Source organism: Chanodichthys erythropterus, chromosome 17, assembly GCF_024489055.1.
Source record: "Chanodichthys erythropterus isolate Z2021 chromosome 17, ASM2448905v1, whole genome shotgun sequence".
NCBI classification, from domain to species: domain Eukaryota; kingdom Metazoa; phylum Chordata; class Actinopteri; order Cypriniformes; family Xenocyprididae; genus Chanodichthys; species Chanodichthys erythropterus.
Window position 1 is genome coordinate 20807082 of NC_090237.1, and position 121211 is coordinate 20928292.

A 121211-nucleotide genomic window follows, 5' to 3' on the forward strand; every position below is an offset into this window, starting at 1 on the left:
CATCCTGTGTACGGTTGTCTGCCGGAAGCTAGTTATTTGAATTTATGAAGTTTTAAATACGGATATTTTTCTTACAAAAATGCTTCAGATGGCCTTTATTAACCCCCTGGAGTGATATGGATTACTTTTTATCACGGATGGACGCATTATTTTTGACTTCAAAACACAGCCCCCCATTCACTACCATTGTAAACCTTGGAGGACTAAGGATATTTTTAAATATATCTCTAATTGTGTTCGTCTGAAAGAAGATACTAGGATGGCTTGAGGGTGAGTAAATTATTTGAATGTTATAAGTAATAAAAATTAAAATAGATTTGCTCTACAGTCTCTATAGAGATATATGTTTCAAAAGTCGCTTGCTCATTTTTCACCAGAGGACTGTGTTATTGCTGTTGATTTTACAGTGACGATTAATCATCTCTGCAACCCGGTTCTGACCGAACATGCTCAGCAGACTGTGGATGCCACACAAGGTGACACGAGAACCGCTCTAGAGAGAGCTAAGCTACAATGTTTAACACCCAAGACAAGATTCAGACAACACAGCCTCTTCTTGTGACGGTGGGGGCTTCGAAGACATGAGAATTTTAAGAATGCTGATTTCCTGCGCGTTTCTTTGCTGGTTGAAACACAGTGGTGATGACCTAATTTCGTCTGTTTTGGCTCGTGAGCTAACAAATGCGAGCAAAGCCTCTGGTGTCCTTTGAAACCCCTCCAAAGAAGACATCTTATATTAGCACACTCATTTGACACGCTTTGAGGTTTACAGTACTGCAATGAAAGGAAGATACTGACAAAGCCCGAGATCAAAGGATGACGATGAATGTGTTAAACAGTTCACGGAACAACCAGAAGAGGGAGACATTCTATTAGAAGACTTGCATCAGGATGACGACATTACATGATTACAATAACATTGAATGATTCATTGGAAGAATGAAGTTAATTTATGCGGACATAATTGTGTCTTGCTTTCTGTTTATACGGCTGATGCTGCTGTCTGTAGAAAAACAGCAAACATTTGAACACAACCGAAGATGAATATTAATATGTAATTGTAAAAAGGCTATGAAAGCCAATATGCATAGGTGGATTTGTTAGTTTATCTGTCTTTATTCTGTGGAGCACAAACGAAGATATTTTGAAAAAATGCCCTTTTTGTCTGTACAATAAGCCAATGTTGTTTTGGACCCCACTGATTAAATATCTTCTGTACATGTAGGTTTGGAACGACAAGATGATGGTAAGTATATTTTGCGATGAATTGTCCCTTTAAATCCTTGTTCTTGGTGTAGAATGACCTTTTCACCTCTCAGACTCAATGGACACATCTCTATTGTTTTCTGCTCATGCTTCTCTTAGTAAATGCACTCCACTGCATAATTACACTGTCTTTTATTCATAATTAGCAGAGTGAGCGATTCATTCTGACGTGAGTGGTGAATCACTGGACCCCTCCCCACTCAGAGTTATGAACATATGCAGGAGATGTAGTACCTCCTTACTGGGTGAGAAAAGAGACAAATGGTGACTGCATGAGTGAACACAGGGTACATGAGTGAAGGTTGGCCGCCGGATTGGTCTACCCTGGTGTATTAGCACCGTCTGCTCACACATGCTCTTCGAGGGGGCTAAATGGTGTCCTGCCAAGTTCATATCTAGCAGTTGTCAGACAGCAGAGACTGCACTGGCCCCTTATGGGACCTTTTTCTTTGTCTCCCCGTAATCAACAAAGGAGCTCCTATGGGAGATCTGTCTATTAATATACAGTGAGCTAATCCATCCTTCCAATACTACATATATTTATGCTGCAGCTTCCTAGTCAGTATGTATTGAGCAGCTTATTGAAAGAAACACACTTTATAAAATAATTTGATGTATATGAACAACAGAAATTCCTAGTATTCACCCTATAACGCTTTAGAAAAAAATTTCAGAAAACAAAAATACTGATGATTTTATGGCCTCTTTTGTATCATTAAAAACTATTTACAGGCCTCTGTTCTGCTTACATGTCTATCTATATGTGTTATAAGTACAAGACATTAATGAAATGTTCCTGAGTGACATGGCAGCTAATTTACAAGATAATATGACAGCAGAGATAAATGCACATACAGTACAGTCCAAAAGTTTGGAACCACTAAGATTTTTAATGTTTTTAAAAGAAGTTTCGTCTGCTCACCAAGGCTACGTTTATTTAATTAAAAATACAGTAAAAAACAGTAATATTGTGAAATATTATTACAATTTAAAATAACTGTTTTCTATTTGAATATATTTCACAAAGTAATTTATTCCTGTGATACAAAGCTGAATTTTCAGCATCATTACTCCAGTATTCAGTGTCACATGATCCTTCAGAAATCATTCTAATATGCTGATCTGCTGCACAAGAAACATTTAATGTGTACAATTGTACAAAGTATTTGTGTACAATATTTTTTTTAGGATTATTTGATGAATAGAAAGTTCAAAAGAACAGTGTTTATCTGAAATCTAATCTTTTGTAACATTATAAATGTCTTTACTGCCACTTTTGATTGATTTAATGCATCCTTGCTGAATAAAAGTATTCATTTCTTTAATTTCTTTTCAAAAAAATAAAAATTCTTACTGACCCTAAACTTTTGAACGGTAGTGTATAATGCTACAGAAGCTTTGTATTTCAGATAAATGCTGTTCTTTTGAACTTTCTATTCATCAAGGAATCCTGAAAAAAAAAGTACACAACTGTTTTCAACATTGAAAATAATCATAAATGTTTATTGAGCAGCAAATCAGCATATTAGAATGATTTCTGAAGGATCATGTGACACTGAAGACTGGAGTAACGATGCTGAAAATTCAGCTTTGCATCACAGGAATAAATTACTTTGTCAAATATATTTAAATAGTACACAGTTATTTTAAATTGTAATAATATTTCACAATATTACTGTTTTTTACTGTATTTTTAATTAAATAAACGTAGCCTTGGTGAGCAGACGAAACTTCTTTTAAAAACATTAAAAATCTTAGTGGTTCCAAACTTTTGGACTGTACTGTATGTCTTCAATATATGTAAACAATTTTTTTTTTTTTTTAAATATAGGCCTACTTTATTTAGCATTTTTTTCTTGTTGTGTATTTTAATTTATAATCGTTTCTTTTCTCTTTTTCACCTTTTCTATTCCTACAAAAATAACAATATATAATTTTATTTCCGTAAATATCCGTGCTTGAAGTCACGCATGCAGAGTTCTAAAGGTGAGTAGGAGGGGCGGGCGAACTGCTCGGGGGCGTGGCTTCGTCTCACCTGTGTCAGGTGACAGTTCAATTTGCTTACAAGTACAACTCAAAAGACTGACGGCTGTGTTAAGTGACCTGCAACAGAGTTTCTCTTTATCGCATAACATAACTTAGCGTTGATTCTTGTTTGATGTGTGTTAGTAAAGCATACCTGGCATTTCAAAGCTGATGAGAAGAATTTTCTCCCTGAGGATAAAAACTTTTGCTCATGTATGATTCCTGAAACCCCGAGGGATTCCCTGAAGGAAAAAGCTGGAAGCTGGAGTTAGGACAGGTGTGCACGTAAGTGTTAAGAAGAATAAAATACAAACTTCCCCCATTTGTATTGCATTTTTAAGCCCGTTTTATCGCTTACAATGTTAACGTGCTTACTGCGTTTAGCACGTGCATTTCATCATCAGCGTAGTTATACATTTAATGTTTATATATAATATGTATAATATATATTGTTAATAAAACGAATTCTCTTTAAATATTACTTGTAATAGGATGTAAACACAGTGACAAACTTTTTGGGAGATGTACCAAATGGTAATTAAGCACGTGACAGTGTGCAAAGGGAGTGTTTAAGTGTTTTGCCTCTATAGAAGCCATTGTTTGCAAAGTATTTAAATGTGTTTCTGTTGTTGTGGAATGGTATGCATGAATCACCAGTTGGGTGACAACACCAGGCCATCAGGTTACAAGACTACTGCTGAATGTGATACTCAGTGCCCATTGATTATTCCCGCAATGACATCTAATGCCTCTTGTAGTTTAAACTGGGCCTGTATTCTGGGTCAAAGATCTTTTGTTGTTTATCTAATTAATTATATTGGGCTTAAATAACATTTTCAACCATAATCCATCATACAACCTCCTTTAAAGGGATAGTTCACCCAAAAATGAAAATTCTGTCATTTACTTCCCCTCAAGTTGTTCCAAACTTGTATACATTTCTTTGTTCTGCTGAACACAAAGGAAGATATTTTGAAGAATGTTTTGTAACCAAGGAGATCTCGGCTCCCCATTGACTACCATAGTATTTTCCCCCTACTCTGGTAGTCAATGGGGGGGCGAAATTTGCTTGGTTACAAACATTCTTCAAAATATCTTATCAACTATCTATTCAACATCATGGATCTCTCAGTTGTCGCCATCATTAGCGCAAGAATGTTATTTACAGTGTCCTCTGTGGTTAGAAAAACTTCACACTGGTTACACTCATGACCTCACGATCAGAATGACATGAAAAATGTTGAATAATTCATGTTCAGACAGCTGATTGTGAAACTAACAACTGCGTACAAGCTCTTTCAAGACTGATGAACTTGAATTAGTGTTTTATTTTTCTAGACATCTTGCTCTTATCTCAGTCTTCCAGGGGCCTTCCAGTGAGCCCTTTAAAGCAATTAACTGATTTGCAGTCAATATACCCTCTAATTTGATGTTAACGATTACTGTAGTATATTTTTCAAATGTAGACCTAAACCCAGTGATTTGATTATGAGGCCCAACAAACCAGGGTTTAGGAAAAAGTGCTGTGAGCACAGAGAATAAAGTTATCCTGCTTGTACATGTCCTTTTCTTTGGTTACTGTTCTGGCTTCCTGCTCTATGCAGACCCCAGAAGTGATTTTACTTGAAGAGTATATGGTTTAAAAGGGCAAAAGAGGGCTTCCTGCTTTGTCTTTTCTTTTTAAAAATCCCCTCCCTGACCCATTATATTTCAAGCCAGGGTATATGCATTCAACAAAACACACTTCTTTGCCAGAATGACACCATGCTGAGTTTAATGATGAATGGCGTCATGCATCGGTAGTAATTGGCCATTCAGTCTAATGCTGCTACTGGCTTTCATTGTTAGACTTTATTTTGGAAAAAAAGAGCTTTCTCCTCACTGTTGTTACTGGCCAGTTTCGTTGCTGAAACTGCAGATGCCCCCTGAGAAGAGCTTTGTTTGAAAACCAGGAATCGGTTTTCACCAACACGAGGATGAATGACAGTTTTGTATACTGGCATGTACAGATAATGAAAGCAGAGAAGGACGAAGGTGATCTGTGATTTAGTTTAGCTTTGACTTTATACGTACTTTATACTTAGCTTTGGTTTTATATGCATATTTTTAGTGTTTGCAAGTAAACTGATTATATATCTCAGACACCGTACCGGTCTAAAGTTTGAACACATTACTATTTTTAATGTTTTTGAAAGAAGTCTCTTATGCTCATTAAACCTGCATTTTATTTGATCAAAAATACAGGGAAAAAACGGTAATATTGTGAAATATTATTACAATTTAGAATAATGGTTTTCTGTTTTTATATACTTTAAAATATAATTTTATTCCTGTGATGCAAAGCTGAATTTTCAGCATCATTAGTTCAGTCTTCAGGGTCACATGATCCTTCACAAATCATTCTAATATGCTGATTTTGATACTCAGTTATCAGTGTTGGAAATGGTTGTGCTGCTTAATATTTTTTTCAGGATTTATTGATGAATACAATTTTTAAAAAGAACAGCATTTATTCAAAATCAAAATCTTTTCTTTTAAAAAATCTCTCACTTTTTATCAATTTAACACATCCTTGCTGAAAAAGTATTAATTTCCTTCAAAAAAAGAAAGAAAAAATAATTGATTTGATAATTGATTTGAAAAAATTATTTTATAAATCATCAAATTAGAACGATTTGTGAAGGATCATGTGACACTGAAGACTGGAGTAATGATGCTGAAAATTCAGCTTTGCGTCACAGAAATAAATGATATTTTAAAGTATATTATACGGAAGAGGATTAGGGCCAAGCAATAATAAAAAAATGAAACCATCTCAAGATTAAAGTTGTTACATTTCAAAAAAAAAAGGCGAAATATAATGTTGAGAATAAGCTCGTTAAATTACGAGAATAAATTTGTTAATTTAATTACTTTATTCTCAACATTTTATCTAGAATTTTTTTCTCAATTTAACATTTTTCTCATAATTTAACGACTTTATTCTCAACATTTTATCTCAACTTTTTTCTCAAAATGTAACGAGTTTATTCTCTACATTTTTATCTCAACTTTTTTCCCGAAATTTAACAACTTTAATCTCGAGATGGTTTTATTTTTTTTTATAATTGCTTGGCCCTAATCCTCTTCCGTAATATTAAAATAGAAAACCATTCTTTTTAATTTATAATATTTCACAATATTAGTTTTTTTTCCCCTGTGTTTTTAATCAAATAAATGCAGGCTTAACAAGCATAAGAGACTTCTTCCAAAAACCTTTAAAAATAGTAATGTTTCCAAACTTTTGATGTGTGTGTGTAATGGTCATTTATTCGTTCTTTTTATATTTTTTTTTCTCTTCCATTTAAATTGGTTAGAGAGGCACATTATGTCTATCTTTCTCTTGAGAGAATGACCTTGCTTCAGGCTACAACAGTGATGTGGCAAACAGACATTCTGCTGTGTAAAACTGACTGGCTGTCCTTGAATGAATCCTCAATCGTCAGGTGAATGAGTCTGTGTTATTCTCCCTGAGCACAACACCTGTCAGACGTCTGCTAGCTGGGGAATCACAGCTGAGAGAACAATCATTTTACATCTCTAGCAATGACGCATTCATGTGGAGCAGCAAAATTCATCATCTTAACAAGAGTGCTTTTTGGAGTAGCTTGCCTTTGGCTACATTCTGCAATTAATGGATGATGTCCTCGTTATACCTTTGATATTGTCACAAAGCAGCAGATCTTTGTCATCTGTTGTTTTTGGAATCATGTTGTCTTAAGCATGGGAAATGGAGGCAATTCCAAGAGGATGCTGTTTGAGAACTCTCACCAGATTGCGAGTGCTGTAAATGGGATTAGAAGAAGCCTGGATTGGATTTGAAGGCTGATCTAGCTACTTGAATCACATACTAACAATTTCTCGGAGAGCATTCAGCTCTTAAGAGAATTAAGGGCACGGTTGGACTTGAATCGAGACACATTTTCTGTTTAATAGCAAATTAGATGTAATGAACTGTAATTCACAGGACCCCGAGTGAGTTTGCTGTACCAATGCTCTTTTGCCCTCTGCACAGATTGGTTTCTGAGGGGCCCGATGAGAGGAGGGGGGGGCCGGGTTCATCTCTTGCTTTGTGTGTGTGTAGTGGATCAGATCAGATCAGGTGTCTTGGCACTGGCCTCTTCTCCCTATCCGGGTGCTGAGAAAGGCCTGTTTGTTTGCAATTTGGGCCTGTGGCACCAAAGAGACAATGAGTGCAGTCTCTGCAGTTTCTGTGAGGATGGGGAGGGAGAACAGAGGGTTCGAACTCAAGGGGTGTGGGAGGCACCAGGGTCCTTATCTCCTCCGTCTTCATGAGCACCCATTACCGGAAACGCAGATGTCCCTCAGACCGCCTCCATGGGACGGCACAGACGGGAGTGGGTGGAACGCTGTCACCTCACTGGAAGTGTGTGCACACGTTTTTGATTAAAAATAATTTTTTTTTTTAACAGGTTGGCTCAATCAAGCAGAGCTATTTTAGACTGTTGTAATTTTGAGCAAATGGTGTTAAAATTGAGCAGGGTTGTTGTGTTCATCATGTAAACCACTGGTTTGCTTGAAGATTTTACATTGGACATCAAGTGGTGGCCTGACACTGTTCCAGATGTCTTTAAAACCTAAATTTAATAATAAAAAATACTTTAGCATGCAAGTGCATAGGCTAAATATGCAAAATTGTTAACCTGAAAAAAGCTGAATAGGAATTTTTCAATTTTTGCCAAATTTATCAAGTGCAAAAGATGCATTTTTGCATTTGTTGTTAACTTATTTTAAATCTGTTATATATGAGTTTTTTTATATTGATATTGGTAATAGGTAGCTTATACTACGTTATCAAACTGCTAATAATGTGTTGCTAAAGTTACACAAACCATGTTCCCATTCAGAGACGGCTGCCTTTAAAAAATCTGAATCCTTAGAAACTCATTTAACATAATAGAAAGTCAGTTGAGAAATGCAACATAACATTGTAATATACATCATATACATAATTCACCTGCTGTATGTACTTGTTTTTCCTGTCTTTTCTTAAAGGTGCCCTAGAATTAAAAATTAAATTTATCTTGGCATAATTAAATAACAAGAGTTCAGTACATGGAAATGACATACAGTGAGTCTCAAACACCATTGTTTCCTCCTCCTTATGTAAATCTCATTTGTTTAAAAGACCTCCAACGAACAGGCGAATCTCAACATAACACCGACTCTTACATAACAGTCGGGATCATTAATATGTACGCCCCCAATATTTGCATATGCCAGCTCATGTTCAAGGCATTAGACAAGGGCAGCCAGTAACGTCTGGATTTGTGCACAGCTGAATCATCAGACTAGGTAAGCAAGCAAGAGCAATAGCGAAAAATGGCAGATGGAGCAATAATAACTGACATGATCCATGATATCATGATATTTTTAGTGATATTTGTAAATTCTTTCTAAAAGTTTCGTTAGCATGTTGCTAATGTACGATTAAATGTGGTTAAAGTTACCATCGTTTCTTACTGTATGAATTATACAGACTGCAAGTGTCCCGTCCCCCTCTCTCTCTCTCCCACTTCGCTTCCTGTCTAATCACTGTCCTGTCATAATAAAGGCAAAAACGCAAAAAATAAATCTTTAAAAAAAAAAAAAAACCCTATAACATTTTACATTTACATACTTTTAAACGTATAACATTTTTATCTCACTATTCTGACTTTTTTTCTTGCATTTGAATGTTTATATCTCCCAGTTCGGACTTTATAATTCTGTTTTTCCTTCTAAGAATTGTGAGATATAAACTTGGATTTGTGAGGAAAAAAGTCAGAATGCAAGTCAGAATTTGAAAGCGTCATCACTGTTTGCAAACCTAAAATAGGTCTATATACCCATACAAGGAGGTTGTGTTGGGAGGTTTCTAAATTTATTTGGCAAATTATGCAATATTCTTTTGTTATCCTTTTAATATTTGGTTTTTCAATTATGAAAAGAGTCTGGAAAATGGGGCGCATGTTATTAATCTTGTGATTTATATTAGTTTCATATTCTTGGGTGTAAATTTAGTAAACAGAAACCTCTTTCTGTGGTATTGAAATAATTAGAAAGTTCTATTAAGGACAGTACAAACATAAAATCTGTTAAAACCATTAATTTATTTGATACATTTGAGATTTTGTGAAATATCAAAGCCTCTTATTGTTTGTTTGGTTTATTTAGTTTACTTTTTCGTTTGGTTGATATTGTATTTTATATTTTTGTATCTTTAACCCTGGCATTTTTTTCTTTGTAATTGTTCTTCAAGCATTAAAAAAAAAAAAAAAAAGCATGATAGGAAAATCATGTTGACTGGATTGGTTACATGTTTGTGACGATAGGAAATGGAGTGATTTCAAACTGCACTTGAGACGATCTTTGGTTTACTGCAGTTTTAAGGAGAAAATACTCGGCAATGGTGTTGACTGAATATGTGCCTGGTTTGTCTTAAAGTCCCCCTGTGGTGAAAAGCAAGTTTTTAATGTTGCTCATATGTCTATGTAGTGTTTTTAACATGCTTTATTGTTATAAGTTTGGAAACATTACTATTTTTAATGTTTTTGAAAGAAGTCTCTTATGCTCATCAAGCCTGCATTTATTTGATCAAAAATACAGAAAAAACGGTAATATTGTGAAATATTATTACAATTTAAAATAATGGTTTTCTATTTTAATATACTTTAAAATAGAATTTTTTTTCTGAGATGCAAAGCTGAATTTTCAGCATCATTACTCCAGTCTTCAGTGTCACATGATCCTTCAGAAATCATTCTAATATGCTGATTTGATACTCCGTTATTATCAAAGTTGGAAACAGTTGTGTTGCCTAATATTTTTTGGAACCTGTGATACTTTTTTCAGGATTCCTTGATTAATAAATAGTCAAAAAGAAAAGCATTTATTCAAAATAGTAAAGATTTATATTTTTAGAAAATATTTCTATCACTTTTTATCAATTTAACACATCCTTGCTGAAAAAAGTATAAATTTCTTCCGAAAAAAAAAAAACTGACCACAAACTTTTAAACGGTAGTGTATATTGTTACAAAAGATTTCATTTAAACAAATGCTGCATTTTTTTTTTTTACTTTTTATTCATCAAAGAATCCTGAAGAAAAAAAAAAAAAAGTATCCCGTTATAAAAAAATATTAAGCAGCATATAGAATGATTTCTGAAGGATCATGTGGCACTGAAGACTGGATTTAATGATGCTGAAAATTCAGCTGTGCATCACAGATATAAATTATATTTTAAAGTATATTATAATAGAAAACCATTATTGTAAATTGTAGTAATATTTTACAATATTACTGTTTTTTTTTTTTTTTTTTTTTTTCTGTATTTTTGATCAAATAAATGCAGGCTTGATGAGTAGAAAAGACTTCTTTTGAAAACATTAAAATAGTAATGTGTCCAAACTTTTGGTGTGTAATGTAATGTAATGTAATGTAATGTAATATAATATAATATTTTTTTATTATTTTTTTTTTTTTTAGTTTTATATAGATGTTTATTTAAATAAATGGATATTTAGTGATAGTTGCATTTTATTATTTCCTTAACTTAACTACTGATATGAATTAGATTAAACCGCATTAGTAGACTGTTCATTGTTCGGTATTGTAGGAAATTTAGTTTACATCTGGAATGTTGGTCCATGAGTCTAATTAGTATTTACTATAAAGATTTTCAGTGATGTGATTGATTGGAGTCATTAGACATGCTGTTAAACCCATTTTGTCCTCCACCTCAAATTAATCAATAGAATGTAGGCAGAAATTGTCGGTTATACTATTTGCTTGGCAGCGTGTGGGATGAGATTCAGTCCGAGCCCTGAGCTTGGCAAGAGATTGGGTGTTTACTGCTTCGCATGAAAACAGCAACAGTCTGAGCTTTTAGAGTGTTATGACCTTTCCCAGGCTTATCATAAACCGAGGGAAGTAATTGTCTTTGGCCACCGAAAGGGTAACATTACCTCCGTTTGCCGTGAGGTTTATTCAGCGACAAGGAGACAAGCTCCGCTTTATCCGCCGTTAAGAAAGAAAAATGATGTTCTCCCCAGAGCGACGATCATTTTCTGTAAGGGTGTTTTGTGCCTGTACAGAGGTGTCATGTGATCTGGAAAAATGGACTATAAAACCTGAATAAGAAGCCAGAGAGTGATTTGAATGTCATTGATGCATTGAATGCATCATTACTTTTCATTTGCTTCCACATTGCAGACTCATCCTGCATCACCTTTCGCCTAAATGTAAGGGCCTTTTGTCCTCTGTCGCACTCACAGACAGCAGTTTGCGTGTTTATTCAACTCCAGCTCATTCAAATGCGAGCGGTGTTATGGAAAGGTCCCCAGATGCACCTGCCTCGTCTGTTTCTAGCCAAACCACCGACACTAGCTGAATGGGATGACTAAGCATCTGTAATCCGGCCTGTCATTTACATCCTTGAATGTCTCTTGCTGCTTTCTGATCCTGCTGTCTATATTAATTTACCATGATCCTCGTCCATGGCTTTCCTGCAGGATTATATGTATATGATTACTATGGTCAAGCTGTCCGTGACTGGATTGGATGTCAAAACGGTCACGTTTATCTTACATTTACACCTGTGAGAACTTGCGATACCTCAATACCACGTGTTGGGCTTGTATGACAATCTCCATGGTTTGGTCTTTGTGTTGGAACATTATGATATGTAACTTAAGCTGGGCTGGGATGTACTGTAGGCCTACAGGGTGAAAATCAGCATGAAATCATACTCCTAACATCCCATTTAGTCATTGTGTCACTGCACGCCTGTTGGGTGTCACACGTACACACCTGTTCCTCAAGACACAAGCTCACCAATGAGATGGGATATGGCCTGCAGCCTGCTGTAAGTTTGTTCACTTCTGAAAAGGTTAGGAACAGAGTATGGATTGCAGTCGTGTTTGCACTCCATTACTCCTCAGGCGAGAACAACATTCTCTGCAGGTTGAGAAAAGCAATAACGGTGACTTCGATTTTCAACCTGACTGCCTTGAGACTCAGTCCAGTGCCTTAATGCCCTCCACTGGGGCAAACTCTCAGCAGACCCTGAGAAAGGGCCGTTATTTTGGCTGAGTCTGAAGTCAGTGTGTACCTACGGTGGAGGCGGCCGAGGTGGGCGGCAAGGTTGCAGGTAAATTATGCCCATCTAACTTTGAGTTATTTGCTGGTTGGGCTTGAAGTTTTGAAAGAACTGTTCTCCCCAAGTGAACTCGCAAGGCAAGTCCTTCATAAATACAGATGCAGGCCGCTTTTGAGACGGACGTAGGCTCTTAAGCTATTCTTGAACATTTTTAAAGTGTTTTTCATGAGGTCAGCCTAAGGAGCTTTTTGAGACCATCGCTCTTGATTGACAGCAGCCATGGCCTGGCATAGCTGACCTTGCTCTGCCAGCCACATTATGCAGGTATTAGAGTGAGGAAAATCTATTTGGCTTTTTTTTTTTTTTTTTTTTTTTCTGCCAGGGCTGTGGCGGCAACGTCGTAACTCCTTTGGGTAATGGGTATAAAACTGATTTATGGTTTTTGATGGCTGAAATTATACCCCAGAGCACAGGAGACTTTTCTCCATGTCTGAGGTGTCTGAAAGTTCTAATTCAGCAGTCATGCAGAGAAACCACAGCTTTTCTAACCAGATACTGCAAATGTGGGTTTATGCACTGTAAATGAACATGCAATTCTTTTTAGATGAGAGATTTTAAGGAAAAAATATGTAACTGTAGACATTCTGCATATAACTTCATTTCATTTGTCAACTGTGAATTGTATTGGCTTAAGCTTCCGACCTTGTGTTGAATCAACATGTATTTTATGACTTTTTTTTTTTTTTAATTCATTAATTTATTCTTATTTATATTTTTATATTCATATTTATGAATGTATATGATTATGATTATTTTGACTTGTATTTTTGATGTTTTCATGTAATTTATTTTATTAGGATTTGGTTTATTAATTATATGATTTTTCTTTGATTTTGTTTAATTTAAATTTATTTATATCAATATTTTTATTCATTTAAAAAGATATATCTTAAATCTTGGTCACCACTTATTTATGTTTTACACCATTTTAATGCATTTTAATTTCAAAATTGACGAATGGATTTTAAGTATTATTTATTTATGATTGATTGATTTGATTTTATTAATCCCCAAAGGGGAAATTCAATTGTTACAGCAGCACAACATACTACAATAAATACATTATGTAAATAAATAAATAAATTAAATAATTAAAAATAAAAAAACTGCCAATAAAAAGCGCTAAAACGGAAAAAAAATCTTCGCAACATGATAATCTAAGTTCCAAAAACACATAAACAGATAATCTGTCACTTAAACAATAACAATAAAAAGTTACTAAAAATTTTAAAAATGAATTTAAACTTAAGTTGCTGTGACAGGCAGCCAACCATGCAGCGTCAATTCTCAACAATCAACAATATATTTTTTTTAATGCTTCCTAAAATACTTCCCAAAATTAATGTCAACTACCCATAAAGTACATGAAATTTCCACTCTGTTTTGATACATTGAAATGAATTTATCCCACAATGCATACATAACTGCAAGAGCTCAGAACAATGTCTATGCATCCTGCTGTGTTTGTTCCTAATGAACTGACCTCCCTTTGTGTTCTTGTAAACAGGTGGCATTTGGTGATGCCAGGATGTTAGAAGAGATGTCAATCAAAGCCAGTCACCATGGTAACACCAGAGTAGGCCCCAGAGGAAGTGATAACACAGGAGAGATGCAAACATGTGTTGAAATGAACCACCAAAGTGGTCTCTACCTACAGTCCTCTGAGACCTGCTTTCCCACGAGAAGCTTTCAGCTACATGATGATTTGAATGAGTTCTCTAATGAGTGGTCGTCCATTGGAGACTTGAGCCAAGATGTTTCCTTCTCTCTTGAGGGCTGCGTCAAGTGAGTAGGCATCCAAGTGTATTGGAAACCTGTCTGTGTAACTGATCTGTACCGACTGTCGTACCTAATTGTTTCTTATTGGTCCATCAGGCTGGAGAGGAGGTGGATGCTGTGGTATGAATTCAAGAAGGAACTCTCCTGCTTGGATGACTGGCTTCGATCTGCTGAGAAAATAGCAGCGTCCCCGAACTCCAGCCATGTGCTTTATATTACGGCAAAAGAGGAGTTACAAAAGTATGAGGTAATGAGACTTTTGGTCTAGATTATGTGCGGTTAGATGCTTAATCTTAGTGTCAAAGACAGGTAAGAGCGTGTTTTTAAAAAAAAAAAAAAGAAAGAAAAAAGACATGAAACGCATGCCAAGTTCTTAAAAAATATGATTTTTATTGGATGGTTTTAAAAAGTGTTACTTGCATTTTTGTTGTTGTTATATTAAAAGTGGTTTGTTGTTGTTATATAAAATATATATAAAATATATATAATATAAAATATATATAAAATATATATAAAATATATATAATATAATATAATATAATATAATATAATATAATATAATATAATATAATATAATATAATATAATATAATATAATGTAATATATTATACGCCAACACAGGAATAAATTACAATTAAAAATCCATTCAAATAGAAAAGTTATTTTAAATTGTAAAAATATTTCACAGTATTACTGTTTTTGCTGTATTTTGGATCAAATAAATAGTGGAGGACACTTTTAAAAACATTTTAAAAATTTTACCAATCTAAACCTTTTGAATGGTGGTGTATTTTTATTAATATTTTTATTTCTCTTCCCAATTTCTTCTTCTTATTCTTATTCTTATTCTTATTCTTATTATTCTTATTATTATTCTTCTTATTCTTATTATTATTATTATTATCATTTTTCTTTTTCTCCCTTCATTATGATGTCAGATATATCATTCAGAGATTTGTTTTGGGAGAAGTACAAAATTAATTTTACTAGAAATTAATAACATGCTCGTCATAAAAGAAGAATCCAAAATGTCAGAATGAAATTCACAAAGATAAGCATCAATTTATTGTAAATTATCAACAATTTATCAAAAAATTAAAAATATTGAGGCCTAGAAACACAGTAGAGCTAAAGCCACAAGTCAGACCATTTTAAATCTGAGGGTGAAAACTCTTAAACGGAGATGTCAAAATACAAATTACTCCTAAAACCTAGTTGCTGTGTTATTGTGCAAGATGAGTGCAATACCATCTCCGATTAGTCATTACAGGTGTCTGTTGCTGAGTGGATACTGGCCGTGCTTTCTACAATGAAAGTGTAATCAACGACAGACACACTTACACGCGCGCAGACAGCACATTTACTCAGACTGTCTAGAAGCCTGGGACTTGTGCCAGTGAAGATAAATGACACCAAATGGTCATCAAACTCCTTGGCTCTCCTCTTAAGCACCATTGCGCCTCCCTCCGTCTCAACTCCTCTCACAAATTTCTTAAAATAACCTGCTTTAGTTAATCAAAGAACTGGTGGGATTTATTTTTTACCTTCCGGTTGTTAATTTTAGAGTTTAGAGGAGGTTACCCTGCTAGTTAATCGCATGATGTCACTATTAGCCAAAGACCGGTTGTTTTTGTATCTCCTTCCAGAACCTGCGTGCTGAGGCCAGGATACGTTTAGCCCAGCTGGACGGCTTGACCCAGAGGAGTCGAACTCTGGTTGACCTGTTTAGAGGTACTATGGGCACACGGCTTGTAGAAATGACGAAGGACTGCGGACAGCGCTGGGATCAGCTCAGTAACACGGTGGAGACTGTGTGCCGCAGGTTAAAGGTATAAAAAGACCCTCAAACTGCTCAAAAGTGACATCTTTTAAAGCAAGCACAATATAAAAAAAAAAAATGAAGTTTGCGGTTAATGAAACGACAGCTGTGTCTGCCAGAACTTTACTGCAAAAAAATATGGTAGCAACATTTTAGGTGTTACTGATTGAACTTAAAATTACTGTTACAAACCTGGGGGACCTATTATGCAAAATTCACTTTTATAAGGTGTTTGAACACAGATGTGTATGTAAACAAACAGCCTATAATGGTAAAAATAAATAAATGGTAAAATTTGTATAATCCATTATCATGAACAGTCTCTCTAAATGCGCGGTTCCAGATTTCCCCCTACTTTTTGTAAAAGCCCCGCCGATGACTGGTGACGATCTGCCCTATTAGCATAGATACCGCCCTGAGTGAGCTGCAGCAGTCCATTTCTGTTTCCTTGCTGGAGAGATGTAGCAGTCTGCGCCAAAAAACATTACAAATGTTCTGTTATTGGATGTACTAATGAACATAAGAGTGTCCACCTGAGCCACTGAGGAAACAGTGGTTGAATTTTATTAATGAAGGAAATGTGCCGCAGAAAGTCGGTAAAGTGTTATGTTTTTGCACACATCATTTTATGCCAAACTATAAGGCAGAGGTAAGGCTGAACACCGTTACTGACATTTTGGCTGCGTGAGATTCTCCAGTTTTGTTGTTGTTGAAGCATGAGCTGTCAAAGCTCTGCCCTCTTCTGGAAAGGGGGCTTGGAGCAGCAGCTCATTTGCATTTAAAGGGACACACACACACAAAAGGCATGTTTTTGTTCACGCCCAAATAGGGGCAAATTTGACAAGCTATAATAAATGATCTGTGGGGTATTTTGAGCAAAAAATTCACTGAGCCATTCTGGGGACACCAGAGACTTTATATTGCATCTTGTGAAAAGGGGGATAATCGGTCCCCTTTAACTGATATAATAGTAATATAACGACCTACTGAAGTACTAAAATCTGCTGTACCTTTATCATACACTGACAACCATCACAAACACAGGTGATAAAGCTCATAAAATGTAGCTTTTCCACAAGCTGATGTAAATATTAATGTTTGTGTGCAGTGTCATGCACAAACATCATGGTAACACAAACAGAAAAAGGGAGTTATTTTAATGAAAAACCATCAAATGTGAAGTGTCAGTGAATTCTGTAAATTATAAGATGATTTGGTCTTTAATTGCCAAAAACTGTAAATTTAACAGTAATATACATTCAAATTCCTGTTAGATTTCATAGTTTTTCACTGCGTTTATAATAAGGGAACTTGCTGTTAAACGATAAACAGGTTTTTTTAACATAGCATTTTTAATCTTTTACCATTAAAATTAAACTTTTTACAATGTACAATTTTTTTAGGTTTTCAAAACATTGTTTTTTGGGTCTGAAAACCATAAAAAGCACACGATTTTAAAAGACGTTTTAGTTGCTACTTTCTACTCGCATAAGTCTCTCTTGCCCCTTTTAATCCCATTAACTCTTTATCCATACAGCCTTCTGCTCTGCCTGCATTCAGCTTACATAATTCTGTCCTTCCAGCCGCAGTGACCCCTGCGCACTGTAGGTCTATGCTTGGCTGCACTGCATATGCCCCCCTTACTGTGGGCTTCTGTGTCTGTGTTTTGTTTATGCCATTTCCGCTCCCTGTCTGCCGCTTTGACGTCCTTGTTGTAATTTTGATGTGTCTCCCTGTCAGTCTCTGTCTCTGCTAAAAACAGCATCAGGGTGTAGACGGTCAGACAGAATCATGCTCTGTCTGTCTGTGTGTGTGCGCAACAGCATTTCGTCTGCCAGCGGGAGGATTTTGAGAGGCAGAGGGAAGAGATGGCTGTGTGGCTGGCTGATATGGACCTCAGGCTGACTGAAGTGGAGCACTTCTCAGGCAGAGACACCTGCTCGAAGATGCACCAGCTTCAGGTACTCTCAGGAAACATGGATCGATGGGTTGGTCCATGCAGAGATTACCTGTTGTTGGTTTTTTTTGCCATCTGGCTAGCATGGTTTGTTTACAAATGCAGGTTCAAGTCCCTGAAAGCTTATTAATTACATAGTAGGTCACTAAAAGTATGAGGAAAAGAGAGTTAAAAAATCCTCAAGAGTTGATTTAAATTAAATAAATAAATGGGGGGGGGGGGTGTTTGTCATTTTCTTGGGTCAATGTCACCCCAAAATCATAAATAATATATAAATAATTATTGTTTTAATTTAAATACAAATAAACACAATTAAAAGATTATTCAATTTCTTGGGTCAGTGTCACCCAAAAATTAATACATTTTAAATGAAGCACATATAGGTTTTAGGACAATTAATATTTCATTTTCATTTTTATGTGTCCAGACATTTTATGTATGTTTTTAAATAAATCCACAGTAAATAAATAATAATCATAATAGTGATGATAATAATGATAATGATAATGATAATATAATCCATAATAATAATAATAATAATAATAATAATAATAATGATAATCATGATGATGATAATAAAATAGTGGTGGTGGTGATGATGATAATCATAAGTGTAGTAGTAATAATAATAATATTAATAATAATAATAAATTATTATAAAAATTATAAATGTTAAAATATTATATATTATAATATTATTATATTATATATTATATAGTTATTATAAATTATAAATAAATGTGTATATAATACATTTTAAAATATTATAAAAATTTATTATTATTATTATTATTATGCAAATAAACACAATTAAAAGATTTCTCAGTTTCTTTGGTCAGTGTCACCCCAAAATTAATACATTTTAAATGAAGAACATATTTAGGACCATTAATATTTCTCTGCATGGTGCTATTATTTTCATTTTTATGTGTCTAGACATTTTACTTGTTTTAAATAAATCAACAATAAATACATAATCATAATAGTGATGATGATGATGATGATTATGGATTATATCATCATCATCATCATCATCATCATCAGTCTCATCATAATAGTGATGATGATGAGGATGATGATAATCAATAATAATAATATTATTATTATTATTATTATTTGGTACGGTAGTAGTAGTAGTAGCAATATTGCTGTTATATTAATATATAAATAGTTTTATTTTAAATACAAATAAACACAAGAGTATTCATCATATTTAATGTATGTAATTATTTTTTTTTTTTTTTATATATATATATATATATATATATATTTATTTATTTATTTATTTATTTATTTATTTATTTATTTATTTATTTATTTATTTATTTATTTATTTATTTATTTATTTATTTATTTATTTATTAATTTATTTTTTTAATACATATTCCTCGTTACTGAGAAAATAACATTGCCATTATAAAAATTGAGTTTCACTCAGAACACTGAAAAGGACCAAGTGTGGAAACACCCTGAATGTGCTTAATTATTACTGAGATTTTTGCTATGATCCTAAACAGAGGCTTACTTTTACTTAAATTCAAAAGTTCATATCTTTTATTATTTCTATTTTGGGGTTTATCTATAGAGCCAGTTCCAAGAATAGCAGGGCCGGATTATCCACAGAGGGGATTGGGCGAGTGCCCTGGGGCACCAGCCAATAGGGGGGCACCAAGAGATTGAGATAATGACTAGACTTTTTTTTTTTTTTTTTTTTTTTTTTTAAATCATGTTTTGTGAGAGATTTTATATATATATATATATATATATATATATATATATATTATATAATATAATATAATTAATATAATATAATTAATATAATATAATATAATATATATATATATATATATATATATATATATATATATATATATATATATATATATATATATATATATATATATATATATATATATATATAATAATTATAATTATTATATATATATATATATATATATATATATAATAATTATAATTATTTAGCTGGAAATATACAGATACATAATTAACAGTTAATGATACGATATATACAGAGAGAATATAAAGAGCCCTGCCCCTTTGATCGCGAAAGTGAAAGTGCCCTTTGCGTTCCCATCGCGGTGAGACCTGCACTCCCGGATCCGCGGGACCCAACGTAACAGAGGGCGGCACGGGTGGTAAGACACTACTCGTGTGCGAGTTGCGGGAGAATCAAATGAAGATTCAAATGTGGTCACCCTAGGGCACTACACTGTGTTAATCCGGGCCTAAAGAATAGGTGGTGTATATGTATGATTATTAAATGTGTTTGTGTATATTTACCTCTCAGGGGTTTCAAGAGGCTGTTGGAGAGAGTGCAGGTAGACTGAACGATTTGCTCCAGCATGGAGAAGAGCTGATCCAAAGGAGCGAGCCGGCGGACGCCCAGGCCATCGAGAGCCAGCTGCAGGAACTCATGCTCCACTGTACTCGTGTCTTTCAAGGCCTGGGCCGCCTGCACACACGCCTGCTCAGCATGAGACTGGTATACATCCATGCATGTGCACAAATTAGATTATCTTAGTTCATTGCAGGTGTGAAGAAAGTCTGAGAAGCTTCTCATAGCCTCTTCTGAACTTGCATCTAATTCAATTGCTCCATTATATTGGAATGAAATCAAGGTGCGTGTAATCATTTCAACTCATTTGCCACCTAGTATATTGGCCAACCAAGCAGCTGACTGATTATTTCTACAGTATCATGGTTGGTTTTAGCAAATATTCATGGTCAATCCTCCATAGATCAGTATTATCACACACCATATGCAAAATTGACTATGAAACCCTGAAGAGTCCCTTCTCTCCCCTGATATTCCCCTGATAGCTTTTTTTTTATTATTTGATAATTTAATTTGTGCCATCTCAAGTTCACTGTTGCTCAGAGCAAGACTGTTGCATATTTTGGAAAATTATCCCAAGGGAAAGCTACTCAAGCATCCAACTTCATACGCTCTGGCAGAAGAGTCATGAATACACCCCCTGAATAGCCTGAATAGTTGTCTTGTAGCCAAGCAGCCACTGTACAATACATGTACTGTCCATTTGAACAAGTTCCTTGTGTGCGCCTTTGTCTCTTTAGGTCCAAGTGGATCACGTAAAGACACGCTAAAAATGTAGCGTTCTTATGTTCTTTATGCTGTTCTCAGATATAGGATGTTTACAGAGTCCCACACCAGACATCCCATAATGAATTGCCACAGCATATTTTCCATAGCTCAGAAAAAGCACACAATGTCTATAATGTTTAGCCATTTTTCCCCCTCACTCCGGTTCAATACATTCTTAGAACTTTCAGAATGTTGTTGTCGCACTTAAAATTGAATGAATTGTATTGTGTAGATGTAATATGATTAAATGCAAAACTATTTAATATATAAATTTACACTTTTATTCAGCAAGGATGCATTAAATTGATCAAAATGGCAGTAAATAATGTGTAATGTTACAAAAGATTTCCATTTCACATAAGTGCTATTCTTCTGAACTTTCAATTCATTCATTCATTCATTCATTCATTCAATAAAAAAAAAAAAAAAATCATGGTTTCCAGAAAAACATTAAGCAAGAACTTTTTTCCAACATTGATAATGACAGTAAAGGTTTCTTAAGCAGCAAATCAGCATATTAGAATGATTTCTGAAGGATCATGTGACACTGAAGAGTGGAGTAATGTCTGATTAAAAATTCAGCTTTGCCATCACAGGAATAAAATGCATTTTAAAATATATTAAAATAGAAATGGTTATTTTAAATTGTAGTAATATTTCATTTTTATTTTGTAATTAAAATACTGTTTTACTGTATTTTTGATCAAATAAATGCAGCATTGGTGAGTATAAGAGGCTTCAAGATCATTAAAAAAACAAAAAACTTTTCTTCTTCCTGAATGAATACCTTTTAAACCTTTTATACAATTCTGAAAATGAACGTGTTTTAAGATGTTTAATTGTGCTATTCCAGGTTTTTGAAGAGGACTGGGCTCTGTGTGCCCCTGATTCTGGCTGTCCCTCTGAGAGTATGCTGGAGGATGAGTGTTTTGTAGACCGCGCCATGGCGCCTCAGTTTCAGGCCTGCCTTCCTCAGTCCAGTCAAGATCACCTGGTTCTGGAGTGGGACCCTTCAGTGGACATTGGTGGTTCAATCTCCCGTGATGACACAGACTCTGCAGGTAGGGATTGCCTTGTAATACAACACAGCCCTATTTGCAGGAAATGGATATGAAGATTATGGCAATCTAGAGGTCTGCTACTTGACCCAAACCCAACGGCTCACGAAAAACTCACAGGTTGAACTTTTTGGTAAAACAATAAAAAAAGCTCAGCTGTTACGTGCAGGACTCACAAAGACATTTTGGCTAATGATGGCAAGAAGACAGATGCCTTGATGAAACTGTGTTTGCTTACATGTTACCATAGTGACTTTTGCACGCAATCCTGAAATACAGGAAGTGATTTTCAGTTCGGGCTTCAAAATTTAACAGTACCGGTCGGGTCAAATGTTCACTGGCATGTGCAGATCTCTGTGGCGATCGCAATACTTTAGCTGGTTATTAATTAACATGCAAATAATTGTGATTTAATGATTAGCTCTGTTTTTGTTCGTCATTTACTGTGTAAGCTTGATACACATACCTTTTTAAGAAGTTGCTTATTCACATTAAACTTGAAGTCATACACTGATTATACTTGTATATTATACTATTATATTTGTTAATATTTTGAATTGGCTTTTATTTTAATATTTTCAGTTTTCATTTTTAATTTTAGCTTTAGTAATTTTGCTATGTTGTTTTGTCCTTATTATTATTTTTTATATACATTTCTATTTGGCTTTAGTTATTTAAGTTTTAGTTGTAGTAAATTAGTATATAAATAAAAAAAGAAACAAAAATTAGAAGTGGGGCATTGGCAATTAAATAAGTTTTTCATATATTTAGATTTATTTCTGAGTTATTTTAGTTACTGAAAACAATTTTTAATAGTTTGTTGTTATAACTGATGTACAGTATTGTTTTCTCTAAAGCTCTGTAAAAATATTGCACAGGGCAGTAGTTATGTTTAATGTATAAACCTACATTTTAGATATTTCTTTTGGTCCACATCCACTTTGTTTAAAAAAACAAAAAACGAAACAAACAGCCAGCCTAAATATTATTTTTGTAGTAGTGATTATTTTTGTTGTTTTCTGTTGTGTATGTATTGTTGTCTATTGTTTCTCTTGTTGCTGATGTTATAAATATTAGAACATTATGCAATAGTACTATATTTCTGTCCTAAATTCATCACTTTTTTCTGAATTTCACAGCGTTTCTAAGTGAATGTTAAAATGAAGTGAAACTGGAGCACTTTGCGTTCATGGTGCACATTAACACCTTGTTTATATTTTCGGTGCATGTGGCGTAAACCACCGCAGGTGCTCCAGAGTCATTTATGCTTCACGTGTGAATTACAATCAGGCGGTTATGTAATAATCATGACCCCAGATGAGGACTGGAGGGTTTCATGCTTTCCATAGCCCTATTCTTTGTGAATGCTACACATTTTCTATTAGCGTATCACTTTAAAACACAGACTTTAACTTTAATCTATCATGAGCATTAACATTTACTTCCATCCTCTCAGGTATGTCTTGCACAGATGAACCAGCCAAATATCCTCTGAGGAGGAGAGTCTACATGAGTCCTGTGGACTCGCATCCAGACAGTGCATCTGTCAGCGTCAAGCAGCCAGTAAGTCCATCTGACAGCTCCAACTTCTCTCTATACTTATTTACATTATACAATACATTTTAAGCATGAACTGCTGGTCCATGTGTATTTGCATACATTTTCCATCTAGCAACTGAATGTAATTGAAATGCAAATTGGGGGATTTCATGGTCTTTTTTGGCTTCCAACTGAAATGGTCACATGTGGTTTGTGTCTTTGTATGCATTTATAGACGTAAGCACATGTGTGCTTGCACGTTGTAGCATACAGGGGTATGTAACATGCAAATAGGCATTTACAGGTTTGAGTTAGCTGTTATGTTGTTACTTATTGAACACCGCTGCCTTACACATTAAGCCACCCTATTATTAAAATGCATTAAAGTACATTACTTTTAAAAGAAATGCATCTTAATGTATAGAAGCCAACTTTGATGGTAAAAATGACTGTGAATAACAAGCATGTGTGTATATCTGTAATGTAGGTGAATGCTGAACGTATTTGCTGTGTTTTCCAGGGCGTTGAGAAGAGCTTAGAGTGTACTGCCCCACCCCAGATGCCAGTGCCAGGTAAAGCCGTGGCTCCTGATTGGTCAGTGTATCTGGTGCCATCCACTGAAGGCAGTGTCCCTCTCACCGCTTAATCACTCGATAATCATGGAAGAGCTGCTTTCAATTTGGCTTCTTTTCTAATATCCTTGAAAAATAGCCAGCAGCCACCTAAAACCTCATTTATGAGGTTCATGATGGGCAAAGATCTCAACTTTAGAGCCGCTGTATTGTGATTTGGCCCATTGTATCATATTCAAAGCAGCAACTAGTTTTCAAATCTAATATTTGGTGTTTATATCCAGGGATTAGACTTTTTTTTTATGGTAAATGTCTTATCTAATCCACAGTCAACCTCTGGAATTCTTTTTACTTCCTAGTCTTGATTTGTTTGTTTTGCTAATATCTGTTTTGCATGTGTCTGTTTTAAAAAAAATAGTCATCAGAGCTGGCAAGCCTCAGTTTGCCAGGCCATTTAAGACGTCCACACCTGAAACTAGGTCTCCTGAGCCTGTGACCTTTGACCGCATCAGCGCTTGGCTGGGCCAGACGCATCAACTTTGTTCTAAAGCCGTCCAGACGGAGCAGGTTTCACAGGTACACGTTGTTGTATCACGGTTTCCACAAAAATATTAAGCTGCACAGCTGTTTACAACATTGATATTAAAGGGTTAGTTCACCCAAAAATGAAAGTGAACAAAGTGAACGCAGTTCAGCGCTTCAGTGTTTATATCCGAATGCCGGCTCAGTATCAGCTGCCGCTGTACACGTGAGCAGCACGATGCATGCCATGAGTCGCTGTTGTGGCGTAGAACACGGAAGCGCTGAACTGCGTTCACTACGTCAACTGCGTAGGACAATGGTTCAAATTGTTAAAGTTGTTTTGTTTTTGCACACACAGTATTCTCGTCGCTTCATAACATTAAGGTTGAACCACTGCAGTCACATGGACTATCTTAACGACGTGTTTAAAGGTGCCCTAGAACCAGTTTTTACAAGATGTAATATAAGTCTAAGGTGTCCCCTGAATGTGTCTGAAGTTTCAGCTCAAAATACCCCATAGATATAAAAAAAAAAAAAAAAAAAATTTAACTGCCTATTTTGGGGCATCATTTAACTATGCACCGATTCAGCGCGCGGCCCCTTTAAATCGGCCCACATTTAACAGTACATTAGCAACATGCTAACAAAACATTTAGAAAGGCAGTTTACAAATAACACTAAAAATATCAAGATATCATGGATCATGTCAGTTATTATCGCTCCATCTGCCATTTTTCGCTGTTGTTCTTGCTTGCTTACCTAGTCTGATGATTCAGCTGTGCACATCCAGACGTTAATACTGGCTGCCCTTGTCTAATGCCTTGAACATGAGCTGGCATATGCAAATATTGAGGGTGTACATATTAATGATCCCAACTGTTACGTAACAGTCTGTGTTATGTTGAGATTCGCCTGTTCTTCTGAGGTCTTTTAAACAAATGAGATTTACATAAGAAGGAGGAAGCAATGGTGTTTGAAACTCAATGTATGTCATTTCCATGTACTGAACTCTTGTTATTTAACTATGCCGAGGTAAATTAAATTTTTGATTCTAGGGCACCTTTAATACCTTTCTGGACCTCAAATAGGTGCAATGACATTGCTGCCTATGTGTGATTCAGAAACCCTCAGATTTCATCAAAAAATATCTTAATTTGTGTTCCGAGAGGAACCATGGTCTTACGGTTTGGGACAACATGAGGTTGAGTACTTAATGACAGAAATTTTAATTTTTGGGTGAACCCTTTAAAAAGAAAATCAGCATATTGAAATGATTTCTGAAGGATCATGTGACACTGAAGGCTGGAATAATGACATCTGGAAATTCACCTTTCCCATCATATTTAATCAAATAAATGCAGCCGCCTTTCAAAAACATTAAAAAATCTTTTGAATGGTAGTGTATGTAAACGTTTAAGCTGCTCTGTGAGTAATTCTACTTATTACACTGTCTGTCAAAAATGGCTTAATGGCTCTCGTAGATTGCTTTTGGCATTAGCTTGCCAATATTATTGATTCGTTTTTTTTTTTTTTTTGATGCAAAGTAACTGTGTTGTTAATACAGTGGTACATCAGTGTCACTTTTTAGAGGCAATAAATGGCCAGCTGCTGCTGCTCATGTGTTTATAATGAATTACATCTCATAAAATCAGCCTTTAAATATATATTTAATTGTCATTTATACAGACATTAATTTATAAATAATTATATAAATCATTGAACTTTTCATCAAAGGTAGTGCAGACTCACTTGGTGTTGTCAAGATGGGTGTTGGAATAAGAATTTTACATGTCACCTTAGATGTAGCTATTGATGTTTAATAGGTACATATTCCTATATGAATTATTATCCAGTGGGGTCCAGAAGTCTTCAATTAATAAAAAAAAACAGATAAACTGGAAATAACGTGATATATTTTTAACAGGGAAAAATAATACTATTAAATCACAAAATTGCACTAGTGGACTTGTGAAACTTGTGTATGTTCATCTACACTGCATGGTTCAGTATTCATAACTTAATGATTTTGTTCTGGATTTGATTTCTGCTGCATCAGTTTACATGTTTAGTACTGCACTCATAAATCTAGAATGAATGCTCTGTGCAATTGCATATGGATTAATTTTTGCCATATCTCATTAAGACAAGACACAGCGGTCACAGGCTGTGTGCATTATACCGGTCTCGACACTGTTATGGTCATCATGCTGCTTTTCCACCTCCATTAATAGATGTCACATTGACTTGCTGAAGACTTGTTTACTGCCTCAATCTCTATTCTTAAATCATTAATATATATCAGTGTTTCTGTGGGGGAAAAGCCTATTTTAGGGGCATCATGAAAAGAAATGTTTATATGAGCCACATTATTCAGCCGTGCTTCTAATTAATCCATCTCAAATGAATCTGAACTATCTTGACTTAAAAAGCTCAATGCTTCCTTTAGAGAGAGGGGGGGCTTTGTTTTCTGGGAAAGAGAATCCTCTGCACTGATGCAGAGGCCGATTTGCCTGCTGAAGCCTTGGAAAAACCTCGATGAGAGAGAGCGAGAGAGAGACCATTTCCATTTCAAAGAGCCTCTTGTAATTTCTCAGCGCTCATGGCTAATTGGCAGCTTTACAGGGAAGGGAAAAAGACCCGCCGCTCTAACAGGCTCTTTAATGGCTGCCGTAATTGTGGGCACAAACATAGTGGGGAACTAGCACTGCCAAAGGCCCAAGAGCGCCTGTGTAATGTGTCACACGAAAAGGTGGACGAGGCAGCGTATCTGTTGGTCCCATTTAAAGGACTCAAAGAATGAGAGCAAATGAGAAAAACAAGAGAGCACAAAAAGACAGAGCCGCCTTGAACCTTATTAGTTAATGGAGCCCGTCTCTTTCGATTTACAAGCGCCTTTTGTAGCATGGCGAAGCTGTCACATGTAGTGAGAATGTGCTGTCCGCTCTTTGGCAATCAAAAGTGTTTGTTGCTTCTGTGAATCTTTATAGCCTCGCTCCAGTTTTTCATCTCTGCTGTCCGGAAAGGAGGAGGAGGGAGTGGAGTATCAGGAGAACGTGCTCCCCCAGAGACGCCCCCGCCTACAGCAAACTTGGCACACGTGCTGCAACCCCCGCCCGCCCCCGTCATGTGACCTCCAGCATCACTATTACCAACGTCACGAAGACCCACAGGTATATCTCACTCGTGCAGACACATACACCCTCACACGGTAGCTTTATGTGTTACAAACTTATGTAGCTGCTTTTGTGGTCACCTGGGGTTTGTGAATTAAAGCCAGGCCTGTTAACGTGTTGCGAATGTGGCGCCTTGCATGATTTTTATGATGTGATTTACACCTCTCGACACACCCCACTCATAATTGCACTTGTAATGTGTGCCAGTGCCAAAGAGCTGGTAAACAATAGAGTCCCTGCAGGGCTTTGTTAATCTCAAGCTATTATCGTCTTGTCCTTCTATGTCACTAGAGGCAGCAGGAGAGACTTTCTTTCCCTGACTCATCGCAGGACAACACCTGTACAAAGTCGAGTCGGTGAGAAACTGTTTGATTTGTTTTGGTTTGCATTGATTATGTATTTTGCTGTAATAAACGGCACCTTGTTTTTTTATGTTGTGAACAGCTGGAAAAATAAGCATTAGAAATACACTAGCATTTGAAAAAAAAAAAATTCAACAAGGATGCGTTATATTATTAAAAAGCAACAGTAAAAACATTTAAAATGTTACAAATTATTTCTATTTTAAATAAATGTTTTTTTTTTTTTACTTTATACTCGAATCATGAAAACAAAAATATTAAGCAGCACAACTGTTTTCAACATTGATAATAATACAAGTTCTTTGAGCACCAAATCAGCATATTAGAATGTTTCTGATGGATCATGTGACTGGAGTAATGATGCTAAAAATTCAGCTTTGCCATCACATGATGTTAAAGGAACACTCCACTTTTTTTGAAAATAGGCTAATTTTCCAACTCCCCTAGAGTTAAACAGTTGAGTTTTACCGTTTTCGAATCCATTCAGCCGATCTCCGGTTCTGGCGGTACCACTTTTAGCATAGCTTAGCATAGTTCATTGAATCTGATTAGACCGTTAGCATTGCGCTTAAAAATGACCAAAGAGTTTTGATATTTTTCCTATTTAAAACTTGACTCTTCTGTAGTTACATCGTGTGCTAAGACCGGCGGAAAATAAAAAGTTGCGATTTTCTAGGCTGATATGGCTAGGAACTATACTCTCATTCAGGCGTAATAATCAAGGAACTTTGCTGCCGTTCCATGGCTGCAGCAGTGCAATGATATTACGCAGCACCCGTGAGCCCCTGCTTGCACAGGGAACGTGCCTTGCAACCATGGAGACGTATGTGAGAGACGCTGCGTAATATCATTGCACTGCTGCAGCCATGGAACGACAGCAAAGTTCCTTGATTATTAAGCCTGAATGAGAGTATAGTTCCTAGTCATATCAGCCTAGAAAATCGCAACTTTTCATTTTCCGCCGGTCTTAGTACACGATGTAACTACAGAAGAGTCAAGTTTTAAATAGGAAAAATATCAAAACTCTTTGGTCATTTTTAAGCGCAATGCTAACGGTCTAATCAGATTCAATGAACTATGCTAAGCTATGCTAAAAGTGGTACCGCCAGAACCGGAGATTTGCTGAATGGATTCGAAAACGGTAAAACTCAACTGTTTAACTCTAGGGGAGTTGGAAAATGAGCCTATTTTCAAAAAAAGTGGAGTGTTCCTTTTAAATTATGCTTTTACAATATTATTGTTTTACTGTATTTTTGATTAAATAAATGCAGCCTTTGAGAGCATAAGAGATTCTTTCAAAAACATTGAAAACCCCAAACTTTTGAATAAATGTGTCTGTGCTGTAACTTGTAGCACTGCAAATATTCAGTATGTAAATCTAAAGGGATACTTCACTCAAAAATGAAAATTGTCATAATTTACTCACTCGGGTCATTCCAAACCTGGATTTAATTTCTTCTGCATAAAGATAATGTGGGGAAAAGGTCATATAATGAAAGTCCGTGAGGTCCAGTGTTGTTTTGTACAACATATTTAAAGATTCTTAGTTACCCTTGAGCCAGTGATTTGGGCAGTGTCCAAAAAAGGCACGTTTAAGGTCTATTGGACTGCAAAAATGCAATAAGAATCATTTGACAAAGTGAAGTCATATGCTTCCCTGACCAGTGAGGCCAATTTTGTCAGAGAAATCAATTTAAATTGACTTAAACATGAAGCAAGGACATAGATATTAGTTTCAACTGTTTAAATCTTGGTTAAAGTCATTTTACATCAACAATTCTAAAACGCTGCAATGATTCAAGGCTGTCCTTAAAGAAACTTTACCGTGAACAGTATTCACACTTATTAAAGCAATTTTACCTCACCAATGCATAACTTAAATTAAGCTTAAATTTAAATTTGATTTATGCTCATGATGGCTCATTATCTCTAATTAAACACACCTGAACCAACTAATCAAAGTCTTCTGGATTGCTAGAATCTTTCAGGCACAAGTGTTGGGAGCTAAACTCTCAGGAAACTGGCCCTCTATGAGCAGCATTAGGCACAGCTGATTTATACAGTCTGGTAATCCTGAAAAATTGCTTTTTATAATGATGTATTTCTCTGTTTCCAGTGACCTGATTAGACAGAAGGCCTCTACTAGCAGCCTATGGCACAGAGGCACCTGGCTGTTGGGGCCCCTGAGGTTTTTTGACATGCGGAAGGCCTCAGCACCAATGCTTGCCATCCTTTTTGCCCTCCTGCTTGCTGTGGTGATCTGGCCCCTCATCTCAGTCCACGATACCTCATGTCATCGGTCCAATACCCTGACCCGTTCATTTCACCTGGCCCTACATTACAAAGGACCCCCTCCCACCTGAGGACACAAGCTGCGATTATTGCAGTAACAGTAAAGAGCTTAATAAGCACATATGGGAGAGAAATTGAATTTTTCGTTTTTTTTTTTTTTTTTTTTTTTTTTTTTTCTTCAGAATTTCTATGAAAGCATGCGTCACCTGAAAATGGAATGGGTCTCAAAGTTTTGCTGTATTAAGTGTCGCAAGAAGAACTGTCCACATGCTTTAAATATGGTTGGACTCAAGGCCATCAAAGCCTGTGAGTGCAAACCCATGTAACAAGGGCACTTAATTCTGCTCTGACACTCATTTTCTCACAATGTCAAAGTGAATAGATCAAAAGTGGATGATCTGACAGCTCTGGAAGCGTCACTGTTGATAACCTTGTTTACTTGATTTTTTTTTTTTTTTTTTTTTTTGACTGACAGATTTAAGCTTTTGTGGACCAACCAATTATTTATAGGTTTATTAGTCAAATTTAAAAAAAATAATAATTTAAAAAGCAGATTATGACTGAAAAGTGTGTGTGCGCGCTAACATTTACTTCAAGAATTGTTTAAAAAATTATTGCTGAAAATGTTGTAGTTGAAGACAGTTTTGTACAACGAGAGAACATTTCATACTGAGTCACAATATTTGATCAAGAACCACTATATTGTATGCTGTTATCACTGTAACATTTTTAAAATATATTGCATCAGTCCAATGAAGAAGGCTATAAAGCAAATCTTTGTGCACATCAAAGATCGGTTTTGCACTGTTATTCATATTTTATGACTTCTAAAATAAAAGATGAGTGAAAACAAGTGGTTGGCTGTGGATGGTGACATTGGAATGAGTGTGGAGTGATACGCCGTGTGATTCTCATTGGGGGAAGCAGTCAGTGCCTTTCTCTGTGTGTATCTGGCTTGGTGGACTTGCTGAAAGAAGGTTTTGTGCTACTGCCAGAGAAGAACACTCAAAAAGATTATGAAAGAATGTTTCAAATTCAATTAGCACACAAATGATCTTAGCTGGAAACTTCTGCAGATGGCCTTTCAACCTCATATCAATCCATTCAGAGCTCTTGGGAGTTCTGTAGTCAACACTGCAGAAAATGAAGTGTTCTGTGCATGGGTAAGCAAGCCTGTCTTTTGTTTGATGATGAGTTTATTTACTTGGCAAGAGCAATGCAGAGTCACAAATTGAACCATATACCTCTGCAAGCCTAGAGCCCATAAACCCCAAGCAAATAAATTCTAGTATCCACCTGAGGAGGACATGAACAAACAGGGAGGATTTCTCTGGCAATAAAACCTTTAGAGGAAATGGCCTTTTCTGAACTCTCCCAAAGCACTGAAGGTAAGTGCTGCTGTTACAATATTGGTAATTGCTGATATAAAGAGCATTTGGATTGGGTGGAAAAGGGATCATGTGGTAATAGTACATATGAAAGATGGCAGAGGAGATGGCTTTTCAATAAAACATGCATATGAATTTATCTGGGCTGCAACTTGCAAGATCCTGAACCAAATGTGACTTTTTATTTTTTAATGAATGTAAGGGTTTTTTAATTTTGGCTCCTAACTCACTCTTGTGGTTGGTATCCTCTATATGTGGCATTTACAAGTTGACAGGGCAGATGTGTATCAGAAAATTCAAAAAATGTGAGTTGGGACAACCTGACTCTGATTAGCCAGCATCCCTAACTGAGTTTTGTGATGGTTACTCTGAATTAATATGATGCCACTGACCACAACATTCCTTTCCTATGTCAGGAGAAATGCACGCTTGAAAACAGACAGAGCATTTTGCTTGTGCACCATTCAGCTGAAATGTGCTCGAACTAATCCTGAAGGCCCAGCAGTTTGCATCCCCGTTTATTTCAGAATGTTAGTAAAACCATTAATGATTATAATGCTGTAAACACCCTAAGTGAATTCCGTTTTTGGTTCCACTGAAATATGTCTAGTTTAATGCACTAATAATTATACAGAAAACATCTGTGTGGCTTATTTGTTCATTGCATGACTCATTATGCCCGATATGATATTTAGATATTAGAACGATGCAGTGTTGGGGTAACACATTACAAGTAACTTGAGGTATGTAATCGGATTACTTTTTCAAGTAACTTGGGAAGTAACAATTTACAACAAAATATCTAAGTTACTTTTTGAAATACTTTTTCTGTGTGTGAACATGATGATTATTGAAGTTCTAGACTGTGTACATGCATTTATTCATCTTGCACGAAAACTTTCAGTAGTCCTCAAAATGAATAAAAACGGTAAAATGCAATCTCAGAATTTTATGCAAACCTGTAATAATTAACTTTATTAAATTACACAAATATACTTTATGTATTTAATCTCACTTTATTAACCAGTGTCTTTGCTGCTGACTTCAATGATCTAATTCAACCACACTAATAAGCAAAAATTTAAGATTACAAACTAGAAAGATTAGATTTAGAAATAAGAGTGTTGAACTTCCTTCTCCTGTATCATGGCAGCACATCTAAAAGGTTTGTTGAGTTACGCCCTAATATAAGCGTAAATATGTATTTCCTTCAGCCAGAAGCTTATTCATGTCACTTTTGGTGTGAAAGGGCCTTCACATTTGCCAAAAATATAACTTTTTAGGTGTTGTTATTAAAAAACAAACAAGCAATCCCAGTTTAGAAAAAGTAACGCAAAAGTAATGTAACACATTACTTTCCATAAAAAGTAACTAACACTATTAGGTACTTTTTATGGAGTAATGCAATATTGTAATGCATCACTTTTAAAAGTAACTTTCCCCAATACTGGAATGTCTGTCACACATTTCATGCTCCGCTTCAGTGGTCTTCACTATTTTTTTCATGAGAACCACACTGATAGGACAAAATCAATAGGAGAGCTACTTTTACCGCAAAGTATCAAAAGTTACATCCACTACATGAAAAAATACTATACTAATTTATAGTAAACTATAGTGTTTTTGAACCATGCTATAGTAAATTGTAGTACACTGTATATAGTATTTACAACACTTTGTTAATGAATGCTACTGCATACTGTAACTATTGTGAACTGATAAACTGTAATAAATACTGTAGAATACTTTACAGTTTACTGTTGTAAAAAATTACAGTATTTTTTTCACGTATTTGCATATCTGCTTATCAATCTGTCATCCCTGAACATTCAATGTAATACATAAGATGGGAAAAAAATAGTTCTTTATCATTTACCAGTTAAATTTGTAATTGAGACAAGATGATTTCCTTAAATGACAAAAAAAAAAAAAAAGCAGGATTACCTTTTGCTGGGACGATGGGCTGATTTGTAGCTTGTTGCAATCCTTGTGAGGCATGCATGTTCATTGGTTAGGCGGTTTCTCGGTTTCCTCTTTATAGTGTTCATGGTTGATATTTTTTCGGATTTTCTAGACTATTTTAAGTCGTAAAGTGAGCAAAATATATTAAAATGTAGCGCATGGATTCGGCAGGTATGTATTCGTGGGAAGCCGGTCTCTCTGAGGTTGTGTGGAGCTCTCCCTAGCTCTACAGCGCCCCACAAATTTCCAATGTAAATCTTTGGTGAAAAATGGAACTGCAGCGTGGTCTCATAGAGAGCCATTGGGGCAGATTTCTGGCTGCCCCACTCATTTTCACATTAGGTCATATCACAGTATTATTTACTGCCATGCAAGCCTCAAATGAAATCTCGGCAAGCCACACAATGAGTAACACCTCTCTGTTTGATGGACAGCACTTTCAATCCCACCTTGCACCAAAGCCTCTTCGATCAATACTAAAAGAAGCATTTCACAATGATTATCTGTTGTTTTCAAATACCATTTCGGTGTCCTGCCAACACAAGCTGGCAACGGTACTCAAGTAACTTAATGAGACAGCATGGCGCTAATCGACAGGATAGGGCACCATTGGTTGGGACCTCACCCCCCCTTTCACACAGCAGGGCTCGGTCACCAGTGATTGAGATTGACAGGCTGTGCGCTAATAAAGAGATTACATGGAAATCCCTCTGAAGCCAACACTTCAGGACAGCACTCGTTTGGATATCTAGAACAGCTGCACCTCAAAGGTCGTCAATGCGTGAAGTTAACATTGCGTTTAGGCCGTAAGGGACACATTAACCAATCAGCACTATACTATAAAAGGTCACTGAATAGTGCAGCTTGTCTGAGCTGTCCACTGGGGCAATGGGATGAAAGATCTAAACTTGCTTAATCGACAAATTAATAGCTGTCAGGCACAAACAATTCTTGTGAAGTTTGCATTGCACCTTACCCTCAAATAATTGCAATTTAAAGGGATAGTTCATGCAAAAATGTAAATTCATTCATTTGCTCACCCTCATGTTGTTCCAAACATGTATGAACTACTTTGTTCTGTGGAACAAAAAAGATATATATTTTTGTCCATACATTGAAAATCAGTGGGGTCTAAATCAACATTTTTTTCAACATTTGTGTTATAGAAAGAAAAAATACAGGTCTGCAACGATGCTACACTGTAAAGAGATTGCTGTAAATTTTACAGTAACTTACTGGCAGCTGGATGCCAGTAATTTACTGTAAAATGTTTTTACAATATTTTCACTCACAGTATATTGTATGCTTTACTGTACTTGCATTTACAGTATTATTACCATTTTGTCATTTACAGTATAGTAGTGTTGAGTTTATTTTCATGTATTTAAAAAAAAAATAGGCCAATTTAATTTAGTTGGTCCAACTCAATTTAATTGAGTTTTAGGCAAATTAAGTAGATTTTGACCAACTCGATTACATTTAGATTGGGGCCAATTAAATTGAGTTGGTCCAACTCAATTTAATTTAGTTGGACTAAATTTAATTTAGTCTTGGGCAAAGGCTTATGGGTGGGTTAATTTGAGTTGGTCCAACTCAATTTAATTTAGTTGGACTAAATTTAATTTAGTCTTGTGCAAAGGCTTATGGGTGGGTTAATTTGAGTTGGACCAACTCAATTTCTCAATTTAATCCTCCCATAAGCCTTTGCTGTTTATAGTAACATACTGTTTATACACATTTTACAGTATCTTATTTTCCATTTTTGGATGATCTATCTATTTAAAGTTGCATTGAAATGGAAGTAGCATCAGATATTTGCTTCTGTATGTGACATTATCTTAAAAAAAAAAAAAAAAGCAAGGTGGGGCTGCGTCCGAAATCACATACCCTCTTGAATAGGTATTTGAATAAGTAATTACTTCACAACCACTAAAAAATATGCTTTATGTAACAGTTGATTGGATGTTGAGGCCAAGCTAACATAAATGTTCTAAAAACTTTTTGCTAATGTTCCCATTAAGTTATGAATGTTCTCTGAGCGTTCAAATGTCCAGTTTTAAATGTTTTAAAAATGTTTTTTTTTTGGTTATGCAAAGGTTAAGGGAACATTTTATTTGATCATTTTGCAAACAGTATGGAAATGTTACTTTTTAATATTCTCTGAACATTCTGAAACAAGTAGTAACATTTTAAAAACATTAGATGAACTTCTGACTAAAATGTTTCAGGAAAAAAATGTTCCATGAATGATGTATGAATAATGTTTTGTGTAATGTTTTGAGATTGAGAGCATTATTAAAGACCAGTTAATTTAGAACACACAGTCTATTAAAGGGATAGTTCACCCAAAAATGAAAATTTGATGTTTATCTGCTTACCCCCAGGGCATCCAAGATGTAGATGACTTTTTTTCTTCAGTCGAACGCAAATTATGATTTTTAACTGCAACCGCTGCCGTCTGTCAGTCAAATAATAGCAGTGATTGGGAACTTGAACAATAAGAGTCGAAAAAACTTCCATAGACAAATCCAAATTAAACCCTGCGGCTCGTGACGGCACATTGATGTCCTAAGACACGAAACGATCGGTTTGTGCGAGAAACCGAACATTATTTATATAATTTTTTACCTCTAATACAGCACTATGTCCAACTTCGTTCAGCTTCCGGCTAGTGAGGTCGGATCGCGCTCTGACAACGGAAGTGATGTCTTGCGCTCATTGAAGTATATGGGCGAGACATCACTTCCGTCTTCAGAACGCGTTTTTTGACCTCACTAACAGGAAGCTGAACGAAGTTGGACATAGTGGTGTATTAGAGGTAAAAATTATATAAATAATGTTCAGTTTCTCGCACAAACCGATCGTTTCGTCTCTTAGGACATTAATGTGTCGTCACGAGCCGCAGGTTTTAATTTTGATTTGTCTAAGCAAGTTTTATTTACTGTTATAGTTGAAGTTCCCAATCACTGCTATTATTTGACTGACAGAGGGCAGCGTTTGCAGTTAAAAATCATAATTTGCGTTCGACTGAAGAAAAAAAGTCACCTACATCTTGGATGCACTGGGGGTAAGCAGATAAACATCAAATTTTCATTTCTGGGTGAACTATCCCTTTAATGTTACTGTAAGAATTGTTTTCATGACTTAAAGAGAACCTTGTCAGAAGGTTTTCTAATAGCTGGGAATGAGGGCGTTGGAAGCAGATGAACACAAGCTTGCAGGAGCGGGTTTAAGTTAACTAAATTATTGGAGAAGTCCTGCCACCAAAGAGAGGTTTCACTGAAAAATCCAGTTACAGACATTCTGATTAAACATCATTTTTTAAAAATGAAACATGCACGGATGAATTGTTCACAATAAGACACAGACGGTGAATTTCTCCTTTCACTTTCAGTCTTTCAGTGCTATGATATTGCTTCATCATTATCCGAACAGCACCAGCCCTAGCAAGGCCAGGTCTTGTTTTGGATCAGATCATGCCTGATGTAATCTCCCCTTACAGGAGCTGATTGATGTTTCGGGCCGGTGAGGAAATAAATAGGGAGGTGGACAGCCAAAAAATGCTCATTCCTCCAAAGTTCTCCTAGGTACAGGTTGCAGATGAGTGAAGTATGCCAGAGCAATCTATTTCACACGGCACAGCTGAAACCTAATTACACAGATTAATGTCCCATGGAAGGTGCCATTACCTAAATAGCCTCCTAAAAGAGGAGGAGACTTCACTTCAGCCCAAATATGCGGTTTAAATGCTAATGGATCCTTCAAATCTAGATTTGAATAGACTATGTACGTCCTGACTTTCTCCAATCTGCTGCTGCATGGAGTAAGGTTTTGTGCAGCCCTTAATTCCCCCTCTGCAGGCACTACACTTGACAATGACAGTAAGCCTGGATAAGTCCCCACCCGCCTTTTCCGACGTGAAATATTTAACGAGGGCTGCCAGTAGCAAAGCAAAATGCTAAACTTATCACTTAATACTAATTTCGTTCCCTCGCACATTTCACCTGTTTAGCGTGCAAACGCTGGAATGATTAAATGGCTTTTAATTGCCCAGGTAACCGTTAGGGACCTAGCGTTGCGGGCCCGACAAATATCGATACCCTGTTTTTGCAGCTGCGTACGGAAGCACGTGCTGGTCATCCCACCACGACACCGTCTTCTTAAATAAGACCTCGGTTGAGGGAGATGAGAGAGCGGGAAATGAAGTTGACAGTCAGAGCCGTGAGCTTGACGCGGCCTTCGGTTGAATCTGTCAGAGCAAAGCACCCCACCCCCAGCTTCACCCCTCTGCTCACACACAAGCACACGCTGTTGCGAGGCATTAGTGTGGCAGATATACACACACTTGTTCCTTCCACCCCACCTGAAGCCTGTTTCACAACAGCGGTGCAACATCTTCTCATCTCCACGCTCGAGCCCACATGACATCAGATGTGCATTTACAGGCTTAGTGGCAGACTGTCGAGAGAAGAAGCTTGTGCATGACGCACAGTTATGACCGAAACATGCCGTAACTGTGGGACTAACTTTTTTTAGGAATTCTTGTTTTGTTTTGTTTTTTTGCTAACAGTCTGTAATCTCTGATCACAACCAAAAGTTGACCTTCTGATTGTCTTATTGCTGTGTTCTTGACATTAAGCTATTCTGGTCAGAAATAACTCAAATTAATTCACTCATTATTTATTTATCACAATTTATCACTTTTCATACACAGTGTCAAGGCATTGCATTTTGCTAGCTATTTATTTATTTGTCACATTTTATACACAGTTACTTTACATTACTCTGCCTTAAAGGGATAGTTCACTCAAAAAAGAAAATGATCCCATGATTTACTCACCCTCAGGCCATCCTAGGTGTATATGACTATCTTCATTCAGACAAACACATTCAGAGATATTTAAAAATATCCTGGCTCTTCCAAGCTTTATAATGGTAGTGAATGGGGTATGTGATTTTGAAGCCTAAAAAATGCATCCATCCATCATAAATATAATCCATAAGGCTTCAGGGGGTTAAAGGATTAGTCCACTTTCAAATAAAATTATTCCTGATAATTTACTCACCCCCATGTCATCCAAGATGTTCATGTCTTTCTTTCATCAGTCGAAAAGAAATTAAGGTTTTTGATGAAAACATTCCAGGATTTTTCTCCTTATAGTGGACTTCAATGGACTCCACTGTTTGAGGTCAAAATTACAGTTTCAGTGCAGCTTCATGTGCTTCCGCTTTCCGTATTCTTCGAGAAGCTTACGCTGCATGTCCTACGCCTTCCCTATTCAACTTACAGAATGAACGCGGCACCAGTTTCGTTTTTTTTCCGTAAGTAGAATAGGGAAGGCGTAGGACATACAGCGTAAGCTTTTTGAAGAATACGGAAAGCGGAAGCACGTGCAAGCCGGTCATCTGTTTATATAAAGTATATACAGTTGTATTTTTTTCTAAAATGACCAATCGTTTTGCTAGATAAGACCCTTATTCCTCATCTGGTATCGTTTAAAGCCCTTTGAAGCTGCACTGAAACTGTCATTTTGACCTTCACCCGTTTGGAGACCACTGAAGTCCACTATAAGGAGAATAATCTTGGAACGTTTCCATCAAAAACCTTAATTTCTTTTCGACTGAAGAAAGAAAGACATGAACATCTTGGATGACATGGGGGTGAGTAAATTATCAGGAATAATTTTATTTGAAAGTGGACTAATACAAACAAACTCAAGCTCATCTTCTCTTTTATCGAAATACTCCAATATTTCTCTTTAAAATGTCTCATTTTAGACTTCTAATTTGTGACCGGTGTTTAGTTTTGCTCTCTCCTCTGCTCCTCCGCGTTCGTCATTATGAATAACCCCCTGGAGCCATATGAATATATATTATTGATGGATGGATGCGTTTTTTTGGGCTTCAAAATTGCACCTCCCATTACCATTATAAAGTTTGGAAGAGCCAGGATATTTTTTAAATATATCTCTGACTGTGTTCGTCTGAAAGAAGATAGTTATATACACCTATAGGATGGCTTGAGGGCAAGTAAATTATGGAATAATTTTCATCTTTGAGTGAACTATCCCTTTAAAAATATTTCAAACATTATTTATTTATTTTTAATCACATTTCATACACCATTGTAATTCAATTTCCTAACCTAGCCATAATAGATATATATAAAAAATTGCTACATAGAACTCATAAATTGATTAAATTTTATCCTATCCTGACCATTTATAGCCTACAACTGCCAAGTGATGTCCACCTCTGAAGTGCAGTGAAGGTCAGCCAAACATGGCCTTTTAAACACAGACCTTCCTTCACCTAAGCATCTGCACACATCGCTACACAATCTTAACAGAGTTACTTTATGTCCTGTAAAAATAATCCCCTGTTATCCTGCTATTTATAGGTCGCTCCTTCAAACTGACCAATCCCTTATGCTCCACCCCTTCGCTTCAATGAGGATGATTTTACTATGATTCTTTGGCAGCATGATAATCCTCCAGCGTCGTCCAGTTGCACCATGAACCAGACCGAGACTGAATGTCTGACTCGATGATGCCTCCAGACAGATGTGGCATCCTCATGAGGAAATTAAAGCTCAATGAAGGAGCGCAGAATTCTCTCGCAGATGCTCAATCGTATGAAATATTCATCACAGAGCAATGCATTTCCAGTGGAACGCACATATTATTCTGGCTTTGGGGCAAATTTTGTCCGATATTTTGAACAGGGACACAATAAAACACTATTTTGGCCTTGGCACAGTCCTAAATATTCCATTTTATCCCTTAGCTCTATGCTTTAGGGTCTCAGGAGCATGATGCAGACACTGGTATTTATCTTTCTTACTGTCCAGTTGCATCAACTCAATGTGCACACGGGCCTTTGTTCTGATTCCCCAACAATTAGCTTCAGATAATGAGGTCAGTTTGTTCACATTTCTATTTGTGGAACCTGAGCAAACGTCTTCTCAGTTGAACAGAGTTGTAGGGGAGTGTGTAACACAGGGTAAGATATAACACCATCAGTTTAACCAATTAGAAATTAGCTATGGGTGACATCACTATCATCCAGCCTCATCAAATGACATTTTTTTATTTTTTTTTATTTTATTTATCCATTTATTTTAATATTCATTCTATTTTTACCCCAGTAACTCAATACAATTTTTTTTAATGTCCTTGTTTTTAAAAAAAAAATAGTTTTACATCCCACCCCACTTAAAGGGTTAGTTCACCCAAAAATGAAAATTCTGTCATTTATTACTCGCCTTCATGCCGTTCCACACTCGTAAGACCTTCGTTAATCTTCGGAACGCAAATTGAGATATTTTTGTTGAAATCCGATGACTCAGTGAGGCCTCCATAGGGAGCAATGACATTTCCTTTCTCAAGATCCATAAAGGTACTAAAAACATATTTAAATCAGTTCATGTGAGTACAGTGGTTCAATATTAAAATTATAAAGCGACAAGAATATTTTAGTGCGCCAAAAAAACAAAAAACAAAACAAATTATTTAGTGATGGCCGATTAACACTGCTTCAGGAAGCTTCAGAGCGTTATGAATCAGCTGTTCGGATCGCCAAAGTCACGTGATTTCAGCCGTTGGCAGTTTGACACGCGATCCGAATCATGATTCGACACACTGATTCATTATGCTCCGAAGCTTCATTAAGCAGTGTTTTGAAATCGGCCATTACTATATAAGTCGTTGTTTTGTTTTTTTGGCACACCAAAATATTCTTGCCGCTTTACAATATTAATATTGAACCACTGTACTCACATGAACTGATTTAAACATGTTTTTAGTACATTAATGGATCTTGAGAGAGGAAATGTCATTGCTGGCTATGGAGGCCTCACTGAGTCATCGGATTTCAACAAAAATATCTTAATTTGTGTTCCGAAGATCAACGAAGGTCTTACGGGTGTAAAACGGCACGAGGGTGAGTAATAAACGATTTCAAATAAATCATTTTTGGGTGAACCCACCCTTTAACTTGACATTTACTAGGCTATAAGTCGTTATTCAATTTAGCAGACAAATTTGAAGTATTATCGACGTGTAAGACAAATAGCAAAAAACTGTGTGTTACATATGTTAAAACTAAATGTTACAACTCTCGATCTGTTGCCCTGCATCATGGGGTACAGAAACAATCTGCGGACCTGCCGCAGCCAATCTGAAGGGTCGTGATGCAACATCACCACATTTCACGCAAATCAGAGGAAGTGGCTGAAATTAAAGTTACCATCTCAACACCGTACTGTAACCCTCTTAGTGTTGGGGGCGGGTGTGTGTGTGGTGGTGGTGGTGGCAGGGTGGGGGTGGTCTCCCTGGTTGCTAAGGGCAACAGGGTGAGATAGATGGAGCCGCAGCTGCTCGTCTGTTAATACCAGCGCTCGACCCTCACGTCCCCGCGCGCGCAATTCTCCACACACACACTCTCTCTCACACACACACTGATCTCTCTTCAGTCAAGGCATGAGGATGCGAGCGGGGATTTAGTTTCAGTGTCTTTTCCAGTCTGCAGCAGATTATTACCTTTCCTCCAGCACACGGGACGGATTTACACACGAGAAACAAGGTTTGCAGACTCTTTTCTTAGTTATAATAAATTTATTTGTGTGTCATTTGAGTATTTCTGTCCTGCACAACTTCATTTTGTATGCTAGATCTGATTGCATTTCTTTATTGTGTCAAAAAACAAACGTATTGTTTTAAACGCTTCGCCAATGCAATGTATTTACACTAGACATGATAAGGAAGTGCAGAGATTTAGATGGAAAGGACAATAGGCGCGCAATGACTGCGCCCTGGATTTGAATTCGTAGTGAAATTGAGCATTTGGTTCAACGAATCTGTTTCCAGCTTGTCTTGCTTTGTGTTTATGTTTATGAACAAGGACATCTGCTTCACTGTTGCGTGTTTGCTCAAGCAACTGTTACTAGTTCATTCATTCATGCGATCAACTTCGCCAAACGTGCCAGACTGTCCTCTCGCATATTATTATCAGACGCACTCAAGTGTGAATTTGCTCTAAACTGCGCTCAGTCCGTGGTGAATGTATCAATTAAATGCCCTTTTACGAAACAAAAACATTGCAGTCGCCGAATTGGATACTAACGAGATTTCGAGAATAAAAGCAGCATGGCTTTACCACAATAGACACGGAATGCGCGCGCGCTTGTGTGTGTGGCGCGCGGGTTGTTGTTTTCCCGCTGCATGATGATTTCATAATTCCTACATCACACATTTTACACGGTGACAGACATGTTACTGATAACTGAAAGCTTCGTGAATCTAAATATATTTTGAATTATTCACAAACTATTGTGAGGTCCTATACATTGGGGATCCGAATCAAGTGACATGAATGAGTATTGTTCAGGCATGTTTTCCAGACACAACAGAAGTAGGATGTCTCCTTGAGTCTTTTCGGTGCATTTTTGGCAAATACCATACTAGCTGTGCAATGACGTCAATTAAAATAACTTGGGTGATGTTGATAATCAATGCATTTTTACAAAATGGAGGAGATGGTTAGGGACGCATTAGCAATGCAAATGAGGTTTTGAAGAGCACTGGCACCTGCTGTCTCAAGCATTTGCATTGGCTTTTCCCTCGTTTCTCATTAGAATTATGTTCTGCTTCTGCAAAGCAAGGTTTGAGCCTACACTTTATCAAGGGAGCTTCTCCAAGTCTCTTCTCTTGTGTTTGCATAACAAAGGGAAAGGGTTTTGTCCATGAAAAGAGGGGACAAAACCGCCAAGCCTCAATTGTCCCAGTGTCAGTCGGATGGGCAAGCAGGGTCTTGTGTCCCATCAGTAAACAGACTCAGTCACGGCAAAATCCAATTAAGCCATGTTCTTTCCATGAGGCTTTTCACAAGGCAAAGAATATTACTTGTTTTTTATGCTACTGTACTCATTTTACGGTGCATACAGTCATAAGGTTCCTTGAATAAACCAATTATGTAACTACGTCACATGTGCTTTCACCTCTAGCATCTTAGACCAAATAGGCAATGTAAAATAATTTCAAATTTGCAAGTGGGTCATTCAGAGGAAGCATTAAATTGCTTTAAGCATCAAGAAAGCTTGATGCAAGAAAATGTTTAATCACAAAAGAATCCTCTGTGTAGAAAAAAACAGCCCCAGTGTTAAACGACATGAGTTGACCTAGGGTGAAGAGTTTAGAGGTTTATAATAAGATCTTTCATTGTCATATGGGCAACGTTATGTGAACTTATTTTACATTTGCCAGTTTCATGTCTTTGCCTGAAAACATGCATGTGCACATTTACGCAGTGAGATAAGCTAAATTGTAGAGCTAAGATACATAAGTTTCAAGCATTGTTAAAAAACACATTTTTCATATGCTGATAAATACAGCCAATTTAAAACTGACTGTTGTCTCCTCTCCTTCTAGCTTTGAGGTCCATCTTCTCCACACGGAATATGATGCAGAATTGCCTAATTCTTATGGAAATAAGTTGGATAGGATCACTCTCAGAGCTGGTGGCTGAACATCAATGAACTAATTTCCAAAAAGAACACAAGGAAATAAGTGTTTTTCAGTGAGAAATACCTGATAGTTGGAGTTTTTGTTTTTGGATATGGCGGCAACTGAGGCTACTGCAGAGCCTGTCCAAGCAGACATTGTCGAGAATAAAGCTGAGGTGGAAACCACAAAGCCAGACCCGGCTTCAACAGAGGAAGCCCCAGCTTCAATAGAGGAATCACAGCCTACTACTGAGGCAAGCACAGAGCAACCAGCTGATAGCAAATCCAAGCCAGCCTCTGAAAAAATATGGGACTCTTTTTTAAATAAAAGTGGGCTTGGAAAAGTAATGGGAGGGGGGAAGAAGAAGAAGGAGCAGCATACAGAAGCTGAGGATACTACTGGTGAGGAGCAGGATAAGGTCTCCAGTCAGAATGATGAAGGGGACACTGCAGGCCCTAAAGAACAGGAATCTAGTCAGCCAGCAGAAGCTAACGAGGCTGCATCTGATGGGCAGACTATTGAAAAAGCACCAGAAAATGAGGAGGCTTCCCAAGAGCAAAAGGCATCTGGTGCCAAGCCAAAGCAAGGAGAGAAGTCCAGTGTCAGAGACTTCATCCGCAAGCCTGTTGCTAAAATTTTCTCACACAAAGGCACAGACAAAAAGGATGGCACAGGGGCACTCCAAAAACATGGGAAGGTTCGTTCGAAATCACTAGATAGACTAGAGGATGCTGATGCCAGCACAACTGTGGCAGACCAAGCAGACCAAGCAGAGGAGCCTCCGACTGCAGACGAGCCAGACAAGTCTAACCCTCAAACAACGAAAAACATGAAACGCTGGCACTCTTTTAAGAAACTTATGGCTCAAAAAAGTCACAAGAAAAGCACAGATGAGTCCAAGGATGCTGAGGGGGCAGAGGGAACAAGTGCAGATGGAGCAGGAGACACTGGGACACTGGATTCCACAACAAAGTCAGAGCAATCTGGGCAAAAAAGGTGGAAATTGAAGAGATCTTGGACATTCCAAGGTCTGAAGAGAGATACATCAGTGGTTGGAATCCACAAACCAAAGGACAAAGACTCTTCAGATGTAAAAGAAGAAAACGCCCCAGAGGCAGAACAGGGGACGGAAGATGTAAAGGTAGCCAGTGACGTAGAAACACAGGAGAAGACTAATGCTGACGGTGATGAGGAGAAAGGAGCAACTGCTACTACACAGCATGCAAAATCTGTGGACCAGCATGCAAATGAGATCTGGACCTCTTTCAAAAAACGAGTTATTCCCAAATCAAAGAGGGCATCTGACACTGGTGGAGTAGAGGAGGAAGCAGCGGGTGAGCAAGAGCAGACTGATGAACCACAGGCGGGTAAAGACTCAGGCAAGACAGCCAAGGCAAAAAGGACACACTTCAACCGTGCTGTGTCACTAAAGAACTTCATACTGCGAAAGGGGAAGAGTACCAGCATGGACATGGGGGAGGGTACAACAGCCCAGAAAGATGGCGATGATACTGGTGAGAGTGAGACTAAAGACATGGATGGCCTTGATGATACAGCTGGGGCAACCGATGTCCCAGAGACTGGATCAGAGGAGCAGACTGTGGCTCAGAGTGAGAGCAATAATGAAGCTCAGGTGGCAAGCGAGCACAAGAGTTCTGATGGAGAGGAGAGGTCCGACACTAGCGCACCATCTGGTCAGCCATTAGACAAGTCTCATGCATCAGATCCAGCAACAGAGGGTGGAGGCCAGGCAGAGCCAAAAGCCAATGGCGAGAATGGATGCTCGGATGCTACATCAGAGGACACCACAGCACATAATCATGAAGCAACAACCCAGAATGATGTGAAGGATGAGGAGACCAACCAGGAGACCATAGACTCTAGTGGCAAAACTTGTCAGAAGGATGGGAAAATCCTCAATCAAGACGGGGAGTGTGATACTGTCAATGCAGTTGCCCAAAGCGGTGAGTGTCAAGCCCCAATTGACTCGAGAGATCTACAGCAAAATGGAAATGACAAAGCTGAGTCTAAAGTAGGACTAGGTACTAGTGTTGAGGTAGAGACCAGGGAGGATGGGGCCCCTGAATGTGGAGGGTCCCTTTCTGGGTCAGCGAAGACCAATACAGCTGAACAAGAGGAGGCCTTGAAGAGGATGTTCTATGAGGTTGCAGCTTCCATCGTGCGTGCAGTTGTATCCTCAGCCACTGAACAGTTAGCCAAGGAGAACGAACCTCCGGACAGTAGTATGAAGTGTTTCCAGCCTGAAAATAATAGCAGTTACACAGATATTGATGTCAGTTACTGTCACAGAGAAGTTACTTTTAATCAGGGATCTCTGTATTGATCTTGAGCATCTGTGTTTGTGGGAACATGTTTTGGTGTTGTGGACACATGTCCAAAAGCTATATATTGTTATATTCCATCACCCCTTTAAAAGGTTGTGAATTTTAGGGTCAGTGAATTCAAAGAAAGGTATAGGTGCTTTAAATGAGCTGTTGTGAAGTTACCCAAAGTACCAGTTTGTGTATTTACAGGAAGTATTCTCTAGCTGTAATAGTTTAGTAAATGAAAAATTATAGCATGTCTCAATGTTAATGTGGACCCAATAATAATTAAGTGTTCTTGAGGTCGAGGATGTTCACATGCAGTTGTGTAGTGTTTGCAGTTCTGTATTAAAAAATTCACAAAATGTATTTTTGGTGAACCTAATTGACCTCTCCTCTGTGATAAAAATGTGTGAATAATTACATTTTAAAATGAATGTTTTAAATGTAGAAATATATTGTAATATATTCTGAAATCTCTTCTGTTATTATTTACCAGAAAAAAAGGCGGGAAACGTGTGATGCCACACAAAGAGGATTAGATCTGCATGGGATTCGTTCAGCGAGGAGCTTTGCCCCCCTCCCCCCAAAATATGGAGTAATCACATGTTTACGCCACGATTCACCATGGTGAGAGATGCAATCCACATAGTTTAAAAAAATCTTGAAAAGCAATAATTCAGAATCATCAATCAGTGCAGTTCTTGCTACCATTCCATCATTGTAAATGTTTTGCCTGTCTACTAGTGAGATTTTATATTGTCATAAATGACATTCCTTTGAAATGTTAATCTCAGTGATCACAAAGTACCGTGATCATAAAGACTGTTAGTTTTATATTAATTGCCATTCTGTTTGTAGTTTTCCTTTGACTAGATATATGTGACACAGACACATTTAAAATAACAGCCCGCCAGACTGCCCCCCGAATTGTGAATTCAATACGGAATGTGCTCTAATCTCTGTGTTTTTGTTTTTAGACTGTTATCTTGTGTACATGAATAAACCACCATTAAACATTAAGTAATTCTCTGGGTTTTCTTGCAGGTTATGCCATTCTTTGCCACTGACAGATTTTAGAAAATGTCAAAGAAATGCTGACTAATGTTAACAGATGAATTGGCATACAAGCCAATTATCTGTCAAAAGTTTGGAAACATCACAATTTTTTATGTTTTTGAAAAAAAGTCTCTTACGTAATCAAAAATCTCTTTAATCAAAAATACAGTAAAAATGATAATACTGTAAAATATTATTACAATTTAAAATAACTGTTTTCTATTTTAATACATTTAAAAATTTAATGTGTTCCTGTGATGACAAAGCTTTATTTTTATTGGATAGTTTAACTTGAATTTATTAATCACACTTTAATCCCCAACATACTTCCATTCAGCTCAGATGATTATGACTGTACCATCATTGACCACCATCATGTTGTCAACTGTTTACACTAATTCACCGAGATCATGCTATTAGCACGTTAACTGCAGATTAACTGAATGCCTAGCAACAGGTTTTGGTGCAGCATTCCCTATAGCTCACTGCGGGTTCAGGGTTAATAAAGAACCATGAGGAAGTATTAACAGATAACGAGCTGACTTAACAGGGACAAAACAGGACAGAGATATTGAGACTGTATTGGCAAGTGGGTGAAACTGACACTCTGCATGACAGACATTTGAATGTGGCTTTGAGATGAAATCAATACCTATCGACGACACAACCCGGGTAGACTTTACAGACTTCGCATATGTTGTCAAAACAGAGTCTCATCTTACATGTCAAAAAGGGTCAATGGTAATAACTTTTTTGTAGTTTTTCTGTAAAAAATACTTGAAATTTGCAATGAGCATCTGCTCATGGTGCTAGATATACTGTGGACAGCAGTTAAACTGGTTCTAGGGGGAAAAAAGATTTAAAGAGAGAGAGAGACAGAAAGAGAGAAATGAGCTTTGATCAATCAGGAAAAAAAAAAAAAAAACTTTGCCCTTTGTTTTAGACTGTTGATGGGCAAAAATCTAGCAACCTCATTTTCCCTCGTCATCTAACTGCACCCAAAGGCAGGCGCGTTTTTATTAACTATGACAGAGCATTAAAAACCTCACGTTAGATAAAGCCATTGAAAGGTAATCTGCTTAATGGTCCACAGGCCAGAAAGATGACACTTAATGGCCACTTTTACTGAAAATACCACCAGGTCAGAGAGGTACACTTAATCTATGAAAGCATACTGACGAATTAAAGAAAACCAGAAAAGAGAGCTTTCATCTGACATGTTTTCCCATCTTTATGTGATTAATAAGAGGATTGTTGTGCAAAAGCCTCTTAGTAAAACAGCACAATGCACAAACTAATGTGTTTTAATCACATTTTGTACTGTAGATATGTAAACAACAGTCAAAGGCAATTTACAGTTGTTTTAAGAAACTCTTACACCATATTATCTGAGAAAATATAAATACAAACAAGCAATTAAAAATAAAACAAAAAGTCCTTTAGTGCATTACCCTCGTCGTCCCACATATTTACAGACGTTGCTTATGAAAAGCGCATCTTTTGGGATAAAGCAGTTGTGCATTGTCATGCACATATATACAATACAATACAGTACATACATCTTCATAGATCTACTCCATTTTGGACATCTCAAATTTCGTGGTCATGATCTCCTGGGGGGGGGGGGGGGGAGACAGGAAAAAAAAAAAAAAAAAAAATCATGAGAGGAAATCTTTTTAAAACAATGTGGAAAATTAGACATTTACAAAAGTCTGTGAAATACAATAAAATTCCCAAAATAACCAACACTGTTATATAAACACCTTTAAAAGCTTGTATGTATTGTAGCATGTAATCTCTGATCTCCTCTTTAAGAGATTTGTCCGTATTGGCGGCAGTTCAAAATGAACACGTCCAATGTTAGCTTTAGTGAGGTCTTATTAGTCAGACAAAACCTCCAAAGCCTCAGCGCTCCTTTTGTTCCAAGCAGAAAGAAAACAACCGACAGAAAGGGAGCGAGGGTAAACACTGTGACGTGACAGTCTGATCGCTCTCCGTTCTACTTTGGGAGCTCAAAGGGCGCCCACTGCTGGCCTATCAGAGTATGAGACACTTACCTCGTCTGAGTCTAGCAGAGGCGGCAGTGCGCTGCAAAACAAAGAAAAGGACACGTCAATGACACGGCAGTAATTGGTAGTAGCTTTACAGGCAAACTGATGATGTCTTTGGGTGAAGAAATAATCTGACTAAAAAGTGATTTTCCTTTTATTTTCCTGTCATTCTAACCATAATTTCTGCAAACATACATGACTTTTATATGATCACTGGACTTACACATCAGCCATTGATGAGGGAATGTTCTCCTCAACCCATTTGAGATCTTCATCCTGTAGGGACCGCAAAACAAATTTGACAAAAAAATATGCAGCATATCTGAGAATACACAATAATGAGCGATTGTTTTCTCACAACATGGCGTTTTATATCTAATCCTTCATAAGGCATTCTTATATATGGCAATACAACGTGCTTATTGTCAATAAAACAATTGATTTTTTGGGGCAAGTATTGCTGTGCATTACCACTTTACTGAGTTTTGCACTTCCGTTGGTCTCTGGTTTCATCCCTCTCATTTTCACACCCTCTGTAGATTCAAGAATAACTGGTTAGAACCGGCTAAACACACAGTCAAGCAAACAAAGCCTCAAAACCAGATATGCAGACTTGATACGCAGCATTCAAGTGTGCTGATAGAACGCAAACTATGTGTTTTCCCATCCTATGTTTTTTTCTTTTTTGATAAAGTTACACTCGGATGCACATCACAATACAGAAGAAAAGATTGGTCGCTACTTCATTCTGACTTTAAATCAAACACATCATATATTGAAGGGCTGCTGGCGAAGATGCCATGTGCAGAATTATTTCTCCGTCATCTTTAAATACAGGCCGCTACTTCTGTCTCACACCTTCTAATTTGTTAATTAAGACTCTTACCGAAGGCTTCATTCATTAGCTGCTCCCCCTCCTCTTCCTCACTCACTTCATCCACCAGTGGACTGAAGGCATACCTGAAGGGTTCAGAAGGACACCGATTGACAATCTTGTCTCCACTATTAGTTGAGTTTACAAATGGGTTTGACACTTGGATAGAGGTGAAGTGCTTTACCTCTGGTTGTTTGCTGAAGGCCTCCATAAGAAAATGATGACGAGCAGGATACTAGAGAACAGGAAGCGCCAGAAGGCATCATCTATCCACAGCTCTCTCCAGTCCTACAAGAGCAGTTGATGGCAAATGGGTGTTAATTAAAGTATAGTTTAACTGAAAAAACAGACACAGAAGAGATATTTATTACATTTAACTAGAGAATGCTTACAGATTGGCACTTGGTTAACTTGAAGGTCTTTGTTGTCCACACAATGAATATAACAGAAGCTGAAAGGGAATCAGAATTTCATTATGAGAATCAAAAAACAAAAACAAAAAGCAAAATAATTCTATTTGCATACATTTCCGTTCAAAAGTTTGGGGTTGGTTAGATTTTTTAAGTTGTTTTTTTTTTTTTAAGTCTCTTATGCTCAAAAAGGCTGCATTTATTTAATCATAAATATAGTAAAATGTATTAGAGCTCAAGAAACATTACTTCTTATCAGTGTTATAATTATCAATATCAAATATCAATGTTGTGGAAACTGTGATAGATTTTTTTTCAGGATTCTTCTTGAAAATTATCTTTTTCAGGACTCAGTTGAGATGGATCACGTGTGCCTTAACCATCCACATTACAAACTGGACGCCACTGAATTTCATTAAGAATTGTGCGACAAACAGTCACTGTTTGCGGATCCCATAAAAATGAATGAAAGGTGCCGTAAACTGAATCACACCTGTCACACAATTGTCCAGCATTTTTTTTGGTGTAAACTCTAAAAATAGATCAATCCAAAATGAACTTTAAGAGCAAGCATGTTGAGGATCGACCATATCCAGGCTATTGAAGTCTCTCCTCCATTAATATCTATATATATCTATATATCTATATATATATATATATATAAAAGGCCTTGTTTCTTTCCCTGTGTACTGCAGCGTTAGCAGACATTATGCTTTTTTTCGGCTAAGGCTTGCCTTTACGTGGCTTTGTCACCGTCCACTTTATTAGGTACACCTGTTTAACTGCTTTTTGACTAAAATATCTAAATCAGCCAATCACATGACAACAACTCAATGCATTTAGTCATGCAGACATAATCAAGACAAACCGCTGAAGTCTAAACTGAGCATCAGAATGGGGAAGAAAGCTGATTTAAGTGACGTGGAACTTGGTATGGTTGTTAATGCCAGATAAGTTGAAACTGCTGATCTACTGGGATTTCCACTCATAACCATCTCTAGGGTTTACAGAGAATGGTCTGAAAAAGTAAATATATCCAGTTCTGTGGGTGAACTGTTGATGCCAGAGTTCAGAGGAGAATGGTCAGACTGGTTTGAGCTGATAGAAAGGCAACAGTAACTCAAATAACTTATAAAATAAGTAACAACCGAGATCTGGAGAAGAGCATCTCTGAACGCACAACACGTCGAACCTTGAAGCAGATCTGCTACAGAAGCAGAAGACCACACCGTTGTCACTCCAGTCAGCTGAGAACAGGAAACTAAGGTTACAATTCCCACAGGCTCAACAAAATCGGACAATAGAAGACTGGAAAAACATTGCCTGGTCTGATGAGCCTCAATTTCTGCTGTGACATTTAGAAGGTAGGGTAAGAACTTGGAGTTTCAATGGTTCAGATGGTGGTGTAATATTGTGGGGGGTATTTTCCTTAGTACCAATTAAGTATCAAATACCAGAAAATTTTTGCTGACTGTTTTGCTGACCCATCCCTTTATAACCACATCTTTTAATGGCTACTTCCAGCAGGATAACAAGCCAGGTCACAAGCTCAAAAAACTGGTTTCTGTCACAAAACTATTATCTGGAACATGACAATGAGTTCACTATACTCAAAGGCCTTCACAGTCACCAGATCTCAATCCAATAGAGCACCTTTGGAATGTAGTGGAGCGGGAGATTCACATCATGGATATGACAGCCGGCTAGTGAGTGTGTATTACGAAATTAAAAATCCATTGAAAAATGTCTTTACTGTCACATTTGATAAACTGAGCATGCTTACTGAATAAAATAAATTTCTTTCAAAAACAAATACAAAAAAAACAAACAACAAAAACGCACCGACCCCAAACTTTTGAACAGCAGTGCATCATGAAGGAAATATCAGTGCTTGCAAGTTTTTAGTAAAATTATAGTTTGAAAAGTTGTCAACCTAAATATAGCAAGAGAAAAAGAGACAGAGATTGAATGTCCCCAATTACAGCTCACTTTCCATTAATAAATCATGTAACCCAGATGTTTGACAAACCAATCATAATTCAGTATGCAAATATTACATTGAAAGGATTACAGTACTGTATTGAAATGCCTAACTGCCAGTGATTAATGTCAAAAACACTTCACACAATAGTGTAGTGGTGTGCAGTGTGAGCTCACCGATGATAGCGAATATGAGTGTGTTGGTGAAGTGTCGGTACAGGGACAGCTTGACCAAGTTTCTCCTCAGCCGGAGGAGCTTCATCGTCTGGGCCAGGCTAATGAAGATGTGACTGGGTGTCAAGGACTATATCTGAATACTAGATTGTGAACATTAGTAAGTTGCTGAGCTCTAAAACTTTGCAGTTGAAAAAAAATTAATGTGGAGCAGAAATTAGAGAACTGGAGAGAGTCTTCCTGACCCACTGACTGTAACGTAGATGAGTTTGTCCTTTAGGTGAATCAAGCTTTATGAATGGAGAAAATCTAAGGAATTCCAAAGGGAAGGAGGACAAAAAATGCTGACTAACATCCGACATACAGAAAGCCAATGTTAAATAACCCAGTAAGAGAGAAAGAGGAACACACACACACAAGCAGCAATGGAGAAACGTAGGATATCCACCAGCAGAGGGTAGAGTCGAGAACAGCCAAGGGGATGGCAGCCAGCAGCACCAGGTCATCTTCAGCCTGGCAGAACAATACAGGGGGAAGAGAGAGGGAAAGACAGAGAGAGCCAGAGGAAGAGAGAGAAGAGGAGCACCGTCACACACACCACCATCGGAGGGTCCTAGATAGGGCTGGACGATTGTCTTTTTAAGATATTCAGAACCTCAATATTTTGCTCTGAGATTGCTTGAAAGGGTGACTTTTTTTCAAAAGGAACTGTCAAATACTTTCCAAAATGATTAATGCAAGAAATACACTAAAACTAGTTAAATGTAATCAAGGGATGATTTTCACTGAATGAACAAACACAAATTACATTTAATAATTTTCACTAAACTACGGTATACTATCGTTCAAAATGTTTGTGATCAAAATACTTTTTTTAATGTTTTTTAGCATAAATTCTCTTATTCTCACCAGGCTGCATTTACTTGATCAAAAATATTGTAAAAATTAATATTGTAAAATATGTTTATAATTTGATCGTTTTCTATCTTAATGTTTTAAAATGTCATTTATGTCTGTAATGGCAAAGCTGAATTTTCAGCAGCCATTACCCCTGTTTTTTTAGTGTCACATGATCATTTCTTTTTAATATTAATATTTTTGTGAAAATAATGATCCTTTTTTTCAAGTTTTTTTGATTAATAGAAAGTTTAAAAGAACAGCATAATAAAATAGAATTGTTCTTTAACATTTTTTTGCTTCCTTGCTAAAAAGTATTAATTTCTAAAAAAAAAAAAAAAAAAAAAACTCTCCATAAACTTTTGAACGGTAGCGTGATTATTAATGTTTATTACAAAAATATTTTAATATTTGCAACACAGGGAAATTCTTGAATGTTTTTGAGCAAATTTGTTGAATTAGATTTGGTTACAATCCAGAGTTAACAAAAGAAGATACTTTGAAGAATGTTTGTAAATTAGTAGAAAATGAAATAGTAGAAATTTTATTTTATAGCCAAATAAATCATAGATATGTATACGCAGATGCCACATTTGACCGCTCCAATATCTAAATGTTATTAATGATACACTAAATGCTGTAAAAATCATCTGGCAATCTCTATTACAGATACAGATGAACAGTAAACTTGCTCTCGAGTGTTCACGGACCAGATCTGATCGCTCCAATATGGCGGACAGCTTACGTATAGCAGCCCATAGAAAAAGACACTAATGAGGTATCTATGTATATATACTTAAGAAATAAATAGCATCTGAGTAATCGAGTAGCATTACAATCCTATGCTGTTTCATTTTATATTGCAATTGAAATTATCTTCATATTTAACACATCGCCCAGCCCTAGTTCTACATATTGCAATCCCTAACCATCATTCAGCCCAAGAAAGGCAGGTTTACATGCTACTAGCTTGGAAGCAAAACTGAAAACAAGGAAAGAAAGACATTCCACAAGGCATTATCTCAACTGTACACCACCACCAACACAAGTGCCAAAGAATGAGAAGAGCAAGGACTCATTTCCATTATATGGCAAGGACTCATTTCCATTATATGGCATCCCAAAAAGAATTGCACAGAGTACTGTATGCACTGTCACTGAATTAGAAAAAACATTTTTAAGTTCAAACCTGTTGAATCAACTGTCATTTCCATTTATCTATCCTAAACTCCACGATGCAAAAGTAACTGTAATAACAGCACAAAATGAACACTATTATGACACGGTCTTAACAGATAATTGACTTGTGAAAGGATATCCACCACACAATACAAGAATCAATGAGGGCCATAACAATGTCACAAAGCAGCCTGCTTGAACCACCGTGCTCCTGCGAGAGAGAGACATTAAGCTTCACATGAAATTAGGTGCAACATCATCATGTTAAATTAGAAGGTTTGCCACAAAGGGGGAGATGTTTCTCCACTAGTCTATTTATTATTGGCAGTGAAAGTGTGTTTGGTTTCAGTGGTGAAACTCTGCTTACCGTGTTGACTCTCAGGACGCCCTCTATTATGGAAAAGATAAGGTAGAGCAGTCCTACTCCCACTACCCTGTGCAGCAATGCTCCCAGTCTTGGTCTGCAGCAAAAAGGCAGTGTTATTGAATGGGAAATGTATAGAACTACGCTGAAGATTACTCTTATAATAAATGCTTTGCTGCAATTGACCTCCACTTCCAGAATTAACTGCAAATAGCATTACACTAGATTACCGTTCAAAGGTTTGGGGTCTGTCAGAATTTTTTCATGTTTCTTATGCCCACCAAAGCTTTAATTTTTTCATATAATACTTTTATTTGATCTGTTTTACTCCAGTGTCACATGATCATTCAGAAATCATTCTAATATGTTGATTTGGTCCTCAGGATAAATTTCTGATTATTATTATTATCAATGCTGAAAACAGTTCTACTTAATATTTTTGTGGAAACCCTGATACATTTTTTACATGTTTTTTAATTAACAGAAAGTTAAAAATAAGCATTTATTTGAAATAGACATTTTTGTTAAAAAAGTTACAATGTAACAAAGTCTTTACTTTTGATCAATTTAATGCATCCTTGCTGAATAAAAGATCAGATTCTATTGTGTTCAATTGTGAAGATACTATGCCTCCATATATTGCTGTTTAAAAACAACTTACTTGACTATGCCATATCCCAGGCTAGCAATAATGACCAACACTCGAGCCAGGGTTCTTTTCACAGCCGAAAGTATCTCTGCAAACACCACTGCACCTTGAACTGCACACACAAAACAAAGCACAATGAGTAACTACATTCACTATAGTAACCTTATCAAAGCTTTACAGTACATTTACAGAATCAGTCAAATCAAACAAAAACCTAAAGATTTATTGATATAATGGGCTACAATCAGGGTTTAACATTAACTTTTTTGCTCACCAGCCACTGTGGCTAGTGGTTTTCCAACGTTACTAGCCACTCAGCATTTTCACTGGCCACAATTCTGACATCAATACCATGAGGAAAAACTGCCATACAGATATTTTAATATAATCTCATAATTTGGCAGCAGGTATATTAGGCTACTGTCACTTTGATGCCTGATGCACGGATCCATTATACTGTTACACATTCGTTTTCTTTCTCAACTGACAGTGTCTAAGTGTATACTCGCCAAGACTGGCATTTTGACATTATTTTGTGTGTATTTGACTATTTTTAGCACAATAAGCTGTGAAAAAGAACTCAATTTAGTACTGAGAGGCTGCTTTATTTTATCGGGTGTGAGCACAAAATCTGCGGGAATGACTAAAATTATGTGCAATATGTGGAATCCAACACTGAAATTCAAGCCTTGTAACACCAACAATATTCATCCAGAGCAAATGAAATTAGTGAGTGAGAGGAGGCGGGACTGTGTGTCAACGCGCTGTCAGAGAGATGAGAGAGCGAGAAAGCACAGCTGGTATCATGTATCTATTCTGCGGAAAAGTACTGGAAACGTTTCAGTATCAATATGCATCGAAAAAACGTCCTTTTTGGCAACACCACATTGCACTTCGTTTATTTTTTCAGAAGACAATTGAAAAATGTATATAGGCCATATAATATAATATAATATAATATAATATAATATAATATAATATAATATAATATAATATAATATAATATAATATAATATAATATAATATAATATAATATAATATAATATAATATAATATAATATAATATAGGACTGACTGATTAACACACCACTGCTGAAATCAACCTGCATTTGGCGGATGTTAATTTCAAGCCCTGGCCACAATACTATACTGGGGAATTTATTTGGCTGTACATCTAAACAGTTTGCCTTTGTGTTGAATTATATATATATATATATATATATATATATATATATATATATATATATATATATATATATATATAATTCAACACAATTATATATACCCTTTATTGACCCTTTAACTCAAACAAATTTGAGTTCACTACACATAAAATATCACATTTCAGCAGCAAACACACAATATGGTCTCACTTCAAGCTGTTTGTGACATAAATAAATATCTAATCAGTTTTAAGGACACATTATTAACTAGTGTTACCTGATTGGCCATCGTAACGGATGCTTTGGAACTCAGCATAGTAGACCGCCTTCTCAATCATGCCCAGGAAGATCACTCCACCAATCCAGAACTGAATCCGCAGCAGGTCTCTCCAGTAACAAGCCGAGAGAGCCAACCACAGCACGCCCATAAACACGTAGATGATGCACATCACCATGTAGAACTGAGGACAATGGGCAAAAAGTTAAAGCTTTTGCATATAAAAGAAACTTACAAAATACTACAAAAGCTAGTTAAATCCTACAATAACATATGAAACAGAGCCTTAAGTAACAGCAGTTAGACAATAAAAAACACACTCACAATCATCAAAGGCCATTCAGATGCTGAGATGTATTCATAGGGGCCATGCATCCTGACCACCACTGTAGTTTGAAATAAATATATATTAACATTATTTTAAAACTATTAATATCAAATTTATTTTAAAATATTTTAGTATTTGTATGTCATTATGACAAGACATTATGCTGAGTTCCATTTGTAGTACATTACTACATAAACCTCATTATTACGTCCAGTTATAATCTTACGTTGCAAGTTCCATTCTGTTTCTTTGGCAGGTGGAATAAGCTCAATTTTGATGATGAACATATAAGGGCTGTCGTCCCAGGTTCGTGCCACGGCGGAGTCTGACCGTTTTTTCTACAACAACAAAATGCATGTAAAGAAAGAGCCACATTAAAGAACAATTTTGAATTGTCATTCTGTGTTATAATACTCACTGAGGCGAGTGGCATTTTTGCTGGTAAAGAGTCTTTCTCTTTTTTGCTTTGCGGATCACTCGATGGATTTGTTGCAGCAGCCTGATCAAACATTTGGAAAAGTGTACTTTTATAAATCTGCATTCAAGTCTTAACTTTGTTGGCATTGAACATCATATCACATCTTTGCTTTCTATACACAAAAAAAAACAAAAACAAAAACCCATCACTTAATAAATCATATAAAGATACTGAAAGGAGTATTTCACCCAAAAATTAAAAAAATGTCATTATTTACTCATTCTTATGTTTACATGAACATATAATGTTGTTAAACTACTTACATTTCTGTCTGTTCCTCACACAAAACTATCACATGGCTTCAGATTATTCAGAATATACTGAACTTGTCATATGGACTACTTTTATTATGTTTTTATGTTACTTTTTTTGGAGCCTGAAAGCCTGTACTCTCCATTCATTTTGTATGTATGGCAGTGAGCAGCTCCGACATTCTGCTAAACATTTCCTTTTGTGTCACACAGGTTTGGAGGGAGAGTAAATGATGACAGAATTTTCATTTTGAGCGAAGTCTTGAGGTTTCAATTTTGATTTTCAGTGAGAGGGTAAAAATATTGAACAGAAAATGAACAAACTTTTTTCGCCTGTACTTCCGTCTTGTCCACATCCCTCCTTCGTCTGCTTTGTTTATCTGTAGTTGACTGAAACACAAAAGAGAGCAGACAATATTCCCAAGGCGTTTCCTACATTTTCTGGCTGCAGCTTAAAGGGTTAGTTCATCCAAAAAATAAAATTCTGTCATTTATTACTCACCCTCATGTCATTCCACACCTGTAAGACCTTTGTTCATCTTCAGGAGACAAACAGATATTTTTTGATGAAATCGATGGCTCAGTGAGGCCTGCATCGCTAGCAAGATAATTAACACTTTCAATGCCTAGAAAGTTACTAAAGACGTACTTAAAACAGTTAATGTGACTACAGTGGTTCAACCTTAAAGGTGCCCTAGAACGTCTTTTCAAAATATGTAATATAAGTCTAAGGTGTCCCCTGAACGTGTCTGTCAAGTTTCAGCTCAAAATACCCCATAGATTTTTTTAATTAATTTTTTTTAACTGCCTATTTTGAGCCATTATTACATATGCACCGATTAAGCGTGCGGCCCCTTTAAATCTCCCGCTCCCCCGCGAGCTCTCGACTGCCTTAAACAGCAAACACAAAGTTCACACAGCTAATATAACCCTCAAAATGGATCTTTACAAAGTGTTTGTCATGCATACATCGATTCCTGTGAGTATAGTATTTATTTGGATGTTTGCATTTGAAACTGAATGAGTTTAAGGCTGTGCTCCGTGGCTAACGGCTAATGCTACACTGTTGGAGAGATTTATAAAGAATGAAGTTGTGTTTATGAATTACACAGACTGCAAGTGTTTAAAAATGAAAATAGCGACGGCTCTTGTCTCCATGAATACAGCAAGAAACGATGGTAACTTTAACCACATTTAACAGTACATTAGCAACATGCTAACGAAACATTTAGAAAGACAATTTACAAATATCACTAAAAATATAATGTAATCATGGATCATGTCAGTTATTATTGCTCCATCTGCCATTTTTCGCTATTGTTCTTGCTTGCTTACCTAGTCTGATGATTCAGCTGTGCACAGATCCAGACGTTAATACTGGCTGCCCTTGTCTAATGCTTGAAAATGAGCTGGCATATGCAAATATTGGGGGCGTCCATATTAATGAGCCCGACTGTTGCCTCACAGTTTGAAATTTCAAAGGTTCACCACTGGTGTGGGGGGGCGTGACTTTGGCAGTTTGATAAATGCAACCGAACCACTGACTCGAAACAAAAGATTCGTAAAGCTTCGAAGCTTCATGAAGCAGTGTTTTCAAATCGCCCCCTTACCACTAGATATTGTTGAATAAAGTTGTTATTTTGTCATTTTGGCACACAAAAAGTATTCTCATTGCTTCATAACATTAAGGTTGAACCACTGTACTCACATGAACTGTTTTAAATATGTTTTTAGTAGCTTTCTGGGCATCTTGCTGGCTATGCAGGTCTCACTGAGCCACTGGATTTCATTAAAAAAATATAATTTGTGTCCAGAAGATGAACGAAGGTCTTACAGGTGTAGAAATTAAGTAATTAATGACAGAATTTTCATTTTTGGGTGAACTTACCTTTTAAGTAAAATTTTGGGCTGTAGCACTTAATATTTTATGCAAAAAGTTTCCCCCTAAAATAATTCTGTTTTTGTCATCTCCTATTGTACAGTTTTAGAAGTTTGTCAGGATAAAATCTATACTGGAAATACGTTTATGAAAGATGAATCTGGGAACACTCAAAATTATCAGTGACACAACTGGTTAGATTACATATTCAAATGAACAGCAAAGTCTACTGGTTAGCTATAAAAACCTGTCAGTTAAACAACAGTTAGAAATAATCTGTGTCGGATCAGATACTTGATAAAACCAGCCAGAAAAGCTATTAAGAATATTGTATTCTGATTGGTCAATCACAGCACTCCGCACCATTGAATAACTTACTATTAGGCAACAGATTTCCTACATAGTTGTGTTAGTTACATATATCACTCCATGGCCTCTTTCATCTCACAATCTTGTCAAATCAATATTTCATATCTATCCTTTTATCTATCTATCTGTCTGTCTGTGCTGCCATGGGATGAGTGAAGTCCTGATCACACAGCTGGGTTTTTATTTTGCAATGATGGTCGGACGACTGTACAGTATCCCTTATATAATTATAATAATTCAACTCACCTGAGGTAATGATTTCAGGTGTAGTTGTTGATTAAGGTCTTCTAGTGCAAACTGGGGTGTTCAATCAAGAAAAAAAGAGAGATGCTTATCGACATTCATGTTAATTTAAGTCTGACATAATTAAACTAAAAACATAGTGACAAAACATACATTTATTCAACAAGGTATGTTCTAAAAAGAGAGGTTACCGTATTTGCATCAATAATAGGTTTGCACTCTATATGCTTATACACGTGTGTTGACCAGGATCCACTGCCTCCTGGCCGCTGTTCATCCTGGTTGTCAAAATATTGTTCTGCTGATTCAGGCTTTTTGAGGAAAAGAGAATTTTGCATATCAAAATGATGTAAATTTAGTCAAAACAACACATTATTATTATTATAAATCCACTCACAGCAAGTCCAAACACTTCATCGTGGCAAGGAGAATTCCGCAAATACCATGATATAGTGAAGTTTACAGAACCATCGCAATGCCCTGAAATACATTCAGCAGATTAATTAATACAAATAAATGCACAGAGCAGCCACAGTATAACATCCTCATTGAACTTGGGTAAAGTTGGTTTTATATTCGCACATTCGGACATCCGTATTCAATAGCCTTGTTAATCACACTACATTGGACATTCACAAGTAAATATGCCATTAAAACAACACTTGCCTATTTTGATCGACTATGAAAAATGTTTTAAGTTGACAATCGTTGGTTGTCAATATCATGTCGCCGCTTAAAATTCACAAACATTAATTTATTGCACATTTATTGGAAAGTCTGAATTTATCAGAAGACCGAATGTGCGAATATAAAACCAACTTTACCGAAGTCCTCATTGATGGATGAGATAAAATAGTTTTGGGGGGAAAACATTGCCAAGTAAAGAGCACACTCACCGTTTATTTCAATGTAAGTATTATTGAACATTGTCTTTGGGAGATAGAAGAACTTTGCACGTTTCCCTATATCTTTCTGAAAAAGACACAAAAAGGAGAATTCTCACCATCTAGTGACCCAAAAATGAATCCTTCGTGTACATATTTTATACATGAGATGTATTTGTAACTGTAGTTTAAAGATTAGAATGAATTCAGATAGACCAAATTCAGAAAAAACTGTAAAATAGCTTAGCCTACGTTCACTATAGGCACATAACATCATTTATCGATCCCCAATATATGCTTTAATACATGAACATATGGTAAGTGTCAAATGGTGTTGTGTGTGACAAGACAATGGTATGTCATCACTCTAGTCTAGAAGACGATACACGAGGGTCAAGATTTCACGTAGACTGAATACCGCAGGTGGTGATTACTTACATTATCCACCTTCAGGATCCATATGCCCGGCTCTGATATAGCTGTCAGCGGTGGTATTAACACGAAATGAAGAATGACAACAATCACTAGTCCTCTAAGTCTTACGGATAGCAAAGACTCGGTCGCCATTGTTATAAGGAAGCAGTTGACGTTACAACTTCTGCGCGAGCAACACTTCCCTGTGCAAATCTACATCCTGTTCGACGTCACTTGGTGGGCGGGGACGTATCTGGTCGTTTTTGTTTTTCAATAAACATTGAATTTATACATGCACTTTCGTTTAAAAATAAAATATCAAACATTATACAATTATGCATATCTTTTTTTAAAACCTAAAAAGATCAAGAAAAAAAGAAAGAAAGAAAAACAACCAAAAAAATAATATAAATGTAATAAAAATCGGGTATAAAAATATCAAATAAATGCTCACAAAGATTCAAAGGCATAGCTTTTTTATTCAATGAGTCTCTAATCCTGTCTATGTACAGCCTAACATACTGTAATCAAGTTGGAATAAAGTTGGCTTAACTTGCATTTATGAATGTGAAATTTGGTCAAAAATATAACTAAATTAATTAAATAAAAGCATGTTCAACCTCCTTAGAATATTCAAAAAGTAAATTTTCCCATAAAAGTGAGAATCTTAAAGGGGTAAGTTCACCCAAACTGAAACTGTCATTACTTACCCTCATGTCATTCCACACCTGTAAGACCTTCATTCATCTTTGGAACACAAATTAAGATATTGTTGATGAAATCCGATGGCTCAGTGAGGCTCTCTATTGAGAGCAAAGCCATTCAAACTGTCAAGGTCCAAACAGTGGTTCAATATTAATATTATAAAGCGACGAGAAAACTTGTGTGCCAATAAAAAAAAATAAAAAAATGACTTCGAAACACTTCATGAAGCTTTGGAGCATTATTAATCTTTTGTTTCGAATTAGTGATTCGGAGCTCCTATCAAACGGCTAAACTGCTGAAATCACGTGACTTTCGTGCTCTGATTCACGTGAAGCTCCGAAGCATGTGTTTTAAAATCGGCCCATATAGATATTGTTAAAAGGTCGTTATTTTGTTTTTTGCACACAACATATTCTTGTTGCTTTATAATATTAAGATAGAACCACTGAACTCACATGAACGGTTTCAAATATGTTTTTAGTACCTTCATGGATGAGAGTTTGAGGCATCACTCAGTCGTCGTATTTCATCAAAAATATCTTAATTTGTGTTCTGAAGATGAACGAAGGTCTTACGGGTGTGGAACGACTTGAGGGTGAGTAATAAATGACATTTTTTTCACGTTTGGTTGAACTAACCCTTTAAACATTGAATATAGAGTGCCTCAGGGATGATGCATTTTTGTAGGCAAAACCCGGAAGCGAGTTAGCATTTTAGGACTTCCAGTTCCAACGTCATAAAGTCTATGGGTTTTTTGAATGGGTTTTTGCTAAATCGCCTGAAATAAGGTCTGTGGTTAACAAAGCCTCTAAATACTTTCAGGTTTTGATCTATGGCATAAAACACACCAGTTATAACCCACTTGTGATTTTTTAAACTTTTACTGTGTCTTAAAATCGGCGGTTGCTAACAAATTGCTAAAAGGGACTACTAACTTTGGTGGGGACTTTAGACGTCATCATTTAAAACGGGACATTTGGACAGCATTTCTCATGAAGTGGATAAGTATTCATACACAGCGCAGATCATAATCAGCGAGCATGTTTATAAATAAAGTTGTTTTCTAAATAAAGTTTGAGGAAGCTTGGTGGTGGTGACGTTGATCTGCGACCATGGTGTGCTGTAGTTTGTTTATAGCATACTGTTATATTTCCATTGATAAATTTCTGTCTCATACTACAATATAACTAAGTGCACCACCAACATGAATGGTTCCCTGGTTTATATTTCTTTCTTTTTTCTTTCTTTTTTTTTTTTTTTTTTTTTTTTTTTTACATCTGTAAATAATTAAATTTTCTGGACATATTTGGTCAGTAATTACAAACCACATTTAGCTAGTACCTGAAAACACTCTCTGAGTCAAAAGCTTGAAAACACTTGAAAAAAAAAACTTTTTTGTGCTTTTTGGTTGATTTTTATTTATTTATTGTTAATATATATTTGGTATTTGTAGGCTACTATTTGATTGTTGCTATTTCAAACTGCAATTCTTTTGTAGTTCTAATAAAAATTACTGAAACATTTATGCATTGGCTAGTTGGTAACATTTGTAAGAAATAAAGACAACAATAGCGGAATATTGTTGCTTTTTTTTCTCTTTCATTTAAATTGTAAAAATGTAAATTGCAAAAGAAAAGTCACATTATAAATACTTAAGAACATCAAGAATGTAATACAAAAGTTGTACACTAGGGAGCGCTTAAAACATATCTATTTGAAAATACATCGTGTGTGTTCGTGAAACTTGGCTAGTTTTAGGACCTTGAGTTTGACAGATCAGTGGACTGGGTGTGGAGAGCTGCTCTATCCATCAAGAACAGATCGCCTTTCGCAAACTGCTGCTCTATTTACCTGCGCAGCGCGTCTCTTCTCTCTGTACCTTTCCGCTGGACCTTTTCAGCGTCTCTGTTCTGGTAAGTTCCTATTTAACAGTAGTTTAAATGGATAACGTTACTAATTGCGGATGTGCGTCAGGATTAAAACACAACGGCCTACTAAACTGTAACTTTAAAGTCAATTTTTACAGTAGTTAAACAAAGATAGCTGCGTGAAGCTAATGCGTTACCAATTCATGTGTTCATATAAATTTCCTTGGGCCTGTGTAACGTTAGTACTGACATTCATAATGCAGGAAATGGTTTGTTTATTCAGTGATTTACCTTCAGAAAGCGATAACTTAAGTAAAGTTGGTTTTATATTTGCACATTCGGACTTCTGATAAATTCAGACTTTCCAATAAATGTGCAATAAATTAATGTTTGCGAATTTTAAGCAGCGACATTATATTGACAACCAACGATTGTCAACTTACAACATTTTTCACAATCGATCAAAATAGGCAAGTATTGTTTTAATGGCATATTTACTTGTGAATGTCCAATGTAGTGTGACTGACAAAGGCTATTGAATACGGATGTCCGAATGTGCGAATATAAAACCAACTTTACCGAAGTAAAGCGATAGATGCCAAAGGTAAATAGGCTATACGGTTATTTTTACTATTAGATAATGATAAATGGGTTTTGTAGTGAGCTGACTGTCACAGCTATTGGTATGTGTTTATTTATCTGTTGCAGTATTTAGTTAAACTTGCTTAAACATCTTTGTTTAATCATACCTTTTTATATTTTCTTTGCAGTGTTCAAAGTGCTCAAGATGTTTTTGGCCCAAAAATTACTTAAAGGACTCGTAGATGTTGTCAGGTAAGCCTGTACTCTCCTACTTTGCTGCTTGATCAAAGCAAAACATCTACATTTTCAACAATTCATCAATGATATAATTTTGACTTTTCCTTGCTTTACAGCAACATCGACCAGTTTGTTCCTTCTGACCCAGTAAGTTTGCATATTTATGTATTCATTTATATTTTTTCATAGTTTGTGCCATGTCATTAAGCACTTTGGCGAATCCTGGAAGTCAAATATAGTGGTCCATTGATTTTTTACCTTGGCTCATGAAAAAGTTGAATGCACTTTTCACAGTACTTAACTTGTCTGCTCTTTTAGCCTCCTCCCAAAAGACCACTCGCATATGCAAACCAGAATGAAACCGATGAGGAGAGGCAGTTTCGTAAAGTATTTCAACAACTTGCAGGAGATGTGAGTAGACCTGTCCTGGCCTCAGTCTTTTTATCTGTTCTTTCCAATGTTGTTTTTAATGTCCATTTCATTGGAGTGTTCTCTTTCTAATAAGATCACGTGAACACAGTCTGAGTTAAGTCAGGTTCATTCACTTATTGTATCCTCCCATACTTCTCAAATGATCCCTGCACCTGCATACAAAGATCTATAAAGGTCTGACTATAGTTTCACAAATTAGAAACACATTCATTAGACGTTCTGGTTTCAAACCAGAAATTTCCACATCAAGGCATTGCCTACATTCCATCACTTTGCTCCACCCAGCATGGCTTTCACATGGTGTTCAGCGAGGTTTACTAACAAAACGGGTGTGGTTATACCATGCTTAACTAGTCCAGGGGGAAGAAGTATGACTGACTCTTCCTCTTTTTCACATTCCTGCCATTGTGAAGAAGGCTGTCCTGATGGGTTTGGTTTGTGGTGAGTCACAGAGGGGCGTCGAAGCCTGCTTTACTGGAGTACTGGATTCATTAGATGCAGGAGCTCTCTCCAAAGTTTTACACTAGTGGAAAATTACAATCAGAACATAATGTTAGAGAAAATCACAAGTTTTTTTTTTTTCCAATAACAATAGAGTGCATCAGTGGCCGACCACTTTTTCAGCAGCGTTGGTTCCGGAAGTATTTTTTTCCATTCATTTTTCCCAGAGGGATTTAAAAAAAGTTTTTGATAAAAAGTTATAAGCCATTTACCAAGACAATCAGCTTCAAGGTGAATCACAACACTACAAACTTTGATTTGATAGTTTTTGAAAATCAGACAAAAAGACAAAGGTTCAAGACTGTGTACTTAATGGCTTTATTGAGGAGAAAGAACTACAATCCCATGAAGCAATGCGAACAGCATAATCAGAATAATTATGACAAGACAGCTTTTTTTCAAACTTTTATTAATAGAAACTGTTGACATTAAATAAATTACATGATTCATTTTGTGATTCTGTCAGATTTAAGATTCAGATTATGTATGTTTTAAATAGAAACATTAATTACTAAAGGGGGAAAAATAAATGTTTTCAGTGTACAACGTGATTTTTTTTTTGTGTGTGTGTTTTAGCATTTTTATTACGCTTAATAATATTTAATAAATAATTAATCAAACGAATTAAAGTTAATTTGTGGCCCCATGGTTGAGAACTGCTGAAATATAAAATATAAATTTTATATACAAGTTCTTGTTTTGTCTCTGTTCTGTTTTGGATATTACTAGTCTCTAAAAAGTGAGATAGTTTTAACTTGCCTAAATTGAAAGAAGAGAGTGGCTGTTCTGACATTTTTATTCATTTCCTCTCATCACAGGACATGGAGGTAAGCCCTAATGAACTGATGAACATCCTTAACAAGATTATCTCCAAACGTAAGTTTCTTTAACATATATATGTATGACACAATGAGGCGTTATGTAAAAAGTGCTAAATAAGATGATCCCTTATGTTCAATTCTAGATGGTGATCTGAGGACAGATGGTTTCACTATTGAGTCCTGCAGAAGCATGGTTGCAGTAATGGATGTATCCCTCAATACAATCAATTATTAACAGAATGTTAACAGACGTATTGCATTTTTTGAGTAAGTGCACATGTGGTACATCAATTTTGCCTTAACTATCTGCTCTCAGAGTGACAGTACTGGAAAACTGGGATTTGAGGAATTCAAGTATCTCTGGAATAACATCAAGAGGTGGCAGGTACAAATACTGTTCATTTTATACTTTTTTTGTACTTAACCTTATAGGGTCACACTTTATATCAGGTGTCTTTAAATATGTAAAATAAGAAATCTTAAATAAGAAATTGATAGGTACAATGTACTTACGTTACTGTGTTCATGTTGTATTGCAAAACACTTTTCCTGCTATTGACATGGGAAGTTAAAGGGTTAGTTCACCCAAAAATGAAAATGATGTCATTATTGACTCACCCTTATGTCGTTCCAAACCAGTAAGACCTCCGTTCATCTTCGGAACACAAATTAAGATATTTTAGATTTAGTCCGAGAGCTTTTTGTCCCTCCATTGAAAGTGTTTGTACGGTAGACTGTTCATGTCCAGAAAGGTAATAAAAACATCATCAAAGTAGTCCACGTGACATCAGTGGGTTAGTTAGAATTTGTTGAAGCATCGAAAATACATTTTGGTCCAAAAATAACAAAAACTACGACTTTATTCAGCATTGTCTTCTCTTCCAGAATCCTTTTCATTGAATTGATTTCATTGAATCCTTTCATCTGTCGGCGTTGGTAATGCACTTTTACGTCGCCGTGGTTGTTTTTGGCGATTAGGACATCCGCGACATGCACACTTATGCACCATTTTAAAAAATATAGCAATACCAAAATACAAACAATGTAGAATAGCTTGAATACAGCGTGCGTCTCCCTCAGACTGTAAACAAAGCTCTGCTGCACCAGATAACACGTCAGCAGCGTCACTGCAGAGTCGTGAACCACACTCCGGAGCAGAAGGGGGCGGTAATGCACCAATAAGCCAACCGTCGTAAAACAGGAAAGAAGCAGCGGAGTCGTGAACGCGAATTGACAACAGACCTGGAATACAATGCTGAATAAAGTCATAGTTTTTGTTATTTTTGTTATTTTGCAACAGTGCAATTATAGATGTAATCACAGAAATAAACTAGATAGATTTTTGGCTTGAGAAAGCCTGACAAGAAAGTTTGAAGAAGTTTTAAAAGCTTGAAGTTTGAAGGTTTTGAAGGTAAGAGTTTATCAGGAGATAGATATATAGGTTGCTAAGGTGTTTTTTAGCATGTTTCCAACATGATTTAACACTTTGCTAGCAAATTTGAACATGTTGCTTACATGTTCCTAGCATGAATTAGCACAACTCTAGCATGATTTAGCATATTGCTAGCATGTTTCCAGCATCAATTAGTACATAGTACATTTTAACATGTTGCTTGTATGAATTAGCACATTGGCTAGCATGTTTTAGCATGTTGTTGTTCTAGGCTAGAGATAGTTCACCCCAAAATGAAAATTTTGTCATTATTTACTCACCGTTATGTAGTTCCAAAACTTTGAATTTTTTTCTTCTGTTGAGCTAAAAGAAGACATTTTGAAGAATGGCTACCGTCAACTGTCTGGTTACCAACATTCTTCAAAATATCTTCTTTCTCAAGCCAATATAATTATAGTTGTAATTACTGTTTTTTTTTTTTTAAGTACAATGTAAAAACGTATATGTACACAATAAGTGGATTGTATCAAATGATTAATATAAATGCTAGGACATAGTAGTTAAAGACACTTTATTTAAAGTGGGACCCTTTTTTATCTTATACAAACTTTATATTCAGGGGACCATTTAGTGTCAACTTTTCTAATTGCTTTAACAATGAGTTACGACTTAGTATATTTATTACCTTGCTTGTGCATCCAACAGATTTACATTTCCTTTCATAAATGTTTCAGAGCAACCTGTTTTTGTTAAATTCAGGGCATTTACAAGGCTTATGATGCCGATCGCTCAGGTGTGATTGGGTCTGATGAGCTGCCTGGAGCTTTCAAAGCAGCAGGTGAGCAGTGTTGTCAGTACTGACATTAGTACTGTTTTTTAATAGGCATGCTAAAGTCCTCTATGTGCTTTTTTTTTTTTTTTTATATTGTGGAAAAATACTAGTATCTACCAGTCATAATTCATATTCAACAAGTCAGAGTGGAATAGAATATGTTTTGCTGGGTTTAATTTCTAATTTGTTCCCTCCTTTAGGGTTCCCGCTCAATGACCAGCTTTTCCAGCTGATCATCCGGCGATATAGTGACGAAAAGGGCAACATGGATTTTGATAATTTCATTGGGTGTCTTGTGCGCCTGGATGCCATGTGTCGTACGTTGACTGAACATCTTGCAGTCTTTATTTTTAGATTCAGCATGATTTGCCTTGCTAATGTTTTGCTATTTACAGGTGCCTTCAAGACACTTGATAACGACAACAACGGGACCATTAAAGTCAACATTCAAGAGGTACTGTATGGGAACTATCATTGAAGAAGACCACAAGAAACCAACACTTTATGACTCGCACCATGAGTCTGCTAAATTAGCTTCTATATAACTCTCTTTTGTTTCTCGTTCACAGTGGTTGCAGCTGACTATGTACTCCTGAATGAAGAAGAATATTCTACACCATGATTATATCTGTTAGTCAGTTCTTCTTTGTGGCCTGTCATTGCCAAATGTCTTTGTTTTATTAACTGACATAATTATTAGTTTTATTGTTAACTAGACAGCATGATCATACGGTGCCTCTACACTAGATGGCAGCTTTGTTGCAACGCTAGATGGTGTGTTTGCATTGTGGTCTCTATAGGTTAAGTTTATGCCACATTTCCGTATTTTATTCCATGCCAGTTGTGCCCTTTACATTTATTCCATGACTGAAGCTTCATAGTTTTACAAAGTGCATTCAACCAAAGATTAAAACCGTTAATATGTTTTAGATAATAGCTTTTAACAACATTCCAGAGCCATTATTATTTAATTACTGACTATATGAATCAGCTGTCATTTTTGAGGAGTTATTAAGCTGATGTACAAATAAAGGTTATTTGTTCTCAACATACAAAAGCAGATCTCCACTCATTACATGAACAAACACCGGTTGCTCTGAGCAACGCAATCTACCCACATCAAGTAGAAAATGACTGACAGTAACAACAGCCAATTAAAATGCCCAGAACAAGAGAATACAACGACAGCCAATCGTCTTCACAACGGGGGCGTGGCCTCAGAGTTACCTGGGATGAAGACAACTGTCTGCTCGCGCTGAGTAGATGATGCTGAAATCAGATCAATGAGCAAACACAGGTGTTGAGCGCGAGTATAGCTGAACAAAACGGGGTTTGTCTTTCCGCCATCCTCAGGGGAAATAAAGCTTAAGCGTGTGTCTGCTGTCATACGGTGAGTTGCATTATTTTTTAAACGTCTACTTGAAAAATAAACTTTTAGATAATTTTGGCATCTGTTAATGGTAGGCTTTAATGTTGCATTAGGATGCCTACAGTTTATTCTGATATGATTACTTGGTATGATGTAAAAAATGTTTCAATTTAATAGATGTGAAGGCAAATAATCACATAACCATCACAGAATTGTATATATGCACACACAAGGAATTTGTTTTGGTGACAAGAAGCTTCCAGTACACAGAGACAACAACAGTACATAGATGAAATATTATGCATAATGTAGCTAAATTACGATATATAAATATATGTTATAGAAAGTATAAATCTAATCTTTACCTTATTATTCAATGTTGTTACTGCTCATAAGGCGAAATGTTGCTTTTACTATTTTGCTCTTCTTGCCGGAGTTCATGTGTAAACAATTTCAAGCAAATTTTGAAGATAAAATCTGCTTTGATTTAGTGTCGTTTGCGTTTGGACAGCAGTCTCTCGTCAATGAACACATGAAATCCCCTCATTAAGTCCATGTCCACCTGTGGTTTAAAACCCACGGGCAAACCAGTCCAGTAAATTATACAGTGAGTTGCTGTGCTTCAGGAAATGCACTAAGTTGAATACATTTTGTTCTTTTCATTTGATAAGTCTTAAATATTATTGATAAAACAATATTGGTTTGTTCTGGCTTCTTGGTACTGTATCAAATAACAGTAAATTGTTTGTAGATTATGGTCAATAATGAAAAACATTAAAGAAATAAACATCAATAAAACCCATCATAAATGACCTAATTAAAATGAAAGGTAACACTTTAGTTTAGGGTCCAGTTCTCACTATTAACTAGTTGCTTAGCATGCATATTAGTAGGATATTGACTGTTTATTACTACTTATTCTACATCCCTTATTCCTACCCAATTCCTAAAATTAACAGCCTTACTAACTATTAATAAGCAATAATTAGGAGTTTATCAAGTTTATTTAATAGTGAGAATTGGACCCTAATCTAAAGTGTGACCAAATACGCAATAAATTCCACTCAGTTTAGGCTGATGCATATAACTTGCATCTAATCTAACAATCTTCATTTACAGTATCAGTGGTTTTCTTATGCCATAAAATTACATTTGGTTAAAAACAACACAAGTTGGGTTGAAAATGTACAAACCCAGCGATTGGGTTAAATGTTTGCCCAACATGCTGAGAAGTTTTATTTAACCCAACTATTGTTTAAAAATGACTGTATGGCTGGCTTAAAATTAACCCAAAGGTTGGAAATTAAAAATCAGACAAATAATTACTAGAGGTAACAATAATAATAAAAAGGTGAACATTTATTAATAAACGATTTATTTAATGTTTATTGTTTTTTTATTATTCATTAAACTTATTGATAAATGTTCATTTATTAAACATATTAGTAAATGCTAATTTCCAACATAATTTGGGTTCATTGTAGGTAAGCAGTACAGTAATTTTTAAACAATAGTTGAGTTAAATAAAACTAACATTTAACCCAACTGCTAGGTTAAAACAACCAAATTGCTGGGTTGTTTTTAACCCAACATTTTTTAGCATGTAGTTTCTTAAGGTTATATGAAGGCTTCTTTTCCTATTCCATTTCAGATACACATATGCTATGATTTTTTATTCCACATGATCAAATGTTTCTTGCAAGCCATACATCTGTATATTCCTTTGGTGAACCGTATAAACATATAGTATAAATCAGAATTATATGTGTTGAGTGGTGTGCAGGGAGATTTTATAAATGTTTTTCCCCATTAATATCATAATGGGGAACTATAAATAAGTTTATGATGTACTAATTAAAACTTTGAAGGATTGTGTGTTATGGTGTGGTGTGTGTGAGAGAAGCTGTTAAAAAATTTTAATAATTTGTGAAGCCCTTAAAAACATAAACATCCTTACACTTTTCAAGATCGGTTCGATTTTTGGAACATTTTGACCATGTCTTCATACTTCCATGACACGTCTTTGGTTCATGTTCATATTTCAGATTATTTACCATCGCACATGAACATGTTTCATGAAGATGTCTCAAAGTAACTTATGCAGCAAACAAGCCTCGTTGCTTTGTTTCAAATGCCTACCGCTGTTTTTCTTTATAGTCACAAAATAAAGGTGCGCAAGACTTTGTGACAACTTAAACACCCTCTAAACAGCGTAAGCTCCCACTGTTTAAGGTTTGTCGAGATATATAATTTTCCACCCTAATGCTCGTGATACATTCTGAGATGCACCTAGCAATTAATAAATGATAGTTTTGCACGGGGGGGGTCTGATTTTATGCTGTGCCGTTTCTTCTCCGTTGTACCAGACCAATTATTGCTGTCAATCTGAGGCATGCTGAGCTTATAAAGCCTTTGCTCTAAGAATAACCGCATCCCTCGACCTGTCCTCCCCCCTGCTGCAGTACTCAGCTAGGATGGCTGCCGACTCCACCATGACATCTGAAGTGGAGGAGCTGCAGAAGAGGGCCAATCAGGTGACAGATGAGGTAATGCTAACAAAATTGATTAAAGTAGCAAACTTCTACATTGATTTGCATTGATTTGTGTGGCTCTTCATCTGATGGTGTTTGTTCTGCTGTTCTGTTTTGATGAGGCTGCACAACTGCTCATCAACAGGCCTACAGTGATGACATCAAACATTTTCCGTGTTTCTATGTTAAGGTTACTACAGGTCTCAATTATTCCCATGGTACAGAGCAACCAGGATGCTGACGCTAAACACATTATATATGCACCTGCAGAGTGCAGAATTATTATGATTCCCATTGTGACATAGTGAGGTAAAACATAAATGAAGCCATTATTCATCACCAGATTTTCCACTGGGTGTTATGTAATGGATAATGTAGGCTAGAGTCTGCCAGTCTTTAAGGCAAAATAAACCCAACACGGTTCTGGGCCCCAATGCAGAGCGTTTATTACAAGCGTTTATTTCAAATCGTTTTGTAATTCTACCTGTAGGCCTATATTATTGTCCTCCCGCTAATAAAAAAGTCTAATACAATATAAAAAACAATATGCCTAGCAATAAGTCGAACAATGCAACAACATTACAGTGATATTAAAATACCATAAAGTCCCTTTCAAGCCATTTTCAGTACAATCTGACTGACTAATCAGAATTGAGTACTCCATAGAGTCACATTTAATAAACTTGCTGAACTGTGTTTTAAATATGTTCTTTTTAGTCAACATTGTATTTTGAAATTTTTTATCTCTGACAGTCCCTTGAGATCACCAGAAACATGAAGCTTCTGTTGGAGGAGGTGAGTGATTATTATTCATAAAAGCATGCATAATATGTCTCAATTAAATTGACTGCATCTTGTGGTCATCAACAATTGTTGATGTCAAGGTGATAGTGAACATTTCTTATTTTTATTTAGCTTGATGTACCAAAAAAAAAAAAAAAAAATCTAAATAACTAGGTAGTAATTATACTACAATAACGCAGTTTTAAAACAAAGAAATGTGTAATGAATAAGAAATATTTACAATTCTGCAATATTGCTGATAATAAATAACAGTTGTTTTTTTTAAAGGATTAGTTCACTTTCAAATTAATTTCCTGATAATTTACTCACCCTCATGTCATCCAAGATGTTCATGTCCTTCTCTCTTCAGTCGAAAAGAAATTAAGGTTTTTGATGAAAACATTCCAGGATTTTTCTCCATATAATGGACTTCAATGGAGCCCAAACAGTTGAAGGTCAAAATTACAGTTTACAGTGATCCCAGACAAGGAATAAGGGTCTTTTCTAGAGAAACTATCACTCATTTTAAAAAAATAAAAATAAATAAAAATTATAAACGTTTTAACTATAAATGCTCATCTTGAACTAGCTCTCTTCTTCTCCATTAGAATTCCAGCAGTGTAGACACTGCTAAGTGTATTACTGCCCTCCACAGGTCAAAGTTTGAACTAAATTGTCATATACAATATGCCAGTGCAAGTATATAACAATTAGTTCAAACTTTAATCCTGGAATGTTTTCATCAAAAACCTTCACTTCTTTTTGACTGAAGAAAGACATGAACATCTTGGATGACATGGGGGTGAGTAAATTATCAGGAAATTTTAATTTGAAAGTGAACTAATCCTTTAAATACTAAATTCATGTTCTCCACATTTACCCCACTGTTTAAACAATCATAAAATCTTTCATTCTTTCATAAAACACTAATGTAAAATATAACTTTAAGAAGTCACGTGGAGGAACCATGTGACCACCTGGTTATTCTTTAGTGTTAAGCAGCCCTTCTCTTAAATTGGCTCCTGTGCACAAACTGAAAATCATACAACAAAGGCACTATCAAAAACATGTCAATGTCAACATATATGTATATATTGTAAAATAATGTATATATTCATTATTTTGAGCATTAGCATTTACAGTATATTTATATATATATATATATATATATATATATATATATATATATATATATATATATATATATATATATATATATATATATATATATATATATATAAAATATACTGTAAATGCTAATGCTCAAAATAATGAATTGGTTTGAGCAGGACAAATTTAAATTAAACAAATTATTTCAGTCAAATTAACTTTTGTGAGTATTTAGCACTTTCCTTTTCTGATATATAACTGATATATTTTAAAATATATGAACTTATTTCTTTATGAACTTATTTAGACAAACTTAAGTTTAACTGAAACTGGGTTGGCATTTCTATTTCCCAGCATGCTTTGCCTATAGCAACCAAAAGGGAGAGTAAATGCTAAAATTAAATGTTATATAATGTTTATGGTGAAAGATTAATGTTAAAGGTGCAGTATGTAAGAATTCTGTCCGCTAGAGGTCGCTAGAGGCCTATTCAAAACAAAGGCTTGATGAGGCCAAGTTTGAGCGTGGAATCTTGGGACATGTGGTCTTTACCTCAACGGACGGTGCAAAAGAATAGGGATAGGACTGTGATTATTAAAGTCCACGTGAACTGGAAGTTGCAAACGTCTTTTCTCCAGTGTTGTGATGTATTTCCAAGTGAAACGGAATTCTGAATAGAGGGCAGAGTCTTACTTTAGCGCTCCTCCTCATCTCTCGCTCATAGCAGATTAACAGTTGGAAGGGAGTGGTTTAAGCGTTTTCAACCCAAGCCGTCAAACTGACGTCATCAGAGAAGGAACACCATTCCAGACCGGAAGTAACTTTTCAGATTGATTAAAGATTACAGCGACAAACAATTTGTCACAGAGGGAACTGTGACATTACCTCCCCTTCTGGTAGGCACGGCCTCACGCCATAGATGGAACAACTGGGGAGGGGGGTGGGCACCCTGAAGGTCTCCAGGACGGGTCCAGGAGTTCAGGCAGCCATGGCGGGTCAGGGTCCGTGGGCGGCCATGGCGGGTCTGGAGCCATAGCACGCAATGGCAATGCCGAAACCCCGCCCATGGGTTCCCCTCCCACGGGTACATGGGGCCCCCCCAAAAAATTTTCTTGGGGAAATCCCTGGTGGTAGGAAGGGATTCGTGGACTGGCTCGTGTTAGAGAGCTGGAGCTGGCTCGTCAAGGTCTGGAGAGGGCTTGTCGAGGGCCGGAGTGGCAAGCTTGCAGGTTGCTAGAGAGGGCTCGTCGGCTGCTGGAACGGGCTCGTGGAAGGCTGGACCATGCTTGTGGAAGGCTGGACCATGCCCGTGGAAGGCTGGAACTTGCTTATGGAGAACAAAAGCAGGATTGTGGATGGCTGGAGCGGGCTCTGGAGACGGAATCCAAGACATCCCCTCATACTCAATGAGAAGCCCCATGGGTACTGGAGTGGGCGTTTCAGGCTCGGGTGCAGGCTTCATAGGAGGCTCAGGTGAGGTAGCGACCACTCTCTTAGGCTGCCTGGACCTTTTGGAGGACTTCCTCTTGGACGGCTTGGGCGTAGGATCAGGCAGGAGCCACGGAGAATGCCCACTGGAGTGGTAGGTGGAGGAAATTGGTGGCTGGTGAACTGGCCAGGCCAACCGTATTTCTGAGGGAACCCAATCTTCTTTGAACCTCTTCAATTTCGAACTCGCAACCATTTAAGAGAATCAGATTAATAGACTCGACTAGGGAAATGAGACACTCAGGTTCAAGATAACGGATCGTGTCCTCGTCCAGACCCCTCAGAAAACAGGTGTTAAAATTGCATCTGGCCAGTTCACCTTACTAGAAAGTTCGGCGAATTCCTCCACATAACTCTCCAGTGGGCGGCCGTCCTGTCTGGCAGTCCAGAGGCGGTCCTCTGCCGAGACCTTAAGTCTGCGGCTCTTTGAGGGCACAGGAACAAGGAAGATACCCATTTTCTTTTTGTGGAAGTCCAGCGGTAGTGATGACCGTCTGACACCGATGCTCCGACACAAGCTTCGAACTTGGAGCAGCATTTTTCATGAACTACTGCTTCGGAGCTTGCTTTGGTGCGGAAAAACACACGTGACCGATGACGTCCGAAGCAGCAACTGCTTCAGTTCTCTAAGTGAATCACGTGAGTGGTTCAGACCAGTCGATACTGCTTCGCATCGCGAGAGGCTTCATGACGCGAGACTTTGCTGCGCGCACGCTTCAGCAGCTTTTTTTAGGTGCGTAATAGGATAATACATAATAGGGTGCGTAATAGGGTGCGTATATAACAATAATTAGTTTTCTGTCTATCAAAACAGTTGTTCCCTTGTCTATTAAAACATGTAAATAATAAAGCATCTGTGGTGTTTCCATGGTTTCTACAAAATAAAACTGGAAACCGAAGGTAACGGGTATGACACAATTTTCTCACGATTTACAAATAGTTGGAAACATTTGGGATATTATAAGTACTCAAGTGAACAAAATATAAAACACTGGCCTAGTGGTTTTTAGATATTTTACTGCAAAAATCTTACGTATTGCACCTTTAAGTGGGACATTTAGTAGTGATTTATGTTTTGTCATGCTAATTTAGAAGAATTTCTGTTAATGTGGGGTTTTGGAGAGTTACCATCATGGTGACAAGTGGTGCATGCAACAATTTGAGAGCAAGTATGTTAAATGATTTATATTGCTTTACTCATTCAACAAGTGTTACACCATGCTACTGTTAACATGTTAGCAAATTAGCAAGTTAGCATTTTCTGAATTAGCTTGTTATAGCTAGCTAAGTTTACACTAATAAAAATGTTTCATGAAAATTTTAAGTTAAGTGTATGAATTAGTGTACTAATTATATATAAATGAAAAAAGTGTATATAAAGATATTAGATATAAGAAAACTGTCAATATCCTTTTGTACTGAATTATTTTTGCAATTCTTCAACAGAGTAAAGATGCAGGGATCAGGACGCTTGTTATGCTGGACGAGCAGGGAGGTATAATGAGCTATCTTCATACACTCTGTAGTTAAATAAAGATCAAATATACAGCAGCTAAATAATGAACTAATTACTTGCAAATTAATCATTAGTTGTTCATGAATCATCTGTTGCATCTGTAGGTAGCTATTATCTGTATGCTAATGATAATGAATATGCACAAGATGTGGGAGTATAGACAATGTGTTCTTAATCTTTTGTTATTTACTCGTCCTTTACAAAAATATATAAATACAGCCATATATGTGCATATGGAAATATGTACCCTATATGTGTTTGTGTGTGCATGCTCGCATATTTCTACCCCTTTCAATCCCCTTCCTGCTGCCACCCATGCCCTCCCCCATCTCCCCCGCATGGGCAGAACAACTGGACCGCATAGAAGAGGGCTTGGATCAGATCAACAAGGACATGAAGGAGGCTGAGAAAAATCTCACTGACATGGCCAGGTGTTGTGGTCTGTGCATCTGGCCATGTACAAAGTAGGTCTCCTTCCAGACACCTGAGCCATGGCTGGATTTTGGCAGTCAATGATGTCACCTCTCTGCCCATGACTCTGTTCCATTGGATAACCTCTCCTGCTTTGACGTTGCTTCGTATTTGTCTTTTTTTGGCTGTTTTGTGAGCAGATGTTCATGCAGTACCCCATGTAAACATTTGAAATGAACTTAAAAGTTGTGCAACCCGTGCTCACACAACAAACACAGTTGACTGTTTTTAGTCGTAATCCTAATGTCTCTTAGTCATGTTTAAGTTCATATATCCATTTCACTGGTCATTTTGGGCTAGAGCTGCCATAGTTGTTTAGTCGCTTATGGGTGTGTGTCGCTTCTTGCTGAGACAACTGTTGTGTTTTTTTTTTATCTCGTCCCCATACGTTAACCCCTGAAACCTCCATACTCTGTGATCCTACCTTCCGTCATCCAGAGCAACTGGAGCGGATTGAGGAAGGGCTGGACCAGATCAACCAGGACATGAAGGAAGCTGAGAAAAACCTTACAGATCTGGGCAAATGCTGCGGTCTGTGCTCCTGTGATAAGTATGTGATGTTTGGAGGGGCTCGGCTTCTAGTGTGCTTGCATGAAAACTTTGCATACCTCATTTGTGTCATTTTAAGTCAGTGATTGCATGTGTGAACTCAAGAAATCACGGTAAATCAGTTAGATTGTCTTTTGTGTATAATATATATATATATATATATATATATATATATATATATATATATATATATATATATATATATATATATATATATATATATATATATATATATAGTAAATCACCCAAATAAGGAATGTTAACTAAACATTTTTAATGTTAAAAATATGTACCCTCACTGGTCTTTACCACTGAACTCATGAAACTCATGACCAACTCTAACCAAATAAGATGCACTGTGATTTTTGTGTGGTTCATTCAAAACAGATGCAACACCAACTGTGTTTTTAGAGTCAGTACAAATAATTTAGGCAATTACTGCCTAAATTTCACATATCATTTCTTAAGGTTTAGGTTCTTGACAACAGAAATTACTAATTTTGTTAATGTTGTGTCTTTGTCATATGGTTTCTCACAGATTAAAGGACTTTGAAGCAAGTGGGGCTTATAAGAAGGTGTGGGGTAATAATCAAGATGGGGTGGTGTCTAGCCAGCCCTCCTCTCGAGTGGTGGATGAGAGAGAGAAGATGACTATGAGCGGTGGATATATTAGAAGGTGTCAGGACTTTTGCCATTTCTTTCTCAAATATATAAATAAGCGGTTTGGTGGGTATATTTATAATTGTTGGGTATACAGTGATTAGCGTAAATGAGCACACCCCTTTTGAAAAGTAACATTTTAAACAATATCTCAATGAACGAAAAAACCATTTCCAAAATGTTGACAAGACTAAGTTTTATATAACATCTGTTTAATTTATAACATAAAAGTAATATAACTTAGAGAACAAAATTTTCAGTTTTACTCAAATTAGGGTGATGCAAAAATGAGTACACCCCACTGAAAGTCTCTGAAGCAAAGTTAAATTTAGACTACAAATGTCTAATTTAACAAGAATTCAACCACAGGTGAGTCTAATTATTCATTACACGGGTGTCCAGCAGACAGTTGACTATAAAAGGATGTTAAAACCCCTTCACATTTCATGCTGTCAGCAATGGCACCACATGGAAGAGAAATGTCACAAGACCTGAGAAAGAAAATAATTTCTTTACACCAGAAAGGTGAAGGCTACAAGAAGATCAGCAAAGCTTTACTTATCAGTCAGAATACTGTAGCAAACGTTGTACAAAAATTTATAAAAGATGGAACTGCAATCATCTCACAGAGACGTCCTGGTCATCTACGGAAGTTAACACCTTGACAGGAGCGTCTTCTGTTGAGAAGGGTTAAAGAAAACCAGCATGCAAGTTCACTGCAGTTATCTAAAGAAGTAGAAAGCCAAACTGGGGTGACTATTTCCTTTGACACAATATGGCGTACACTGAAGAGGAAAGACATGCATGGGTGCCGTCCACAAAAGAAGCCTCTCCTAAAGCTCAGGCACAAAAAAGCAGACCTAGAGTTTGCCAGGGCCCATGCTGACAAAGATGAAGACTACTTTGACTCTATACTCTGGAGTGATGAGACCAAAAGAAATGTTTTTGGAACTGATGGCTTCAAAACTGTATGGCGTCGCAAAGGTGAGGAATACAAAGACAAACGCATGGTGCCTACAGTGAAACATGGTGGTGGCAGTGTCCTTATGTGGGGCTGCATGAGTGCGGCTGGTGTCGAGCTGCATTTCATTGATGGCCTCATGAATTCACAGATGTACTGCTCTATACTGAAAGAGAAGATGCTACCATCACTCCGTGCCCTTGGTCGTCGTGCACTTTTCCAACATGATAATGATCCTAAACACATTTCTGAAGAAGAACGGGGTGAAAGTGATTCAGTGGCTCCTGATCTGAACCCAATCGAACACCTATGGGGAATTCTGAGGAGACCAGATGAGCATCACTCTTGAAGAATGGAAAAAGATAGATGTTGCAAAATATTGCAAACTTGTTCATTCCATGTCTAGAAGACTTTGTGCTGTCATTAATCATGGAGGCCATACAAAGTACTAGATGTAGTAGTTTTTGCATCACCCTAATTTAAGTAAAACTGATTTTGTTCTCTAAGTTATTTTATTATCCTTACTTTCATGTTAAAAGTTAAACTGATGTTATATTAAATTTTAGTCTTGTCAATATTATGGAAATTGTTTTTGTGTTCATTGAGATATTGTTTAAAATGTTACTTTTTAAAGGGGCTTAACTCATTTACGTTGAGCACTGTATATATATATATATAATAAATAATATATAATAAAAGTTTAGGGTCAGTAGGATTTTTCTAAAGTGATCAATAGATTTGTTCTGTAAAAATGCAACAAATTGATTAAAAGTGACAGTAAGATTTATATTATAATAAAAAATTTGAAATGTTAAATTTAAAATGAACTTCTATTCATCCAAGAATGTGGAAAAAAGTATCAGTTTTCACAAAAATATAAAGCTGCACATCTGTTTTCAACATTGGTCATTTTAACAGATGTTTCTTGAACACCAAATCAGAATATTAGAATGATTTCTGAAGGATCATGTGATACTGAAGACTGGAGTAATGATACTGAACTTATTTATTTTTTATTAAAAAAATATATATATTTTATTATTTTTATGTATTTTACCTCCCCAAACTTTAAGTATGTGTGTGTGTTTCACATTTTTTTTTTTTTTTACTGCTATTTTGTACTTTTTTTTTATTAAGTATTTTTCACCTTCGTTATTTCACTTTTGGTGTGAAAGGGCCTTTACATTTACATTTGCCAAAAATAGAACTTTTGTTCTATTCATCTAGCCCAGGTGAGAAAAAGTAATGCAAAAGTAATGCAAGATTACTTATATAATGTAACAAAGTAACTTAATTAGTTACATTTTAAAAGTAATTTTCCTCAATACTGTGTATATATATATATATATATATATATATATATATATATATATATATATATATATATATATTATATATATTAGTATATGTATTGTAGCCAGTTATATATGTATGTAGCCAGTTGGCAGCATGTCTTTGACTATTTGTGTGCAATTCTGTTTGACAGAGTGACAAACGATGCAAAGGAGGATGAAATGGAGGAAAACTTGGCCCAGGTCGGCAGTATCCTTGGCAACCTCAGAAGCATGGCACTTGACATGGGCAATGAAATCGACACTCAGAATGTCCAGATTGAACGCATACAGAGCAAGGTCAGTGTTTGGAAAGGGTTCAGAGATGTCTGTTCTACAAAGAGCAGCTGAACCAATTTATATTAATCATTCCTTGTTCTTTGATTCTGTTTTTTGCAGGCCATGGTCAATGAATCCCGCATCAATGAGGCCAATCAGAGGGCCACAAAGCTAATAGCAAGATAAAAACATGGGATTTTCCTTTGTTAAACATGTTTACAGTTCTCTGTAGGAAAATGTGGACGCATAATGACACAAATTATTAGGCTATCCATCTTTTAAATGACTATTTATGGAACTTTTGCCTACTGATGTGACGGTAAATTAATATTATTTTGTTCAAACAAAAATGCTCTAAAATAGCTCTACAATTTATGTTAATGAAAAATGGAATGAATGTAAATATACTGTCACTAGTCTGTGCTGTATTTGTAATTTAAGCATGTATTGTACATAAAATGTTTTAGACTGCTATTTTGTTTTTTAAGCCTTCTGAACACTTGTCATGGGTGATAACAGCTCACTATTCAGTGTCTTAAAGTTGTTTTGGTAAAGTATGTAACTTTGAGTAACCTTTTTTAAAAATAAATCCATAAATCAAAATTTGTAGGGTGCTTTTCCTGATGTCCAAACATTTTTCTGCTATATGGGCCACTTGCTTAGGTTCTTTAAATACTTAAAATGATTATTTGCATTATTTTTAAATTAAAACAATAGACTACTAAAAATAAAACGAAACTGACATTCATTTCAATGCTATATTTATTTCTTTATTTAGTTTTGTTTCAAACCTTTAACTTTTCTGTGGAACACAAAGATGATGTTAGGGACTTGCCTCAGTCACCATTCACTTTGATTTTATCATTTTATATACACAATGAAACTAGTTAATTACTAACATTATCCTAACTAATCTCCTTCTATGATCCAATAGAGTCATTTTGATTCGGCAAACGAGGTGAGTAAATGACAAAATTTCATTTTGGGTGAACTATCCCTTTAAGCCGTGAGACATCTCAACGTAGCTTTTTTCCCCAGACTCATGCAGTCATATTTGAGGAACTCTCACTACACCCACCTACCGGTTGCTGCAGGCAATTACAATGCCACTCCCCAATAAGTCTGAGAAAAAACCTCAAAATGGTGGCGTGTTATTGCATGGCCACATCATCAGTCAACTGTTTAAATGATTGTATTTAAAAAATATATCAAATATTTAATTTCATTTTGTTCCCTTCCAAACGTCTGCTTTACATATTCACATGACAGGCTACTCAAGCACATCGATTACGACCTGAGGACCACAGAAGAAAGAGATGCAACACAATACATTGTATCTACTTTAATTGCTCCAGCTGTATTAAGATCTAAATTAATTCCAGCATTTGTTACTAGGAAGAAAAGCCCGTTATGAACGGTTGCATTCACCAAACTGCGTTGCTATCCATCTTATTTTGCCCATTTTTTAACCCTAGTTGTTTACATTCTCTTTAGTAAACATAAATATACTGTTACTAGCACAAATATGTGAATTTATAGCCTAATATGTGAATTTATAGCCTACTATCTCTTTTCTTAATAGAGTTTATTTCAACTCGACGCATTTTGATCGAAATATTCCCATGACGTTTACAGGAAATCGAGGATTTTTTTTTTTTAAACATTTCCCACTCACAAAGAGCAATATCTATCTGATTATATATCGAGCCGAATATTTTAGAGCTGGGCACAACCAGAAAAAAATAAGAATAATTTTATATATTAAAAAAAAAAAAAAATTAAAGTTACCAAATACCACTAAATAGCCTATATCAGAGTATGAAAAAAAGCGTAGAAAATCCACAAATATTTTACGCGAACTATTCAACTTGTATGTGTACAAAAGGCGACTTAAATGTACTTTTGAACATGCTTAGACTGGGCCACAGGGATTCATGTATAGTCAGGAATGCTTCCACACAGGCACAGGGCAGGATTACTATAGAATGTTGGCGAACTATCGTTGTGGAGGGGGAAAAACACGTAGAGCTGAGTCTGCGCGACGCAGGGGATCACTGCCTACGAAGTTTATCGGGCAAGACTACACCGACAAATCCTAGGACACATTCGACCGCACCGTAGGTAATTACCACTCAATCTATCACTAATATCAATAGCAATAAAGTTTATCGCCGCCCTGATGTACGCAGTGTAGATTTGACGCAAAAATCGTTCGTAAATACGTCTACGAAATGCGTGCGTAGTCCATTTTCCTACTCGGTAGGCTAGCAACAAACAAAATACAAATCCGTTTGCGTTTCCAGGCGGAATGTATGCTTATTACGAGAACTGAATCTATCTTTGCGTGTATGAGCGAATATTGTACGCGAGGTATTTGAGAAATGTCAGATTTGAACGCTCGAGGTCTACGCCGTGTGTCCGTGATGGCGTTCGCTCGAGTCTCTCTGTTCCTATTGCTCTCTGACGATTAGGCAGGACAACAACAAAGAAGCAGGAAGCATATGGGCACACCGGCGAGGCGGTGTGAGATCACGCCGCAATTAGTTGTAACAGTTAATTTAAAGTAAAAGGATCCTAGAAAAATGTGGATCTGTGCTTTTCCCAAATAATCTCTGTCTGTGGCTGTTCTGTCCTTTTAAAGAGCAGAACACAAGCAACAGTCATCACATAATAAATCAGAGGGATAGTAAATTCTCACACACACACACACACACACACACACACACACACACACACACACACACACACACACATATATATATATATATATATATATATATATATATATATATATATATATATACAATTTCACTGATTTAGTAAGTGTTGGATGTTGCTTGTGTTCTGCACTTCAAAGGGCAGATAATAAATGATATATTACATTAGTATTATATAGACATGTATGTGTATATGTATGTATAATATTATATGTGTGTGTATATATACACACACACACACACACACATATATACATATATATATATATTACAGAGTGTGCAATGAAAAAAGAAGAGGTTGTATTTAATTTGTGTTGTCACAGGCATTATCTTCTTTGCAAGGTGGTTTGAAGAGGATGAATTAGTTAAAGGATTAGTTCACTTTCAAATTAAATTTTCCTGATAATTTACTTACCTCCATGTCATCCAAGATGTTCATGTCTTTCTTTCTACAGTCAAAAAGAAATGGAGGTTTTTGATGAAAACATTCCAGGATTTTTCTCCATATAGTGGACTTCAATGGCCTCCAGACGGTTGAAGGTCAAAATTACAGTTTCAGTGCAGCTTCAAAGGGCTTTAAACGATACCAGACGAGGAATAAGGGTCCTATCTAGCGAAACGATTGGTTATTTTCGAAAAAAAAAAAAAAATACAATTGTATATGCTTTATATAAAACAGATGATCGGCTTGCATGTGCTTTCACTTTCCGAGCGTTCACTTTTCTACTTACGGAAAAAACAAAACTGGCGCCATGTTCGTTAGAATAGGAAAGGCGTAGGACATACAGCGTAAGCTTTTTGAAGAATACAGAAAGCGGAAGCACATGCAAACTGATAATTTGTGTTTATAAAGCATATACAGTTGTATTTTTTTCGAAAATGACTGATCGTTTTGCTAGATAAGACCCTTATTCCTCATCTGGTATCGTTTAAAGCCCTTTGAAGCTGCACTGAAACTGTCATTTTGACCTTCAACCGTTTGGAGACCATTGAAGTCCACTATAAGGAGAATAATTCTGGAATGTTTTCATCAAAAACCTTAATGTCTTTTCGACTGAAAAAAGAAAGACTTGAACATCTTGGATGATACGGGGCTGAGTAAATCATCAGGAAAATTGTATTTGGAAGTGGACTAATCCTTTAAATGATGCTGCTTTTGGACAAATAATAATTGTATTATTTTGTTTGTTATTTCAGCCATATAATTGAAGGAAACCTTCTGATGGATGCTGTCTAGAAGCCCTGTTTGATTCGGTTGTGATTGGTAACAACGAAAGGTTTCGAAGGAGGAAGGATGTCGGAATTTTTGCCATACCCTTACAGAGGGCCAGGAGGTGCTTTGATGCGCTTTAAGAAAAGAAAATCACGGTTCACATTCCAGGAGGTTGAACTGCTGCTCAGTGAGGTGCAGAAGAAACGGCATATTCTAGTTGGTAAGACATACCTTTTTATTTTTATTATCGCATAAAGCAATAGGACATGACAGCGATTTGAAAGTATGTAAATTATGCTTTGCATACACGAAGGGTAATAGTTAAATGTTAAACTCATGTCTTCAACAGGGAAATTCAACCGGGGCATTTCGAAGGATCTGAAAAACCGCACTTGGGCGGATCTGACAGCCCGTATCAATGAGGTCAGTGAGTGTCACAGAGAAATTATCGAAGTAATCAAGAAATGGGCAGACCTCAAATGCGACACCAAACGGAGGGTGGCTGCCATGAGGGCGTCGGGAGCCACGGCTACCCAAATCGCGCAAGAGCTGTCACCCATAGAAACCATGGTGCACCAGATCCTTCAGATGTCTAACCCTAACAAAAATGTGAGCAGTTTGGCAAATGATGACCAGATGGATGACGAAGACGATGACATTCCAGGTCTCTCTGAGCTGCCACATAGCTCCTCACACATGGCAAATGGCAGGCCTCATTCGTTTGCTTTACCAATGCCACCTCCTTTCCACACTAGTATCCCAGGCAAAGTAGATATGGAGCTTCCCACACACATGATGTTTAGCGGTGAGTTCCTTTTTTAGTGAGTAATCTTAAGGTGATTCATTACTAAATGTTTTATATGAATGTTTAAACAATAGTAAGTTGGTTATTTTTTGCTTTGATAGATTCAGCAGTGCCTCTCATAGACCTCCCGACTGACACATCAGAAAAGGAAGGTAAGTAATAATGCAGAGCTACTTGCCGTATGGCTTGATTCTTTTAATGGGTCAATGACATGACAGTCTTTTTTTTTCTTCAAAAAACACCCGTAAGACCTTCGTTCATCTTCAGAATACAAATTAAGATATTTTTGACTCGTCCATAGACCGCAATATAATCAACACTTTCAAGGTCCAGAAAGGTACTAAAGACATTGTTAAAACAGTCATGTGACTGCAGTGGTTCAACCTTAATGTTATGAAGCGACGAGAATACTTTTGTGCGCAAAAACAAAACAAAAATAACAACTTTATTCAACAGTATCTTCTCTTCTGTGTCATTCTCATACGTTGTTTACGTCCAGCGCCTCCAGGTTCTATGACAGAATGCCGACTCCCGACTCTTGTCGGCTCCTGCGTCAGCATCGCTCACACGTGTCATACCGCTCACATGATCAGCTTTGGCCAATATTGACCCGGCATTCGGACGTAAACACGGAAGACTTCACTGTGCTTACCACATCATCTGCGTAAGGATAATGACAGGGAAGAGAAGAGATTGTTGAATAAAGTTATTTTTGTTTTATTTTTGCGCACAAAAATATTCTCGTCGCTTCATAACATTTAAGGTTGAACCACTGCAGTCACATGACTGTTTTAACGATGTCTTTAGTACCTTTCTGGACCTTGAAAGTGTTGATTATATTGCTGTCTATGGACGAGTAATAGACCACTAGGATTTCATCAAAAATATCTTCATAGAAGATGAACGAAGGTCTTACGGGTGTGGAACGGCATGAAGGTGAGTAATTAATGACAGAAATTTCATTTTTGGCTGAACTAACCCTATAATTACATCTCAAGATGTAATATAAGTCTAAGGTGTCCCCCGAATGTGTCTGTGAAGTTTCAGCTCAAAATACCCCATAGATTTTTTTTAATACATTTTTTTAACTGCCTATTTTGGGGCATAATTAGAAACGAGCCGATTTCAGGTTGTGGCCCCTTTAAATCGTGCGCTCTCCGCCCCCAGAGCTCGCGCTTGCCTTTAACAGCATAAACAAAGTTTACACAGCTAATATAACCCTCAAAATGGATCTTTACAAAGTGTTCGTCATGCATGCTGAATGCATGCGTCGGATTATGTGAGTATTGTATTTATTTGGGTGTTTACATTTGATATTGAATGAGTTTGAGGCTGTGATTCGTGGCTAACGGCTAATGCTACACTGTTGGAGAGATTTATAAAGAATGAAGTTGTGTTTATGAATTATACAGACTGCAAGTGTTTAAAAATGAAAATAGCGACGGCTCTTGTCTCCGTGAATACAGTATAAAACGATGGTAACTTTAACCACATTTAACAGTACATTAGCAACATGCCAACGAAACATTTAGAAAGACAATTTACAAATATCACTAAAAATATCATGATATCATGGATCATGTCAGTTATTATTGCTCCATCTGCCATTTTTCGCTATTGTTCTTGCTTGCTTACCTAGTCTGATGATTCAGCTGTGCACATTCAGACGTTCTGCCCTTGTCTAATGCCTCGATCATGCGCTGGCATATGCACATATTGGGGTCATACATATTAATAATCCCGACTGTTACGTAACAGTCGGTGTTATGTTGAGATTCACCTGTTTTCCGGAGGTCTTTTAAACAAATGAGATTTATATAAGAAGGAGGAAACAATGGAGTTTGAAACTCAGTGTATGTCTTTTCCATGTACTGAACTCTTGTTATTGAACTATGCCAAGATAAATTCAGTTTTTAATTCTAGGGCACCTTTGAAAAAGTTTTATCTGCCATCCGTGGTGCAATTCCCTAAAAACTTGATGAAATTTTATTTATAAATATATTATATATAAAATATAAATATTAAAATATATTTAAAATGAAATATACAAATATTTTTATTAAAAATAAAAAATATTAAAATGTTATGAAATTTGGAAAACGTAAAATTAATGTTAATGTTCTTGTTTATTGTAGAAATAATGTCTGGTCTTGGTCATTGTGTGAGTTATTTTTATTAGGGAAAAATAAAAATATTTTTTTTTTAAAATTAGTCACACCACAAAACATTTTTAGTTTTCTTTTAAACGGTGCATTGTTCATATACCATTATCGTGGACGTTCTTATTAGTAATAATGTTTTGCATATCCAAGTAAAAACTGTTTCTAGTTTTATTTTAATGCTTATATTAGAATGAACATGTTTCTGTTCCTTCCAGGTGGTAACATGCAGTTTATTGACAAGGGAAACCAACCAAATCCGAATCCTGTTGTTATCCCTGGATTCCTCAGCCGTCCCATTGCTGAGAAGAACCCAGTTCGAGAAAAACCTAATCACAACACATTTAATGGGCCTTCAGCTGCCAGGACCGCAACATTTATTGTACCTTCTGTGGCCGCATCATCATCACGTTCAGCTCCTGCTCGAATCCCTCCCCAACCTGCTTCTGTGGAACCTCGCAGTCTGCAGGAACGTTTATCCCAGAGTGCCTCACTCAGCCTGCAGGAACAGCAGGCCACCACACTGCTGATAGGATCGCTGTCTCGCTCGCTGGAGTCGCTTGCGGAGTCGGTGCAGAGATTGGTCCACACCCAGCAGCAGTTTTCACGTGACACCTTACAAATGCAGCGTGAAACACTCCACGTCCTGCGTGACTTCTCCTCCAACGCCTTGACTCTCCTGCAGGACAAGTTCAACGGACATCCATAGCTTCTGAACACGGCGACACAATTGACAGCTACAGCTGGTAGCAAGTTACAAAAGCAGTGAGTGCTGATGGCACAGAAAATACAATAAGCTGAGGATATTGTGACACTAGAGTATATGGCAATCTTTAAATATCTAAAATATTGAGAGTTACAGAGCTGACAGGACTAAAAAGTTTTCTCTGTTTATAACGTAATAACCAAAATAAGAAGCATTAGGAGCTGAAATAGGTTCTTCGTAGAGTTCCTCATATGTACTGACTGATATATTCTCAGTAGATGACTGGGTCTCATAGACTGTTTGGACCAATTGTGAGCTGTTATACAGGTAATATAATGGGCAAAATGTATTTAAAAATTGACTGGTAATTTAAGATAATTATATTTGTGGTGCTTTTTAACATATTGCAAAGTAGCCATGAAGTTGGCTTGTTTTAATTTATGTAATCTGATTTTGCAATCTTCTTTATTTAGGTTTGTTCTTCTGATATTCTTTTAAATCAGTTTCTGGCTCAAGCATTGCTTAACAGACCTGCTGTAAATGTTTTAATCTTTTAACCAATGTGCATTATCTGTTATTAGTAGTTTCTCTTAACTTGAATTTCCAAAGACTCCTTTTTAGTGTTTTGTTTTTTTTCCCTCCAGATGCAATTTTGAATTCCGATTGAAGGCACATTATCTTAGATGTAGCTCCTATGGACCTGTGTTTGATCTCCCAGAAATGAAAAGTCAGCACACTGTTATAAAAGATGTCTCCTACTTTAAAACCCAATGTCAAAGATGAAAATAAAACATATAATTTGAAATATTACATCAAATACTGATTTTTGCTTTGTGTTTTCCCCCTTCAGATTAAGTGTGACGGATAATCAAGAAAAGTGGGATAATGGGTCTTGGCTACCACATGTAATTTTTTGTGTGCTATAGCACAGCAATTATAATCAGGAAATGGAGGCTGATGTCTAACCATACAACATAGTTAATGCCACATTTGCACACAATGGACCATTTTCACATTTCTGGGCTTCTCAGAAGCAGCCTTTCCACGACTTTCCAAAAGAGGGAAAATATAGAAAGATTGATTACATTGGTCAGAAGAGAAAAGGATGTCAAATTTGTTTAATTAGGATTACATATTATATATATATATTACTACTAAACAATATTACTACATAATATAATAGCCTATGTATAATATAATATAATGTAACATGTAATCTGTGAGTTTGGCCAGTATATAAATAGAGTAGCTCCTTAAAAGATAGTCAGCTAATTTAAATTTTAATAACGGTATTTAGCATTTAAAGGTGATAGAGAGGATCTTTTCGTCGACTGAGAATCCAAAGACTGTTATTGAAATAAGCGCATACGTAAGAACAACCCCCCTCCTTCACAGCTCATTTCAAAGGAACGCCTCTTAAAACTTGTGCACGAGTATTGGAACCACCGGCATTCACTGTGTCGTGTTAGTGGATTCATTATGTCGGACTCACTGCAGGTAACTCATAATCTGCAGTTGTTACTCCTGTCTCCTGACAAAAACATTGCATGCGGCGCCTGTGGAGTGTGGAAAGTTACTGGAGCGCGCAGCCGCGCACGTCTTTCACAAGGAACGTCATGGCAGTGATTGACAAGCCAGAGGGCCAATTGTTTACGCGATGATCGCGTAAACGATTGGCTGATGTTTTTAAGGCCCTACCTCGTGCACAGATGATGTATATTAAAGGTGCGTTTACACGGCCTTGTAATGCCTTATGAGATTCCTTCTTGTAAAAAGCATTCACGTTCTCGTAGAGTTCGTAATTACAGTTTGTAAGCTGTGTACCACATGGCCGCTGTACTACCTGACCGCTGTTGATAGTGTGGTGCCATGGAAACGCATTATTCCCAATTCAAGGACCAAAAGGACGTGAACAGCTCCGAATATAACATCACGTGTTGTTATCTCAAGATTCCGGTAAATACGAGGTGGCGTGAATGCAGCATAATATTATTACTTTCAGTGCACCTAATAATAGTCTTTTATCAGTTAGAAAAGACAGTTTCAAGTAATATTGCAAAAATGTATAAAACAAAACATCCTCTTTAGCACCTTTAACATTATAATACTATACACACAAATAGTTTTCATATGCATATTATTCCTGTGAAAATGATGTAGATTGTGAGGAAAGAAGGTGTCAAAAGAGACATTCATAACACAGGTGCAAACGGTAAATGCATCTTGGCTGACCAAAAATACACTTTAATGCCTGGTGTTTCTCTGTCTTTAGCTTGATTTCTGGGAAACTGCATACAATTTGCAGCCGTCAGGGAGCCCGGCCTTTCCAGGAGAGGTGGGGATCAGTGCTGGGTGGATTACTTACAAATTGTAGTTCGTTACTGATTCCAAATTACATGACAAAAATTGTAGTTAGTAACATAATCCATTACATTACAGATTTTAGGTAATATAATCTGACTACTTTTTGATTACTTTTAGATTACTTTTGACCTACAGTCAAACCAAAAATTATTAAGACACTAGAAATGTATAATTATATATATATATATATATATATATATATATATATATATATATATATATATATATATATATATTTTACATTTTTTTACTAGTGGGTGCAGGACACTATAGTTCATTTATGTAAGTGAGAATAGCAAATTAAAGTAAACTGTGACATATTATACCCAAAAATTCTTCATACAGTGGACTACCAGTAAAACTGACCAAAAATTATTCAGACACTTTGACCTTACCATGTTTTGCTTAAGTGTTATCTGACATAATTAAGATAATTTTTTTCTATCACAGTTTAACTCTGAGATCTTGTCATATTTTATTTTTTTTAAACTATAGTGAATAAACTGTATTAATGAATGAAATGTTCAAGGTGTCTGAATAAATTTTGGTTCGACTGTAACTCATTTATCACATTGATCCGAATAGGATCATATTGATATAAAAACACAAAGAGAAGGAAAATACATTCCATTCTTTTATCATCAACATGAAGTGCATTAAATATTACATTATATCAGGGTTCCCCAAACTGGGGTTTGTGTGTTTAATGAAAAGCTAAATAAATAATAATATGTAAAATTAAAATAAATAATTTTAAAATATTAAACAATTATAATAAAAATGTATTTGAAAGACAAATGGCTTCCAAAGACATAGTAATACATGGTAAATGGCTTAATAAGTGATAATTCAAGTAATAATTGTGTTTGTCAGGAGTTGATTCAATGTGCAATGTTGAAATGTTGAGAAAACACTCCTTAAAAGTAAATCCAGTTGTCAAATGTTTTGTGGCCTCTCATTTTTCCAGACTAGTGTCTGTGTGTGTGCAATTTCACAAAACTAGAAGACTTTCTGATTGTATATAAACAATATGATTTTTAGAAAGGAAAATTTAAAACATGAAAAAGAAGAATTGGGGAGAATCAATAAATTGTGAATGATTTACTGCCATTGTGAGAATATGTAATCAATAAAGTCTGGTTGCATGTATTTTAAAATGTAATATGATCTAATTACAAATTTTTTTCAAAATTCAAAAGTTTTATAAAGCCTATTTATATAGTTTGTATAATCTGTTTTGTCAACAGATGAGAGAAGAAAAAAAAGTTGAAGTTGCTTATGAGATTGACTAATGATTACTCTTGAATCTGCACTCTCAACATTGGTCACTCACAGAGGAATACAAAAATATCCACTAGATGTCACTGTTGCACTTTTGTTGCCAAGTGCAGAAAAACAAGTGGGGGGAGAAATTAATTTACAACTGGACAAATAGACCATTAAAAGAAATTTTTATAAATATATTTAGTAATATATAGTAAGATATTTTAATAATTTTGAGGAAAGGCCATCCTGACTGAAACTGCCATCTTGTGGACTTCCCCATTTTTCGCCCGATTTTCATAACCTTCATCTGGAAGATGGTCTGCTGGATCCTCAAGGCATTTTATACAAAGGTATGAGCATGGTGGCAGAGAGGGTGAAATAACCTAAAGTCTAGAAAATACTATGCACAAAATCTTTTCATGCACAAATAGTTTGGTTGTCTTATGTTATCTTTATTTTTAACTAACACGAGGTTTGTCCAGATTTAACATGCAGAAAGGTTTAAACACACAGATTTATTATAGAGCAAAATAATTGCACCATAAAAGAGTTAATAGTCAGTAGTCAGAAAATAAAGTATACACACTCAAAACAAAAACTTGTTGCAATATTTTGCCTTTACTGGGCCTAATAAAGCACTTTTAAATTAAAATGAACTGTAATTTAAAATTAAATTTTATATTAAAATCAGACAATAGTGATTAACAGAAGCATTGTAACAACAACTTTTTTAGTTACTGTTTTTTCAATATATCTCAGTATGTTATTTCCACAACTAAATTTTTAATTTTTCTTTATTTGTGATGATTGGCACGTTTGCAGTTTCCAGCAACCCTGTAAGATAATTCATACATTTATTACAATTCATAGATTTTGCAAAGTTATACTGGTGTATTATTGTATACTTACATATCTTGCTTTGCTTTCACCAGCCATCATGCCAGGTTTAGATGTTTGAATAATTCACATTTTTTCTTTAAAAAAAATTAAAATAAAATATAAATACATATATAAATATATAATTAATTATAGGTAAATATATTATATTAACAATAGAGGCTCTAATGTACATCATTTACAGTGTTGTTGAAACGTTCGGGGTCACTTTTACTTAGCAATGATACAATAAATTGGTCATAAATTACCCAAAAATTCTATTTTAAATAAATGCTGTTCTTTTGAACTTTTTGTTTATCAAAGAATCCTGAAAAAATCTACGACAGAGTCAACAATAATACTAATCAGAACATTAAAGCTGCAATCCGCGATTTTTCCTGTTTGTCGCCATCTCTTGTTTGAAACCTGCAATTGCAGTCATATGCGGAACAGTTATCTGTACGTGCGTTGTGCGTCGGCACAGCTCGTCAGCGCGGATGAATCTAATGCTTGCTGTCAGTCACTGCACCGGTGTGGATACTGCACTTCAGAATCACAGATTCTAGGCTACATCTTGAAAGTATGACCAATATAAGAATTTTCACTGGAAAATATCATCTGAACAAGTAAGTAACATTTCTGCCACTTTTGTTTTGACCAACTGAGGAAAAAAGCATTAGGCCTACCAGGGACGTGCACAGGGGGGTTGCTCAGGTTGCCCAGGCAACTGCCCATATGCCCTTCTCGACTTACGTTGCCCTTCCGAGGTGGAAAAAAATAAAAAAAAATCGTACAATGGATGCAGAATTTCACGTAGGCCTAGATAAAAAATAAAAAATCGCAAAGCCTCATTCACTTCCATATTCGGGCACCCGTCCGAAAGTGAAAGTCAGTAGGGGAAGGGCAAACTCTGTTTACTTGGCTGCAGCGCTGCACGCGACCGGCACCTGAGCTGAGCCTGCATGAGCGGCACTAGAAGGAGATTGTCGCGGTTGTCGGGTGAGACGACTTAACATTGTCGGAAAGGTGAGTAAGGTTATAATCGTTAACGAAAACGAACGAAAACTAGGTGGGAAAAAACATCGTCGTTAACTGAAATAAAAATAAAAACGAGGCATTACAAAAAAACGATAACTAACCAAAACTGTAATGTGTGTTTGGCAAAACTAACTAAAATAAAATAAAATTATAGATTAAATGTCCTTAGTTTTCATCTTTGTCAATGTCTTTCATAGAGCAAACGTTCAGCTGCATTTCATTTCCCTGCGTCTCTCACTCACGCGTCTCTCTCACATACTCGCGCGCGCACAGCCCCTCCCCTCCGTGCACACCGCGCCTCCATGAGAACGAGTGTTGGAAGCAAGTTCGCGAAAGGTTGGTATCTCGTGAAAACCTTTACACAATCACACATTAAAAAGTGGTATAAAAATATTTTTAATTCTGAATATAATTTTGTCAGTGTGTTAATGTCGACCCGAGAAGCGATTGCTAGTTAACTAGACGCAAGTTTGAGGTAAAATGCACTTGGGTTGGCGATGTCAAAACACTATTTAAGATGTGATTCAAGTAAGGGGCCGTTGAATTATTAGAAAAATAATGCACACCTGAGGTGGTGATTCGGTCACGACTCGAAGCGGAGTCAATTATTCCGCTTATACCATATAGACCGTGTGTTTGTTTGTTTTTTTTTTTGGGGGGGGGGGGTGCCCTTTTTTTAGGTCAGAGCAACTGCCCCTCAAAATTCCTGTGCACGTCCCTGAGGCCTACAATAAATCGTGCTGCCAATGATGATTAAATCTAACGATCGCTAAGCTCGGATCACGCCAAACCGTGCAAATTATTATTACTGTTATATTGTTCTCAAATCGTTAATGTTAACAACATCAGCATTACTATGACTATGTGTATATTAGCGTTACCTGTGATTTCAATTTCTGTAGCCACTGCACGGTCCAAATTCTTTTGCTTTCTGACTACGGGTGAATCTCCAGTTATCACTGATGATTGTCATTTGGACCTTTCTGGATTACAATCCGCCATCAAAATGATAAGTTTAATTATTTCAGCTGCTGTGAGAACAGACTATAAATGATCCTCTACCAGCAGCATCCTCATGTGATAAAACCGACTTGCCTGGACTCCTTCTTTCTGTTTACGGACGTGACGTAATGACGCACAGACGAACTGCTGCATGCTCGAATTTCCCGCGGAAATCCACCATGTCGCTCTTATTATAAAACATTATTACAAGCTTACCATTGTGAATCGAGCTAAGATAATGAGACAGTTTTGAACACTGGCTGGTTATGTACTTGCTCAAAAATTGATTTTGGATCATTTTTAACCAAAAAAAGTTATGGACTGCAGCTTTAATAATAATAATAATAATAATGTTTCTTGAACACCAAATAATCATATTAGAATGATTTCTGAAGGATCATGTGACACTGATGAAGACTGGAGTATTGATGCTGAAAATTCAGCTTTGCATCACAGGAATAAACATGTTGAAATATATTAGTTTAAATTATAATATTTCCCAATATTACTTTACTGTATTTAGATCAAATAAATGCAACCTTGGTGAGCATAAGAGACTTCTTTCAAAAACATCTTATTGACCCCAAACCTTTGAACCGTACTGTATTCAATTTGGTATAATAAATCCAAAGTTAACTGTAATTATTAAATCAACAACAAAATTACTGTTTAGATTTTTGAGGCTGCACAAGTTTTATGTACAGAACAGTGACTAGTACCTCATGCCATTCGAGTGTCTTTACAGGAAGAGCCAGATGACAGAGCGGACAGGTGCTTATCTTATCCAGCTCCGTGTCAATATTTCTATCTCTCTTTGTCTTTTGCAATGTTGAGAAGGAGAAATCTGCAGCGTCTGGAGCACTGGCATTTCCAGCTTTGAAGTTTTCATCTGAGTCATCATCCTCGCTGTCTGTATTCTGTAAACGCTGTTTGCAACTCAGCTAGATAAAAGGAATAATAAAAAGATTTGTGGTGTTAAAAAAGATTTTCATAAGTATATATATATATATATATATATATATATATATATATATATAAAACCTTTCTTATTTATTTTACCTGGTGCTCCTTCAGGTTTTCTGAGGGAATGTATCTTAGACAATTCTGACATTGCAACATGGTCGGCTCTGGAGACAACAGATATGCTAATTCAGTATTTTACAATGAAAATACCCAGAACTTGGCAATACTAAGACCTATTACATATCCATAATGTGTCTTGATGAACTAACCATCAGTGTCAGATGCATTATCTTCAGGGACACGGTCCTTTGATGTTGTAGGAGTGGTAGTTGAGCAGATCTGTGCGTGGTTTAGCTGGTCCATCATTTTGACATAGAGGCCACAGTCTGAGCAGCGCTCCGTGCGACTCCCACAGGACACTCTGTGCTCTATTAGATTGCTCAGAGGAAGCTCGAGCTGACAAAACTCACAGATCTGAGGCCTTTTGGAGCACTCATCTTTCTGAAAGACACAAATAGAAGACATGGAGAGACAGAAACAACAAAGGAATAAGTAAAAAAACACCCAGAGCTCATCGGTTTAGATAGGTGTGAGATTAAATATTCACCTCGTGGTCTAACAGATGCCTTCGCTCCATCTTTTTATTGCACATTTTACATTTTACCTGTGAGAAATGATGAAAATGAGACCCACAACAGTATTTTAGAGGTGGGAGATTACAATGATGAGTAAAAAGCAAGTGAAGTGGAAAACATTCAGCAGGAAAATGCATCACAAATCATTTTTTTTGTGACACACAGGGCTAAGAGCTTGTGAAAAGCAACAAAGATCAGAGTGTTAACCAGTGTTGAGTGGAGTGGTTGTGACCTGTGCGTGCTGTTCGGTTTTATGCTCCTCCAGCTGATCTCGAGGGACAGTGTCATTGCAGTCCGGGCATTTGCACAGAAACCTTTTACAGTGTGGTTCATGCAGGTCATAGTTTGCCTTTGCCACCTCTTTATTGCTGCATAAAAACATCAAAACAGACACTTTGCAGAGACTGAGGATGGAAACGCTGGTATGGGATTGCACATGCACTTGTTTTCTTAACCCTATAGAATGCATGAGCTAAATAAATAAATACATCTACTGTACATGAATGCATAAAGGAGGTCAAAATGATCCACAATGGAATGAAAGGTTTCCTTCAAAAATAAATGTAAAAAATAATAATAAAATAAAAAAATAGGTGTCCTATTATTGAATTCATTAAAATACCATATGATACACAAAAAAGATTTTTTTTAAATGCAGCTTAAACTATCTACTGTAAAGTATAATCTAATCTGAACTTCATTCCCCACATTTCTCACAGAGCACGTGAAAATGAAATTTGCAGACAGAGGCAGAACATTTCACATTAGATTTGCACCTTTCTAAGCATAACTTTTAATGTTCTGCTGTTTTATGAGAACTGTGAATTCAGACATACTACTCATTTCATATAGCCTACTGCTTTTCATCTACTATATAGTATGGAGATATGTGTCTTTTTTAGAAGAATTCATGGAATATCAAATAAACAAATGTTTTCATCGATAAAATATTTAATAAATCGTAGCATGCTGGGTCAGTTTGACCCCCTTTATGCATTTTAGGGTTAAAAGAACAGTTCAACCAAAATCCTAGTCACTTTTTTTCAATATAATGAATAGGCACTGGGTGTGTCAAAAAAAGAAAAGAAAAAAAATCACACAGCTAACTATGCATGGGACCTTCCTGGGTTCATGAGAAAACAATTGATTGTCTAATTCGTGAATAAATTATTCCTTTGAGTCAGATATTTTAAATGTTTAAATGTTTTTAAGGTTTATCTAGTTCACACACACACACACACACACACACACACTCTGTGTGTTTGTTCTCCAGTTCAACACTAACTCAATGAACCAGTCACGGTCACAGGTGAAGAGTTGTAAATAACCTAAATCGACCGTTTCTCGCATAAAGCGATAGCTTCACGAGATTTGAATGGAGCACGAGTCATACTTATTATACGTAAAGGCTATATTATGCGTTTATGTTCCCATTCACATTCATTTTATTGATAAATAGTGACCAGGATATCTTTCCAAAATCCACATGTTGTGTTCCAAGGAAGAAAGTAAGTCGGCTTTAGGAGGACATGATCGTGAGTGATCATGCTAGAATTTGCCACCACAACTAACTTATATCAAGTTACCTAAATTATGTGTTTACGTATTAGTGTTTAAGTAATAGTGTTAAAATTATTCACTAATCTATCCTGTTCAGTATCGATGATTCACCAAATCAAATGAAATGAAGTGAGTTTTACTTCAAATTCACGTCGCGTGAGCCATAGCTGCTCCCATGGAAATAGTTTCACTTTGTTTTAGGCCACAGTTATCGACACCTTAAAGAAATAGTCATTATTGTCGAGTAAATAAGTAGAATATGTTTTTTTTGTTTTCGTTTTTATGCTGTTACTGTTGAAAAACAGAAAATGGTCGTGATAATGTTATCGTCTAAAACGCGACGAATACGATGCTATTTGTTTACATTGGCAATGAACATAAATAGACGTCTTAAAATCTTTATGCGATATATTTACAGTAACTACATTGTAAAACACTCACCAGTGAGTACATAAAATCAGTTCTTCTGTGTCCATAGTTAGGCTATACTAGAGAGAGATGACTTGGTTACTGTGTTAGGGTTGGTGATTTCACTTATTCTGAAAAGAAAGTGGAACCGAAACTTAACAGGTGTCGTAAACATCTTATCGCTAAAAGTCACTTGTTTTCTTGTGCTGTGGTGAGAAAAACACTTCACTTGACATCTTTAGGCTGGATTGTGTCTCATAGTAGTCTAGCTCCTGCATACAGATACAGTCCTGTGATTGTTGCATAGTAGCCAATCACATGTATTTAAAATAAGACCACAGTAACCAGGTAAAACTTCTGTAAATTAGTTACAGAACATTATATATATATATATATATATATATATATATATATATATATATATATATATATATATATATAAATATATATTAATTTAGCTTTGTAATAATATTTCACAATATTACTTTTAATTTTAATCAAATGAATGCAGCCTTGGTGAGCAAGAGAGACTTTCAAAAACATTTAAAAAACACACTGATCCAAACTTTTGAACGGTAGTTTATAGAGTGGTATTTGTCATATATTGCTATCTCTGAACAAGATATGTGAAGATGAGGAAAGAAAATTTCAGACTTATGTTTGCCTGCATCCAAGCTTTACCCTCATTTCATTTCACCTTCCCGACTTGAGTGAGGTATAGTTTACTCATTTACAATGTGTATGCATTAATATGGTGCTCAGCTTTGTATCTTCTCAAGATGATTATTGCTCAACTCACGTATTCTGTCACTTTAGTAAAACATTAGGAGTCTGACAGTCTGCTGGATGGATGTCCCTTGTTGGCCCCATTAGCAGATCACTTATGTTGACTATGTAGTTCAAGATTTTATTGAGCTGTTAGTTTCAAAAAATGTTCTCATAATAATTGAACAAGGCTTTTGTATCAAGGCCTCGGAGACATCAGACATCAGTAGCTAATGGATGTTTGTCAGCAGAAACAGCACAGGAGCGGACAGCTGTGTCACGCCAGGGGAATCACAGTAATTACGGTATTGAGTTTCGCATTTTCACTATTGCCGCAGATGGGTGTGGACAGAGGACTTAACACGGACCGGTTCATTCCCTAATTTTGCCTGAGTGGGTCAGCTGTCGCCTGCAATGTCTGATCAGAATTGTGATCGGCATTAGCGGTGCCACCAGGGTAATCTGGCCTGATGTCGCTTTACATAAACAAGCAAATTATTTTAGGGTAGGATTGTACGCTGCAGGCCTGTTTTCTTGTATGTTTGTGTGTGTGTGTGTGTGAGTGAGTGTCCTCTCGTTACATAATATTAAAGTTCACAAATCCTGGCTGCACCAGTCAGACCAGCCAGCACAGTTCAAAGCAAATAACAGGGTTGTTTTAGCATCAGTTCAACATTCAAAGAGTGAGGAGTTCTCGTCTTACATTGTAATCTCTCTTCTCCTTCTCCTTGGTGATTATATTATCAGTTTCTGATCTCTTTGGAGTTTTATTGCGCTAGATCAGATTGCATTTATGAGCAGATCGGAGACATCTGAGCTGTGAGTCCAAGAAAGAATGCTTGAAATTAAATATTGTTTTATTGTGTCGCAGGCCAGTGTCACAAATATTTCACAATAAAGTGACCTTGGGATTGTTTATAAAATTAATTTATGATGGTTATTAGGATGCATTTTATGCATCTTATATACACCTTTCATTTATCCTATTTTAATAATAATGATGATGATAACAATAAACTTTATTTGTATAGCACCTTTCATACAAGAAATTCAACGCAAAGTGCTTTACAAAAAACATTACAATAAGCACATTAATTTAATTTTGTTCATTTACTGTTATAATTTTCTAATTTATGCATTTTAGTTTAATATATAATTAAACTAACCTATTTATTAATTTATTGTTTATCAATAATATACATTAAAATAAGCAATTTTAATCATTTTAATTTTAAAATTAATATATATATATATATATATATATATATATATATATAGTAAATATATGTGTGTGTATATATGTATATACACACACATTTATACATTTGTGCAAATATATACATTTATATATATTTTACATTTAAATATAATGTTTACAGCACTATATATATATATATATATATATATATATATATATATATATACAAACACACACATAATTACAAATTATTTAAATGTAAAATTTAAATGTATTAGTTTATTATATTACATACCAATAAAGATAAGACCCTCTTTATAATGAATTATAAAAAAATAGAATACATAATATACATAACACATTGCTTCAAAAAATTATTTGCTTGTTTAAAGCTAAAGTAAAAAGAAATGCTTTCTTTTGAAATATTTAATATAGATATTATAGTATTTATATATATTATATATGGTATTACATAGGAATGATATAGTATACAATATAAAATATATTATATTGTAAAATAGTTATTTTATTGATTAAACAGAACTTTAAAAGTCTCTAAAATTGTACTAACATGTTTACAGCCCATCTTACATTGGATTTGTTGGCATATACATGTGAATTAAACTACAAGCTGATGGATTTCTTTTCAGAGGGAAGTCACACCTCTGGCTGGCTGTCAAGCATTGCAGTGCCATATGCTCATTTTTAATTTCTATCAAATCTAGTCATATGATTGCAGGGAAAAGAACAGGTTGCTAAAATGTGAAACCTTATTTGAAATTGCTGTAATTTTCAGGTTAATGCTATATATACATATGTTCATCCCACCAAATCTTATGGCAGAACTCCAAAGAACATTTCCAAAGAGGGTTACCAAGGCAACCCCAGAAAGTGCACCAATTAGAAGGCGCAATGGCTCTCAAACACTAAACTGCCAAGAGATTGAAGGAGATGGAGACAACAGCTCTAAACAAACAGACAAATGAAAGAACCAGGCAATGTTCAACAGGCTCTTTTGGTGGAAGATTGCATTAGCCACTACTTGAGGGTGTTGCTGAGTACATGGTGAGCGAGGATCAGGGTTGATTTGGTTTTCTTGCCTAGGTTGTAACATTTCCAGAAAACTCATCCGTTATGCTTCATATTCATGATGTACTGCTCGTGAATCCAGAATATTGATGTTCCTCCATGCGGCTGAGTGTGTGTGAGTGGACATTGATTTGATTGGACCCCAGTGGTGGCTGACTGCATTGACCACATGTTGTTATAATGGCCAATGAGGCACATGTGCCTGCATGTGAAAAAAACTATTTGTGGAACATCTGAGTGGAATCTTTCTCTTTGAACAGATCCATGTTCTCATTGTATTGCATAGCTTACTGTGAGAACTTAAGCTCTGAGCTGTTTGTTTCCTTTGCTGAAGATGTATTTACACAGACTGTTTAATGCTGCAACACATTTTTTTCTTTTTCATCTCAAAGTGTAACTATATTATCGCCCCAACCCTTTATAATTAATTGGATATACACTTAAAGGGTAAATGAAAATTCTGTCATTTATTACTCACCCTCATGTTGTTCTACACCCGTAAGACCTTCATTCATCTTCAGAACACAAATTAAAATATTTTTGATGAAATCCGAGAGGTATGTGACTCGTCCATAGACAGCAATTTAACCACAAAAGGCCTTAAAGATGCCCTAGAATTAAATTGAATTTAAATTATCTTGGCATAGTTAAATAACAAGAGTTCAGTACATGGAAAAGACATACGCTGAGTTTCAAACTCCATTGTTTCCTCCTTCTTATATAAATCTCATTTGTTTAAAAGTCCTCAGAAGAACAGGCGAATCTCAACATAACAACGACTGTTACGTAACAGTCGGGGTGTACGCCCCCAATATTTGCATATGCCAGCCCATTATCGAGGCATTACACAAGGGCAGAACGTCTGGATGTGCACAGCTGAATCATCAGACTAGGTAAGCAAGCAAGGAAAACAGCGAAAATGGCAGATGGAGCAATAATAACTGACATGATCCATGATATCATGATATTTTTAGTGATATTTGTAAATTGTCTTTCTAAATGTTTCGTTAGCATGTTGCTAATGTACTGTTAAATGTGGTTAAAGTTACCATCGTTTCTTACTGTATTAACGGAGACAAGAGCCGTCGCTATTTTCATTTTTAAACACTTGCAGTCTGTATAATTCATAAACACAACTTCATTCTTTATAAATCTCTCCAACAGTGTGTAATATTAGCTTTAGCCACGGAGCACAGCCTCAAATTCATTCAGAATCAAATGTAAACATCCAAATAAATACAATACTCACATAATCCGACGCATGCATGCAGTATGCATGATGAACACTTTGTAAAGATCCATTTTGAGGGTTATATTAGCTGTGTAAACTTTGTTTATGCACTGTTTAAAGCAAGCGCGAGCTCTGGGGGCGGAGAGCGTGCGATTTAAAGAGGCCACAACCTGAAATCGGCTCGTTTCTAATTATGCCCCAAAATAGGCAGTTAAAAAAATTTATAAAAAAAAACTATTGGGTATTTTGAGCTGAAACTTTACAGACACATTCAGGGGACACCTTAGACTTATATTACATCTTTTTAAAAAAAGTTCTAGGGCACCTTTAATAATGATAAAAAAAAAACTTAAAAAAAGGCCTTAATAATAATAAAAAACAAAGATAAGGCATCCAAAGTATGTAAGGTAGTACAACTAGATCTCTTTTATTGAATCAAAGGTTTTAATTATATTTTGCTTCATATAAAAGTATTTTAAACATTTTGAAGTGTCAAAAGGTCATTTGATTTAACCGCCCAAAGGCCAATACTGCCATTTTATTTGTGAGTAAAATATCTTAAAATGTAATAAAAGTATATATTTTTTGATCTGGCATGATTTTATAACAGCATATATCAACATAGTGCAAAATAGCATTAAAATTATGTGTAGAAGTCTTTGCTTTGTTATGAGAAAGAATGTCCGGAAAAATGAATTTCATTGATGTCATTTGGAGTAACCAATATAAAGGGACCATTTTGGATCAAGTTATGTGGTCAGTATCATGTGACAGGATGTGACATAATTCAGACACCTGCAAAAGACCACATGGTCATGAAGCAAAGTAACTAACTCTCTTTTAACTATTTGAAAAAATTCATGTTTTCACTTGCTCATACGCATGTCCCGAAACATCAGGTCATTCGGTACAACTGCTATAAAACATGGAAAATGTTGTAATATTTTAAAACTTGCACTAAATATAAAACATTTGATTGTCCTTTTGCTTGCTAGCTAGACATATCAGCCTGTTAGCATTTTTTGTAAATATCATCATTCGGTATAGTGTCATTCTGTAACTTTTTTGGTTAACAAAAAATTTTGGTTAAAACGAATGACTTTTTTGGTGACAAATTTTGTCCATCTTGTAAAAAATAACAAAAGCAGTGTTTATTGATTATAAAAAACACATAATCTCACTGTTAACACATAATGAAACTTCAAAATTAATTAATTACACTTTTTCAAAACCTTATTCGTCAATGACCCATCATCTTTTTGGTATCGACCAGATTTTTTAATATCAGTGCTTCCCTAATTAACACAGAACCAAAGTAGAAGCATCAGAGTCACCTTTGATACAAGGGCCTTATAAACTGCCGTAAATCTGTTCAATTTTGAATGCATTTAAATCGAAAATTCAATAGAGGAGCTGTCTGCCTTATGCCTTTCTAGCCTTGTATATGAGAGCGCCTGTGCCATAAATCTTCTGTAAGGTTGGCTTTTGTGGCTGTTTAATTTTACATCTGAGAAATAATCCGCACTTCCTCACAAGCCCATCATAGAGAGCAAGAACATATTCAATGCCATAGCAACTACTACAACTACTACCTGGATTCTTACACATATCTCTCTCTCATCATGATTCGCTCACATTCTCTCATCCTTTTCCCTCCCTCCACTGTTTTATCCCCCCCCCTCTCTCCCTCTATTTCGCTGAGCGGTTCTCTCCTCACTCGTGTTGAACCAGTCGTTTCATGCAGCACTGCTGTGTTTACTCAGTTCTGAGAGCCTCTGATGGCAGATTCAAGGTAAGGTGATGTTTTAATGGTTATTCAAGTGCATGATGGATTCAAGAGCGTAAATCTTATTTCCTGGTGATTTTGTCACACTAATGGACAGCATCATGTGGGTTTGAGTGGGACCTGACTAAACTGTTGCTGTATATAGGGTGTGTTTGTATTTGTGTCTCATTTCTTACTGGCTATTTTGCTGTACGTCATGCCCATGAGTTGCATCAGGGTCCCTAAACTGAGTTTTAAACTTGGGTATTTTCTTACAAAAAGTCTTAAAATGCAACTGTGTGACAATTAATAGTTAGCTTGTTTTTGGCTTGTGTGTGTGTGTTGCGTTAGTGACTCATTCCCTTAGTGTATGCCATTGTTTGTGGCTGCCAGGGGGGTGTTTTCAGCATGATGGCTCAATTTTTTAGAAATAAATAAAGTATGTGGATGATGCATATGAGTCATTCTATGGGCTGTGCGGGATTTAGTAAACAGAGAGCCATCATAAAGAGCCTTGCAAAATGATATAATGAAAGAGACTTTAAGCATCAAAGATGCAGAATAGTATTAGCATGAAATTTTACACAGTTTAAATATATACACTGTCACATTTCCTTGTCGTTGTAGCAGGAAGTGATATATGATCTTGGGTTTAATATTACAGAACATTCTGCCAAACAACTGCGGTTATTATCACAACCTGTAGCTTGAGCTTCTATTTTAGTGCGAATGTATGCATGTACATTAGAGAGATAAATGAACCGTACATGTTGCCATCCTCTCCAGTGCAAGAGTGTCACAATGGTGCACAGTTCACCATTACAGCATAATTATGACTCTTAAAGTCTATTATGGGTCCTGCCATGTGCATCAGCCTCATCTGCTCTCTCTATTGTCCTCCATTCTATCTTCATCCTTCTATTATTGTGATTCTCATCCGATCATTTCCCTATTGTTAATTTTCTCACTTTCTTTCAAGTCTCTTTCCCTCTCCTCCCCCCTGCAGTCTCTCATTAGTTTGCGGCATACTCCCTCCACAGCTCATTTTCTCCTCCTTCCTCCCCCTCCGTACCTCTGTTCTGTACCTGCCCTCTCTTGATTCGCTTAAGGAATGAGTGATGAGCAGAAACTTAAATGGGAATGAGTCACTGTATTGATAAGAGTGAAGGGCGATAACTCTTCTCTTCTCTTCTCTTCTCTTCTCTTCTCTTCTCTTCTCTTCTCTTCTCTTCTTCTTATTCTCCTCTCATCTCTTTTGTTTTGTCCTTTCTCTTCCCTTTTCATCTCATCTCTTTTTTTGTCTTCTCCTTACTTGTTTTGTCTCATCTAGTCTCTTTTTCTCTCATCCAGTCTTTTTCCACCTTATTTTGTCTCATTTCTTCTCATCTCTTTCTCCCCCCCCTCATCTCATCTCTTATTTTTTGTTTTGTTTTGTTTCATCAATTGTTTTCATTTTTCATTTCATTTTGTTTTGTTTCTCTTCTCTTTTTGCACTCTTTTCATCTCTTATGCTTTTATCATTTTTCATTTTTTGCCCAGTTTTGTCTATTTTTGTCTCATCTCCTCTGTTCCGTCCTCTTTCTTTTCTTTTCTTTTCTTTTCTTTTCTTTTCTTTTCTTTTCTTTTCTTTTCTTTTCTCATCTTGTCTTATCTCTTCTCATCTCCATTTTTCTTCTTTCTAGTCTTTTGTCACATTTAGTCTCTTCTTTTCACATCTCATCTAATTTCTTTTCTTCTCATCTTCTTTAATGTCACTCTGGTCTCATTTCTATTCTACTAAGCTATACTTTATTAGCTTGTCTCATCTCTTCTCCTATTTTCTTCTTTCATTTTCATCTTGTCTCTTCTCTTCTTGTCCCATCTCATTTTGTCTTGTCTTGCTTTGCCTCTTTTCTTCTTTCTTGTTTCAACACACCTGTTCTGTTCTCTTTTATCTCTTTTATTCTCTTTCATTTTATCTCTTTCTGGTCTCATGTCTTATTTTTTACTTTCTCATCTAGCTGCATCCTTCTCGTTTTATTACATTTAGTTGTGACTCAAAGCTGTGCTGTCCATCTCTCTTTGTAAACTCAAAAATATAAGGTACTGCAGGAAGCGCTAGAAGCACTGCAGAGACTAGCATTTGTTTCTGTGAGTGTCTGTGTATGCACACACTCATTATGTGGATGTGTTTGATTTGCTGGTTGGGTGGGTGTAAACGGGTTTCTGGCAGTGAGTGGGTGTACTAGCTGAGCTCTTTGTCACGGCTATCGAAATCCTCTCACACAGCACAGAGACCGGTGAGAGAGCGACGTTCATCACTAATGAGTGGATCAGAGACGAAGTCAAGCACGGGAAGTCAAAATGTGAGAAGGTCTTGTGAGAGAGAGAAGTTAAGGATGAGGTCGATGAAAGGACAGCATATCCAAAGAGTAGAGGAAGGTGAGAGCATAAAATAGAATTGTAAAGTAGAACCCCGAAGGTTTTGTGAAGAGGTAAAGGGGAAAAAATAATGAGGTGGAATAAAAGCATAGCAGAATTGCCATCCTGTTTTCGGGTTTTGGTGGCTTGATTCCAGCAACAGATAAGGGGAAGCCCAGACAGTAGATCTAATGAGCCAGATCGTGAGTGATCTGTGAGTGATACGACCCCCTCTCTACCCACTAATCTAATGAGAGAGTATGGCGTTCATTTAGCGGCAGCGCTGGAAAACAGCCCTATCAGTCAGTCTTGGCTCAGGGCTGCTGGAGCCCACAAAACACTTTCTTCAGTCCATTAGGCAGAGCACAATCATGCCAAGCACCTAGCTTAAACTTTTCAACACAACTGGAACATATGATGCACACTCCAGTGACTGTTTAATGTGAGTCTAATGTCTTTTGGTGAAATGGCTAGATCTGGGCTGGATCACCATCCTTGTGCTCCTAGAAGCATTTCGATGTTTGGCATAGAGTTAGGCCTGGAGTCCCAAGGGTGATGCAACAAATTTTCAGATCGAATGCAAAACTACTTCACAACTTGACACAAACACAGCTAATCCCGAACAGGGTAGCGTTTCCCAAAAGCATCGTAAGCCTAAGTTAATCGTAACTCCATTGCCACCAATGGAGCTACGATTAACTTACTGTATAGGCTTACAATGCTTTTGGGAAACGCTGCCCAGGACTGTAGATCAATGAGATTTCAGAGTGGGCGAAGACTCTAAGTATTCCAAGCAATTCACAAAATGTCTTGACTCTCATCAGTTGTCATGGTTAGGATAAAAAGTCACATTCTCAACCTTTCAACTTGTAATTTTTCTTTGTTTATAGGGTAGTTATAGGGTTAAGGTTAGAGATAAATTTGAGACTTGTGTTTGAAGAATGTTGTTTCAGGACCATCAGAAGATATAAAACTGCGTAGCAAAATCATTGTCACCAAGTTGGAACCGTATGAAGCATGAGTTGTCAAGTAGGACTCATACTTTTTGGTCCTGGAGAAAAATTCTTATCACATTTTAAGGTTAGCAACTGATTAGCTGGTTTACCTTATTACCCTGTACCTAACCTTACAATGGCTTAGGAACTTGAACAATGTTCCTATTAACCAATCACTGAGCATGTTTACTTGTACAGTGAATACTCTTAAAAAGCAGCTTATTGAAATAACCCATTGTTTACATGCAAACCAATAACCCGAAATAGACTTTATAAATAAATCCGGTTATTTCCCGGCAAAATGTAATAATTTGTGTATCTGACTCTAAGTATTCCATTTGTTATGTCAGTTGTGATGTTAAATAAAGCATTGAAAACCAACATGTCATGTCCGCAGTAATCTTGCGGACTCATATTGTCACGGATGCTCTGAGACTTGTTTAAGATCCAAGTGCAGTTTTATTTGGATATCCAGAATCGTTGTACACAGCCAGGCAAGAGACATAAAAAAGAAGGAGGAGGATCAGGGGGAGGGGTGGTGGGCCAGGTCTGTGGAGGGGAAAGGGAACTTGAAATGAAGGCAAAGCAGATGACCAGGGTGGAGCCAGCTGAGCAGGTGGCCAGGGCGGAGCAGGCTCAGCAGATGGCGAAGGCTGGGCAGGCTGCCACCACTGCAACACAGACAGGCTTGAAGACCCCCATGGTGGAGCAGACGACCACCACAACCATGCAGATGGAACTGAAGATCCCCATGGCAGATCTGGTGGAGCTAGAATCCAACACAGTGGATTATGCAAAACTGAAACATAAGACACAGAGAGGTTAGTGTTGGCCACTAGGGCTGTAACAGGACAGGCAGGGAGCTCAAGAATGCCCTCCAAGGCATTGCCTAGAGTGACCTCTCTGGTCATATTGAGGCAGGCAGACAGTTCAGAAACAACCTCTGAGAGCAGGAAGTTCAGGAACGACCTCAGTCGTTACGTTGAGGCAAGCAGGAAGTTCATGTGCAACCTCTGTGGTTGTATCGAGGTGAACAGGGAGTTCAGGGCTGACCTCCTTGGTCACCGCCGAACAGTCAAAAAAATTCATGGACTGGAGCAGACTCTTGGGCTTGAGTGGGTTCTAAGGCAAACTCATGAACTGGAGCAGGCTCAGGAGCGGATTCAAGGGTTGGAGCAGGCTCCTTGACTAGAGTGGGCTTAGGACTAGACTCATGGGCTGAAACGGGCTCTGGAGCAGACTCAGGGGCTGGAGCGGGTTCTGGAGTGGACTCAGGGGCTAGAGCGGGTTCTGGAGCGGACTCGGGCTGGCGCGGGCTCTGGAGAGGACTCGGGCTGGAGTGGGCTCTGGAGAGGACTCACGGGCTGGAGCAGACTCCTGGGCTTGAGTGGGTTCTGAGGTAAACTCATGAACTGGAGCAGGCTCAGGAGCGGATTCATTGGTTGGAGCAGGCTCCTTGACTAGAGTGGGCTTAGGACTTGACTCATGGGCTGAAACGGGCTCTGGAGTGGGCTATGGAGTGGACTCATGGACTGGAGCGGGCTCTGGAGCAGACTCATTGGTTGGAGTGGGCGCTGGAGTAAAGTCTTGGGCAGAAGCAGATTCTGGAACAGACTCCTTGGCTGGAGCAGTCTCTGGGCCCCACACACGACGGCCATCAACATAACGGGGAGTCCAGTGGACAGTGTGACCACCCTTAAGACCTTTGGGCTTGAGACCACAGTAGAAACACCACCAGCTCACATCCACATCAACAAAGTGTCCTCCACGCTAGAAATCAGTCTGAAAATCCTAGAGCTCACCTTAATGTCTTCATGTGCGATGTTCATGACCGGTAACTGTGTGGTGTCCATGATTGCTGGAGACTCTGGCATGGTGACCATTTTGGATGATGGCTTTGGCTCTTCAGCCATCTTGAACACAGGCTCTCATGTGGCGGCCATGTTGCGAATAGGCACCAGCTGCCCAGGAACAATAATATGACTTTGGTACTGAAGATAATCAATAAAGCCCCAAAAATCCAAAGTCCTCAATCCTTCGATCTCCCATGAAGGCAAAGGGTAGTCCAAACAGTCATTAAAAATTTTAATCAGCTTAGAGTCATTGTACTCTAGCTCCACCGGTAAAGTAAAAAATGACTGAGCCAGACCACCCACCTGCATCCCCTGCTGACGTAGGGCAGTCAAGTTCTCATGTCGTACCCTTTGCTCCTTCATAGAGGTAGGGGGAACGTTCCGGATTACTATGCTGCTGGATCTGAAGATGGAGGTTTTTGTCACGGATGCTCTGAGACTTGTTTATGATCCAAGTGCAGTTTTATTTGGATATCCAGAATCATACATAGCCAGGCAAAAGTCATAACTAGTGATGGGTCGTTCGTGAACGAGCCGGCTCTTTTACGTGAATATCGGGAGCCGGCTCACATATCTGAAGAGCCGACTCTATTTTTAAAAATAAAGCCTATAGAAATTAATTTTAATTTTATTTAAAACAATAGACTAATAATTCAAGGAACAACACAAAAAAAATATAATTATATAAGCCTAGGCGCACACACTAGTGATGGGCATTCCGGCTCTTTTTCGTGAGTCGGCTCGTTTGACTCAGCTCACTGAAAAGAGCCAGCTCTTTAAATAATAAACTGTGACTCTGACTATGATAGGTGTGAAAACAGTTCTAATTAAATTATTAAATGAAACGCAATGTCTCACAATTTCACAAATTGTTTTCACACCTATCATAGTCAAAGTCAAAAGTCAAAGTTAAAACATTTATTATTTAAAGAGCCGGCTCTTTTCAGCGAGCTTCAGTGCCCATCACTAGTCATAACACAAATCTGTCCAGAAAAACAAGAAAACAAAACCAGAGAAATGCTCAGAAGTAGGGCTGCACGATTAATCGCATGTGATTCTCATGCGTGTCTCATCAGTAAAGCCGGTTCTGTGATTAGCGGTAAATTTCCATCACCTGCTTTCAAATGGTGCGGCACTTAATATACAGAGCCGTAGTTCGTGGTCAAGCTACGCAATATCGCGTTCATAATCGAAGGCGATTCATCTGCGATTATGAACGCGATATTGCGTAGCTTGTCCGCGAACTACGGCTCTGTATATTAAGTGCCGCTCCATTTGAAAGCAGGTGATGGACATTTACCACTAATCACAGAACCGGCTTTACTGATGAGACACGCATGACAATCTCATGCGATTAATCGTGCAGCCCTACTCAGAAGTGCAAGTAACAAAATACAAAACCTCCACGATGATGACAGAAACAAACCGGGTAAAAATAGATAGACAAACAACATAGATGATGACACCTGTGTGTAATGAACAATGATGAGACTGAGACAAAGGATTATGGGAGATGGAGTCCGTGATAGTTAGACAATCTGGGGTGGAGTGCACTCTAGTGGCTAACAAGGGCACTTCAGTGGGTGATCATGACACATATATTATTATTATTATGTACTTTTATGCTACAGATGTAGCATTTTGACTGTACCACTTCTACTTCGGCTGCACGAGATAAGAACAATATATTTCTTCCTCCCTTACTTCAGAACACTCGCTCTATCAACATGGGCTGTATAAGAATGCATTTCTGTCACATATTGTATCACACATGCACTCTTCAATAAATGACAGAACATATGTTAACGTGTTTAAATGCTGGGCAAAATTGGGGTAAGGGGCATAAATCTAACTTTGTAGATTGGTTTATGCTTAAGCTGTTTATTACCTAATGTGTTAACGTGTTTACAATGTCAGCTTATTAAGCATAATGGGGTTAAGAACATGCTTGTAAATGTGCTCACTGCTTCTTTTAAGGGGTAAGGTTAGTGTTGAGGATAGTTTCAGGGCTTTGATTGGTTGATAATTTGTTGTTCCAGAAAGGATGTTTATTGATGACACCAAGGGTGTCCAATCCTACTACTGCGGACCACTGTCCTGCAGAGTTTAGCTTCAACCCCTATTAAACACACCTAAACCAGCTAATCAAACTCTTACTCATACTAGGCTGCGTCTAAAGCAACACTATGTAGTTTTTCAACCTTAAAATAATGTCTCTACAATTATTTCAGTAGTAGAACAACTCTTAACCAGACAAATTCTACTGCCGCTGCTACCTGAGCAGCCTACCTGAGCAGCCTACCGGAGCGGCTACAACCACACTCTGCAAGTTTCGTGTTCGGGTCGGTGCACACAGCCAAGCCCATCCCCTGCTAGCATGCATCCCCTGAGTGTGACCTGCTTTACGGCATATTTCACATTTTTTACTAGTAGCCTGTGGAGTTAGCCAACAGCTAACTATAAGATGAAACTATCTAATATGCATGTCTCAAAACCATGTGGACAACATTTTATTATATTTATACAAATCACACCCTTTGCAAACAATGCTACATGTGAACTATGTGAGCAAAAAAAACTAGGCTAACATACTACCATTCTTTTTGTCATCGTACTTTTAAATTCTGGAGTAACAATAAATAAAACTATGTAATGATATTTGTAGAACATAGTGTAACATGGGCTACTTTACCTGGTTGGTGGACATGGTTTCCAAACAAGGTTTCTGCATTCGCCAGTTCCGTCAGCTTTGTCAACAAATTCACATGTATTGCGCTGCCTACGGGGAAGCTTATACAGCGACAGTATTTACGACACTGGTAACAGACAATTGCGCTTATCAACCACATGGGGGAATCGGGAGAAAATGTTCCACGATGTGGCTTTAAATCCACTTTATACATACACTTGTGAATAATTGGACTTAAACGCAGCCCTGGGAACTTCCAGGCAGGTGAGTTGAGGCAAATTGGAGCTAAACTCTGCAGGACAATGAGTAAGATTTTATTTTATTTATAATTTTTATTCAGCAAGGATGAAATAAATTGATTAAAAGTGACAGTAAAGGCGCTGTTTATTTGAACTTTCTAATCATTAAGGAACCATGAAAAAATCCCACAAAAATATTAAGCAGTACAACTGTTTCCAACATAATATTAAGATTTTTTTCTTGTGCACCCAATCAGCAAATTAGAATGATTTCTGAAGACTGAAGCAATTCTGCTTTGCCATCACAGGAATAAATTACTCTTTAAAATATATTAAAGGTGCCCTAGAATCAAAAATTGAATTTATCTTGTCATAGTTAAATAACAAGAGTACAGTACATGGAAAAAACATACATTGAGTTTCAAACCCCATTGCTTCCTCCTTCTTATATAAATCTCATTTGTTTAAAAGACTTCCGGAAAACACGCGGATCTCAACATAACACTGACTGTTACGTAACAGTCGGGATCATTAATATGAACGCCCCCAATATTTGCATATGCCAGCTCATGTTCAAGTCATTAGACAAGGGCAGCCAGTAACATCTGGATCTGTGCACAGCTGAATCATCAGACAAGGTAATCCAGCAAGAACAACAGCGAAAAATGGCAGATGGAGCAATAATAACTGACATGATAGCATGATATTTTAAGTGATATTTGTAAATTGTCTTTCTAAATGTTTCATTAACTTGTTGCTAATGTTAAATGTGGTTAAAGTTACCATTGTTTCTTACTGTATTCACAGAGACAAGAGCCGTCGCTATTTTCATTTTTAAACACTTGCAGTCTGTATAATGCATAAACACAACTTCATTCTTTATAAATCTCTCCAACAGTGTAGCATTAGCCGTTAGCCACAGAGCACAGAACAAAACATCTTGTAAAGATCCATTTGAGGGTTATATTAGCTGTGTGAACTTTGTTTATGCACTGTAATATAGTCGAGAGCTCGTGTGGCAGGGAGCACGCGATTTAAAGGGGCGGCGCTGCCAAAATCAGTGTATAGTGAATGATGCCCCAAAATAGGCAGTTAAAAAAATTAATAAAAAAAAATCTATGGGGTATTTTGAGCTGAAACTTCACAGACACATTCAGGAGACACCTTAGACTTATATTACATCTTGTGAAAAAGCATTCTTGGGCACCTTTAAAATTACCTTTAGTTAGGTCATTTTGTGCTTTACCTTTTTTTTTTTGTTTTACTGTATTATTGATCAAATAAATACAACCTTAATAGTGAGTAGAAACTTCTATCACAAACATAAAAAATCTTACAGATCCCAAAGTTTGCATGATATTGTATGTACTTGGGTAAATCACATTGTCTGAGTTATCAGGTTGTAGGTTTGTGTATTAAAAGTTACTTTGGATAACAGGATCTTCAAAATGCCCTGTTGCATTCTGGTAAAATGTAGCACCATTGTATTTTGCATTGAGTTTTACATTTACTGTTGAGTTGCATGTATGCCAAAGGAAGTTCAAAGGACATTTGGAAATGAGATTTGGGAAACAAGTGATTTCCAAATCACATTCTGTAAATGTGTAAGAGAGGGGCCCTTTCCACTTCCTGCCTTCCTCTTTCACTCTTTTTATAAGGTATGATTAACCTTGAGTTTGTTGCAGCACTGGCTCTAAACCTATGGTGCTTTCCCTCTCTTTGTTTTTCTCTTTCTCTCTCTCATAACTCATTCACAACATGTACGCCCTTCACTCTTCTTTATCAGGGAAGAAATACTGCTGTGTATCTAGAGAAGAAAAGGCAAACTGTCCAATAGGATGGTCACTGTTCATGATACAGCTAGTAGATACAGTACATCTTTTTAATGCTCTATAAATGCAGACATAATGTGATTCCAGATAAAATGAGGCAAAATTGCCCATTAACCTGAATTCACCCTAATTTATCTGTCTGTTAAAATATAGCATTAAAGGGTTATTTAACCCAAAAATGAAAATTCTGTCATTAATTACCCACCCTCGTGTCGTTTGACATCCGTATGGTCTTCATCTTTGAAACACAAATGAAGATCTTTTTAATGAAATCTGAGAGCTTTCCGTCCCTCCATAGAGATCCAATGCAATTATCACTTTCAAGGTCCAGAAAGATAAAGACATCATTAAAGTACTCCATGTGACTCCAGTGATTTAACCTCAATTTTATGAAGCGACACGAGTGCTTTGTTTGCTCAAAAAAACAAAATTAACCTTTATTTACAAAAGTATTGATCTGCAATGTAAGTTCATAAGAGCACCAAAACACATGTATTTTGTGTTCATGCGAGAGCTGACATTGTTGCGTGAACATGCTTTGGATAGTATTATTTTGTAAATTTAGTTTTTTTTCGCAAACAAAGCACTCTCGCAGCTTCATAAAACTGAGGTTAAGCCACTGGAGTCAAGGATTACTTTAATAATGTCTTTCCTACTTTCCTGGACCTTGAAAGTGGAAGTTGAGTTGGATCTCTATGGAGGGACAGAAACCTCTCAGACTTCATTAATAATATATTTGCTCATGTCCCGAAGATGAACGAAGGTCTTATGGATGTGGAACGACATGAGTGAGTGATTAATGACAGAATTTTCAGGTAAACTAACCCTTTAAATATATTATTCTGACAAGACATACACAACATATTTGTACCATATTGGTTATTGGCAGATATTAAAGATTTTTTTAGTTATGCTGAAATTGTATATTTAATTATACATGCTCATTTCCCTTAATTTTTCGTCTAACACTCACTTAAAGGGGATCTATTATGCCCCTTTTCACCAGATTTAATATAAGTCTCTGGTGTCCCCAGAATGTGTCAGAAGTTTCAGCTAAAAATACCCCACAGATCATTTATTATAGCTTGTCAAATTTGCTCTATTTGGGTGTGAGCAAAAACATGCTGTTTTTGTGCGTTTCCCTTTAAATGCAAATGAGCTGCTGCTCCCTGCCTGGTTTCCAAAAGAGGGCAGAGCTTTAACAGGTCATGCTTCGGTTGCTCAACAACAACAAAGCTTGAGAATCTTACGCAGCCAAAATAACAATTGTTCAGTCTTACATTGTTCAAACCAGAGTAGGACACTGATGGAGAGACTAAGGAAGAAGTTACAACTTTTAGAATGCATCTGGATGTTTCTGAACGCTTAGTGGATAAATTTATGTAGTTGCTGTGGAGTTGATTCAACTCATCGACTAGCATGTGCCGTCATGTTAATCTTTCGTGCAAAATCTGTATGGACACCCACTATACATAGCGTACCTATTTGCCAAACAGAGCCATATGCACCAGGCTAACGTTTATGATTGCTATCAAATGCTGTGAATGGTCTAATATTTTTCCCCAAAATATCGCTAGGACAGAAACGCCCCTTTTTTAGCAATCGAGCTTGCCATGGTCAACTTGCAGGCTATCCAAGCTAATGAGACTCCAAATATTCTTCTGTGCTCCTCTGTGCAGCCAACGTCAGAACAGTTAGCATGCTTTGATTGAACTTTTGCCATGGCGTTAGAACTGGTACACCGTTTTTCCTTGTGAAAACAAAATGACGGCGCCGTGGGTGGAAACGTGCAGATTAAGGAGCGGAAATATTATAATAAGTTCCCTTTCTACGTCACAAGGAGAGCAAAATCTGAGCGGCTCGTTTTTTGAGATGCTTTTAGAAAAAGGCTTACCAAAACAAATATAATTTTTAATATTGAAATGGCTGAACATTACAATGAAAACAGCTGAATTTTGAATAAAAACATTCATTTTTTTAACTTTTTCATTTACTTTCATGCACAAACTCTTTTGTTGCTCTGTGTTACATAAAGGTGTAAATAACAAGAGACAGTTGGGGGTTCGGTGAATCAGGCTATTTCAGCCCACGCTGAGTCATCGCTTTATGAGCTTCTGACTTCACGCCGTGGGGAGCGTCCTTGAAATTGACAGACTGCATTCTGTCTGCCATGACGCTCAGTTGTTAGCTGGGGTCCAATGCACTTAGATAGATGATGTCTGTCATGTTTGAATGTGGGTGCCTGTATGTATGTGTGTGATGAAATCCTTTTTAATCAATGCCTGTGACCAGTCATAAAACATCTCACTCTTTCTATTCGTTATGAATCACAAAACCGGTGAGAAAACTTCAAGTGATACTCATCTGATTACTACATATATTGATGTTCTGCCATGGCCAGCATTAATCGTTATTGAAGCAGATGTAAATGCAAGGGTGCGGGACACAAGTGCATGTCCACAGCGAACATGACTTGTCCTCTCTTCATTTTAAAAAGCTCTCCAGCTGTCTAGGGAATGAGGAAAGTAATTATTTGTGATCATTTCAAGCGGTTACTTCTACTTTCATTAGCAAAATGCATCACTAATGTACCTGAACAAAATATACTGTGCTAAATAAACATCACAGATGAATAGGGAGGTGTGCTTTGAGTTCAGCATCATGCGTCATGCATTTGAAAGTGTTTGGATGTGTAAACACATGCTTTATACCAGTTTAAAATCTACTTGTTGTGCTTAACGTCAAGTGTTTGAGTACACTTAAAAAAAGTGGCGTAACCCCCAACTGTCTCTCGTCTCTTGTTATTTACACCTTTATGTAACACAGAGCAACAAAAGAGTTTGTGCATGAAAGTAAATGAAAATAGTTAATGTTAAATAAATGTTAATTTACTTTGAAGCAATGTTCACATTCATTCATTGCTAGTAAATTTCATAAATAGCTACAAAAAACAAGTAACAAACTAAATCAAACGTGACATCAAGTAAAAAGACTGTATTTTCTTGTAAAGCATGCTCCAATAATCTGTTTTATTTAAACAGAATAGAAAATAAAAATAATTGTTTAAAGTGTGCTTGGAGCGATTCTTTATGTACAAAGAAAACTTTATCAAAGGGCCCATAGAGTATTTAGATGCATTTAAAGGTGCAGTAAGCAATTTCTGAGAAACACTGTTGATAGCTGAAATCAACCCAAACAAGCACACAACTTCCTTCATTGCTCCGCCCCCAAAATGCACAAACACACAATGCAATGAGTGCAATGAGTGGATGTCTATCATAGCCGAAGCAAAATTACGTTTCACAAAAAAATTAAACAAAGATGACGAACAAATGACATGGAAGACAAAGCATAGCAGCTCCAGAAAAACAATGACACCCAAAACTATTCTGTTACTAACATTACAACAACAGAATATTTTGGTTCTGTGAAACATAGCAAAACCAATGTAACTCACGAATGGAACAACTGAACCTCAGCGTCCATTTTCAGGCCTTCCTCCTTAACTCTCCAGCGCTGGAAAGATTTTCTAATATTAATAAGGGTCCTAAAGCTCTTGTCTTATCATATCCCTTCTTTTTCCAGTGATAATCTTCTTACCTTTTGTCTTTTGTAATGCCTCTCAGTAGGGCTGGGCGATATATCGCATGCGATTGTCACGCGCATTTCGTCAGTAAAGCTGGTTCCCTGATTACCGCTAAATCGCCATCACCTGCTTTCAAATGGAGCGGCATTTAATAGACTGAACCGTAGATCACTGACAAGCCATGCAATATCGCATTCATATCGCAGATGAATCGCCTTCGATAATGAACGTGATATTGCGTGGCTTGTCAGTGATCTATGGTTCTGTCTATTAAATGCTGCTCCATTTGAAAGCAGGTGATGGCGATTTAGCGGTAATCAGGGAACCGGCTTTACTGACGAAATGCGCGTGACAATCGCATGCGATGTATCGCCCAGCCCTACCTATCAGCCATCTCTCTTTCTACAGTCTTTCTTCAAATCTCCTTCTTACACACTCTCTCTCTTCCCCCATCATGAGTGGACACGCCCCCTACTGCTGACTGGCACACGTGCAATATGTATGACCCCAATATTTGCATATATGCCAGCCCATGTTTGAGCATTAGACAAGGATAGGCAGTATTAACGTCTGGATCTGTGCACAGACAAGGTAAGTCAGCAAGAACAACAGCGAAAAATGGCAGATGGAGCAACAATAACTGACGATATT

The 121211-nt window shown here is 36.7% G+C and overlaps 7 protein-coding genes across 12 annotated transcripts; 5 read left to right on the plus strand and 2 right to left on the minus strand.

Moving 5' to 3' along the window:
* The first annotated feature begins 3354 nt into the window (after nt 1–3354).
* si:ch211-137a8.2 (uncharacterized protein LOC777613 homolog) lies at nt 3355–31447 on the plus strand. The gene is made up of 13 exons (XM_067365849.1): nt 3355–3576; nt 14001–14278; nt 14369–14519; nt 15919–16101; nt 17915–18052; nt 20357–20551; nt 22026–22233; nt 23687–23793; nt 24290–24341; nt 24760–24917; nt 27851–28033; nt 28328–28392; nt 30515–31447. The coding sequence occupies exons 2-13, from the start codon at nt 14022–14024 to the stop codon at nt 30759–30761; spliced, it is 1944 nt and encodes a 647-aa protein (XP_067221950.1). The 5' UTR covers nt 3355–3576; nt 14001–14021; the 3' UTR covers nt 30762–31447.
* Nucleotides 31448–32066: 619 nt separating this feature from the next.
* zgc:101731 (SNARE_SNAP25N and SNARE_SNAP23C domain-containing protein) lies at nt 32067–83487 on the plus strand. 2 transcript variants are annotated; one of them, XM_067366257.1, is made up of 9 exons: nt 32067–32078; nt 63976–64089; nt 73992–74075; nt 74814–74855; nt 78886–78934; nt 79865–79976; nt 80514–80651; nt 83083–83227; nt 83327–83487. In XM_067366257.1, the coding sequence occupies exons 3-9, from the start codon at nt 74004–74006 to the stop codon at nt 83390–83392; spliced, it is 624 nt and encodes a 207-aa protein (XP_067222358.1). In that variant the 5' UTR covers nt 32067–32078; nt 63976–64089; nt 73992–74003; the 3' UTR covers nt 83393–83487. The 2 variants fall into 2 exon arrangements, with proteins under 2 accessions (XP_067222358.1, XP_067222359.1); XM_067366258.1 differs by lacking the exons at nt 32067–32078; nt 63976–64089 and having other exon boundaries at nt 73981–74075.
* Nucleotides 42499–47867, plus strand: si:ch211-137a8.4 (uncharacterized protein DDB_G0286299). The gene is made up of 3 exons (XM_067366061.1): nt 42499–42623; nt 44468–46506; nt 47366–47867. Exons 2-3 carry the CDS (start codon nt 44655–44657, stop codon nt 47386–47388), a joined length of 1875 nt encoding a protein of 624 aa, XP_067222162.1. The 5' UTR covers nt 42499–42623; nt 44468–44654; the 3' UTR covers nt 47389–47867.
* zgc:162698 (Transmembrane protein 87A-like) lies at nt 48177–63000 on the minus strand. The gene is made up of 21 exons (XM_067366260.1): nt 62814–63000; nt 62388–62463; nt 61889–61971; nt 61683–61802; nt 61495–61545; nt 59325–59390; nt 58690–58770; nt 58498–58609; nt 58268–58329; nt 57944–58127; nt 56516–56615; nt 55858–55951; nt 53859–53927; nt 53418–53526; nt 51243–51301; nt 51035–51138; nt 50863–50936; nt 50448–50509; nt 50200–50252; nt 49983–50013; nt 48177–49538 (listed from the first exon to the last, which is right to left on the minus strand). Exons 1-21 carry the CDS (start codon nt 62940–62942, stop codon nt 49497–49499), a joined length of 1761 nt encoding a protein of 586 aa, XP_067222361.1. The 5' UTR covers nt 62943–63000; the 3' UTR covers nt 48177–49496.
* capns1b (calpain, small subunit 1 b) lies at nt 65256–71218 on the plus strand. The gene is made up of 11 exons (XM_067366259.1): nt 65256–65407; nt 66133–66196; nt 66298–66328; nt 66500–66592; nt 67933–67990; nt 68079–68143; nt 68252–68320; nt 70088–70166; nt 70361–70477; nt 70556–70614; nt 70730–71218. The coding sequence occupies exons 2-11, from the start codon at nt 66150–66152 to the stop codon at nt 70754–70756; spliced, it is 645 nt and encodes a 214-aa protein (XP_067222360.1). The 5' UTR covers nt 65256–65407; nt 66133–66149; the 3' UTR covers nt 70757–71218.
* A 1729-nt stretch (nt 83488–85216) lies between the features above and the next one.
* On the plus strand, nt 85217–93322 carry zgc:113149 (uncharacterized protein LOC541363 homolog). 5 transcript variants are annotated; one of them, XR_010892152.1, is made up of 8 exons: nt 85217–85327; nt 87121–87356; nt 87486–87941; nt 88043–88093; nt 90319–90865; nt 91085–91133; nt 91451–91533; nt 91657–93322. XR_010892152.1 is itself a non-coding variant. In XM_067365111.1 (5 exons), the coding sequence occupies exons 2-5, from the start codon at nt 87218–87220 to the stop codon at nt 90807–90809; spliced, it is 1137 nt and encodes a 378-aa protein (XP_067221212.1). In that variant the 5' UTR covers nt 85217–85327; nt 87121–87217; the 3' UTR covers nt 90810–91611. The 5 variants fall into 5 exon arrangements, 2 of the variants coding, with proteins under 2 accessions (XP_067221212.1, XP_067221213.1); XR_010892150.1 differs by having other exon boundaries at nt 90319–91133; XR_010892151.1 differs by lacking the exon at nt 91657–93322 and having other exon boundaries at nt 91085–91611.
* Nucleotides 93323–94740: 1418 nt separating this feature from the next.
* xaf1 (XIAP associated factor 1) lies at nt 94741–101133 on the minus strand. Its single transcript, XM_067365529.1, has 8 exons — nt 100952–101133; nt 99183–99318; nt 98923–98979; nt 98585–98816; nt 98412–98479; nt 98072–98293; nt 95346–95410; nt 94741–95270 (listed from the first exon to the last, which is right to left on the minus strand). Exons 1-7 carry the CDS (start codon nt 100984–100986, stop codon nt 95372–95374), a joined length of 789 nt encoding a protein of 262 aa, XP_067221630.1. The 5' UTR covers nt 100987–101133; the 3' UTR covers nt 94741–95270; nt 95346–95371.
* Nucleotides 101134–121211: the final 20078 nt, after the last annotated feature.

Bases quoted from the DNA above. Each gene is read 5' to 3' on its own strand.
- xaf1 (XM_067365529.1), bottom strand. From the start codon at position 100,986: ATGGACACAGAAGAACTGATTTTATGTACTCACTG. The intron at 99,319-100,951 runs GTGAGTGTTTTA...GTTTTTATGCAG, and splicing joins CTGATTTTATGTACTCACTG to CAATAAAGAGGTGGCAAAGG. The intron at 98,294-98,411 runs GTAAAATAAATA...CCTTTTATCTAG, and splicing joins AAAACCTGAAGGAGCACCAG to CTGAGTTGCAAACAGCGTTT.
- capns1b (XM_067366259.1), top strand. From the start codon at position 66,150: ATGTTTTTGGCCCAAAAATTACTTAAAGGACTCGTAGATGTTGTCAG. The intron at 66,593-67,932 runs GTGAGTAGACCT...CTCTCATCACAG, and splicing joins TTCAACAACTTGCAGGAGAT to GACATGGAGGTAAGCCCTAA. The intron at 70,478-70,555 runs GTACGTTGACTG...TGCTATTTACAG, and splicing joins GCGCCTGGATGCCATGTGTC to GTGCCTTCAAGACACTTGAT.
- zgc:162698 (XM_067366260.1), bottom strand. From the start codon at position 62,942: ATGGCGACCGAGTCTTTGCTATCCGTAAGACTTAGAGGACTAGTGATT. The intron at 61,803-61,888 runs GTGAGTGGATTT...TTCCTCAAAAAG, and splicing joins ATGAAGTGTTTGGACTTGCT to CCTGAATCAGCAGAACAATA. The intron at 53,928-55,857 runs GTAAGCAGAGTT...TTGTTCTGCCAG, and splicing joins GCGTCCTGAGAGTCAACACG to GCTGAAGATGACCTGGTGCT.
- zgc:113149 (XM_067365111.1), top strand. From the start codon at position 87,218: ATGTCGGAATTTTTGCCATACCCTTACAGAGGGCCAGGAGGTGCTTTG. The intron at 87,942-88,042 runs GTGAGTTCCTTT...TTGCTTTGATAG, and splicing joins CACACACATGATGTTTAGCG to ATTCAGCAGTGCCTCTCATA. The intron at 88,094-90,318 runs GTAAGTAATAAT...TGTTCCTTCCAG, and splicing joins TGACACATCAGAAAAGGAAG to GTGGTAACATGCAGTTTATT.
- si:ch211-137a8.2 (XM_067365849.1), top strand. From the start codon at position 14,022: ATGTTAGAAGAGATGTCAATCAAAGCCAGTCACCATGGTAACACCAGA. The intron at 22,234-23,686 runs GTAGGGATTGCC...CCATCCTCTCAG, and splicing joins TGATGACACAGACTCTGCAG to GTATGTCTTGCACAGATGAA. The intron at 24,918-27,850 runs GTACACGTTGTT...GAATCTTTATAG, and splicing joins AGACGGAGCAGGTTTCACAG to CCTCGCTCCAGTTTTTCATC.
- zgc:101731 (XM_067366257.1), top strand. From the start codon at position 74,004: ATGGCTGCCGACTCCACCATGACATCTGAAGTGGAGGAGCTGCAGAAG. The intron at 78,935-79,864 runs GTATAATGAGCT...TCCGTCATCCAG, and splicing joins TATGCTGGACGAGCAGGGAG to AGCAACTGGAGCGGATTGAG. The intron at 83,228-83,326 runs GTCAGTGTTTGG...TGTTTTTTGCAG, and splicing joins TTGAACGCATACAGAGCAAG to GCCATGGTCAATGAATCCCG.
- si:ch211-137a8.4 (XM_067366061.1), top strand. From the start codon at position 44,655: ATGGCGGCAACTGAGGCTACTGCAGAGCCTGTCCAAGCAGACATTGTC. The intron at 46,507-47,365 runs GTGAGTGTCAAG...ATTATTTACCAG, and splicing joins CAATGCAGTTGCCCAAAGCG to AAAAAAAGGCGGGAAACGTG.